The sequence below is a fragment of the Pseudophryne corroboree genome, chromosome 3 (assembly GCF_028390025.1).
Source record: "Pseudophryne corroboree isolate aPseCor3 chromosome 3, aPseCor3.hap2, whole genome shotgun sequence".
NCBI classification, from domain to species: domain Eukaryota; kingdom Metazoa; phylum Chordata; class Amphibia; order Anura; family Myobatrachidae; genus Pseudophryne; species Pseudophryne corroboree.
The window spans coordinates 47,489,798-47,633,976 of NC_086446.1; the positions used below are offsets into that span (position 1 = coordinate 47,489,798).

Genomic DNA, 144,179 nt, shown 5'->3' on the forward strand with positions numbered 1-144,179 from the left:
TATTTGTGATAAGGAACGCTTTTGAGACCCTGACGGGCCCTGTGACCCAGCCAAATCCGTGGATTGACTCCCTGCTGTTTCCTTGGACTCAGCTTTGTCCATTCTCTTATGTAATAAGGTCACATTAGCATTTAAAATATTTCACATATCATACCAATCATGAGTCGGCTTTGCCGACGGAGACACCACAATCATCTGCTCCACCTCCTCCTTGGATGAGCCTTCCGCTTCAGACATGTCGACACACGCATACCGACACCCTCACACACACACACACACAGGGATCTATCTATAAGGGGACAGGTCCCCAACAAGGCCCTTTGGAGAGACAGAGAGAGAGTATGCCAGCACACACCCAGCGCCAACTGACACTGGAAACAATTCCCAGATATAGCGCTTTTATAATATGTCAATCATGTAATACACTCACTGCGCCAAAATGTGCTCCCCCTTCCTCTTTTTCAGCCCTGTGTCACCGTTCTGCAGGGGAGAGTCCGGGGAGACAGCTTCTCTTCAGCACACTGTGGAGAAAATGGCGCTGGTTAGTGCTGTGCGACCAAGCTCCGCCCCCTCTAGTGGCGGGCTTCGGTCCCGCTCAAATTTACAAATAATGGCGGGGGTAAACATATTCACTGACTCCGCAGCCCATATGTGTTTATCATGCCAATAAAAGAAGTCTATATTGCTGTCCAGGGCGCCCCCCCTGTGCCCTGCACCCATCAGTGCCTGCTGTTTGTGTAATGTGTGGGAGCAATGGCACGCGTGAAGATCAGAAGTCTTCTGCCGCCTTAGACGTCTTCTTTCGTCTTATAATTACCCGGCTTCTACCGGCTCTGCGAGGAGGACGGCGGCGCGGCTCTGAGATGAACGGCAGGGGGATACCTGCGTTCCGATCCCTCTGGAGCTAATGGTGTCCAGTAGCCTAAGAAGCAGAGCCTATCATTTAAGTAGGTCTGCTTCTCTCTGCTCAGTCCCACGATGCAGGGAGCCTGTTGCCAGCAGTGCTCCCTGAAATAATAAAAAACCTAACAAAATTCTTTTATCAGAGAAACTCAGTAGAGCTCCCCTGTAGTGCACCCATTCTCCTCTGGGCACAGAATCTAACTGAGGTCTGGAGGAGGGGCATAGAGGGAGGAGCCAGTGCACACCCATACTAAAAGTTCTTTATAGTGCCCATGTCTCCTGCGGAGCCCGTCTATACCACATGGTCCTTACGGAGTCCCCAGCATCTTCTAGGACGTAAGAGAAATTATATATTTCTTTGTCTACTGGCTTTTGTAGACATACCCAAATGGGGAGAGCCCACTCTTACTCCCTGCTTTTATGTATATTATTGTTTATGTTTTTGATTAAATCATTTATTGCACTATTTGGAGCAGTTCTTTCCTTTTCATGTGCCGTATACTGGGGAGCATGATATGAATAAAAGAACAAAGGCAGAGAAAGAGGATAAGGAGATCTGCATGGACTATGGCATGACCTTCTCCATAATGTGCTATTTAGTCTACTACAATGAGTAGACCTCTATCTTTGCTACGGGCTCCAAACATTTGGTATTATTTTAACGTACACCTGGGACACTACAGTATTAAACCATTGTGTGTTTTCTGTTTTTTTTTCCTTTTTGAGTGTATCTACTGAAGGAATTGTGGCCAGGAGAAATCCTTTGAAGACTACAAACCCACATTTATTGTCTACAGTGCGTATGGACCCAGTGGTGACATTGGGGGTAATTCCAAGTTGATTGCAGCAGGAAATTTTTTAGCAGTTGGGCAAAACCATGTGCACTGCAGGGGAGGCAGATGTAACATGTGCAGAGAGAGATAGATTTGGGTGTGGTGAGTTAAATCTGCAATCTAAATTGCAGTGTAAAAATAAAGCAGCCAGTATTTACCCTGCACAGAAACAAAATAACCCACCCAAATCTAACTCTCTCTGCACATGTTATATCTGCCCCCCCTGCAGTGCATATGGTTTTGCCCAACTGCTAAAAAATTTCCTGCTGCAATCAATTTGGAATTACCCCCATTGTTTTGATTGTTCTTGTTGGAGGTGTTAGGTGATACCATTTACCAGGTGGGACTTTAAGCAGCTCAAGGGCTCAATTGTCTTCTCCTTCCTGTTTTATCTTCTCCTTGGGTAATGAACACTGGAATCGGCTAAACAGGCAGATTGATCTCCAGTCCTGCTGCTTGGCCTCCACCTTTGGAGATTTGAAACCTTTTAAAATCAGAATTGTTTGTGCTTAGGTATCTGCAGGTCCTCTGTGAGCCCATCCCCTGGTGTTTCCTGGTCAAATAAGCAGGGGTCCTTATCTTGTTTCATTCTGTGTGAAGACTAAAACCTATAATTTATCAATATACTGTACTGGGCCGTTTCATGGCTCGATCAGGAAGATGTAATTTGGAACACATGGGGGGGGGCAGAGGCACACGTGGGAGGAGGAGAGGCAGAAGCACACTTGTTGGAGGGCTTGGGCAGAGGCACACGGAGGAGAGGCAGAGGAACACTTGTCTAAGGAGGAAAAGGCTCGGACGCAGCACTCATATCTGCTATGCCGGCTGTAGGTGCCTCTTACCCCCAGATGTCTCCTGCAGCATTACTATATTTTAGCGTCACTGCTGCGTCCAAAGACAAAGGAGCGATGCAATTATATTCCATCTCTGAATCAGCCCATAGTGTGCTATGTACTTACAGCAGGGGAACAGAATTGGTATAAAGTTGCAGAGTAAGCCTAATGATACATGGAGCGGCTCACTCCTGGCAGGATATGGGGGAGCACAGAACCGCACACAGCAGAGGGATGGATTCTGCCTATAACACAATAGGCTGCTCCCCCTGCGGTACAGTGAGGTGACACCACAGGCTGCTCCCCCTGCGGTACAGTACGGTGACAGAACAGGCTCCTCCTCCCTGCAGTATAGTAAGGTGACACCAGAGGTCGCTCCCCCTGCGGTAGAGTAAGGTGACACCATAGGCTACTCCCCCTGCGGTACAGTAAGGTGACACCACAGGCCGCTCTCCCTGCAGTACAGTAATGTTACACCACAAGACTCTCCCCCTGTGGTACAGTAAGGTGACACCACAGGCTTGCTCCCCCTGCAGTACAGTCAGGTGACGCCACAGGCCGCTCCCCCTGCAGTACAGTAAGGTGACACAACAGGCTGCTCTCCCTGCGGTACAGTAAGGTGACACCACAGTCCGCTCCCCCTACGGTATAGTAAGGTGACAACAGGCCACTCCCCCTGCAGTGCAGTAAGGTGACACCACAGGCCGCTCCCCCTGTGGTAGAGTAAGGTGACACCACAGGCCGCTCCCCCTGCGGTACAGTAAGGTGACACCACATTCCACTCTCCCTGCAGTACAGTAATGTTACACCACAAGACTCTCCCCCTGTGGTACAGTAAGGTGACACCACAGGCTGCTCCCCCTGCAGTACAGTCAGGTGACGCCACTGGCTGCTCCCCCTGCAGTACAGTAAGGTGACACAACAGGCCGCTCTCCCTGGGGTACAGTAAGGTGACACCACAGGCTGCACCCCCTGCGGTACAGTAAGGTGACACCACAGTCCGCTTCCCCTACGGTACAGTAAGGTGACAACACAGGCCACTCCCCCTGCAGTACAGTAAGGTGACACCACAGGCCGCTCCCCCTCTGGTAGAGTAAGGTGACACCATAGGCCGCTTCCCCTGCGTTAGTCAGGTTACACCACAGGCCACTCCCCCTGCGGTACAGTGAGGTGACACCACAGGCTGCTCCCCCTGTGCTACAGTAAGGTGACACCACAGGTCGCTCCCCCTGTGGTACAGTAAAGTGACACCACAGGCTTCTCCCCCTGCGGTACAGTGAGGTGACACCACAGGCTGCAGTATAAGCCATAGCTGATATATAATAACACAGGACACTGCCCGGGGGGTGACATATTGGGGACAGAGCAGCACATTAGTACCTGTTACTAATACAGTCAGGAGATTATTATATATCCCTCATTAGTCACATGACAGCCAGTGTTACTATGGGGAGGGGCGGGGCCTCCTCAGCGTCTCTGTAGCCATGGTTACTGTCCCTGCTGCTCTACCGCCTATTATCCTACTGACACGCCCACCCCGCTGCTGTCTCCTCCCGCTCACCCCACATCAGCCAATCGCATCTCACGGCTTTCTCTCCGGCTCCTCCCACTCTTTCTCATGTGTTTCATCACTAGAGTTAGATAATATAGCGGCCATTTTGTTATAGTCTTAGATAGATATATGTGTAGTATTATAGACGGCGACACTTCCGGAGTGGGCTGGGCTACAGACTTCGTCGACATTATATATACTAACATCCAGAGTCGTCTTGAGGTAACTGCTATGTACTATGATATGTGGTATAACACCTTTCTTCTTATCCATTCACCTGTTCAAAACAAGTGATGGCAATCATACATAAAGAGAAAAGTCCAGAAGCAGAGCATTGTGTACCTCCTGGAGAGGGTCATGTTGGGAGGTATGTTATTATATAGGGGAGAGGGGACCCTACAGTGAAATATGAGGGGGAATAACAGCTCCCGGCACACACTGATATGTGGTATTATTATAATATAGGGGAGAGGTGACCGTACAGTGATATATGAGGGGGGAATAAGAATAACACAGCTCCCGGCACACACTGATATGTGGTATTATTATATAGGGGAGAGGGGACCGTACAGTGATATATGAGGGGGAATAACACAGCTCCCGGCACACACTGATATGTGTTATTATTATATAGGGGAGAGGGGACTGTACAGTGATATATGAGGGGAATAACACAGCTCCCGGCACACACTGATATGTGGTATTATTATTATATAGGGGAGAAGGGACCGTACAGTGATATATGAGGGGGAATAACACAGCCCCCAGCACACGCTGATATGTGGTGGTATTATTATTATATAGGGGAGAGGGGACCGTACAGTGATATATGAGGGGAATAACACAGCTCCCGGCACACACTGATATGTGGTGGTATTATTATTTTCTCTTACGTCCTAGAGGATGCTGGGGACTCCGTAAGGACCATGGGGTATAGACGGGCTTCGCAGGAGACATGGGCACTATAAAGAACTTTTAGTATGGGTGTGCACTGGCTCCTCCCTCTATGCCCCTCCTCCAGACCTCAGTTAGATCTTGTGCCCAGAGGAGATAGGGTGCATTACAGGGAGCTCTCCTGAGCTTTCTGTTTAAAAGAATTGTTAGGTTTTTTATTTTCAGGGAGCACTGCTGGCAACAGGCTCCCTGCATCGTGGGACTGAGGAGAGAGAAGCAGACCTACTTAAATGATAGGCTCTGCTTCTTAGGCTACTGGACACCATTAGCTCCAGAGGGAGTCGGAACACAGGTCTCACCCTGGAGTTCGTCCCGGAGCCGCGCCGCCGTCCTCCTCGCAGAGCCGGAAGATAGAAGCCGGGTGAGTATGAGAAGAAAAGAAGACTTCAGGCGGCAGAAGACTTCAGATCTTCCTGAGGTAAGCGCGCAGCGGTAACGCTGCGCGCCTTTGCTCCCACACAGTACACACACAATACAGGCACTGATGGGTGCAGGGCGCAGGGGGGGCGCCCTGGGCAGCAACAAACCTCATTACTGGCAGAAACAGACATATTAGGCTGCGAAGGCAGCAAATAAATGAACCCCCGCCATTTTTCAATTAATTGAAGCGGGACCGAAGCCCGCCGCTGGAGGGGGCGGAGCTTGATCCTCAGCACTAACCAGCGCCATTTTCTCCACAGAAGCTGCAGAGAGCGCTGGCTCCCCGGACTCTTCCCTGCTGAACGAGCTCAAAGGGCTGAAAAAGAGGAGGGGGCACATTTTCAGGCGCAGTGAGTGGGAAAATCAGTGTATATATATATATAAAAGCGCTATCTGGGTTTCTCCCAGTGTCAGTTTGGCGCTGGGTGTGTGCTGGCATACTCTCTCTCTGTCTCTCCAAAGGGCCTGGTTGGGGAATTGTCCCCTTATAGTCATATCCCTGTGTGTGTGGGGTGTCGGCATGTCTGAAGCGGAAGGCTCATCCAAGGAGGAGGTGGAGCAGAGGAGTGGTGTGTCCCCGTCGGTAGTGCCGACTCCAGAATGGATGGATTTGTGGCATATGTTGAATGCAAGTGTAGCATCATTACATAAGAGACTGGACAAAGCAGAGTCCAGGGTGGCATCAGGGGGTCAATCCACAGATTGGACCAACTCACAGGGCCCGTCGGGGTCTCAAAAGCGCCCCTTGTCACAAATTGTGGACACAGATACAGACACGGACTCTGATTCCAGTGTCGACTATGATGAAGCTAGATTGCACCCTAGGGTGACAAAAAGTATTCAGTGTATGATTATTGCAATAAAGGATGTTTTACATATCACTGATGAACCCTCTGTTCCCGACACGAGGGTACACATGTTTAAGGGAAAGAAGCAGATAATAAACTTTCCCCCATCACATGAACTTAACGAGTTATTTGAAAAAGCTTGGGAATCTTCGGATAAGAGACTGCAGATTCCCAAAAGGGTTCTTATGGCATACCCCTTCCCTACACAGGACAGGGTACGTTGGGAATCCTCTCCCACAGTGGACAAGGCTTTAACACGCCTGTCCAAGAAGGTGGCGCTGCCGTCTCCAGACACAGCGGCCCTCAAGGATCCTGCGGACCGCAGGCAAGAGACTACACTAAAGTCTTTCTATACACATACTGGTACCTTGCTCAGACCGGCAATTGCGTCGGCATGGGTATGTAGCGCAGTTGCAGCTTGACAAGATACACTGTCAGCTGACCTTGATACCCTAGATAGGGATACTATTTTATTAACTTTGGCCCATATTAAAGATGCAGTCTTATATATGAGAGATGCTCAAAGAGATATTGGATTGTTGGGTTCCAAAGCCAATGCCATGGCTATTTTAGCGAGACGATCCTTATGGACCCGCCAATGGACGGGTGATGCGGATTCAAAAAAGCATATGGAAGTTCTACCCTATAAGGGTGATGTGTTGTTCGGGGATGGGCTTGTGGACCTGGTTTCCACAGCCACCGCGGGTAAATCTACATTTTTACCTTTTATTCCCCAACAGCAAACGAAAACTCCACAATATCAGATGCAGCCCTTTCGGTCGCAAAAGTCCAGAAGAGGTCGGGGCTCCTCCTTACTTGCCAGAGGTAAGGGTAGAGGAAAAAGAACACCTGCTTCGGCTGGTTCCCAGGAACAGAAGTCCTCCCCGGCTTCTACAAAATCCACCGCATGACGCTGGGACTCCCCAGTGGGAGTCCGCACCGGTGGGGGCACGCCTTCGACTATTCAGCCAGGTCTGGGTTCGGTCAGACGTGGATCCGTGGGCGATGGAAATCGTTTCCCAAGGCTACAAGCTGGAATTCGAAGAGGTGCCCCCGCGACGATTTTTCAAGTCGGCCTTACCAGCTTCTACCCCGGAGCGGGAAGTAGTGTTAGCTGCAATTCAAACGCTGTGTCAACAGCGAGTAATTATCAAGGTTCCCCTGAGCCAACAGGCGAACGGGTACTATTCGACCCTATTTGTGGTCCCGAAGCCGGATGGTTCGGTCAGGCCCATTTTAAATCTGAAATCCCTAAACCTGTACTTGAAAAGATTCAAATTCAAGATGGAATCGCTCCGAGCTGTAATATCCATCCTGAAAGGGGGGGATTTTATGGTGTCACTGGACATAAAGGATGCTTACCTTCATGTCCCAATATATATTGTACAGGATTGTCATTACCAGTTTCAGACGTTGCCGTTTGGGCTTTCCACGGCCCCGTGGATTTTCACCAAGGTGATGGCAGAGATGATGGTGATCCTGCGCAAGCAAGGAGTCACAATTATCCCATACTTGGACGATCTCCTGATAAAGACGAGATCAAGAGATCAATTGCTGAAAAACATGTCGCTCTCCCGGAGAGTGCTCCAACAGCACGGTTGGATTCTCAATCTGCCAAAGTCGCAATTGGTTCCAACAACTCGACTATCGTTCCTAGGCATGATACTGGACACGGAACAAAAGAAGGCTTTTCTCCCGTTGGAGAAAGCCCAGGACCTCCAGAACATGGTCAGAGACCTGCTAAAGCCAAAAAGAGTGTCAGTTCATCAATGCACTCGAGTTCTGGGGAAAATGGTGGCCTCCTACAAGGCCATTCCATTCGGCAGGTTTCATACGAGGACGTTTCAGTGGGACCTTCTGGACAAGTGGTCCGGGTCTCATCTACAAATACATCAGAAAATAACACTGTCCCCCAGGGCCAGGGTGTCTCTCCTGTGGTGGCTGCAGAGTGCTCACCTTCTAGAGGGTCGCAGGTTCGGCATTCAGGACTGGGTTCTGGTAACCACGGACGCGAGCCTCCGGGGATGGGGAGTAGTCACCCAAGGAAGAAATTTTCAGGGACTATGGTCAAGCCAGGAGTCTTGACGGCACATCAACGTACTGGAATTAAGGGCCATATACAACGGCCTTCGACAAGCGGAGAGTCTTCTTCGCAACCTACCGGTTCTGATTCAATCAGACAGTGTCACAGCCGTGGCTCATGTGAACCGCCAAGGCGGGACAAGGAGCAGAGTCACGATGGCGGAAGCCACCAGGATTCTTCGCTGGGCGGAAAATCACGTAAGCGCTCTGTCAGCTGTCTTAATTCCAGGAGTGGACAACTGGGAACCGGACTTCCTCAGCAGGCACGATCTCCATCCAGGAGAGTGGGGACTTCATCGAGAAGTCTTTGCAGAGATTACGGGTCTCTGGGGAATTCCTCAAATAGACATGATGGCGTCACGCCTCAACAAGAAGCTTCGGAGGTATTGTGCCAGGTCAAGGGACCCTCAGGCAATAGCAGTAGACGCTCTGGTAACACCATGGGTGTTTCCTCCTCTTCCTCTCATCTCAAAAATTTTGAGGATCATAACACAAAAAAGAGTACAGACAATACTCATTGTGCCAGATTGGCCTCGAAGGGCCTGGTACTCAGATCTTCAGGAAATGCTCACAGAAGATCCTTGGCCTCTTCCTCTCAGGGAGGACCTGTTGCAGCAGGGGCCATGCGTGTTCCAAGACTTACCACGGTTGCGTTTGACGGCATGGCGGTTGAACGCCGGATCCTAGCTGGGAAAGGTATTCCAGAGGAGGTCATACCTACTCTAGTAAAGGCTAGGAAGGAGGTGACAGCGAAACATTATCACCATATCTGGAGGAAGTATGTCTCTTGGTGTGAAGCCAAGAATACTTCTACGGAAGATTTCCATCTGGGCCGTTTTCTCCACTTCCTACAGACAGGAGTGGATATGGGCCTGAAGTTAGGGCCGAAATCTCTACCTTAATGGAGCCTATCTACATTCTTTCAGAAGGAATTGGCTTCTCTCCCAGAAGTCGAAACTTTTGTGAAGGGAGTGCTGCACATCCAGCCTCCTTTTGTGCCCCCAGTGGCACCATGTGACCTGAATGTGGTGTTACAGTTTCTTAAGTCACACTGGTTTGAACCCCTTCAAACGGTTGAATTGAAATTTCTCACCTGGAAGGTGGTCATGTTACTAGCCTTGGCTTCGGCAATGCGGGTGTCAGAATTGGCGGCTTTGTCTCACAAGAGCCCCTATTTGATCTTTCATGTGGATAGAGCAGAATTGAGGACTCATCCTCAATTTTTGCCTAAGGTGGTGTCTTTATTTCATATGAACCAACCGATCGTGGTACCTGTAGCTACGAGTGACTTGGAGGACTCCAAGTCCCTGGATGTAGTCAGGGCGTTAAAGATTTATGTAGCCAGGACGGCTAGGGTTAGGAAAACAGAGGCTCTGTTTGTCCTGTATGCAGCCAATAAGATTGGCGCGCCTGCATCGAAACAGACTATTGCTCGCTGGATCTGTAACACGATCCAGCAGGCTTATTCTACGGCTGGATTGCCGTTACCAAATTCGGTAAAGGCCCATTCTACTAGGAAGGTGGGCTCTTCTTGGGCGGCTGCCCGAGGCGTCTCCGTCTTACAGCTTTGCCGAGCAGCTACTTGGTCGGGTTCAAACACTTTTGCAAAATTCTACAAGTTTGATACCCTGGCTGATGAGGACCTCGCGTTTGCTCAATCGGTGCTACAGAGTCATCCGCACTCTCCCGCCCGGTTTGGAGCTTTGGTATAAACCCCATGGTCCTTACGGAGTCCCCAGCATCCTCTAGAACGTAAGAGAAAATAAGATTTTAAACCTACCGGTAAATCTTTTTCTCGTAGTCCGTAGAGGATGCTGGGCGCCCGTCCCAGTGCGGACTTATTCTGCAAGACTTGTATATAGTTTTTGCTTACATAAGGGTTATGTTACAGTGGGAATCGGTCTTTGACTGATGCTGTTTGTTGTTCATACTGTTAACTGGTTGCATGTTTCCAGGTTATATGGTATGCTTGGTGTGGCCTGGTATGAATCTTGCCCTTAGATTAACAAAATCCTTTCCTCGTATTGTCCATCTCCTCTGGGCACAGTTCTCTAACTGAGGTCTGGAGGAGGGTCATAGAGGGAGGAGCCAGTGCACACCCATACTAAAAGTTCTTTATAGTGCCCATGTCTCCTGCGGAGCCCGTCTATACCCCATGGTCCTTACGGAGTCCCCAGCATCCTCTACGGACTACGAGAAAAAGATTTACCGGTAGGTTTAAAATCTTATTATTATTATTATATAGGGGAGAGGGGACCGTACAGTGATATATGAGGGGAATAACACATCTCCCGACACACACTGATATGTGGTATTATTATTATTATTATTATATAGGGGAGAGGGGACCGTACAGTGATATATGAGGGGTATAACACAGCCCCCGGCACACACTGATATGTGGTATTATTATTATATAGGGGAGAGGGGACCGTACAGTGATATATGAGGGGAATAACACATCTCCCGGCACACACTGATATGTGGTATTATTATTATATAGGGGAGATGGGACCGTACAGTGATATATGAGGGGAATAACACAGCCCCCGGCACACACTGATATGTGGTATTATTATATAGGGGAGAGGGGACCGTACAGTGATATATGAAGGGAATAACACATCTCCCAGCACACACTGATATGTGGTATTATTATTATATAGGGGAGAGGGGACTGTACAGTGATATATGAAGGGAATAACACCTCTCCCGGCGCACACTGATATGTGGTATTATTATTATATAGGGGAGGGGGGACTGTACAGGGATATATGAGGGGAATAACACAGCTCCCAGCACACACTGATATGTGGTATTATTATTATATAGGGGAAAGGGGACTGTACAGTGATATATGAGGGGAATAACACAGCCCCCGGCACACACTGATATGTGGTATTATTATATATGGGAGAGGGGACCGTACAGTGATATATGAGGGGAATAACACAGCCCCCGGCACACACTGATATGTGGTATTATTATATACGGGATAGGGGACCGTACAGTGATATATGAGGGGAATAACACAGCTCCCGGCACACACTGATATGTGGTATTATTATATAGGGGAGAGGGGACCGTACAATGATATATGAGGGGGAATAACACAGCTCCCAGCACACACTGATATATGGTATTATTATATAGGGGAGAGGGGACCGTACAGTGATATATGAGGGGGAATAACACAGCCCCCGGCACACACTGATATGTGGTATTAATGTTATATAGGGGAGAGGGGACCGTACAGTGATATATGAGGGGAATAACACAGCCCCGGCACACACTGATATGTGGTATTATTATATAGGGGAGAGGGGACCGTACAGTGATATATGAGGGGAATAACACAGCCCCCGGCACACACTGATATGTGGTATTATTATTATTATTATTATTATTATATAGGGGAGAGGGGACCGTACAGTGATATATGAGGGGAATAACACAGCTCCCGGCACACACTGATATGTGGTATTATTATATAGGGGAGAGGGGACCGTACAGTGATATATGAGGGGAATAACAGCCCCCGGCACACACTGATATGTGGTATTATTATTATTATATAGGGGAGAGGGGACCGTACAGTGATATATGAGGGGGAATGACACAGCTCCCTGCACACACTGATATGTGGTATTATTATTATTATTATTATATAGGGGAGAGGGGACCGTACAGTGATATATGAGGGGGAATAACACAGCTCCCGGCACACACTGTTATGTGGTATTATTATTATATAGGGGAGAGGGGACCGTACAGTGATATATGAGGGGGAATAACACAGCTCCCTGCACACACTGATATGTGGTATTATTATTATATAGGGGAGAGGGGACCGTACAGTGATATATGAGGGGGAATAACACAGCCCCCGGCACACACTGATATGTGGTATTATTATATAGGGGAGAGGGGACCGTACAGTGATATATGAGGGGAATAATACAGCTCCTGCACACACTGATATGTGGTATTATTATTATATAGGGGAGAGGGGACTGTGCAGTGATATATGAGGGGAATAACACAGCCCCCGGCACACACTGATATGTGGTATTATTATATAGGGGAGAGGGGACCGTACAGTGATATATGAGGGGAATAACACAGCTCCTGCACACACTGATATGTGGTATTATTATTATATAGGGGAGAGGGGACCGTACAGTGATATATGAGGGGGTATAACAGCTCCCGGCACACACTGATATGTGGTATTATTATTATATAGGGGAGAGGTGACCGTACAGTGATATATGAGGGGAATAACACAGCCCCCTGCACACACTGATATGTGGTATTATTATTATATAGGGGAGAGGGGACCGTACAGTGATATATGAGGGGGAATAACACAGCCCCCGGCACACACTGATATGTGGTATTATTATTATATAGGGGAGAGGGGACCGTACAGTGATATATGAGGGGGAATAACACAGCCCCCGGCACACACTGATATGTGGTATTATTATTATATAGGGGAGAGGGGACCGTACAGTGATATATGAGGGGGAATAACACAGCCCCCGGCACACACTGATATGTGGTATTATTATTATATAGGGGAGAGGGGACCGTACAGTGATATATGAGGGGAATAACACAGCCCCCGGCACACACTGATATGTGGTATTATTATATAGGGGAGAGGGGACCGTACAGTGATATATGAGGGGGAATAACACAGCCCCCGGCACACACTGATATGTGGTATTATTATTATTATATAGGGGAGAGGGGACCGTACAGTGATATATGAGGGGGAATGACACAGCTCCCTGCACACACTGATATGTGGTATTATTATTATTATTATTATTATATAGGGGAGAGGGGACCGTACAGTGATATATGAGGGGGAATAACACAGCTCCCGGCACACACTGTTATGTGGTATTATTATTATATAGGGGAGAGGGGACCGTACAGTGATATATGAGGGGGAATAACACAGCTCCCTGCACACACTGATATGTGGTATTATTATTATATAGGGGAGAGGGGATCGTACAGTGATATATGAGGGGGAATAACACAGCCCCCGGCACACACTGATATGTGGTATTATTATATAGGGGAGAGGGGACCGTACAGTGATATATGAGGGGAATAACACAGCTCCTGCACACACTGATATGTGGTATTATTATTATATAGGGGAGAGGGGACCGTACAGTGATATATGAGGGGAATAACACAGCCCCCTGCACACACTGATATGTGGTATTATTATTATATAGGGGAGAGGGGACCGTACAGTGATATATGAGGGGGAATAACACAGCCCCCGGCACACACTGATATGTGGTATTATTATTATATAGGGGAGAGGGGACCGTACAGTGATATATGAGGGGGAATAACACAGCCCCCGGCACACACTGATATGTGGTATTATTATTATATAGGGGAGAGGGGACCGTACAGTGATATATGAGGGGGAATAACACAGCCCCCGGCACACACTGATATGTGGTATTATTATTATATAGGGGAGAGGGGACCGTACAGTGATATATGAGGGGGAATAACACAGCTCCCGGCACACACTGATATGTGGTATTATTATATAGGGGAGAGGGGACAGTACAGTGATATATGAGGGGGAATAATACAGCTCCCGGCACACACTGATATGTGGTATTATTATATAGGGGAGAGGGGACCGTACAGTGATATATGAGGGGAATAACACAGCTCCCGGCACACACTGATATGTGGTATTATTATATAGGGGAGAGGGGACTGTGCAGTGAGAGGAGATTACAGAAGTGGCTGCATCAGATCACAGCCCCAGCAGCATCACAGTCATATTTGCTGCGTCTGGGTAACAACATACAGCACTGGTGACACAGAAAACAACCAGGCAGTCTGGACAGAAGTTCCAGCTTGTGGTAAGTACCTGTAAGTATACATTGTCTGTGCCTGAGTTGTTTATTGAGAATCCACAGCCTGTATTAGCGGTTGTGATTGGGACAGACGGTATCAGACATGTGGCGGAGAAATTATGGGTGACGGACAATACATGCTGCTGTACCTGCGTTTGCATGTTACTGAGAAACAGGCCCAGGTTGTGTTATTAGGACGGCGGGTGCTCAGGCATATATACTAGAGATGAGCGCCGGAAATTTTTCGGGTTTTGTGTTTTGGTTTTGGGTTCGGTTCCGCGGCCGTGTTTTGGGTTCGACCGCGTTTTGGCAAAACCTCACCGAATTTTTTTGTCGGATTCGGGTGTGTTTTGGATTCGGGTGTTTTTTTCAAAAAACCCTAAAAAACAGCTTAAATCATAGAATTTGGGGGTCATTTTGATCCCAAAGTATTATTAACCTCAAAAACCATAATTTCCACTCATTTTCAGTCTATTCTGAATACCTCACACCTCACAATATTATTTTTAGTCCTAAAATTTGCACCGAGGTCGCTGTGTGAGTAAGATAAGCGACCCTAGTGGCCGACACAAACACCGGGCCCATCTAGGAGTGGCACTGCAGTGTCACGCAGGATGGCCCTTCCAAAAAACACTCCCCAAACAGCACATGACGCAAAGAAAAAAAGAGGCGCAATGAGGTAGCTGTGTGAGTAAGATAAGCGACCCTAGTGGTCGACACAAACACCGGGCCCATCTAGGAGTGGCACTGCAGTGTCACGCAGGATGTCCCTTCCAAAAAACCCTCCCCAAACAGCACATGACGCAAAGAAAAAAAGAGGCGCAATGAGGTAGCTGACTGTGTGAGTAAGATAAGCGACCCTAGTGGCCGACACAAACACCGGGCCCATCTAGGAGTGGCACTGCAGTGTCACGCAGGATGTCCCTTCCAAAAAACCCTCCCCAAACAGCACATGACGCAAAGAAAAAAAGAGGCGCAATGAGGTAGCTGACTGTGTGAGTAAGATAAGCGACCCTAGTGGCCGACACAAACACCGGGCCCATCTAGGAGTGGCACTGCAGTGTCACGCAGGATGGCCCTTCCAAAAAACCCTCCCCAAACAGCACATGACGCAAAGAAAAAGAAAAGAAAAAAGAGGTGCAAGATGGAATTGTCCTTGGGCCCTCCCACCCACCCTTATGTTGTATAAACAAAACAGGACATGCACACTTTAACCAACCCATCATTTCAGTGACGGGGTCTGCCACACGACTGTGACTGATATGACGGGTTGATTTGGACCCCCCCAAAAAAGAAGCAATTAATCTCTCCTTGCACAAACTGGCTCTACAGAGGCAAGATGTCCACCTCATCATCATCCTCCGATATATCACCGTGTACATCCCCCTCCTCACAGATTATCAATTCGTCCCCACTGGAATCCACCATCTCAGCTCCCTGTGTACTTTGTGGAGGCAATTGCTGCTGGTCAATGTCTCCGCGGAGGAATTGATTATAATTCATTTTAATGAACATCATCTTCTCCACATTTTCTGGATGTAACCTCGTACGCCGATTGCTGACAAGGTGAGCGGCGGCACTAAACACTCTTTCGGAGTACACACTTGTGGGAGGGCAACTTAGGTAGAATAAAGCCAGTTTGTGCAAGGGCCTCCAAATTGCCTCTTTTTCCTGCCAGTATAAGTACGGACTGTGTGACGTGCCTACTTGGATGCGGTCACTCATATAATCCTCCACCATTCTTTCAATGTTGAGAGAATCATATGCAGTGACAGTAGACGACATGTCCGTAATCGTTGTCAGGTCCTTCAGTCCGGACCAGATGTCAGCATCAGCAGTCGCTCCAGACTGCCCTGCATCACCGCCAGCGGGTGGGCTCGGAATTCTGAGCCTTTTCCTCGCACCCCCAGTTGCGGGAGAATGTGAAGGAGGAGATGTTGACAGGTCGCGTTCCGCTTGACTTGACAATTTTCTCACCAGCAGGTCTTTCAACCCCAGCAGACTTGTGTCTGCCGGAAAGAGAGATCCAAGGTAGGCTTTAAATCTAGGATCGAGCATGGTGGCCAAAATGTAGTGCTCTGATTTCAACAGATTGACCACCCGTGAATCCTTGTTAAGCGAATTAAGGGCTCCATCCACAAGTCCCACATGCCTAGCGGAATCGCTCCGTGTTAGCTCCTCCTTCAATGTCTCCAGCTTCTTCTGCAAAAGCCTGATGAGGTGAATGACCTGACTCAGGCTGGCAGTGTCTGAACTGACTTCACGTGTGGCAAGTTCAAAGGGCATCAGAACCTTGCACAACGTTGAAATCATTCTCCACTGCGCTTGAGACAGGTGCATTCCACCTCCTATATCGTGCTCAATTGTATAGGCTTGAATGGCCTTTTGCTGCTCCTCCAACCTCTGAAGCATATAGAGGGTTGAATTCCACCTCGTTACCACTTCTTGCTTCAGATGATGGCAGGGCAGGTTCAGTAGTTTTTGGTGGTGCTCCAGTCTTCTGTACGTGGTGCCTGTACGCCGAAAGTGTCCCGCAATTCTTCTGGCCACCGACAGCATCTCTTGCACGCCCCTGTCGTTTTTTAAAAAATTCTGCACCACCAAATTCAAGGTATGTGCAAAACATGGGACGTGCTGGAATTTGCCCATATTTAATGCACACACAATATTGCTGGCGTTGTCCGATGCCACAAATCCACAGGAGAGTCCAATTGGGGTAAGCCATTCCGCGATGATCTTCCTCAGTTGCCGTAAGAGGTTTTCAGCTGTGTGCGTATTCTGGAAACCGGTGATACAAAGCGTAGCCTGCCTAGGAAAGAGTTGGCGTTTGCGAGATGCTGCTACTGGTGCCGCCGCTGCTGTTCTTGCGGCGGGAGTCCATACATCTACCCAGTGGGCTGTCACAGTCATATAGTCCTGACCCTGCCCTGCTCCACTTGTCCACATGTCCGTGGTTAAGTGGACATTGGGTACAGCTGCATTTTTTAGGACACTGGTGACTCTTTTTCTGAGGTCTGTGTACATTTTCGGTATCGCCTGCCTAGAGAAATGGAACCTAGATGGTATTTGGTACCGGGGACACAGTACCTCCAACAAGTCTCTAGTTGGCTCTGCAGTAATGATGGATACCGGAACCACGTTTCTCACCACCCAGGATGCCAAGGCCTCAGTTATCCGCTTTGCAGTAGGATGACTGCTGTGATATTTCATCTTCCTCGCAAAGGACTGTTGAACAGTCAATTCCTTACTGGAAGTAGTACAAGTGGGCTTACGACTTCCCCTCTGGGATGACCATCGACTCCCAGCAGCAACAACAGCAGCGCCAGCAGCAGTAGGCGTTACACGCAAGGATGCATCGGAGGAATCCCAGGCAGGAGAGGAATCATCAGAATTGCCAGTGACATGGCCTGCAGGACTATTGGCATTCCTGGGGAAGGAGGAAATTGACACTGAGGGAGTTGGTGGGGTGGTTTGCATGAGCTTGGTTACAAGAGGAAGGGATTTACTGGTCAGTGGACTGCTTCCGCTGTCGGCCAAAGTTTTTGAACTTGTCACTGACTTATTATGAATGCGCTGCAGGTGACGTATAAGGGAGGATGTTCCGAGGTGGTTAACGTCCTTACCCCTACTTATTACAGCTTGACAAAGGGAACACACGGCTTGACAAATGTTGTCCGCATTTCTGGTGAAATACTTCCACACCGAAGAGCTGATTTTTTTGGTATTTTCACCAGGCATGTCAACGGCCATATTCCTCCCACGGACAACAGGTGTCTCCCCGGGTGCCTGACTTAAACAAACCACCTCACCATCAGAATCCTCCTGGTCAATTTCCTCCCCAGCGCCAGCAACACCCATATCCTCCTCATCCTGGTGTACTTCAACACTGACATCTTCAATCTGACTATCAGGAACTGGACTGCGGGTGCTCCTTCCAGCACTTGCAGGGGGCGTGCAAATGGTGGAAGGCGCATGCTCTTCACGTCCAGTGTTGGGAAGGTCAGGCATCGCAACCGACACAATTGGACTCTCCTTGTGGATTTGGGATTTCGAAGAACGCACAGTTCTTTGCTGTGCTTTTTCCAGCTTGAGTCTTTTCATTTTTCTAGCGAGAGGCTGAGTGCTTCCATCCTCATGTGAAGCTGAACCACTAGCCATGAACATAGGCCAGGGCCTCAGCCGTTCCTTGCCACTCCGTGTGGTAAATGGCATATTGGCAAGTTTACGCTTCTCCTCCGACAATTTTATTTTAGGTTTTGGAGTCCTTTTTTTACTGATATTTGGTGTTTTGGATTTGACATGCTCTGTACTATGACATTGGGCATCGGCCTTGGCAGACGACGTTGCTGGCATTTCATCGTCTCGGCCATGACTAGTGGCAGCAGCTTCAGCACGAGGTGGAAGTGGATCTTGATCTTTCCCTAATTTTGGAACCTCAACATTTTTGTTCTCCATATTTTAATAGGCACAACTAAAAGGCACCTCAGGTAAACAATGGAGATGGATGGATACTAGTATACAATTATGGATGGACTGCCAAGTGCCGACACAGAGGTAGCTACAGCCGTGGACTACCGTACTGTACTGTGTCTGCTGCTAATATAGACTGGTTGATAAAGAGATGTAGTATGTATGTATAAAGAAGAAAGAAAAAAAAACCACGGGTAGGTGGTATACAATTATGGACGGACTGCCGAGTGCCGACACAGAGGTAGCTACAGCCGTGGACTACCGTACTGTACTGTGTCTGCTGCTAATATAGACTGGATGATAATGAGATGTAGTATGTATAAAGAAGAAAAAAAAACCCACGGGTAGGTGGTATACAATTATGGATGGACTGCCGAGTGCCGACACAGAGGTAGCTACAGCCGTGGACTACCGTACTGTACTGTGTCTGCTGCTAATATAGACTGGTTGATAATGAGATGTAGTATGTATGTATAAAGAAGAAAGAAAAAAAAAACACGGGTAGGTGGTATACAATTATGGACGGACTGCCGAGTGCCGACACAGAGGTAGCTACAGCCGTGGACTACCATACTGTACTGTGTCTGCTGCTAATATAGACTGGATGATAATGAGATGTAGTATGTATAAAGAAGAAAGAAAAAAAAACCACGGGTAGGTGGTATACAATTATGGATGGACTGCCGAGTGCCGACACAGAGGTAGCTACAGCCGTGGACTACCGTACTGTACTGTGTCTGCTGCTAATATAGACTGGTTGATAATGAGATGTAGTATGTATAAAGAAGAAAGAAAAAAAAACCACGGGTAGGTGGTATACAATTATGGATGGACTGCCGAGTGCCGACACAGAGGTAGCTACAGCCGTGGACTACCGTACTGTACTGTGTCTGCTGCTAATATAGACTGGTTGATAATGAGATGTAGTATGTATAAAGAAGAAAGAAAAAAAAACCACGGGTAGGTGGTATACAATTATGGACGGACTGCCGAGTGCCGACACAGAGGTAGCTACAGCCGTGGACTACCGTACTGTACTGTGTCTGCTGCTAATATAGACTGGATGATAATGAGATGTAGTATGTATAAAGAAGAAAGAAAAAAAACCCACGGGTAGGTGGTATACAATTATGGATGGACTGCCGAGTGCCGACACAGAGGTAGCTACAGCCGTGGACTACCGTACTGTACTGTGTCTGCTGCTAATATAGACTGGATGATAATGAGATGTAGTATGTATAAAGAAGAAAAATAAAACCACGGGTAGGTGGTATACAATTATGGATGGACTGCCGAGTGCCGACACAGAGGTAGCTACAGCCGTGGACTACCGTACTGTACTGTGTCTGCTGCTAATATAGACTGGTTGATAATGAGATGTAGTATGTATAAAGAAGAAAGAAAAAAAAACCACGGGTAGGTGGTATACAATTATGGATGGACTGCCGAGTGCCGACACAGAGGTAGCTACAGCCGTGGACTACCGTACTGTACTGTGTCTGCTGCTAATATAGACTGGATGATAATGAGATGTAGTATGTATAAAGAAGAAAAAAAAAACCACGGGTAGGTGGTATATAATTATGGATGGACTGCCGAGTGCCGACACAGAGGTAGCTACAGCCGTGGACTACCGTACTGTACTGTGTCTGCTGCTAATATAGACTGGTTGATAATGAGATGTATGTATAAAGAAGAAAGAAAAAAAAACCACGGGTAGGTGGTATACAATTATGGATGGACTGCCGAGTGCCGACACAGAGGTAGCTACAGCCGTGGACTACCGTACTGTACTGTGTCTGCTGCTAATATAGACTGGATGATAATGAGATGTAGTATGTATAAAGAAGAAAAAAAAAACCACGGGTAGGTGGTATACAATTATGGATGGACTGCCGAGTGCCGACACAGAGGTAGCTACAGCCGTGGACTACCGTACTGTACTGTGTCTGCTGCTAATATAGACTGGATGATAATGAGATGTAGTATGTATAAAGAAGAAAGAAAAAAAAACCACGGGTAGGTGGTATACAATTATGGATGGACTGCCGAGTGCCGACACAGAGGTAGCTACAGCCGTGAACTACCGTACTGTGTCTGCTGCGACTGGATGATAAATAATGATATAAAAAATATATATATATCACTACTGCAGCCGGACAGGTATATATTATATAATGACGGACCTGCTGGACACTGTCTGTCAGCAGAATGAGTTTTTTATAGAATAAAAAAACACCACACAAGTCACGACGAGTGTTTAACTTTTTCAGGCAATCACAATATAGTATACTATACTGGTGGTCAGTGTGGTCAGGTCACTGGTCAGTCACACTGGCAGTGGCACTCCTGCAGCAAAAGTGTGCACTGTTTAATTTTAATAATATGTACTCCTGGTTCCTGCTATAACCTATAACTGCTCCCCAGTCTCCCCCACAATGTGTGAGCACAGTCAGATATTATACATAGATGATGCAGCACACTGGGCTGAGCACAGATATGGTATGTGACTGAGTCACTGTGCATCGTTTTTTTCAGGCAGAGAACGGATTATATTAAATAAAACTGCACTGGTGGTCACTGGTCAGTGGTCAGTCACTAGTAAACTCTGCACTCCTCTCTAGTACTCCTAAGCTCCAGTAAATCAAGTGTCTCTGTCTCAATCTCACTCTCTCTCTTCTAATCTAAATGGAGAGGACGCCAGCCACGTCCTCTCCCTATCAATCTCAATGCACGTGTGAAAATGGCGGGCGGCGACGCGCGGCTCCTTATATAGAATCCGAGTCTCGCGAGAATCCGACAGCGTCATGATGACGTTCGGGCACGCTCGGGTTAACCGAGCAAGGCGGGAAGATCGGAGTCGCTCGGATCCGTGTAAAAAAAGCTGAAGTTCGGGCGGGTTCGGATTCCGAGGAACCGAACCCGCTCATCTCTAATATATACATACTGTACCCATTGGGATTTGGGGTTCTGTATAGATTTTCCTCATGCGTAGTTGGTTACATTTATCATTTACCAGCACAAACACACAGCGCTATCCTACCCACTATCTTACAGGGACCCACAGTGCTATCCTACCCACTATCTAACAGGGACCCGCAGTACTATCCTACCCACTATCTTACAGGGACCCGCAGCGCTATCCTACCCACTATCTAACAGGGACCCGCAGTACTATCCTACCCACTATCTTACAGGGACCCGCAGCGCTATCCTACCCACTATCTTACAAGGACCCGCAGTACTATCCTACCCACTATCTTACAGGGACCCGCAGTGCTATCCTACAGTGGGTCTTACAGGACCCGTAGCGCTATCCTACCCACTGTCTTACAGGGACACGCAGTGCTATCCTACCCACTATCTTACAGGGACCCGCAGTGCTATCCTACCCACTGTCTTACAGGACCCGTAGCGCTATCCTACCCACTATCTTACAGGGACCCGCAGTGCTATCCTACCCACTATCTTACAGGGACCCGCAGTGCTATCCTACCCACTATCTTAGCCAAGTGGATGGCGTAGGCACTGTCCCATCATCACCCTATTCCTATACTCCAGACACAGGTAACAGAGCCCCACGTCAGGGGTATTACTATAATAAGCAGCAAGAATTACATGTACAGTGTGAGCTGGATGTCAGTAATCCTGTATGTAACAGTATATTGCAGTCATGTATCATTTCCTGACCTACACATCTGAAATTGCTGCCGCAGGGTACATAGGTTTCCACAGGGAAACATCAGGGTGTAGAGATGGATATGGATCCAGGCACCAACAGGTAAAGCTTTAGCTGTCCCAGGATGCATTGGGTGCCCTCCTCTATAACCCCGCCTCCAGGCACTGTGAGCTCAGTTTTGTAGTTGGTGCCTAAACAGGGAGGAAGTCACTAAACAGGGAGGCAGTGCAGGCAGCCCTGAAAGCTTTTGTTTTTTTACAAGAAATTTACTTTTTTCCTCATGGGCTGGCAGCGCTGTAAGTCAGGGTGCCTTCAGCGCTGCAGCTCCATCACCTCCCGAGTGGCACCGCATACTCCCGCTGGCTTGCCCGGGTACTTGCGGTCTTAGGCACAGCCATGGAATGCTTCCTGGATTCACGTGGTTGCTACCGGGAGGCAGGTAAGAGGGTCTCCCAGTGGGACCCGCCATTAAATCGTGTTCCGAACGCGGTGCTGGTGCGGACACTGTCACCGAGCAGGGACCCTACCAGACTACTAGGGCTTAAGGGCACAGGTGTAGGTGTATTAACACTTAGTTTAATAAGGCCCTGCAGTACCTGGGGTGGAAGACCAGCATAGGGGAGGCGGCGCTTAACATAGAAACATAGAATTTGACGGCAGATAAGAACCACTTGGCCCATCTAGTCTGCCTAAAGGATAAAAAAAAAGGGGCAATCTCAACCCTTTTTGAACCTTAATTCTTTGTAAGGATATTCATATGCCTATCCCAAGTATGTTTAAATTGCTCTACAGTCTTAGCCTCTACCACCTCTGATGGGAGGCTATTCCACTTATCCACTACCCTTTCTGTGAAGTAATTTTTCCTTACATTTTCCCTGAACCCCCCCCCCTCCATTCTCAGTGTATGTCCTCGAGTTCTAATACTTCTCTTCCTTTTGAAGAATGTTTCCCTCCTGAACTTTTTTAAACCCTTGATATATTTGAAAGTTTCTATCATGTCCCCCCTTTCTCTTGTCTCCTCCAAACTATACATGTTAAGATCTTTTCTCTATCGTCCTAAGTGGATGTTGGGGACTCCGTAAGGACCATGGGGAATAGCGGCTCCGCAGGAGACTGGGCACATCTAAAGAAAGCTTTAGGACTATCTGGTGTGCACTGGCCCCTCGCCCTATGACCCTCCTCCAAGCCTCAGTTAGATCTCTGTGCCCGAACGAGAAGGGTGCACACTAGGGGCTCTCCTGAGCTTCTTAGTGAAAGTTTTAGTTTAGGTTTTTTATTTTCAGTGAGACCTGCTGGCAACAGGCTCACTGCATCGAGGGACTAAGGGGAGAAGAAGCGAACTCACCTGCGTGCAGAGTGGATTGGGCTTCTTAGGCTACTGGACATTAGCTCCAGAGGGACGATCACAGGCCCAGCTTGGATGGGTCCCAGAGCCGCGCCGCCGGCCCCCTTACAGAGCCAGAAGGCAGAAGAGGTCCGGAAAATCGGCGGCAGAAGACGTCCTGTCTTCAACAAGGTAGCGCACAGCACTGCAGCTGTGCGCCATTGCTCTCAGCACACTTCACACTCCGGTCACTGAGGGTGCAGGGCGCTGGGGGGGGGGGCGCCCTGAGACACAATTAAAACACCTTGGATGGCAAAAAAAATGCATCACATATAGCTCCTGGGCTATATGGATGCATTTAACCCCTGCCAGAATACATAGAAAAACGGGAGATAAGGCTGCCGATAAGGGGGCGGAGCCTATCTCCTCAGCACACTGGCGCCATTTTCCCCTCACAGCTCCGTTGGAGGGAAGCTCCCTGGCTCTCCCCTGCAGTCACTACACTACAGAAAGGGTTAAAAAAGAGAGGGGGGCACTAATTGGGCGCAGTATTAACTATACAGCAGCTATAAGGGGAAAAACACTTATATAAGGTTATCCCTGTATATATATAGCGCTCTGGTGTGTGCTGGCAAACTCTCCCTCTGTCTCCCCAAAGGGCTAGTGGGGTCCTGTCCTCTATCAGAGCATTCCCTGTGTGTGTGCTGTATGTCGGTACTTTTGTGTCGACATGTATGAGGAGAAAAATGATGTGGAGACGGAGCAGATTGCCTGTAATAGTGATGTCACCCCCTAGGGGGTCGACACCTGAGTGGATGAACTGTTGGAAGAAATTACGTGACAGTGTCAGCTCTGTATAAAAGACAGTGGTTGACATGAGACAGCCGGCTACTCAGCTTGTGCCTGTCCAGACGTCTCATAGGCCGTCAGGGGCTCTAAAGCGCCCGTTACCTCAGATGGCAGATATAGACGCCGACACGGATACTGACTCCAGTGTCGACGGTGAAGAGACAAATATGACTTCCAGTAGGGCCACACGTTACATGATTGAGGCAATGAAAAATGTTTTACACATTTCTGATAATACGAGTACCACCAAAAAGGGGTATTATGTTCGGTGAGGAAAAACTACCTGTAGTTTTCCTGAATCTGAGAAATTAAATGAGGTGTGATGATGCGTGGGTTTCCCCCGATAACAACTGATAATTTCTAAAATGTTATTGGCATTATATCCTTTCCCGCCAGAGGTTAGGGTGCGTTGGGAAACACCCCCTAGGGTGGATAAAGCGCTCACACGCTTGTAAGGGCTCTACCCTCTCCTGAGATGGCCGCCCTTAAGGATCCTGCTGATAGAAAGCAGGAGGGTATCCTAAAATGTATTTACACACATACTGGTGTTATACTGCGACCAGCAATCGCCTCAGCCTGGATGTGCAGTGCTGGGTTGGCGTGGTCGGATTCCCTGACTGAAAATATTGATACCCTAGATAGGGACAGTATATTTTTGCCTATAGAGCATTTAAAAGATGCATTTCTATATATGCGTGATGCACAGCGGAATATTTGCCGACTGGCATCAAGTCTAAGTGCGTTGTCCATTTCTACCAGTAGAGGGTTATGGACACGTCAGTGGTCAGGTGATGCGTATTCCAAACGACATTTGGAAGTATTGCCTTATTAAGGGGAGGAGTTATTTGGGGTCGGTCTTTCAGACCTGGTGGCCACGGCAACAGCTGGGAAATCCACGTTTGTACCCCAGGTCGCCTCTCAACATGAGAAGACGCCGTATTATCAGGCGCAGTCTTTTCGTGGACAAGCGGGCAAAAGGTTCCTCATTTCTGCCCCGTGACAGAGGGAGAGGAAAAAGGCTGCAGAAATCAGCCAGTTCCCAGGAACAGAAACCCTCTCCCGCCTCTGCCAAGCCCTCAGTATACGCTGGGGCTTTACAAGCAGAATCAGGCACGGTGGGGGGCCCGTCTCAATGAATTTCAGCGCGCAGTGGGCTCACTCGCAAGTAGACCCCTGGATCCTTCAGGTGATATCTCAGGGGTACAAATTAGAATTCGAGACGTCTCCCCCTCGCCGTTTCCTAAAGTCGGCTTTACCGATGTCTCCTTCTGACAGGGAGACAGTTTTGGAAGCCATTCACAAGCTGTATTCCCAGCAGGTGATAATCAAGATACCCCTCCTGCAACAGGGAACGGGGTATTATTCCACACTGTTGTGGTACCGAAGCCGGACGGCTCGGTGAGACCGATTCTAAATCTAAAATCTTTGAACACTTACATACAGAGGTTCAAATTCAAGATTGAGTCACTCAGAGCAGTGATTGCGAACCTGGAAGAAGGGGATTACATGATGTCTCGGGACATCAAGGATGCTTACCTTCATGTCAAAATTTACCCTTCTCACCAAGGGTACCTCAGGTTTATGGTACAGAACTGTCACTATCAGTTCAGACGCTGCCGTATGGATGGTCCACGACACCCCGGGTCTTTACCAAGGTAATGGCCGAAATGATGATATTCCTTCGAAGGAAGGGAATTTTAGTTATCCCTTACTTGGACAATTCCCTGATAAGGGTAAGATCCAGGGAACAGTTGGAGGTCGGTGTAGCACTATCTCAGGTAGTGTTTGCGGCAGCACGATTGGATTCTCAATATTCCAAAATCGCAGCTGGTTCCGACGACTTGTCTTCTGTTCCTAGGGATGATCCTGGACACAGTCCAGAAAAATGTGTTTCTCCCGGAGGAGAAAGCCAGGGAGTTATCCGAGCTAGTCAGGAACCTCCTAAAACCGAGCCAAGTCTCAGTGCATCAATGCACAAGGGTTCTGGGTAAAATGGTGGCTTCCTACGAAGCAATCCCATTCGGCAGATTCCACGCAAGAACTTTCCAGTGGGACCTGCTGGACAAATGGTCGCATCTTCAGATGCATCAGCGGATAACCCTGTCACCAAGGACAAGGGTGTCCCTCCTGTGGTGGTTGCAGAGTGCTCATCTTCTAGAGGGCCGCAGATTCGGCATTCAGGACTGGGTCCTGGTGACCACGGATGCCAGCCTGCGAGGCTGGGGAGCAGTCACACAGGGAAGGAATATCCAGGGCTTATGGTCAAGCCTGGAGACATCACTTCACATAAATATCCTGAAGCTAAGGGACATTTACAATGCTCTAAGCTTAGCAAGACCTCTGCTTCAAGGTCAGCCGGTGTTGATCCAGTCGGACAACATCACGGCAGTCACCCACGTAAACAGACAGGGGTGGCACAAGAAGCAGGAGGGCAATGGCAGAAGCTGCAAGGATTCTTCGCTGGGCGGAAAATCATGTGATAGCACTGTCGGCAGTATTCATTCCGGGAGTGGACAACTGGGAAGCAGACTTCCTCAGCACGACCTCCACCCGGGAGAGTGGGGACTTCACCCAGAAGTCTTCCACATGATTATAAACCGTTGGGAAAAACTCGACAGGTATTGCGCCAGGTCCAGGGACCCTCAGGCAATAGCTGTAGATGCTCTGGTAACACCGTGGGTGTACCAGTCAGGGTATGTGTTCCCTCCTCTGCCTCTCATACCCAAGGTACTGAGATTGATAAGATGGAGAGGAGTAAGCACTATATTCGTGGCTCCGGATTGGCCAAGAAGGACTTGGTAACCGGAACTTCAAGAGATGCTCACGGAGGATCCGTGGCCTCTACCTCTAAGAAGGGACCTGCTCCAGCAAGGACCCTGTCTGTTCCAAGACTTACCGCGGCTGAGTTTGACGGCATGGCGGTTGAACGCCGGATCCTGAAGGAAAAAAGGCATTCCGGATGAAGTCATCCCTATCCTGATCAAAGCCAGGAAGGATGTAACCGCAAAAACATTATCACCGCAATTGGCGAAAATATGTTGCGTGGTGCGAGGCCAGTAAGGCCCGACGGAGGAAATTCAACTGGGTCGATTCCTACATTTCCTGCAAACAGGAGTGTCTATGGGCCTGAAATTGGGGTCCATTAAGGTTCAAATTTCGGCCCTGTCAATTTTCTTCCAAAAAGAACTAGCTTCAGTCCCTGAAGTTCAGACGTTTGTAAAAGGGGTACTGCATGTACAGCCTCCTTTTGTGCCTCCAGTGGCACTTTGAGATCTCAATGTAGTTTTGGGTTCCAAAAGTCACATTGGTTTGAACCACTTAAATTTGTGGAGTTAAAATATCTCACATGGAAAGTGGTCATGCTGTTGGCCCTGGCCTGGGCCAGGCGCGTGTCAGAATTGGCGGCTTTATCCTGAAAAAGCCCTTATCTGATTTTCCATTCGGACAGGGCGGAATTGAGGACTCGTCCTCAGTTTCTCCCTAAGGTGGTTTCAGCGTTTCACCTGAACCAACCTATTTGTGGTGCCTGCGGCTACTAGGGACTTGGAGGACTCCAAGTTGCTAGACGTTGTCAGGGCCCTGAAAATATATGTTTCCAGGACGGCTGGAGTCAGGAAATCTGACTCGCTGTTTATCCTGTATGCACCCAACAAGCTGGGTGCTCCTGCTTCTAAGCAGACTATTGCTCGTTGGATTTGTAGTACAATTCAGCTTGCACATTCTGTGGCAGGCCTGCCACAGCCAAAAATCTGTAAATGCCCACTCCACAAGGAAGGTGGGCTCATCTTGGGCGGCTTCCCGAGGGGTCTCGGCTTTACAACTTTGCCGAGCAGCTACTTGGTCAGGAGCAAATACGTTTGTAAAATTCTACAAAATTGATATCCTGGCTGAGGAGGACCTGGAGTTCTCTCATTTGGTGCTGCAGAGTCATCCGCACTCTCCCGCCCGTTTGGGAGCTTTGGTATAATCCCCATGGTCCTTACGGAGTCCCCAGCATCCAATTAGGACGTTAGAGAAAATAAGAATTTACTTACCGATAATTCTATTTCTCATAGTCCGTAGTGGATGCTGGGCGCCCATCCCAAGTGCGGATTGTCTGCAATACTGGTACATAGTTATTGTTACCAAAAAATCGGGTTATTGCTGTAGTGAGCCATCTTTTCTAGAGGCTCCTCTGTTATCATGCTGTTAACTGGGTTCAGATCACAAGTTGTACGGTGTGATTGGTGTGGCTGGTATGAGTCTTACCCGGGATTCAAAATCCTTCCTTATTGTGTACGCTCGTCCGGGCACAGTATCCTAACTGAGGCTTGGAGGAGGGTCATAGGGGGAGGAGCCAGTGCACACCAGATAGTCCTAAAGCTTTCTTTAGATGTGCCCAGTCTCCTGCGGAGCCGCTATTCCCCATGGTCCTTACGGAGTCCCCAGCATCCACTACGGACTATGAGAAATAGAATTATCGGTAAGTAAATTCTTATTTTAGCCTTTCCGGGTAAGTTTTGTGATGTAGGCCATGCACCATTTTAGTTGCCCTTCTTTGTACACTCTCTAATGTATTTATATCCTTCTGGAGATATGGTCTCCAGAACTGGACACAGTATTCCAGATGGGGCCGTACCAATGACCTATACAGTGGTATTATCACTTCTTTTTTCCTGCTACTGATTCCTCTCCCTATGTAACCAAGCATCTGACTTGCCTTTCTCATTGCTTTGTTACATTGCTTTCCTGCCTTCAAGTCACTTGAAATAGTGACTCCTAAATCCCTTTCCTCCTCAGTAGTTTCCATTATAGTACCATTGATACTATATTTAGCCTTTGGGTTTTTGAGACCCAAGTGCATGATTTTGCTTTTTTTTAGCATTAAACTGTAGTTGCCACGTTCTTGACCATTTCTCAAGCCCACCTAGGTCATCAATCATTTGTTTTACCCCTCCCGGTGTGTCTACCCTGTTGCATATCTTTGTATCATTTGCAAAAAGGCATACCTTCCCTTCAATACCATCTGCAATGTCACCAACAAAGATATTAAAGAGAACTGGACAAAGTACAGATCCCTGGGGTACTCCACTGGTAACATTTCCCTCCATAGACTGCACTCCATTTACTACAACTGTCTGTTTCCTATCCTGTAACCAGGTTCTTATCCATTTAACTGTTTTATAATCCACCCCCGCTTGACCCAGTGGCTGAACTGTGGGAGGCATTGGAGTTGGCTGCCACCGGGCTCCTGACCTGAAAGGGGGCACTTCTCCTCCATTGACCCCCACTGCCTGGCGATCGCTCGCTGTAATATATATATATTTTTCTCTGACGTCCTAGTGGATGCTGGGAACTCCGAAAGGACCATGGGGGATAGCGGCTCCGCAGGAGACTGGGCACAACTAAAGAAAGCTTTTAGGTCACCTGGTGTGCACTGGCTCCTCCCACCATGACCCCCCTCCAAGCCTCAGTTAGATTTTGTGCCCGGCCGAGGTTGGATGCACACTAGGGGCTCTCCTGAGCTTCTAAAAAGAAAGTATATAATTAGGTTTTTTATTTTACAGTGAGACCTGCTGGCAACAGGCTCACTGCAGCGAGGGACTAAGGGGAGAAGAAGCGAACCTACCTGCTTGCAGCTAGCTTGGGCTTCTTAGGCTACTGGACACCATTAGCTCCAGAGGGATCGACCGCATGGAACTGGCCTTGGTGTTCGGTCCCGGAGCCGCGCCGCCGTCCCCCTTACAGAGCCAGAAGCAAGAAGAGGTCCGGAAAATCGGCGGCAGAAGACATCAGTCTTCACCAAGGTAGCGCACAGCACTGCAGCTGTGCGCCATTGCTCCTCATACACACTTCACACTCCGGTCACTGAGGGTGCAGGGCGCTAGGGGGGGGGCGCCCTGAGCAGCAATAAAAACACCTTGGCTGGCAAAAATACCACAATATATAGCCCCAGAGGCTATATATGTGATAATTACCCCTGCCAGAATCCATAAAAAAGCGGGAGAATAGTCCGCGAAAAAGGGGCGGAGCTATCTCCTTCAGCACACTGGCGCCATTTCTCCCTCACAGCTCCGCTGGAAGGAAGCTCCCTGGCTCTCCCCTGCAGTCTACACTACAGAAAAGGGTAAAAAAGAGAGGGGGGCACTAAATTTAGGCGCAGTATATATAACAGCAGCTATAGGGGACATAATTCAGTTAGTGCCTGCATTATATAGCGCTCTGGTGTGTGCTGGCATACTCTCACTCTGTCTCCCCAAAGGGCTTTTGTGGGTCCTGTCCTCTGTTAGAGCATTCCCTGTGTGTGTGCGGTGTGTCGGTACGGCTGTGTCGACATGTTTGATGAGGATAATGATGTGGAGGCGGAGCAGATGCCTATAGAAGGGATGTCACCCCCTGCGGGGCAGACACCTGAGTGGATGGACTTATGGAAGGAATTGCGTGCACGTGTCGACTCCTTACACAAAAAATTTGACGACATGCCAAATGCGGGACAGCCGGCTTCTCAGCTCGTGCCTGTCCAGGCGCCTCAAAGGCCATCGGGGGCTCTAAAACGCCCGCTACCTCAGATGGCAGACGCGGATGTCGACACGGATACTGACACCAGTGTCGACGACGATGAGTCTAGTCTAATGTCCACTAAGGCCATTCGTTGCATGATTGAAGCAATGAAAGAGGTGTTACAAATTTCTGATATAAACCCAGGTACCACTAAAAAGGGTATTATGTTTGGGGAGAAAAAACTACCCGTAGTTTTTCCCCCATCAGAAGAATTAAATGAAGTGTGTGAAGAAGCGTGGGCTTTCCCTGATAAAAGATTGGTAATCTCTAAGAAGTTACTAATGGCGTTCCCTTTCCCGCCAGAGGATAGGTCACGTTGGGAGACACCCCCTAGGGTGGATAAAGCGCTCACACGTTTGTCTAAAAAGGTGGCACTACCGTCTCCGGATACGGCCGCCCTCAAGGAACCTGCTGATAGACAGCAGGAGGCGATCCTGAAGTCTGTATATACACACTCAGGCATTATACTTAGACCAGCTATTGCGTCAGCATGGATGTGCAGTGCTGCCGCTGCGTGGTCAGATTCCCTGTCAGAAAATATTGACACCCTAGACAGGGACACTATTCTGCTAACCATAGAGCATATAAAAGACTCAGTCTTATACATGAGAGATGCACAGAGGGAGATCTGCCGGCTGGCATCTAAAATAAGTGCATTGTCCATTTCTGCTAGGAGAGGCTTATGGACTCGCCAGTGGACAGGGGATGCAGATTCAAAAAGGCACATGGAAGTTTTGCCTTATAAGGGTGAGGAGTTATTTGGGGATGGTCTCTCGGACCTAGTTTCCACAGCAACTGCTGGGAAGTCAGCATTTTTACCCCATGTTCCCTCACAGCCTAAAAAGGCGCCGTTTTATCAGGTACAGTCCTTTCGGACTCAGAAAAACAGGCGTGGAAAAGGCGGGTCCTTTCTGTCCAGAGGCAGAGGTAGGGGAAAAAGGCTGCAACAAACAGCAGGTTCCCAGAAGCAAAAGTCCTCCCCCGCTTCTTCCAAGTCCGCCGCATGACGGTGGGGCTCCACAGGCGGAGCCAGGTACGGTGTGGGGCCGCCTCAAAAATTTCAGCGATCAGTGGGCTCGCTCACAGGTGGATCCCTGGATCCTGCAAATAGTATCTCAAGGGTACAAACTGGAATTCGAGGCGTCTCCACCCCACCGGTTCCTAAAATCTGCCTTGCCGATTACTCCTTCAGACAGGGAGGCTGTGCTAGCGGCAATTCACAAGCTGTATTCCCAGCAGGTGATAATCAAGGTGCCCCTACTTCAACAAGGACGGGGTTACTATTCCACACTGTTTGTGGTACCGAAACCGGACGGTTCTGTGGGACCCATTTTAAATTTGAAATCCTTGAACACATACATAAAAAAATTCAAGTTCAAGATGGAATCGCTCAGGGCGGTTATTGCAAGCCTGGACGAGGGGGATTACATGGTATCCCTGGACATCAAGGATGCTTACCTGCATGTCCCCATTTACTATCCTCACCAGGAGTACCTCAGATTTGTGGTACAGGATTGCCATTACCAATTCCAGACGCTGCCGTTTGGACTCTCCACGGCACCGAGGGTGTTTACCAAGGTAATGGCGGAAATGATGATACTCCTTCGAAGAAAGGGAGTTTTAATTATCCCGTACTTGGACGATCTCCTAATAAAGGCGAGGTCCAAGGAGCAGTTGTTGGTGGGAGTAGCACTATCTCAGGAGGTGCTACACCAGCACGTTGGATTCTGAATATTCCAAAATCACAGCTGGTTCCGACGACAAGTCTACTGTTCCTGGGTATGATTCTGGATACAGTCCAGAAAAAAGTGTTTCTCCCGGAGGAGAAAGCCAAGGAGCTGTCATCTCTAGTCAGAGACCTCCTGAAACCAAAACAGGTATCGGTGCATCACTGCACGCGGGTCCTGGGAAAGATGGTGGCTTCTTACGAAGCAATTCCTTTCGGCAGGTTCCATGCCAGAATCTTTCAGTGGGACCTGTTGGACCAATGGTCCGGATCGCATCTTCAGATGCATCGCCTAATAACCCTGTCTTCAAGAACCAGGGTGTCTCTGCTGTGGTGGCTGCAGAGTGCTCATCTTCTAGAGGGCCGCAGATTCGGCATACAGGACTGGGTCGTGGTGACCACGGATGCCAGCCTTCGAGGCTGGGGGGCAGTCACACAGGGAAGAAACTTCCAAGGACTATGGTCGAGTCAGGAGACTTCCCTACACATAAATATTCTGGAACTAAGGGCCATTTACAATGCCCTAAGTCAGGCAAAATCCCTGCTTCTACACCAGCCGGTACTGATCCAGTCAGACAACATCACGGCAGTCGCTCATGTAAATCGACAGGGCGGCACAAGAAGCAGGATGGCAATGGCAGAAGCCACAAGGATTCTCCGATGGGTGGAAAATCACGTACTAGCACTGTCAGCAGTGTTCATTCCGGGAGTGGACAACTGGGAAGCAGACTTTCTCAGCAGGCACGACCTCCACCCGGGAGAGTGGGGACTTCATCCAGAAGTCTTCACGCTGATTGTAAATCGATGGGAACGGCCTCAGGTGGACATGATGGCGTCCCGCCTAAACAAAAAACTAGAGAGATATTGCGCCAGGTCAAGGGACCCTCAGGCGATAGCTGTGGACGCTCTAGTGACACCGTGGGTGTACCAGTCAGTTTATGTGTTCCCTCCTCTGCCTCTCATACCAAGGGTACTGAGAATAATAAGAAAACGAGGAGTAAGAACAATACTTGTGGTTCCGGATTGGCCAAGACGAGCGTGGTACCCGGAACTTCTGACAATGCTAAATTCCTTGTCGTATAAACAACCCTTTATGAAGCTAAGAACACTGTACGCTGTTTGCTCAAGAAGTACCGTAATGGTACGCTATTGGCGTAGCGATCGCTCAGCCGTAGGCGAGACGCTCAAGCGTCACGTTCGCTCGCGGCCCAGTGATCACAGGACACGTTATTGGTTATGTCTAGGGGAATGATTCGCTGTAGCGTAGCTTACGCTCGAGACCACGAGGAGGTCACCAGCGATGCAGACGCTTACAACACTATACCTTTATGTTAAAACCTTATACCAATGAAATACACAGAATACCTTAATGTGAGTACAGGGTGTAAGTGCAACCTTGTGTAACCTGACTATCTACAAAGCTGCTTGAGCGTCACCGACGCTCAAGTGAACACTTAACACTATAGAAAATACACAGATACTGGTTTAGGTTCCAAGGCCTATTAACTGTATTATATCTAATATACTTGTAAAAAGGGGGTAACAGTACAAATGATACACTACAATATAACAGAGACTTCCTAACCACAGATCTAAACAATAAATACAAAAAGACAATACTACACTGACCTAAATGCAATACAGTACAATACTATAATACTATGAGAGATATAAGAGAAAAGAGGAGAGAGAGAGAGAGAGAGAGAGAGAGAGAGACGGAGAGACGGAGAGAGATGAGAGAAATTGGCTCACAATAACATTAAAAAACAATATGGTTGCAGCGAAGCTTACACATGTGAGGAACAATCGCTGCGCAGTTAATAAATGCTGAGAATCTTTGTTTAGAAAGTACTTGAGCTTACCCATGCTGCCTGTCCCTATATACACAACACCCAGCTACACAATCGTCCCTACAATGCCGCATGGGGCAGAAGCTAGACTCCATTTTATTCCAAAATGTCCAAGCCTCAAAACAATGCATATGTTCTGATTTTACAATTCCAAACAATCTAAATCACCTTTCACAATGTAATCCAACTTCCTAGAACCATCTCATAATTTCACATCCCAAACAACTTCAGTATCTCTATAACCAGAGCATATGAGTTATCACAAGACCAGACCACCAGGTACTCACAAGTATCAGCCTGCCATTGCTACCAGCACATATTCAAAAGTACTGCATGGTGGTATTTATGATTAACAAGATCCCAGCTACCATCACAGATTCCACAGGGCACCAACACAAACACCCAACAATCATACAACCAAGTTACAATATCCTATTTAAACCAGAAAGCAATCTATCTGTTTCCTTATCTAGCCATGTGAAGTTCAATACTTAGCCTTTGGGAAGGAATTCTGTCCTGGGGATGTAGCCGCCATGCTGCTTGATGCTAGCTTAGTTCTGAGTGAGAGAGTCAGCCCTGTGATCTCCAATGGGTATATCATACCTGCATTCCAGCTGTGGGGGTGTGTCAACCACAAGAAGTGTGTGTCCCTCCCAGCATGTGAGCCAGCTGCATCAGTGGCCTTGGTTATGTAACACAATGGGTGATGACCAACACATTCCTGTCTAGTGAGAAGCTATTGTTTGGCGAATACAAACCCAGAATCCTGTCTGGGTTTTGTTCTATATTCATGATGTCCACTTTCAGTTGAGACAATGACATCTCAGCCCTCATTCTCCTGTATACAAATCCAGCCCCATTTGTAAACACAGGTGTTGGCCTTCCTCATTGAGTCTCAAAAGCTCAGTGTAATTACAGACTATTGTACTCCGTCTGCGGGAAAGATACTGATTTGGAGTACAATTGATCTTCAATTACTATTCCTGTGTTTACCTTATGCATGTGTAGGTATGAGGCCCTCTTAACATGCAAACTATTGTTTGGGGGATCCCTGAGGTCAAAGAGACATTTGAGACCTACTGATGCCTGTCTCCAACTGTTCAGATGCATGACTAAGTAAGGACAAATAAATAAATGGACATAACTTCTTATGTCCATAACTATTCGCACGAGCGATTAATCTGCTCCAAACCAACACCGGAATATTGCTATTTAAATACTCTTCCGATGGGTACCAAACACTGCTGTATGACCCCTGTTAGATCCTTCGCACAATACAAAGAGGGATTCCTCCGTTCAGGGACATTCTATATTAACCAAACTTTCAGAATCTATCAAAGGGACCATAATCTATAAACTACATTAATTGTGAACATTTGTAACGAATGAGTCGCACGCTACGATCACATAAACTCTACCGTAAATGCGCATACCGCGCCTGCGTGTGCACGCTATTGCGGGTATGCGCCTCCACGGGAGAGCGTACGCACGCGCAGCACGGACCAGTGTGCGGTGCAAATATGGCAGTGTGCATTGAGACATTTTTCTGACTTTGACACTTCAAGAGATGATCTCAGAGGACCCATGGCCTCTGCCGCTCAGACAGGACCTGCTGCAGCAGGGGCCCTGTCTGTTCCAAGACTTACCGCGGCTGCGTTTGACGGCATGGCGGTTGAACGCCGGATCCTGAAGGAAAAGGGCATTCCGGAGGAAGTCATTCCTACGCTGATTAAAGCCAGGAAAGATGTAACTGCAAAGCATTATCACCGCATATGGCGGAAATATGTTGCTTGGTGTGAGGCCAAAAAGGCCCCAACAGAGGAATTTCAACTAGGTCGATTTCTGCATTTCCTACAAGCAGGAGTGACTATGGGCCTGAAATTAGGCTCCATTAAGGTACAGATCTCGGCTCTGTCGATTTTCTTCCAGAAAGAACTAGCTTCACTACCTGAAGTTCAGACGTTTGTGAAAGGAGTGCTGCATATTCAGCCCCCGTTTGTGCCTCCAGTGGCACCTTGGGATCTCAACGTGGTGTTGAGTTTCTTAAAATCACATTGGTTTGAGCCACTTAAAACCGTGGATCTAAAATATCTCACGTGGAAAGTGGTCATGTTATTGGCCTTGGCTTCAGCCAGGCGTGTGGCAGAATTGGCAGCTTTGTCATGTAAAAGCCCTTATCTGATTTTCCATATGGATAGGGCGGAATTGAGGACTCGTCCTCAGTTTCTCCCTAAGGTGGTATCAGCTTTTCACTTGAACCAACCTATTGTGGTGCCTGCGGCTACTAGGGACTTGGAGGATTCCAAGTTACTGGACGTAGTCAGGGCCTTGAAAATTTATGTTTCCAGGACGGCTAGAGTCAGGAAAACTGACTCGCTATTTATCCTGTATGCACCCAACAAACTGGGTGCTCCTGCTTCTAAGCAGACTATTGCTCGCTGGATTTGTAGCACAATTCAGCTGGCGCATTCTGCGGCTGGACTGCCGCATCCTAAATCAGTAAAAGCCCATTCCACAAGGAAGGTGGGCTCATCTTGGGCGGCTGCCCGAGGGGTCTCGGCTTTACAACTTTGCCGAGCAGCTACTTGGTCAGGGGCAAACACGTTTGCAAAATTCTACAAATTTGATACCCTGGCTGAGGAGGACCTTGAGTTCTCTCATTCGGTGTTGCAGAGTCATCCGCACTCTCCCGCCCGTTTGGGAGCTTTGGTATAATCCCCATGGTCCTTTCGGAGTTCCCAGCATCCACTAGGACGTCAGAGAAAATGAGATTTTACTCACCGGTAAATCTATTTCTCGTAGTCCGTAGTGGATGCTGGGCGCCCATCCCAAGTGCGGATTGTCTGCAATACTTGTACATAGTTATTGTTAACTAAAGGGTTATTGTTGAGCCATCTGTTGAGAGGCTCAGTTGTTTTCATACTGTTAAACTGGGTATAGTATCACGAGTTATACGGTGTGATTGGTGTGGCTGGTAGGAGTCTTACCCGGGATTCAAAATCCTTCCTTATTATGTCAGCTCGTCCGGGCACAGTGTCCTAACTGAGGCTTGGAGGGGGGTCATGGTGGGAGGAGCCAGTGCACACGAGGTGACCTAAAAGCTTTCTTTAGTTGTGCCCAGTCTCCTGCGGAGCCGCTATCCCCCATGGTCCTTTCGGAGTTCCCAGCATCCACTACGGACTACGAGAAATAGATTTACCGGTGAGTAAAATCTTATTTTTTAAATCATTCTTTCAGACGGAGGAGCTGTGTCAGTGACCTGGAAGCTGCCTCCTAGTATATACAGAGAGCTGTCACTTGCTGCAGCTAGGGGGAGCTCCAGAGCGCAGCTCCTCCCAGGCCCTTCCAGTTAAGCAAGCCAGCCAAGTAAAGCACTCTGGGCCTAATTCAGACCTGATCGCTCGCTAGGTTTTTTTTTGCACTGCTGCGAGCAGATAGTCACCGCCCATAGTGGAGAGTATTTTTGCTTTGTAAGTGTGCGATCGCATGTGCAGCCGAGCGGTACAAAAACGTTTTGTGCAGTTTCTGAGTTGCCCAGGACTTACTCAACCGCTGCGATCACTTCAGCCTGTCCGGGCCCGGAATTGGCGTCAGGCACCCGCCCTGCAAACGCTTGGACACGCCTGCGTTTTTCCAAACACTCCCAGAAAACGGACAGTTGACACTCACAAACGCCTTCTTCCTATCAATCACCTTGCGATCGTCTGTGTGAATAGATTCTTTGTTAAACCCATCGCACAGCAACGATCCTCTTTGTACCCGTGCGAAATGCTTGCGCATTGCGGTGCATACGCATGCGCAGTTCTGACCTGATCGCAGCAAAAAAAAAACTAGCGTGCGATCAGGTCTGAATTACCCCCTCTATTTCTCCGACGGGCTGATGATAGCAGCAGATAGGCACTGGCAGCACTTGCCTGAAGCTGCAGTGTGTGTGTGTGTGTGTGTGTGTGTGTGTGTGTGTGTGTGTGTGTGTGTGTGTGTGGGGGGGGGGGGGGGGGTTGGAGGGGGCTGTAATAAATGTTGGCAGCACTGTGTTTTGTGTGTGCAAGTCTTTAAGTGTGGTGTGTGTGTGTGTCTGTTTATTTTTAAGGAAAGTTGTGTGTTCAAGTGAAAGAGGCATGTGTGTGTAAGTGAGAGGCATGTGTGTGAGAGGCAAGGATCAAAGGAGGCATTTGATTTGAGCATTTCTATAGGACTATGTACAGAGCACACACCTGGTCTGGGTACACGCTACCTTACAAACATATAGAGGCGTGTCCGTTTCTGAATGTGTGTGTGTGTGTGTGTGTGTGTGTGTGTGTGTGTGTGTGTGTGAGAGGCATGTGTCTGTTTAAGTGAAGGAGGCGTGTGTGTGAGTGAAAATAGGAATTTAATACCTACCGGAAATTCCTTTTCCCCTAGTTTGTAGGGGATACTGGGATGTGTGTGTATAGGATACAGATGTATGGTGTGTGTATAGGATACAGCTGTGTGATGTGTGTGTGTGTGTATAGGATACAGCTGTGTGATGTGTGTGGATACTGATGTATGATGTGTGTATAGGATACAGATGTGTGTGTATAGGATAGAGATGTATGATGCGCGTGTGTGTATAGGATACAGATGTATGATGCGCGTGTGTGTATAGGATACAGATGTATGATGTGTGTATAGGATATAGATGTGTGTGTATAGGATAGAGATGTATGATGCGCGTGTGTGTATAGGATACAGATGTATGATGCGCGTGTGTGTATAGGATACAGATGTATGATGTGTGTATAGGATACAGATGTATGATGCGTGTGTATAGAATACAGATGTATGATGCGTGTGTGTAGAATACAGATGTATGATGCGTGTGTGTATAGGATACAGATGTATGATGTGTGTGTATAGGATACAGATGTATGATGCGCGTGTGTGTATAGGATACAGATGTATGATGTGTGTATAGGATACAGATGTATGATGCGTGTGTATAGAATACAGATGTATGTTGCGTGTGTATAGAATACAGATGTATGTTGCGTGTGTATAGAATACAGATGTATGATGCGTGTGTGTATAGGATACAGATGTATGATGTGTGTGTATAGGATACAGATGTATGATGCGTGTGTGTATAGGATACAGATGTATGATGCGTGTGTGTGTATAGGATACAGATGTATGATGCGTGTGTGTATAGGATACAGATGTATGATGCGTGTGTGTATAGGATACAGATGTATGATGCGTGTGTGTATAGGATACAGATGTATGATGCGTGTGTGTATAGGATACAGATGTATGATGCGTGTGTGTATAGGATACAGATGTATGATGCGTGTGTGTAGGATACAGATGTGTGATGCGTGTGTGTATAGGATACAAATGTGTGATGCGTATGTAGAGGATACAAATGTGTGATGCGTGTGTGTAGGATACAGATGTATGATGCGTGTGTGTTTAAAAATAGGTTTAATGATGTTTTTTAACATGTCATATGTAGTGCTCTGTGCACAGTTGTAGGATTGCATGTTTAAATGTATTTATATTTAAGATGTGGTCACATGTGATAAAGCTAAATATTTATCTTATATAATACCCTTTATGAGGTCTAAGAACACTGTACGCTATCTACGTATGAAGTACCGTAAGGGTACGCACGTTGCGTAACAATCGCTTAGCCGTAGTCGAGACGCTCAAGCGTCACGTTCGCTCACGGCCAAGAGATCCCAGGCAGGCACGCTATTGGCTGCTGACTAACTTAATGATTCGCTATAGCGTAGCGGACGCTCGGGACCACGAGGAGATCACCAGCGGCGCTGACGCTCACAATGTTAAACCTTTGTATCTAAACCATAAACAGTGTATTGTGCAGTAAAACCTTAGTGTAATGATAGAGTGTAAATGCAACACAGTATAACCTTATTACCTTTAAAGCTGTTCTAGCGTCACCGACGCTCTGAGAATACTTAACACTATAAGAAATACACAGATACCGTGCTCAGGGTCCAACGCCTAATATATATATTATGAATGATATACTTGCAAAAGAATTAATACAAATACAAATCATACACTACAATATAACATAGACTACCTAACCAGATAACTACACAGGAAATACAATACAATTACTATTTAAGGGAAAATAAGAGAGAAAGAGGAGAAGAGAGAGAGAGAGAGAAATTGGCTCACAATAACAAGAAGATCAATATGGCTGCGGAGAAAAACTTACGCACAAAGGAAACGATCGCATGCGCCTCTGGACATCCAGCTCCCGATTTTCAGCAATGATAACCGTTGAAGAGTGAGAGCTGGATGTGATCGGCCTGTCTATTTATGCCCCACACACAATGCAATTCAATGGTCCCTACAATCTCATTGTTCATTGGACACAGGAATTCCTCCTCGCATTATAACAAAAGGTCATAGGTTGATTCATACAGGTGGGCCGTGACTATTTCCAACAGCTCAGGTGGGAGGGAAACTGGGTTTCCCGCCGCATGGATAAGTAAGTGCAAATACAGTAAATGTTCATAAACTTCTTATGTCCATAACTATTCGCACGAGCGATTAATCCGCTTCAAACCAACACCGGAATATTGCCAATTAACTACTCTTCCGATGGGTACTAAACACCACTGTATTACTCCTGTCTGACCCTTCGTATCAAACAAAGAGGGATTTCTCTGTTCACGAACATTCTATATTAACCAAACTTTCAGAATCTATCAAAGGGACCATGATCTACAAAATACATTATATAGTGAAAATATGTAACGATTGAGTCGCACGCTACGATCACATAAACTCTACCGTAAATACGCATACCGTGCGCCTGCAGGTGCCCGCGACTGTGAGTATGCGCACGTACGGGAGAGCGTACGCATGCGCAGCACGGACCTGTGTGAGGTGCAAATATGGTAGTGTGCATAGAGATATTTTTCTGACTTTGACAGTCCACCCTTTGGCAGTCAACAATAACTGCCACCTTCTAAAACAGGGGTGTCAAACTCAAATTCATCGGGGGCCGCATCAGCAGTTTGGTCCCCATCAAAGGGCCGGTTGTATCTGTAGGTCTATGTGTCCACTCTTTATTATCATAAATTAATGTCACTGCATTCAATTATTACTGTTTTTTGTAATAATGTAAGTAATAACTAGCTCTGAAAGGGGGAGACGCAGAGAGAGAGCGCGAGGGGGGAGACGCAGAGGGGGGAGAGACGGAGAGAGGAGCAGAGAGAGGGGGAGACAGAGAGGGGAAATGGATAGTGAGGAGATAGGGATAGAGAGGGGGGAGAGACGGAGAGAGAAAGGGGGGAGACAGACAGAGAGCGAGAAAGGAGGAGAGACGGAGAGTGGGGGGAGACAGAGAGGAAGGAGATGCATAGAGGGGGATACATGAAGAGAGAGGGGGGCAGAGGAGCGAGAGAGAGGAGGAGCAGCACTTTCCACTTGTACAACAATAGTATTGCATTTTCCTGCCTGGCATCAGTAGTGCTTACAATCAGGGGCTGTCACTGTGCATGGAGATGGCTGCCAGTGACTCTATGCATCCCTCCCATGAACTTTTGGCGCTGGTGACAATCAGGACCGGGGTGTAACAGCCAGGTGTCCGTGTGAACAGCAATAGAGAGAGGGACTTGGAATAGTTAAACAAGTCGGGCACATGCAGCATTTGAGTCTATGGTGGAGGAGCTGAAAGCAGAGCATCTCCTTCTCCCCCTCCGGCCGGGAGTCGGGACCCGAGTCACTGACTGTGCAGTGACTGTCTTAATGCACAGGGCTCCGGGGCACTGGTGGTGGGCAGACAGGCGCAGCGTTGGTGGCGGCATTAAATGAGTCAGTGAGACTCATTGTAATGCCGGAAGCTCGGGGACCTGAACCAGCCCCCACCGCGGGAACAGTCAGCCCCCCTGTCACCGCTGATTGTAACAGCTCAGAGCTAAAGCAGCATCACCACCCGGAGCTGGCCGCGGGATCACGGAGTACCCAGCCCCGATCCCCGGCTGCGGAACACTGGCAGCTCTCAGACCCCAACACCCTCCTCCAGCCGCAGGTTATCCACTGTCCGAAGCACAACTCACCAAATCGAGGAGAGCTGCGCCATCAAGTCCGCACTGGCAAGGCTCCACCTCCTATTTTTAAAGTTTACAGCCGGGCCACAGAGCCATCCATCAATCAATCTGGCAGGCTAGGGATTGGCTGCAGCGAAGCGCGTCCCACGGACCCACCCATGTTTGAAATGTGAGTCCGCGGGCCATCAGACGAGGTCTGGCGGGCCGGATTTGGCCCGCGGGCCTTGTGTTTGACACCCCTGTTCTAAAACATTTCAAAAAGAGAAAAATATATGTCAGGGGTTAATACATTTACATGGTTGGGTAGGGGAGGAGAGGAGAAGGTAGGAAAAGGGTATGACCTAGTGAGATAGCAGAAGCATGTGTGTATGAATCCGTGTTTGGGGGTCATGTATCATCATGCCGTACGTGTTTTAAATCAAGCTTCGAGGTATTGCGAAGTATACATTTGAATTCCTTCTTATCCCGTGGTACGGGTCTGTGGATGGGCTGTCAAACTTTACCGAGCTCTTTTCGGCTTTGGTTGTAACAAAATGGGGGAGCACATTTTAGTTGATGATACATGAATGGGGGAGATATGTGATTGCTGATATCTGTGCCTGTATTCCCTATCGACTATGTGTGTCATTACCTGAGGGTTGTAGAAATGAAGAAAAGACATAATTACGGTAAATGCGGTGGTATTTTATGTCAGGTAAATGTACATTCGTCGATTGAGGTCTTGTTTGGTGTCTGTTGAATGCAGTCTTCTTTGTGCTTTTGCCCATAAGGTGCGAGCAAAAGCTGTCAATGTCCATAGATTTACAAAAGTGTTGGGCTAGCGTAATTTTAAAATTTCTAGGGAAACTGGGGATCCATGGCATAGTTCATCAAAAATCTGTGTATCAGGTTGTCAAAACTTCTTCTTTAATCCCTCTGTTGTCTGTATATCGGCTCATCAAATTCCTCGTCCAAGTGGGTCTTTTTTACCGTGGAGGAAACGTAAAAACAGGTGAAAGAAACGGACCGTAGAAATCGCATTTTCATCACATCATTGTTTCTACATTTGGGTCATAAATCAAGTCCATTGGAATTACAGTTTCCTCACTCCTCAAACTCATTACCCTGGTACGGTGTTTGCACTTCATTAAAGCCTGACCGCATCTAAATATCAAGCCAATTGATATGACAACACCTAAGATACATAGGAGAAACTTCCCAACATCCATTATGACTCCTTGAGCCCAGTCTCCTAAACCAGAGAACCAATTTCGCGGGTTCAACCATGACACCCAACCAGTCAGCTCATTACCTACAGCAGCAAGAGTGAGATTGTGTCTCCTGCGAAATTCCCACTTCAGTTGGAGAATATCGTCCATCTTTTGGTCTATGACCTCGACCGGATCCTCGGTGCTATTCGTAATATATGTGCAACATTTCACGCCGTATTGTGTTGCCAGTGTGACACAATATCCGCCTGTCACTGCTGTGAGGTAATTAAGAACCATTCTATGCTGTACCAGGTCTGTTTTATAAGCTTGAAGTTCTCTTCCAGTATACCTAAACGTGTCATCATACATTTCAGTGATATTATCTAACAAATTTGCAAGCGCAGATATGTATTTATAATTCAACACTCCTCTGGTGGTGCGAGTGATGTCTAACGCGATTAGAAACTGAATCCCGGTGGATTCATGGATCATGTCAGAGGCCGGATGCTCTGTTCTTTCTATCAGGTGCCGTTTAACTACGTGCTCGTAATGGGTGTGAGTATAAGGAGTTTGGGCAACACGGTGTATGTCTTTCATTTTGTCATGTGATACAGTCATTACTTCAGGCAGTACTTTTCCAATATAACACAATCCTTCAGAGTTTGGGGCAAGCCACTTATACGCCTTTCTCCCGCATATGAAATATGCATCATCGGGGAGAACATATGGGACGGAGTAGGACATAACCATATTACACACCTTCCATGTGAAATCTCCTACCCCTAATTCTTCCATCTGCTTAGTACACGTATCAGGTTGTACGATATGTGCACAGTATCCTGGTGATACCTCTCCAACTCTCGTAATCCTATTTCCTAAGGTATACCTATACCGGAAAGATTTTCCTCTACTGGCTATGTGGCGTATAAGCTCTGTATCTGTAGGCATTCTATCTGCTCTGTGCGAAAAGGTCATGGTTTGATTACTCCATGACACTTCCCAATTTCCCGGCTTTCGGGGATTGGAGATGTTAAAGCATAATAGGGACCTATCCACATGGTATTGGTGGAGCTTCAAACTAGGAGGGCTGGAGATATTAAATCTCCTGTCCACCGGTCTCCCACCACTTAACTCAAGTACCTCCCCTAACGTTAAAGGAAATGGTACTAGCCCTGATTTGCTATGACCTTGAGGTACTTGAGAGCATACCCAACAATCTGTTTTATTTAACACACTACCCACTAAGGAGTGATAGTCACTCAATGGATGCCGGTCCATATGGATATTAAAACTGGATTGGCATTTCTTTATGCACCCATCCTCAATGACATTGTTACAGAGCCGACAGATACAGTTTTCTTCAGCTAACAATCCTTCACAATTCCTTCTATGGTCAATGCTATCGGATCGTTTTCTGATACTCGCCTTTGCTTGTTGATTATGTTGTTCTTGGAAAACTACGCCTCCATCTCTGTCATCAGAACCCATTCCAGAACCTCTCTCGACCTCCATGGTACTCTCGCCGGAACAGACTGCTCTGGTCAACATCATGGTCAACAGGAAAATCCGGATCACAGTCTCTTGGGGCAAGTCCATCTTGTAGGAGGAAACGGAGAAGAATGAGAAGGGGGAAAAATAATTTGAGGGAGAGGGGATGGGAAGTTGGAGAAAAACAATAAAAGGGAAAAGGGGATCGACAACTGCTTTTGGTCTTGTGATTTTCAATGCTCAGGTGCTGCCTCAATCCTCCTGGAACAGACACTCCAGTGATACAACCTCTACCGTCTGTTCCTTATCACGGGACCTCTCTGGATCAGCAACCTTCTTACAGTGGGACGAATGAACCCAAGTCTCTCTCTCAGCAACCTTCAATGATGTAGTGCTAGTCAATAAGACCTGGTATGGTCCTTCCCATCTGTCAATAAGGCAACCTGAGCGTAGAAAATTCCGTATCATTACATAATCCCCAGGTTCAATGTCATCACAATTACTATCTGGTAAATCAGGAATCACTAACTTCAGATTATCATTTTGATTCCTTAACTGTTTACTCATGTTAATCAAGTATTTTACAGTCACTTCATTGTTACACTTCAAATCATCCTGAGGGTTAATCATAACATGCGGTTGTCGACCAAACAAGATTTCAAAGGGAGACAGATTAAGAGGGGACCTGGGAGTGGTTCTGATGCTGTACAGTACAATGGGTAAAGCTTCTGGCCATGTCAATCCTGTCTCTGCCATCACTTTACTCAGTCTATTTTTAATAGTGCTGTTCACTCTTTCCACTTTAGCACTCGCCTGTGGACGGTATGGAGTGTGTAGCTTGCTATCAATTCCCATCAATTTACACATTCCTTGAAAGACATCACCTGTAAAATGGGTACCCCTATCACTTTCGATAATTCTAGGGATACCATATCTACATACAAATTCCTGCACAATTTTCTTAGCAGTAAACATAGCGGTATTTGTGGCCGCTGGAAATGCTTCGACCCAATTTGAGAAAACATCTATACAAACAAGTACATATTTCAAATTTCGACAAGGGGGTAATTGAATAAAGTCAATCTGTATTACCTGGAAATGGCCGCCGGCAGGTGGGATATGAGATGGTTCTGTAGGTATTGCCTTTCCGATGTTCTTTCTCAGACAGGTAAGGCATGACATTGCTCTTTTACTCGCATGAGATGAAAATCCTGGGGCACACCAATATGCTCTTACCAACTTGCACATCCCTTCCTTGCCCAGATGAGTCAGCCCGTGAGCTGCCTCAGCTAAACATGGAAGGTATGCTCTGGGGGCCACTGGTTTACCGTGTCCATCCGTCCAGAGTCCTGAGGACTCCTGGCCATATCCTTTTGCCTTCCAGACTGCCTTTTCCTGTGTGGAACACAAATTTTGCATCTCACACAACTTCTGTGTGTTGATGGTATTAAATACCATCAGTTGTGTGGTGTCTGTCTGTCTGGGGGTAGCAGCTGCTAATTTAGCAGCTTCGTCTGCTCGGCTGTTACCAAGTGATACTGGGTCTTGGCTATATGTGTGTGCTTTACATTTGATAACAGCCACTCTGTCGGGTTCCTGTATTGCTGTTAGAAGCCTTTTTATGTGGGCTGCATGCGCTACCGGTGTACCAGCTGCCGTCATGAAATTTCTGAGGCGCCATAGGGCTCCGAAATCATGGACTACCCCGAATGCGTATCTAGAATCGGTGTAGATATTGGCTGATTTGCCCTTAGCCAATTCACATGCTCTGGTTAGGGCGACCAGTTCAGCAACCTGGGCTGAGTGAGGTGGGCCTAGTGGTTCCGCTTCTATGGTGCCTTGGTCATCTACGACTGCGTATCCAGTACACAAGTCTCCCGAGTCTGACTGTCTATGACAACTACCGTCCGTGTAGAACGTAAGTTCTACATCTTCCAGTGGGTTGTCACTGATGTCAGGCCTTGCGGTAAAATTTTGGGTCAAATATTCCATACAATCATGTGTGTCTTCCTTTGTATTAAATTCTCCTTCCCCACCACTCTCATCCTCCACCCTTTGTGCCTGTCCAGGCACACCTGGGAGATATGTTGCAGGATTTAATGCACTGCATCTCCTTATGGTGATGTTTACGGGGGCCATTAGTGCCAATTCCCATCTTGTAAACCGCGCTGATGAGACGTGTCTGGTTTGGGCAGAATTTAACAAGGTTGACACTGCATGTGGTGTATGAATTGTGAGGTTGTGACCTAGCACGACGTCTTCGCTTTTCGTTACTAGCAATGCTATCGCAGCAACGCTTCGCAAGCATGTGGGGAGGGATCGCGCTACCGTATCTAGCTGAGCGCTGTAATATGCTACCGGCCTGCTGGCATCACCGTGCTTTTGGGTTAGTACGCCTGCCGCGCAACCAGCACTTTCTGTTCCGTATAGTTCAAAGGGTTTCCCATAGTCTGGCATACCTAATGCTGGTGCCTGCGTTAGGCACTGTTTAAGTCTCTCAAATGCTGTCTCAGACTCATCTGTATGCGAAATCCGATCAGGTTTGTTTGAGGAGACCATCTCCTGCAAGGGTAACGCTAGAATGGAAAACCCTGGGATCCAGTTACGGCAATACCCACACATTCCTAAAAATGTTCTGATCTGCTGCTGGGTTTGTGGCAGAGTCATGTCTCTAATGGCTTGAATTCTATCAGCGGTCAGGTGTCTCAGTCCTTGTGTTAGACAGTGTCCCAAATATTTTACCTTAGTTTGGCATAATTGCAACTTGTCTTTGGAAACCTTGTGTCCTGTGTCTGAAAGATGAAACAGGAGCTGTTTCGTATCCTTCAGGGATGCTTCCAATGAATCAGAACACAGTAGTAGATCATCCACGTACTGTATTAATACTGATCCACTCACTGGTTGGAAAGACTGTAAACAATCATGCAAAGCCTGGGAAAATATACTTGGACTATCTATGAATCCTTGTGGTAATCGAGTCCATGTGTATTGGACTCCTCTGTATGTAAATGCAAACAAATATTGACTGTCAGGGTGCAGAGGTACCGAAAAGAAAGCGGAGCAGAGGTCAATAACAGTGAAAAATTTCGCAGTGGGAGGGATTTGCATTAGGATGACAGCTGGATTTGGCACTACGGGGAACTGACTCTCAACTATTTTGTTAATCCCCCTTAGATCCTGCACTAGCCGGTAACCCCTCCCCCCACTCTTTTTAACAGGGAAGATGGGACTATTGGCAGTGCTGGACGTTCTTACCAGAATGCCCTGTTGTAGCAAGCGCTCTATTACGGGATACACTCCTAACTCCACCTCTGGCTTCAGAGGGTACTGTGGGATTTTTGGAGCTATCCTACCATCTTTTACTTGTACAACTACCGGAGCTACGTTTGCCATTAATCCAGTGTCCTGTCCATCTTTAGTCCAAAGTGACTCTGGTATCTGAGATGTCATTTCTTCTACTTGGGAGGGAGTCCTATTTGTCATAATGGTATGTGACATTAATTTTGATGGGGAGTCTAACATGTCTCGTACTTCCTGAGCGTGATTCTCAGGTATGTCCAAGAATACACCTTCAGGAGTACAATAAATGACGCACCCCATTTTACACAGTAAGTCTCTTCCCAGGAGATTAGTCGGTGCCGATGCAGCCAGCAAAAAGGAATGCTTGGTATGTAAAGGCCCTACTGTAATCTCGGCTGGTTTGCTAACAGGGTAGTGCTGGACTACTCCCGTTACCCCTATTGCTGGAATTGTCTTACCAGTGGTTCTCATGCCCACTGTCGAATTTATCACTGATTTGGCCGCCCCTGTGTCTACAAGAAAGTTTAATGATTTACCATCTACATTGATTGCAATTTCTGGTTCACTTCCAAGGCTTGCAATCAATTTTACTGGCTGCAGATTACAGGTATGGCCACACCCCTATTGGGTATGGTGACCTCCCTGAATCCCGCTGGCAGCAACTACTTGTGATGGAGTTAATTGGGAGCTACCAGAGGCTTGCCAGTCTCTGTTCGGGGGATATCTTTTTGTTTCCCCTGTATGTGGCTCATAACTCCGTTTCTGCGGACCCTGATCCCAATGTCGTGTGTCGTGTCGTTGTCTAGGGGGTTGGTATGAGTTTCGTGAATTCTTCACTCTACAATCTCGTGCCATGTGTCCCTGTTTATGGCAAGAATAACAAGTAACCACATTTGACTTACCTTACAGGGTTTGGTGATATAAACAAAGGCTGCCTTGTGGTCAGGGCCTGTATACTTACTGCCATTAACTTATCACCTTGTTGTTCCCTGTGTCTGGTGATGTTCCTATCGTGATCAATAGCAGCCTCTCTCAAAGTAGCCACAGACAGACCTCGCCAACATGGTTGTGTGGTCTGTACCCTAGTCTTCAATGACTCTTTTAAACCATCCATCAGTACCGATACTGCTACTTCTCGATGGTTTATGTTTGTTTTAATGTCCTCTATGCCTGTGTATTTTGCCATTTCTGATAATGCTCTGTGAAAATACTCTGCAGCTGTTTCTGACTCCTTCTGTTTAATGGAGAATATTTTGTTCCATTTAACTACGGCTGGGAAATACTCCTTTAACTGTAAACGTATTCTTTTTACGTTGTCTTTGTTGTACACATCTGTAAGAGGTACATCCTGATCTAATCCACAGTCAGCTAAAAATTGAGTTGCGTCAACATTGGAGGGTAAACATGCTCTCAGCAATATCTGCCAGTCTTTGTTGTTGGGCTCTACCGTGTTACCTAGGTCTCTGATGTATATTTGGCTGGCAACTAAGTCTTTTCTAGGGTCAGGGAATTCAGACACTATGGTCCTTAATTCCATTCGGGAAAATGGGCTATACATGGCAATGTTCCTAACAGGAGTGACTCCTGAAGTGTCTGTTTTCCCATTTGGAACTACTATTACCTTAACAGGATTAACTCTAACAACCTCATTCTGTGTAGATTCTACAGGCTGTGGTGAAATAGTTTCAGCATAGTGTATGGTGCCGTACTTACCCGTTGATATGACCTCACCTATCCCTCCGCTAGGGGCCTTTGTTACTAATCTCGGGGGTGGAGCTGTGCCTACTGTGGTCTCTGCTATGGTGGCTGCTAGAGAGAGCGCTGAAATTGTTGCCGATTCGTCCTCTTGATCACACTCCTGAGGAAAGTTCAAAACAGGGTACAACTTGCACGGGTTAATACTTGCATTGGTTAATTGGTTAACATTATCTTTAACATTTACACAGTTGCTAAGTGTTTGTTTGTTACACCTTAGTGCGTCATTCTCCGCAACCAATTTTTCTCCCGATATATATGGTGGCGGTGGGGCCGTGGCGATCAGTTTCCTGATAGAGCCAGATCCCGCCGCCTGAGCCAATCCTCTCTGTATGTCACCCTCCTGTTGCCACAACTGCAAATAATCGTAATGTTTGATTCGTCTCTTTGCTGATTTAATGAGACATATCCTCCTCCTTAAATTTTGTAACACTTCTAGGCTGAAGCTACCTACTTTTGGGAATTTCTCCCCGTCATGTACCGTCATTCTCTCCCATTCATCACATAAAGCTTCTGTGTGACTTCCGTATTTCTCACACATTACGTACCTTGCCGACCCGACTGGTCGGTTCACTGAATCAACCCGAACCGAGGTTGATCGCCCCCTACCTGAACAAGTGGCCCCCATAGTTCGAAGGTGTTGCTTTATTCAGCCAACCCTTACGCAAACCAAAATGTTCAAAATAGGCTGACGGTGGCGGTTTACCGAGTACCCCACTCACTCGCCCACGCCGACCAATACGACCTGATCACACTGATATAGTGCTGGCGTACTCGACCCAGGGCCCCTGCGACCTGAACCTCTATTTACTGGAACCTGCGAGGGTTATCCGAAGAACACTTACTCTTTCCAGTAACTATTGGTTGTTGGATAGTTCCTGAGTGAGCAGCGAACCTCCCTTAAAATAAAAAAAAATACACAAATCACGTTAGAATGTACAAATAGCGTTTATGACCTTCGTACACAAATAGTACCGGTCAGGTTTACTAATGCACACAATTACGTGCGGTACAATCGTTCAGCACATAAGCAACTAATCTTATGTACGGAGCGACCAGTGGAATCGAAAATTGCGGCTGCGAATTCCTTCAGCCAGAGCTTGTATGGCCTATATGGGTGTTGCACCAACCCTTTTAGGTGTTGTGCCTGTGGACTGTATAGCGGACTTCCTTGTCTGCTGTACCTGAACCTGCTGGTCTGCTATGACCTCCTGGTCTGTTACAGTATGACCTCCTGGTCTGCTATACTCTAATGCTCAAATTGTATGTTTTAACCAGGGATGCCTCCCTAGCCACCATGTACGTCACTTACACGTATGTACCTCACGAGAACTCGACTTTTCTTGTGGTTCAACCTCAAAAATTGTAAAAACAAACACTCACTCACCACATATACACTTTTGTTTCTATTTCTATTTCTGCGCAGAAATTTTCTTTAGACCAGATGTGTTACCAATTAGGAGAAGGATCTGTTAATTTAAATTTCGAATGTTAAAATAGATTTGCGCGATTTATCGCCTTGCGTTATTTACCGCGTTGCGCTATTTATCGCGTTGAAAAAAAATTAACACTTGTGATTTGAGTTACGTGGGCGTACCCGTACGCTCCGTTGCGTAATATACGCTGCGTGCGTCGGCCCTTGGGTTGCGTACGCAAGTCTCAGTCCTTTGTTAGAGACACGTGTACGCAAAGCAAAGATCCACCGTAACACAATTTATACGTTTATCAATGTAGATGATCCTTTATCATCTACCGCGCACCACACTGACTTCGCCTTGTCTCTCAGGCACAGCTGTGTTTGTCTATACTTTAACTATATTACCTTTTTACTCTTAAACTATGAAATAGCGGCAAATCTCTCTTAGCACGTTTATCAATTATACAATGGCAAACAGGAGAGTGATATATGAAAATACACGAATGAAAAGAAATGCAGATATGCGTGCGTGTGTACGCAAGACAGAAATAAACAGTTTTAAAAGGACACTATCGTTTTGTTCTTACCTCCGGTTCCCGGATTCCTTCAGCACCCTTTACTAAGAGAAGCAGACGCTTATCCAAACAGCACTACGAGGAATATGATCTCCCGCCCTTTGCTGCTGGATAATGTCTGCTGAAATTACGTAGTGCAGATGTGTGAAGGACAGGACGAGCCGCCAATTGATAAAGCTAAATATTTATCTTATATAATACCCTTTATGAGGTCTAAGAACACTGTACGCTATCTACGTATGAAGTACCGTAAGGGTACGCACGTTGCGTAACAATCGCTTAGCCGTAGTCGAGACGCTCAAGCGTCACGTTCGCTCACGGCCAAGAGATCCCAGGCAGGCACGCTATTGGCTGCTGACTAACTTAATGATTCGCTATAGCGTAGCGGACGCTCGGGACCACGAGGAGATCACCAGCGGCGCTGACGCTCACAATGTTAAACCTTTGTATCTAAACCATAAACAGTGTATTGTGCAGTAAAACCTTAGTGTAATGATAGAGTGTAAATGCAACACAGTATAACCTTATTACCTTTAAAGCTGTTCTAGCGTCACCGACGCTCTGAGAATACTTAACACTATAAGAAATACACAGATACCGTGCTCAGGGTCCAACGCCTAATATATATATATTATGAATGATATACTTGCAAAAGAATTAATACAAATACAAATCATACACTACAATATAACATAGACTACCTAACCAGATAACTACACAGGAAATACAATACAATTACTATTTAAGGGAAAATAAGAGAGAAAGAGGAGAAGAGAGAGAGAGAAATTGGCTCACAATAACAAGAAGATCAATATGGCTGCGGAGAAAAACTTACGCACAAAGGAAACGATCGCATGCGCCTCTGGACATCCAGCTCCCGATTTTCAGCAATGATAACCGTTGAAGAGTGAGAGCTGGATGTGATCGGCCTTTCTATTTATGCCCCACACACAATGCAATTCAATGGTCCCTACAATCTCATTGTTCATTGGACACAGGAATTCCTCCTCGCATTATAACAAAAGGTCATAGGTTGATTCATACAGGTGGGCCGTGACTATTTCCAACAGCTCAGGTGGGAGGGAAACTGGGTTTCCCGCCGCATGGATAAGTAAGTGCAAATACAGTAAATGTTCATAAACTTCTTATGTCCATAACTATTCGCACGAGCGATTAATCCGCTTCAAACCAACACCGGAATATTGCTAATTAACTACTCTTCCGATGGGTACTAAACACCACTGTATTACTCCTGTCTGACCCTTCGTATCAAACAAAGAGGGATTTCTCTGTTCACGAACATTCTATATTAACCAAACTTTCAGAATCTATCAAAGGGACCATGATCTACAAAATACATTATATAGTGAAAATATGTAACGATTGAGTCGATCGCTACGATCACATAAACTCTACCGTAAATACGCATACCGTGCGCCTGCGGGTGCCCGCGACTGTGAGTATGCGCACGTACGGGAGAGCGTACGCATAAGCAGCACGGACCTGTGTGAGGTGCAAATATGGTAGTGTGCATAGAGATATTTTTCTGACTTTGACACATGTATTATAAAGGGAAAAATGCACTTACTATATATGACTGAATAATGAGGATCCCATATCTTCTGTAACTAGGAAATGGGATGCTAATTGCCCTCTCCTAGCAGATCTGGTGAATAACAAAAACCTTTTGCTGTTAGACAGGACACAACAGGTAAAGGCTGGGAGTGTGAGTTCCTTAGACAAAGGCGTTAATCACAGGGGATTTCATTATTCCATATGTAAAGTCAAGTGTCAGATTGGGTTTGGAACCTGTATTTCTCTGACGTCCTAGTGGATGCTGGGACTCCGTAAGGACCATGGGGAATAGCGGCTCCGCAGGAGACAGGGCACAAGAATAAAAGCTTTAGGATCAGGTGGTGTGCACTGGCTCCTCCCCCTATGACCCTCCTCCAAGCCTCAGTTAGATTTTTGTGCCCGAACGAGAAGGGTGCAGGCTAGGTGGCTCTCCTGAGCTGCTTAGAATAAAAGTTTAATTTAGGTTTTTTATTTTCAGTGAGACCTGCTGGCAACAGGCTCACTGCATCGTGGGACTAAGGGGAGAAGAAACGGACTCACCTGCGTGCAGAGTGGATTGGGCTTCTTGTCTACTGGACATTAGCTCCAGAGGGACGATCACAGGTACAGCCTGGATGGGTCACCGGAGCCGCGCCGCCGTCCCCCTTACAGAGCCAGAAGAGACGAAGAGGTCCGGTGAAATCGGCGGCAGAAGACAATCCTGTCTTCAGACTAAGGTAGCGCACAGCACCGCAGCTGTGCGCCATTGCTCTCAGCACACTTCACACTCCGGTCACTGAGGGTGCAGGGCGCTTGGGGGGGAGCGCCCTGAGACGCAATATAAATGATAATACCTTAGGTGGCAAAAGAATACATCACATATAGCTCCTGGGCTATATGGATGTATTTTAACCCCTGCCATTTTTACACAAAAAAGCGGGAGATAAGGACGTCGTGAAGGGGCGGAGCCTATCTCCTCGGCACACAAGCGCCATTTTCCCTCACAGTTCCGCTGGAAGGACGGCTCCCTGACTCTCCCCTGCAGTCCTGCTTCAGAATCAGGGTAAAAAAGAGAAGGGGGGGCACTATTGGCAGCAAATGACAATATAAACAGCAGCTATAAGGGAATAACACTTATATAAGGTTATCCCTGTATATATATATATAGCGCTGGGTGTGTGCTGGCAGACTCTCCCTCTGTCTCTCCAAAGGGCTCGTGGGGTCCTGTCCTCTATCAGAGCATTCCCGGTGTGTGTGCTGTGTGTCGGTACGTGTGTGTCGACATGTATGAGGAGGAAAATGATGTGGAGGCGGAGCAATTGCCTGCGTTAGTGATGTCACCCCCTAGGGAGTCGACACCTGACTGGATGATCGTGTTCAAACAATTAAGTGATAATGTCAACACTTTGCAAAAAACTGTTGACGACATGAGACAGCCGGCAAATCAATTAGTGCCTGTCCAGGCGTCTCAGACACCGTCAGGGGCCCTAAAACGCCCGTTACCTCAGTGGGTCGACACAGACCCAGACACAGATACGGAGTCTAGTGTCGACGGTGATGAGTCGAACGTAATGTCCAGTAGGGCCACACGTTACATGATCACGGCAATGAAGGAAGCATTGCACATTTCTGACACTACAAATACCACTAAGAAGGGTATTATGTGGGGGGTGAAAAAACTACCAATAGTTTTTCCTGAGTCAGATGAATTGAATGAGGTATGTGATAAAGCGTGGGTTTCTCCCGACAAAAAACTGCTAATTTCTAATAAATTATTGGCACTATATCCTTTCCCATCAGAGGTTAGGACACGTTGGGAAACACCCCCTAGGGTAGATAAGGCGCTCACACGTTTATCTAAACAAGTAGCGTTACCGTCTCCTGATACGGCCACCCTCAAAGAACCAGCTGATAGAAGGCTGGAAAATATCCTAAAAAGTATATACACACATACTGGTGTTATACTGCGACCAGCAATCGCTTCAGCCTGGATGTGCAGTGCTGGAGTCGCGTGGTCGGATTCCCTGACTGAAAATATTGATACCCTGGATAGGGACAATATATTGTTAACTATAGAGCATTTGAAGGATGCATTACTATATATGCGTGATGCACAGAGGGATATTTGCACCCTGGCATCAAGAGTAAGTGCTATGTCCATCTCTGCCAGAAGAACGTTATGGACGCGTCAGTGGTCAGGGGATGCGGATTCCAAACGACATATGGAAGTATTGCCGTATAAAGGGGAGGAGTTATTTGGGGCTGGTCTTTCGGACCTGGTGGCCACGGCAACGGCTGGAAAGTCCACCTTCTTACCCCAGGTCACTTCACATCAACAGAAAAAGACACCGTCTTTTCATACTCAGTCCTTTCGTTCCCATAAATACAAGCGAGCAAAAGGCCATTCCTTTCTGCCCCGGGGCAGAGGAAGGGGAAAAAGACTGCACCATGCAGCCGCTTCCCAGGATCAGAAGCCTTCCCCTGCTTCTGCCAAGTCTTCAGCATGACGCTGGGGCTTTACAAGCAGACTCAGACTTGGTGGGGGCCCGTCTCAAGAATTTCAACGCGCAGTGGGCTCACTCGCAAGTGGATCCCTGGATTCTACAGGTAGTATCGCAGGGGTACAAACTGGAATTCGAGGCGTTTCCCCCTCGCCGGTTCCTGAAGTCTGCTCTGCCAAAGTCTCCCTCCGACAGGGAGGCAGTTCTGGAAGCCATTCACAAGCTGTATTCCCAGCAGGTGATAATCAAGGTACCCCTCCTACAACAAGGAAAGGGGTATTATTCCACGCTGTTTGTGGTACCGAAGCCGGACGGCTCGGTGAGACCAATTTTAAATCTGAAATCCTTGAACACTTACATAAAAAGGTTCAAATTCAAGATGGAATCACTCAGAGCGGTGATAGCGAACCTGGAAGAAGGGGACTATATGGTGTCTCTGGACATCAAAGATGCTTATCTCCACGTCCCAATCTACCCTTCTCACCAAGGGTATCTCAGGTTTGTAGTACAAGACTGTCATTATCAGTTTCAGACGCTGCCGTTTGGGTTGTCCACGGCACCTCGGGTCTTTACCAAGGTAATGGCCGAAATGATGATTCTTCTTCGAAGAAAAGGCGTATTAATTATCCCTTACTTGGACGATCTCCTGATAAGGGCAAGGTCCAGGGAACAGTTAGAAGTCGGAGTAGCACTATCTCAGATAGTGTTACGTCGGCACGGGTGGATCCTAAATATTCCAAAATCGCAGCTGATTCCAACGACACGTCTTCTGTTCCTAGGAATGATTCTGGACACAGTCCAGAAGAAGGTTTTTCTCCCGGAGGAGAAGGCCAAGGAGTTATCCGAGCTAGTCAGGAACCGCCTAAAACCAGCCCAGGTGTCAGTGCATCAGTGCACGAGGGTCCTGGGAAAAATGGTGGCTTCTTACGAAGCAATTCCATTCGGAAGATTCCATGCAAGAACGTTTCAGTGGGATCTACTGGACAAATGGTCCGGTTCGCATCTTCAGATGCAGCAGCGGATAACCCTGTCACCAAAGACAAGGGTGTCTCTCCTGTGGTGGTTGCAGAGTGCTCATCTTCTAGAGGGCCGCAGATTCGGCATTCAGGATTGGATCCTGGTGACCACGGATGCAAGCCTGAGAGGCTGGGGAGCAGTCACACAGGGAAAAAACTTCCAGGGCTTGTGGTCAAGCATGGAAACATCTCTTCATATAAACATTCTGGAACTACGGGCCATTTACAATGCCCTAAGTCAAGCGAAACCCCTGCTTCAGGGTCAGGCGGTATTGATCCAATCGGACAACATCACGTCAGTCGCCCACGTAAACAGACAGGGCGGCACGAGAAGCAGGAGGGCAATGGCAGAGGCTGCAAGGATTCTTCGCTGGGCGGAAAATCATGTGATAGCTCTTTCAGCAGTGTTCATTCCGGGAGTGGACAACTGGGAAGCAGACTTCCTCAGCAGACACGACCTTCACCCGGGAGAGTGGGGACTTCACCCAGAAGTCTTCCACCTGATTGTAAACCGTTGGGAAAAACCAAAGGTGGACATGATGGCGTCACGTCTAAACAAAAAATTAGACAGATATTGCGCCAGGTCAAGGGACCCTCAGGCAATAGCGGTGGACGCTCTGGTGACACCGTGGGTGTACCAGTCAGTGTATGTGTTCCCTCCTCTGCCTCTCATACCAAAAGTACTGAGAATCATAAGAAGGAGAGGCGTAAGAACGATACTCGTGGTTCCGGATTGGCCAAGAAGGACTTGGTACCCGGAACTTCAGGAGATGCTCACGGAAGACCCGTGGCCTCTACCTCTAAGAAAGGACCTGCTCCAGCAGGGGCCTTGTCTGTTCCAAGACTTACCGCGGCTGCGTTTGACGGCATGGCGGTTGAACGCCGGATCCTGAAGGAAAAAGGCATTCCAGATGAAGTCATCCCTACCCTGGTCAAAGCCAGGAAGGATGTAACCGCAAAACATTATCACCGCATTTGGCGAAAATATGTTGCGTGGTGTGAGGCCAAGAAGGCCCCTACAGAGGAATTTCAACTGGGTCGTTTCCTCCATTTCCTGCAAACAGGACTGTCTATGGGCCTAAAATTAGGGTCCATTAAGGTTCAAATTTCGGCCCTGTCGATTTTCTTCCAGAAAGAACTGGCTTCAGTACCTGAAGTTCAGACATTTGTAAAAGGGGTACTGCATATACAACCTCCTTTTGTGCCTCCAGTGGCACCTTGGGATCTCAATGTTGTTTTGAGGTTCCTTAAGTCACATTGGTTTGAACCACTCACCACTGTGGACTTAAAATATCTCACATGGAAGGTGACGATGCTGTTAGCCCTGGCTTCAGCCAGGCGTGTGTCAGAATTGGCAGCTTTATCATATAAAAGCCCTTACTTAATTTTTTATTCTGACAGGGCAGAATTGAGGACTCGTCCTCAATTTCTCCCTAAGGTGGTTTCTGCTTTTCACATGAACCAACCTATTGTGGTGCCTGCGGCTACTAGGGACTTGGAGGACTCCAAGTTACTTGACGTTGTCAGGGCCTTGAAAATATATGTTTCCAGGACGGCTGGAGTCAGAAAGTCTGACTCGCTGTTTATCCTGTATGCACCCAACAAGCTGGGTGCTCCTGCTTCTAAGCAGACTATTGCTCGTTGGATTTGTAGTACAATTCAGCTTGCACATTCTGTGGCAGGCCTGCCACAGCCAAAATCTGTAAAAGCCCATTCCACAAGGAAAGTGGGCTCATCTTGGGCGGCTGCCCGAGGGGTCTCGGCTTTACAACTTTGCCGAGCAGCTACTTGGTCAGGGGCAAACACGGTTGCTAAATTCTACAAATTTGATACCCTGGCTGAGGAGGACCTGGAGTTCTCTCATTCGGTGCTGCAGAGTCATCCGCACTCTCCCGCCCGTTTGGGAGCTTTGGTATAATCCCCATGGTCCTTACGGAGTCCCAGCATCCACTAGGACGTCAGAGAAAACAAGATTTTACTTACCGATAAATCTATTTCTCGTAGTCCGTAGTGGATGCTGGGCGCCCATCCCAAGTGCGGATTGTCTGCAATACTTGTACATAGTTATTGTTAACTAAATCGGGTTATTGTTGTTGTGAGCCATCTTTTCAGAGGCTCCTTCGTTGTTATCATACTGTTAACTGGGTTCAGATCACGAGTTGTACGGTGTGATTGGTGTGGCTGGTATGAGTCTTACCCGGGATTCAATATCCTTCCTTATTATGTACGCTCGTCCGGGCACAGTATCCTAACTGAGGCTTGGAGGAGGGTCATAGGGGGAGGAGCCAGTGCACACCACCTGATCCTAAAGCTTTTATTCTTGTGCCCTGTCTCCTGCAGAGCCGCTATTCCCCATGGTCCTTACGGAGTCCCCAGCATCCACTACGGACTACGAGAAATAGATTTATCGGTAAGTAAAATCTTATTTTATTTATGTAGCTGGTTTGATTGATATACGAATCCTGAATGGTATACGCAGGAAAATGATGAGTTGGGAAATCAAATACAAACCGTATTTTTAAGCTATGTGATAAATGTATCAAAAGCGAAGTGTAAACTTCCAGGTGGAAAAGGATGGAGTTTAAATGACACCAAACTTTGTGTGTGACAGGAAGGAGGAAATTGCTTCATGCACTTATCCTTTTAAAATGTAATTTCTCTTATGTCCTAGAGGATGCTGGGGACTCCGTAAGGACCATGGGAATAGACGGGCTCCGCAGGAGACATGGGCACTAAGAAAGAACTTTAGGTATGGGTGTGCACTGGCTCCTCCCTCTATGCCCCTCCTCCAGACCTCAGTTTATTACTGTGCCCAGAGGAGACTGGGTGCATTACAGGGAGCTCTCCTGAGTTTTCCTGAAAAGAAAGTACAGGTTGAGTATCCCATATCCAAATATTCCGAAAAATACGGAATATTCCGAAATACGGACTTTTTTGAGTGAGAGTGAGATAGTGAAACCTTTGTTTTTTGATGGCTCAATGTACACAAACTTTGTTTAATACACAAAGTTATTAAAAATATTGTATTAAATGACCTTCAGGCTGTGTGTATAAGGTGTATATGAAACATAAATGAATTGTGTGAATGTACACACACTTTGTTTAATGCACAAAGTTATAAAAAATATTGGCTAAAATTATCTTCAGGCTGTGTGTATAAGGTGTATATGTAACATAAATGCATTCTGTGCTTAGATTTAGGTCCCATCACCTTGATATCTCATTATGGTATGCAATTATTCCAAAATACGGAAAAATCCCATATCCAAAATACCTCTGGTCCCAAGCATTTTGGATAAGGGATACTCAACCTGTATTTTGTTAGGTTTTTTATTTTCAGGGAGCCTGCTGGCAACAGACTCCCTGCATCGTGGGACTGAGGAGAGAGAAACAGACCTACTTTAACGTCAGGCTCTGTTTCTTAGGCTACTGGACACCATTAGCTCCAGAGGGAATGGAACGCAGGTCTCACCCTCGCCGTTCGTCCCGGAACTGCGCCGCCGTCCTCCTCGCAGAGCCGGAAGATAGAAGCCGGGTGAGTATGAGAAGAAAGAAGACTTCAGAAGCGGCAGAAGACTTCAGTTCTTCATTGAGGTAACGCGCAGCGGTAACGCTGCACGCCATTGCTCCCACACAGACACACACAGGCAGGCACTGTAAGGGTGCAGGGCGCAGGGGGGTTGCCCTGGGCAGCAATTAGAACCTCCAAATCTGGCAAAGAACGTATATACAGGCTAGGCACTGTATATAAAAGAGATCCCCCGCCAGTTTTTTGTATATTTCAGCGGGACCGAAGCCCGCCGCTGAGGGGGCGGAGCTTGTTCCTCAGCACTCACCAGCGCCATTTTCTCCACAGCACACCGCTGAGGGGAAGCTCCCCGGACTCTCCCCTGCTTACCATGGTGAAAGAGGGTTTTAAAGAAGGGGGGGGGCACATAATTTGGCGCAAATAGATGATTACAGCGCTATCTGGGTAAACATTGTGTTTTTCCTGGGTCATTAGCGCTGGGTTTGTGCTGGCATACTCTCTCTCTGTCTCTCCAAAGGGCCTTGTGGGGGAACTGTCTCCAGATAAGAGAATTCCCTGAGTGTGTGGTGTGTCGGTACATGTGTGTCGGCATGTCTGAGGTAGAAGGCTCTCCTAGGGAGGAGGTGGAGCAAATGATTGTGGTGTCTCCGTCGGCAAAACCGACACCTGACTGGGTGGATATGTGGAATGTGTTAAATGCTAATGTGAATTTATTGCACAAAAGGTTAGACAAAGCTGAGGCCAGGGAACATGCAGGGAGTCAAGCCCTGCCTGCCCCTATGTCGCAGGGACCTTCGGGGTCTCAAAAGCGCCCACTATCCCAAATAGCAGACACTAATACCGACACGGATTCTGACTCCAGTGTCGACTACGATGATGCAAAGTTACAGCCAAAATTGGCTAAAAGTATTCAATATATGATTATTGCAATTAAAGATGTTTTGCATATCACAGAGGAACCCCCTGTCCCTGACACGAGGGTACACATGTATAAGAAAAAGAAACCTGAGGTAACCTTTCCCCCATCTCATGAGCTGAACGAGTTATTTGAAAAGGCTTGGGAATCTCCAGACAAGAAACTGCAGATTCCCAAAAGGATTCTTATGGCGCATCCTTTCCCGGCTAAGGACAGGATACGGTGGGAATCCTCCCCAAGGGTGGACAAAGTGTTAACACGCTTATCCAAAAAGGTAGCGCTGCCTTCCCAAGATATACCCTCAGGGATCCTGCTGATCGCAAGCAGGAGGCTACCTTGAAGTCCATTTACACACATTCTGGAACCTTACTCAGACCGGCGATAGCGTCGGCTTGGGTTTGTAGCGCTGTAGCAGCGTGGACAGATACCTTATCGACGGAAATAGATACCCTGGATAAGGATACCATTTTATTGACCCTGGGTCATATTAAAGATGCTGTCTTATATATGAGAGATGCTCAAAGAGACATTGGCCTACTGGGTTCTAGAGTAAACGCTATGTCGATTTCTGCTAGACGAGTCCTATGGAACCGGCAATGGACAGGTGATGCCGACTCAAAAAGGCATATGGAGGTTTTACCTTACAGGGGTGAGGAATTGTTTGGGGAAGGTCTCTCGGACCTGGTCTCCACAGCTACGGCAGGTAAATCAAATTTTTTACAGAATGATTTGGTGGGTGTGGAAGAGCCCACATCTTACCAAATAGAAGAAATTCCTATATTTGGAGCACTCTTTTAATGATTAATTATGTGAAAAAGATGAAAACTGTCTATAATTAAAACTTAGCTTTTATTTATCCAATACTCAACTAAAATAAAATAACAGGGGTATATTAGACGTATCAATTACTTATTCCCCTTTTAAACAGTGGTAAAAATATGAATAATTCAAAAAAGAGCAAATATCATCATCTTAAAATTATTTGTATATTTTGCTCAACAATGGATGATAAGAACAATGATAGTAATCTATCAAACTTATCCAATGAACAGCAGTAATCACAGAAATTGATGACAAAAAATGATAGTAATCTATCAAAAATGTCCTGTGAGCAGCAGAGATGATATTGGTGATATAATTAAATTACACCTTGCAGAAAAATGCTGCTGTGCATGTGAGATCAGCTTCTCCCCATATTTCACAGAGTAAATCTGTGTTTTAACATCTCTTCCATGTTAAAGAGAAAATAATATCCATGCCTGTTAGAGAATACATAGTTACAATTAAGTTTTACTGCAACATTCTGTCTCCAAAATGATTCATTTGTATCTTGAATGAAAAACTGACACATTAATGCTGTTTGTCAGATATGTAACAAATGCAAATGAAGAAAAAACAAGATTATGCTGGCATGGATAGTAGAAAATTAGATAGTGACACTCTAGTCTGCTAGTCCCATCTGCTGTCTAACCTCATCATGAGCGGAGGAAAGATGAGAGTAGGACCGTCGACTGTGTCACAGAAAAAAGATAGAACTGGCACACTGGCTAGAGACCCCAACGTGGTGTTAGATGGGCCCTGATGCTTATGAGCCTTGCAGGGTCCTAAATACGCCACTTGGGTCTGAGCCAGAGTCCGAAGATGAAATGAAAAGGCCCACAGTAATAGACTGAATCACAATTGTGTTAATAACACTGCATCATTTAACAACATTTATTGTGCAATGAGATTGCACAAACCAGACCTGCTCCTAATGAAAAACATTGCTGTTGCTAGATAACAATTGATATTATCTTAATAGGCACAAGTTAAAACAAAATCACAGGTGTTTATATCCCCAATAATTGCGCCTTGTTTTTTGCCTTGTTTTTATATGCGTTGGTACTTGTTATTATATCAAAAATTGCCTGCAGGTAGCTGGTCAGGTGTGAAATTGTAACTCTGAGGGCAAAGGATAGTCGGCACTCCAGTTCACTGATCCCATCTGCTGTCTGACCTCATCATTGGAGCGGAGGACAGATGAGAGTGGGATCGTGGGTTGTGCCGTGGAAAGAAAGACAGCGGACGGCAGCCTGAGAAGCCGTATGTGGTGTTAGGCGGACCCTGTTGCCACTCGCCTTGCAGGGTCCGGATGCGCCACCGGAGACCGGGTGTCTGTCCGTGAAAGTGAAAGTTGACAGGAAGAGAGAGAGTGTGTGGGGAGTGTCGGGTGAGTGAGTCTGACCCGTAGGTTATTGTACATTACCACTCGCGATCTCCCCGAACTCGATGGATCATTGCCGCTCAGCCGTTCTGAATGACTGCTGTTGGTCACGGCTCCTCCTGCAGTGAGGAGTCCGTGCGTGAGGCCGTTAGTTGGACGTACGTTTCACCACCTGGGCTTGCTCACCTGGCAGCCTGGTGAGCAAGCCCAGGTGGTGAAACGTACGTCCAACTAACGGCCTCACGCACGGACTCCTCACTGCAGGAGGAGCCGTGACCAACAGCAGTCATTCAGAACGGCTGAGCGGCAATGATCCATCGAGTTCGGGGAGATCGCGAGTGGTAATGTACAATAACCTACGGGTCAGACTCACTCACCCGACACTCCCCACACACTCTCTCTCTTCCTGTCAACTTTCACTTTCACGGACAGACACCCGGTCTCCGGTGGCGCATCCGGACCCTGCAAGGCGAGTGGCAACAGGGTCCGCCTAACACCACATACGGCTTCTCAGGCTGCCGTCCGCTGTCTTTCTTTCCACGGCACAACCCACGATCCCACTCTCATCTGTCCTCCGCTCCAATGATGAGGTCAGACAGCAGATGGGATCAGTGAACTGGAGTGCCGACTATCCTTTGCCCTCAGAGTTACAATTTCACACCTGACCAGCTACCTGCAGGCAATTTGTGATATAATAACAAGTACCAACGCATATAAAAACAAGGCAAAAAACAAGGCGCAATTATTGGGGATATAAACACCTGTGATTTTGTTTTAACTTGTGCCTATTAAGATAATATCAATTGTTATCTAGCAACAGCAATGTTTTTCATTAGGAGCAGGTCTGGTTTGTGCAATCTCATTGCACAATAAATGTTGTTAAATGATGCAGTGTTATTAACACAATTGTGATTCAGTCTATTACTGTGGGCCTTTTCATTTCATCTTCGGACTCTGGCTCAGACCCAAGTGGCGTATTTAGGACCCTGCAAGGCTCATAAGCATCAGGGCCCATCTAACACCACGTTGGGGTCTCTAGCCAGTGTGCCAGTTCTATCTTTTTTCTGTGACACAGTCGACGGTCCTACTCTCATCTTTCCTCCGCTCATGATGAGGTTAGACAGCAGATGGGACTAGCAGACTAGAGTGTCACTATCTAATTTTCTACTATCCATGCCAGCATAATCTTGTTTTTTCTTCATTTGCATTTGTTACATATCTGACAAACAGCATTAATGTGTCAGTTTTTCATTCAAGATACAAATGAATCATTTTGGAGACAGAATGTTGCAGTAAAACTTAATTGTAACTATGTATTCTCTAACAGGCATGGATATTATTTTCTCTTTAACATGGAAGAGATGTTAAAACACAGATTTACTCTGTGAAATATGGGGAGAAGCTGATCTCACATGCACAGCAGCATTTTTCTGCAAGGTGTAATTTAATTATATCACCAATATCATCTCTGCTGCTCACAGGACATTTTTGATAGATTACTATCATTTTTTGTCATCAATTTCTGTGATTACTGCTGTTCATTGGATAAGTTTGATAGATTACTATCATTGTTCTTATCATCCATTGTTGAGCAAAATATACAAATAATTTTAAGATGATGATATTTGCTCTTTTTTGAATTATTCATATTTTTACCACTGTTTAAAAGGGGAATAAGTAATTGATACGTCTAATATACCCCTGTTATTTTATTTTAGTTGAGTATTGGATAAATAAAAGCTAAGTTTTAATTATAGACAGTTTTCATCTTTTTCACATAATTAATCATTAAAAGAGTGCTCCAAATATAGGAATTTCTTCTATTTGGTAAGATGTGGGCTCTTCCACACCCACCAAATCATTCTGTATCTGGTACACTATTCCTGGGAGCACCTCCAACGTCAGAATAGTTGCCCACTTGGGCTTGATATATTTTTTCTGTTTAGTTGGTTGTTTGAGATTTAGTCATTTAATTATAACCAGTCTGGTGCAGGGTAAACCAAGTTTTGCCAAATCAAATTTTTTGCCTTATATTCCCTCAGAAAGCGCCACATTATCAAATGCAGTCCTTTCGGTCACATAGAAACAAGAGAGTACGAGGATCGTCCTTTCTTGCCAGAGGTAAGGGCAGGGGGAAAAAGCTGCCAACCACAGCTACTTCCCAGGAGCAGAAGTCCTCCCCGGCTTCTACAAAATCCACCGCATGACGCTGGGGCTCCGCTGAGGGAGTCCGTCCCAGTGGGGGCACGTCTTCGACTTTTCAGCCACATCTGGGTTTACTCACAGGTGGATTCCTGGGCAATAGAAATTGTTTCCCAGGGTTACAAGCTGGAATTCGAAGAGGTGCCTCCTCGCCGGTTTTTCAAATCGGCCCTACCAGCTTCTCCCCCAGAAAGGGAGATAGTGTTGAATGCAATTCACAAATTGTATCTTCAACAGGTAGTGGTCAAAGTTCCCCTACTTCAACATGGGAGGGGGTATTACTCAACCCTGTTTGTAGTCCCGAAACCGGATGGTTCGGTCAGGCCCATTTTTTTTAATTTTATTTTTTAATTCATTAATTTTTTATTGGTTTTTCATTCGCATTTTAAACAATAAAACAAAACCACTGAACAAGAAGAAAACAAAAAAAAAAAATTCCAAAAGTGGGAATACGCAGATTCCCAATTAAAACAATACAGTCAAATAAGAGTGATATGCAGGCTCATCTCTTTAAACGTACATTTGTAAATCAGGAGAAATTACACATATCAAGACAGGTTATTCAGATATAGGGGTATATGCAATTGCGGTTGAATTCCGGCTGGAATTCGACCGTTGTTAAATTCCGTTGTTAACCCCACCGCTGACCGCAAAGTTCCCACCATTGAAACTAATGCAGCGGCTGTGCGATGCGCTGTCTGCCAGCTCAGACGCGGCGCTCCCTGATTGGCTGAAGGGACCCTCTGTGACAGGAGTCACGGGGGGCTCAGCATTCGGGGAAAGGGGTCCCATGTGTAAACATGGGACCCCTTTCAGTTCGTGGATCGGGTATGCGGTTTGTTTTTTTGCCAAGTACATGGATTACAAAAAAAAGAACAGGACACTGGATTTAGGCGAGTATAATTTTCTTTTCAGGTACCCCATGGATTCTACTTGGAGAAGTGGACCGAACATCGTGTCAACATAGGTAAGTATGTGTGTGTCGGCATGTATGTAATAAAGTTTTACTATCACGGTGTGTGTGTCCTGTTTTTTTTTTTTTTGCAGTAGAACTACAGGTACCAGCGGGCCCATTTCCCCCCCGAATGCTGGTACTTGTGGTTCTCCAAGTACCAGCTTGCGGGGAGGCTTGCTGGGACTTGTAGTTTTGCTGCAAAAAAACAATATTCTTTTTTTTGACACAAGGCTATCAGCCCCCCATCCGCAGCCCTTGGATGGGGTGGGACAGCCTCGGGCTTCACCCTTGGCCCTTGGGTGGCTGGAGGGGGGGTACCCCTTGATTGAAGGGGTCCCCACTCCTCCAGGGTACCCCGGCCAGGGGTGACTAGTTGGGGTTTTAATGCCACGGCCGCAGGGACCGATATAAAAGTTTCCCCCCGGCTGTGGCATTATCTCTCCAGCTAGTGTAGCCCGTTGCTGGTGTTAAAAATACGGGGGACCCCTACGTTTTTTGTCCCCCATATTTTTAGCACCAGGACCGGACGCAGAGCCCGGTGCTGGTTCTAAAAATACGGGGGATCCCCTGTCAATTTTTCCCCGTATTTTTACAACCAGGACCGGCTCAAAGAGCCCGAGGCTGGTTATGCTTAGGAGGGGGGACCCCACGCATTTTTTTTTCGCGTTTTTAACCCATTCCATTAAAAAAAAAATATATATATATATATATATATATATTTTAAAAAAATATATAAATAATACTTGTGTTTACTAATAGACAAACCAAGTACATAATCCCTTCTAATATAAATAGATATGCTATTAGCAATAAAAAAAAACACACAAAAAACATGATTTTAATTTTTTTTATTAGATTCCGCCGGCAAAGTGAGGCGGAATGAAATTGACGAAATTACTGTCGAAATCGACATTCTTCAATTGAATATACTTTTGTCGAAAAAGCCACATTTTTACCACTGCAGACATGTCGAATGTAAAAAATGTCGAATTGCAAAAAGTCGAATCTGAAACGTCCGTTTTTTTGTCGAAAAGTACTGTATTGCATTGTCGAATCCAATTCGACATGGTTTTTTTGTCGAAAATGGCCCGTTTTTTTACTTTTGCGGCAATTCGCCGGCAATTGCATATACCCCATAGTGATCAAGTACTACACAGATATCCAACCAGCTAACTAGAATTATACAACACCTATCTTAAAGAACGGGCAAATGGGTGGCCGCCTGCGGGTCCCAAGGGCGATATACGAGAGGAAGAATCACCATTGCTAGTATAAACCCTTTTTACATAACTTTATATGTTCCCCACGGAACGTGGCCCATCTCACCAGCACATCCCCATATTAGTCACACATTGGTGAATATTCAGTCGCTATGGTTCGTTGAATTAGGAGAGCTGAGCCACCTGCCCCACAGGTCGTGGTACTTTTTCCGTGCTTTCCTGGCCATATATACATATTTCTCGTGAGCTGCCGTTTCATTAACAAGTGAAACCCACGACTGTACTGTGGGAGCATATTTAGCCAACCATAGTCTAGCGACACACACCTTAGCTAGAGCACACAGATTAATCAGATATTGTTTGCTAGGAGTGTCGAGGGCATCTTCCTCCACGGTCAGACCCATTTTAAATTTAAAATCCTTGAACCTATACTTGAAAAGGTTCAAGTTCAAGATGGAATCGCTCAGAGCGGTCATCGCCAGCCTAGAAGTTGGGGGATTTTATGGTATCCCTGGACATAAAGGATGCATACCTTCATGTTCCCATATATCCACCTCATCAGGCGTACCTGAGATTTGCGATACAAGATTGTCATTACCAATTTCAGACGTTGCCGTTTGGGCTTTCCACGGCCCCGAGGATTTTCACCAAGGTGATGGCGGAAATGATGGTGTTCCTGTGCAAGCAGGGTGTCACAATTATCCCGTACTTGGGCGATCTCCTCATAAAAGCGAGATCACGAGAGCAGTTGTTGAACAGTGTGTCACTTTCACTGAAGGTGTTACAGCAACACGGCTGGATTCTCAATATCCCGAAGTCACAGTTGGTTCCTACGACTCGTTTGACCTTCTTAGTCATGATTCTGGATACGGACCAGAAAAGGGTTTATCTTCCGATAGAAAAGGCCCAGGAACTCATGACTCTGGTCAGGGACCTATTGAAGCCAAAACAGGTGTCAGTGCATCTGTCACAACTGAGGGCCTGAGCTGACGGGAGGAAGCCTCAGTTGTAGGGGCTGAGATGTATTGAAACCTGGGAGGCTGAATCAGACCCCTGGACATGTAAGTTACACGTAGGAAGATTGCCAGAAGGCGTGACCACGACAACCAAAGTAAAAGTCAATAATATTTATTAAACAAGCTCCATGTGACACAGCAGTGATAAAAGAAATACTTATAATCAGCAGTAAGTATATTACAGTTCCTGGGTACTACGGGGTGGCAATGGCCACGGGGCTCTGGTAGAATTGGGTACAGTTCTTATTGTTCTCGAGATGGAAAGTCCTTACCAGGCCCGACTGTAGTAGTGAGAATAGCCCAGGAACACGCCAGCTGATGTTCCTCAGAAAGCTGGTCCGCTGCTGATGAAGTGGCTGCTGTGGGTACTGGTTGGAACCAGTAAGATGTTAACACGGAGTGGATGCTGGATGGAACCAGCCAGATGGTAGTATGAAGCTTGGGAGCAATGAAATACTAGTACCGGTGGTTTGTGGAAATCTGCAGGAAAAGCACCGGCACTTTAAGAGAAGCTGATCTCTGCTGGAAGCTGAGTGCTGGAAGCAGATGAATCTGTAGCTGATAACTGGAGTAGTCACGGAGGACTGCAGAGTCAGGCTGCACCGCAGGTGGTAGGCTGGTGTGGGTCTCTTAGTGGAGGCTGGAGACAGGAGCTGGAAACCTGGGAAGACAACCACAGGAGAGAGAGACTGGAAACAAGGTTTGACAACCAAAGCACTGACGACTTCCTGGCCCAGGCACAGGATACTTATACCTGCAGCAAGGCAGGTATTGGCTGAGCAATTATGCAGATTCCAGTAGCAGCGGATTGGTGGAAACTGAGGCATGTGACTGAAACCAACATGGCTGCGCCCATGTTAGCACTTGGAGGGAAAGTCAGTTTGAGAAACCATGTGGAGACCCAGCAGCAATGGCGGCGCAGGCCGCGGAGGGCAGGAGACGTCACACTGGCAACTTGCACACTGGAACCACATGGATGACAGCGGAGATCGCTGCAGACATGAAACGCCACACTGACAATCTGTAATCTGGAAACACAGGAGCGGCGGCGGAGGCCGCAGAGGCTGGAGATGCCAAACGTGATGCCGCTATGACAGCGTCTCAGAGTGACAGGAGGGAGATGTAGAGTGTGGACATCAGTAACACAGGTGAGATCCGGTCCTGGAACGCTGAGCCAGCCTCAGGAGACATCTAAATGGCAAATAATGGCTTCCAGATACCCGGATCATGACAGCATCATTGCACTCGAGTCCTGGGAAAGATGGTGGCATCTTACGAAGCCATTCCCTTCGGCAGGTTCCATGTGAGGACCTTCCAATGGGACCTACTAGACAAGTGGTCCGGGTCACATCTACAGATTCATCAGTTGATCACCCTGTCCCCCAGGGCCAGGGTATCTCTCCTGTGGTGGCTGCAGAGTGCTCACCTTCTAGAGGTTTGCAAGTTCGGCATTCAGGACTGGATTCTGGTAACCACAGACCCGAGCCTCCGAGGTTGGGGAGCAGTCACACAGGGAAGAAACTTCAAAGGTCTCTGGTCAAGTCAAGAGACTTGTCTTCACATCAACGTCCTGGAGCTGAGGGCCATATACAACACCCTTCGTCAAGCGGAGAATTTGCTTCGCGACCTACCGGTTCTGATCCAGTCAGACAACATCACCGCAGTGGCTCATGTAAACCGCCAGGGTGGCACAAGGAGCAGAGTGGCAATGGCGGAAGCCACCAGGATTCTTCGCTGGGCAGAAAATCATGTAAGCGGCACTGTCAGCAGTGTTCATTCCGGGAGTGGACAACTGGGAAGCAGACTTCCTCAGCAGACACGATCTACATCCAGGAGAGTGTGGACTTCATCAGGAAGTCTTCGCGCAGATTGCAAGTCAGTGGGGACTGCCCCAGATAGACATGATGGCGTCCCGCCTCAACAAAAAACTACAGAGGTATTGCGCCAGATCAAGAAACCCTCAGGCGGTGGCTGTGGACGCCCTAGTGACACCATGGGTGTTCCAGTCGGTCTATGTGTTTCCTCCTCTTCCTCTCATCCCCAAGGTGTTGAGAATAATAAGAAAAAGAGGAGTACAGACAATTCTCATTGTTCCAGATTGGCCGCGAAGGGCCTGGTATCCGGATCTGCAGGAAATGCTCACAGAAGATCAGTGGCCTCTTCCTCTAAGACAGGACCTGTTGCAACAGGGGCCCTGTCTGTTCCAAGACTTACCGCGGCTGCGTTTGACGGCATGGCGGTTGAACGCCGGATCCTAGCGGAAAAGGGCATTCCGGATGAGGTCATTCCTACTCTGATAAAGGCTAGGAAGGACGTGACAGCTAAACATTATCACCGTATATGGCGGAAGTATGTTTCTTGGTGTGAGGCCGGGAATTCTCCTACGGAAGAATTCCATCTGGGCCGTTTTCTTCACTTCCTACAAACTGGAGTGAATTTGGGCCTAAAATTAGGCTCCATTAAGGTTCAGATTTCGGCCCTATCCATTTTCTTTCAGAAGGAATTCGCTTCTCTCCTAGAAGTACAGACTTTTGTGAAGGGAGTGCTGCATATTCAGCCTCCTTTTGTACCTCCGGTGGCGCCTTGGGACCTTAACGTGGTGTTGAGTTTCCTTAAGTCGCACTGGTTTAAACCACTTAAAACGGTGGAATTAAAATTTCTCACTTGGAAGGTGGTCATGTTGTTAGTCTTGGCTTCGGCTAGGCGAGTGTCGGAATTGGCGGCTTTGTCTCATAAAATCCCCTATCTGGTTTTCCATATTGATAGAGCGGAATTGCGGACCCGCCCTCAATTCTTGCCTAAGGTTGTGTCATCTTTTAATATGAACCAACCTATTGTGGTGCCTGTGGCTACGCGAGACTTGGAGGATTTCGAGTCCCTTGATGTGGTCAGGGCTTTGAAAATTTACGTGCCCAGAACGGCTAGGGTCAGAAAAACAGAAGCACTGTGTGTCCTGTATGCAGCCAACAAGGTTGGCGCTCCTGCTTCAAAACAGACTACTGCTCGCTGGATCTGTAACACGATTCAGCAGGCTCATTCTACGGCTGGATTGCCGTTACCAAAATCGTTTAAGGCCCATTCCACTAGGAAGGTGGGCTCTTCTTGGGCGGCTGCCCGAGGGGTCTCGGCATTACAACTGTGCCGAGCTGCTACTTGGTCGGGTTCAAACACCTTTGCAAAGTTCTACAAGTTTGATACCCTGGCTGAGGAGGACCTCCTGTTTGCTCAATCGGTGCTGCAGAGTCATCCGCACTCTCCCGCCCGTTTGGGGGCTTTGGTATAATCCCCATGGTCCTTACGGAGTCCCCAGCATCCTCTAGGACGTAAAAGAAAATAAGATTTTAAACCTACCGGTAAATCTTTTTCTCCTAGTCCGTAGAGGATGCTGGGTGCCCGTCCCAAGTGCGGACTACTTCTGCAAGACTTGTATATAGTTTTTGCTTACATAAGGGTTATGTTACAGTTTTCATCAGTCTCGGACTGATGCTGTGTTGTTTCATACTGTTAACTGGTTCGTATATCCCAAGTTATACGGTGTGGATGGTGTGGGCTGGTATGAATCTTGCCCTTGGATTAACAAAAATCCTTTCCTCGTACTGTCCGTCTCCTCTGGGCACAGTTTCTCTAACTGAGGTCTGGACGAGGGGCATAGAGGGAGAAGCCAGTGCACACCCATACCTAAAGTTCTTTCTTAGTGCCCATGTCTCCTGCGGAGCCCGTCTATCCCCATGGTCCTTACAGAGTCCCCAGCATCCTCTACAGACTAGGAGAAAAAGATTTACCGGTAGGATTAAAATCTTACTTCTCTATCGTCCTAGTGGATGCTGGGGTTCCTGAAAGGACCATGGGGAATAGCGGCTCCGCAGGAGACAGGGCACAAAAAGTAAAGCTTTAGGATCAGGTGGTGTGCACTGGCTCCTCCCCCTATGACCATCCTCCAAGCCTCAGTTAGATTTTTGTGCCCGGCCGAGAAGGGTGCAATCTAGGTGGCTCTCCTAAAGAGCTGCTTAGAAAAGTTTAGCTTAGGTTTTTTATTTTACAGTGAGTCCTGCTGGCAACAGGATCACTGCAACGAGGGACTTAGGGGAGAAGAAGTGAACTCACCTGCGTGCAGGATGGATTGGCTTCTTTGGCTACTGGACATTAGCTCCAGAGGGACGATCACAGGTACAGCCTGGATGGTCACCGGAGCCTCGCCGCCGGCCCCCTTGCAGATGCTGAAAAGAGAAGAAGGTCCAGAATCGGCGGCAGAAGACTCCTCAGTCTTCTTAAGGTAGCGCACAGCACTGCAGCTGTGCGCCATTGCTCTCAGCACACTTCACACGGCAGTCACTGAGGGTACAGGGCGCTGGGAGGGGGGCGCCCTGGGAGGCAATGTAAACCTATTTTTTGGCAAAAAATACCTCACATATAGCCTCCGGGGGCTATATGGAGATATTTAACCCCTGCCAGAATCCGTTGAAGAGCGGGAGACGAGCCCGCCGAAAAAGGGGCGGGGCCTATCTCCTCAGCACACAGCGCCATTTTCCCTCACAGAAAGGCTGGAGGGAAGGCTCCCAGGCTCTCCCCTGCACTGCACTACAGAAACAGGGTTAAAACAGAGAGGGGGGGCACTAATTTGGCGTTAGAAATATATAAAAAGATGCTATAAGGGAAAACACTTATATAAGGTTGTCCCTATATAATTATAGCGTTTTTTGGTGTGTGCTGGCAAACTCTCCCTCTGTCTCTCCAAAGGGCTAGTGGGTCCTGTCCTCTATCAGAGCATTCCCTGTGTGTGTGCTGTGTGTCGGTACGTGTGTGTCGACATGTATGAGGACGATGTTGGTGAGGAGGCGGAGCAATTGCCTGTAATGGTGATGTCACTCTCTAGGGAGTCGACACCGGAATGGATGGCTTATTTAGGGAATTACGTGATAATGTCAACACGCTGCAAGGTCGGTTGACGACATGAGACGGCCGACAAACAATTAGTACCGGTCCAGACGTCTCAAAAACACCGTCAGGGGTTTTAAAACGCCCGTTTACCTTAGTCGGTCGACACAGACACAGACACGGACACTGAATCCAGTGTCGACGGTGAATAAACAAACGTATTCCTTATTAGGGCCACACGTTAAGGGCAATGAAGGAGGTGTTACATATTTCTGATACTACAAGTACCACAAAAGAGGGTATTATGTGGGATGTGAAAAAACTACCTGTAGTTTTTCCTGAATCAGATAAATTAAATGAAGTGTGTGATGATGCGTGGGTTCCCCCCGATAGAAAATTATTGGCGGTATACCCTTTCCCGCCAGAAGTTAGGGCGCGTTGGGAAACACCCCTTAGGGTGGATAAGGCGCTCACACGCTTATCAAAACAAGTGGCGGTACCGTCTATAGATAGGGCCGTCCTCAAGGAGCCAGCTGACAGGAGGCTGGAAAATATCATATAAAAGTATATACACACATACTGGTGTTATACTGCGACCAGCGATCGCCTCAGCCTGGATGTGCAGAGCTGGGGTGGCTTGGTCGGATTCCCTGACTAAAAATATTGATACCCTTGACAGGGACAGTATTTTATTGACTATAGAGCATTTAAAGGATGCATTTCTATATATGCGAGATGCACAGAGGGATATTTGCACTCTGGCATCAAGAGTAAGTGCGATGTCCATATCTGCCAGAAGATGTTTATGGACACGACAGTGGTCAGGTGATGCAGATTCCAAACGGCACAAAGGTGTATTGCCGTATAAAGGAAGAGGAGTTATTTGGGGTCGGTCCATCGGACCTGGTGGCCACGGCAACTGCTGGAAAATCCACCGTTTTTACCCTAAGTCACATCTCTGCAGAAAAAGACACCGTCTTTTCAGCCTCAGTCCTTTCGTCCCTATAAGAGTCATATTTGCCCAGGGATAGAGGAAAGGGAAGAAGACTGCAGCAGGCAGCCCATTCCCAGGAACAGAAGCCTTCCACCGCTTCTGCCAAGCTCTCAGCATGACGCTGGGACCGTACAGGACCCCTGGATCCTACAAGTAGTATCCCAGGGGTACAGATTGGAATGTCGAAACGTTTCCCCCTCGCAGGCTCCTGAAGTCTGCTTTACCAAGGTATCCCTCCGACAAGGAGGCAGTATGGGAAAAAATTCACAAGCTGTATTCCCAGCAGGTGATAATCAAATTACCCCTCCTACAACAAGGAAAGGGGTATTATTCCACACTATATTGTGGTACTGAAGCCAGAAGGCTAGGTGAGACCTATTCTAAATCTAAAAAAATTTGAACACTTACAAAGGTTCAAATCAAGATGGAGTCACTCAGAGCAGTGATAACGAACCAGGAAGAAGGGGACTATATAGTGTCCCGGGACATCAGGGATGCTTACCTCCATGTCCCAAATTTGCCCTTCTCACTAAGGGTACCTCAGGTTCGTGGTATAGAACTGTCACTGTCCGTTTCAGACGCTGCCGTTTGGATTGTCCACGGCACCCCGGGTCTTTACCAAGGTAATGGCCGAAATGATGATTCTTCTTCGAAGAAAAGGCGTCTTAATTACCCCTTACTTGGACGATCTCCTGATAAGGGCAAAGTCCAGGGAACAGTTGGAGGTCGGAGTAGCACTATCTCGGATACTGCTACAACAGCACGGATGGATTCTAAATATTCCAAAATCGCAGCTGATCCTGACGACACGTCTGCTGTGCCTAGGGATGATTCTGGACACAGTCCAGAAAAAGGTGTTTCTCCCGGAAGAGAAAGCCAGGGAGTTATCCGAGCTAGTCAAGAACCTCCTAAAACCAGGAAAAGTGTCAGTGCATCATTGCACAAGGGTCCTGGTAAAAATGGTGGCTTCCTACGAAGCAATTCCATTCGGCAGATTTCACGCAAGAACTTTTCAGTGGGATCTGCTGGACAAATGGTCCGGATCGCATCTTCAGATGCATCAGCGGATAACCCTATATCCAAGGACAAGGGTGTCTCTCCTGTGGTGGTTACAGAGTGCTCATCTTCTAGAGGGCCGCAGATTCGGCATTCAGGATTGGATGCTGGTGACCACGGAGGCCAGCCCGAGAGGCTGGGGAGCAGTCACACAAGGAAAAAATTTCCAGGGAGTGTGATCAAGTCTGGAGACTTTTCTCCACATAAATATACTGGAGCTAAGGGTAAATTTATAATGCTCTAAGCTTAGCAAGACCTCTGCTTCAAGGTCAGCCGGTATTGATCCAGTGGGAAAAACATCACGGCAGTCGCCCACGTAAACAGACAGGGCGGCACAAGAAGCAGGAGGGCAATGGCAAAAACTGCAAGGACTTTTCGCTGGGCGGAAAATCATGTGATAGCACTGTCAGCAGTGTTTCATTCCGGGAGTGGAAACTGGGAAGCAGACTTCCTCAGCAGGCACGACCTCCACCCGGGAGAGTGGAAACTTCATCGGGAAGTTTTTCCACATGATTGTGAACCGTTGGGAAATACCAAAGGTGGACATGATGGCGTCCCGTCTGAACAAAAAACGGGACAGGTATTGCGCCAGGTCAAGAGACCCTCAGGCAATAGCTGTGGACGTTCTGGTAACACCGTGGGTGTACCAGTCGGTGTATGTGTTCCCTCCTCTGCTTCTCATACCTAAGGTACTGAGAATTATAAGACGTAGAGGAGTAAGAACTATACTCATGGCTCCGGATTGGCCAAGAAGGACTTGGTACCCGGAAACTTCAAGAGATGCTCACAGAGGACTTATGGCCTCTGCCGCTAAGAAGGGACTTGCTTCAGCAAGTACCATGTCTGTTCCAAGACTTACCGCAGCTGCGTTTGACGGCATGGCGGTGGAACGCCGGATCCTAAGGGAAAAAGGCATTCCGGAAGAGGTCATTCCTACCCTGGTCAAAGCCAGGAAGGAGGTGACCGCACAACATTATCACCACATGTGGCAAAAATATGTTGCGTGGTGTGAGGCCAGGAAGGCCCCACGAAGAAATTTCAACTCGGTCGATTCCTGCATTTCCTGCAAACAGGAGTGTCTATGGGCCTCAAATTGGGGCCCATTAAGGTTCAAATTTCGGCCCTGTCGATTTTCTTCCAGAAAGAATTGGCTTCAGTTCCTGAAGTCCAGAAGTTTGTCAAGGGAGTATTGCATATACAACCCCCTTTTGTGCCTCCAGTGGCACTGTGGGATCTCAACGTAGTTCTGGGATTCCTCAAATCACATTGGTTTAAAACCAGTCAAATCTGTGGATTTGAAGCATCTCACATGAAAAGTGACCGTGCTCTTGGCCCTGGCCTGGGCCAGGCGAGTGTCAAATTGGTGGGTTTTTTTCTCAAAAAAGCCCATATCTGTTTGTCCATTCGGACAGGGCAGAGCTGCGGACTCGTCCCCAGTTCTCTCCCTAAGGTGGTGTCAGTGTTTCACCTGAACCAGCTTATTGTGGTGCCTTGCGCCTACTAGGGACTTGGAGGACTCCAAGTTGCTGGATGTTGTCAGGGCCCTGAAAGTATAGGTTCCAGGACGGCTGGAGTCAGGAAAACTGACTTGCTGTTATCCTGTATGCACCCAACAAACTGGGTGCTCTTGCTTCTAAGCAGACTATTGCTAGTTGGATGTGTAATACAATTCAGCTTGCACATTCTGTGGCAGGCCTGCCACAGCCAAAATATGTAAATGCCCATTCCACAAGGAAGGTGGGCTCATCTTGGGCGGCTGCCCGAGGGGTCTCGGCTTTACAACTTTGCCGAGCGGCTATTTAGTCAGGGGCAAACACGTTTGTAAAATCCTACAAATTTGATACCCTGGCTAAGGAGGACCTGGAGTTCTCTCATTCGGTGCTGCAGAGTCATCCGCACTCTCCCGCCCGTTTGGGAGCTTTGGTATAATCCCCATGGTCCTTTCAGGAACCCCAGCATCCACTAGGACGATAGAGAAAATAAGAATTTACTTACCGATAATTCTATTTCTCGGAGTCCGTAGTGGATGCTGGGCGCCCATCCCAAGTGCGGATTATCTGCATTACTTGTACATAGTTACAAAAATCGGGTTATTATTGTTGTGAGCCATCTTTTCAGAGGCTCCGCTGTTATCATACTGTTAACTGGGTTCAGATCACAGGTTGTACAGTGTGATTGGTGTGGCTGGTATGAGTCTTACCCGGGATTCAAAATCCTTCCTTATTGTGTACGCTCGTCCGGGCACAGTATCCTAACTGAGGCTTGGAGGAGGGTCATAGGGGGAGGAGCCAGTGCACACCACCTGATCCTAAAGCTTTACTTTTTGTGCCCTGTCTCCTGCGGAGCCGCTATTCCCCATGGTCCTTTCAGGAACCCCAGCATCCACTACGGACTCCGAGAAATAGAATTATCGGTAAGTAAATTCTTATTTTTATTTATATTTTGTAAAATATCCTGATTGGATGGAAAGGACTCAGGAGGGGGACTACCCACTGAGATGCATTGTGGTTTTACTGTATAAAAAGAGGAGGCCTGTGAGCTTCAGAGGTGTATTATACAATTTTCTCTGACGTCCTAGTGGATGCTGGGAACTCCGTAAGGACCATGGGGAATAGCGGCTCCGCAGGAGACTGGGCACAACTAAGAAAGATTTAGGACTACCTGGTGTGCACTGGCTCCTCCCTCTATGCCCCTCCTCCAGACCTCAGTTAGAATTTTGTGCCCGGCCGAGCTGGATGCACACTAGGGGCTCTCCTGAGCTCCTAGAAAAGATAGTATAATTTAGGTTTTTTATTTTCAGTGAGATCTGCTGGCAACAGACTCACTGCTACGAGGGACTAAGGGGAGAGAAGCGAACCTACCTGCTTGCAGCTAGTTTGGGCTTCTAGGCTACTGGACACCATTAGCTCCAGAGGGATCGAACACAGGCCCAGCCTCGGTCGTCCGGTCCCGGAGCCGCGCCGCCGTCCCCCTTACAGAGCCAGAAGCAAGAAGACGTTCCTGGAAATCGGCGGCAGAAGACTTCGGTCTTCATCAAGGTAGCGCACAGCACTGCAGCTGTGCGCCATTGCTCCCCATGCACACCACACACTCCGGTCACTGATGGGTGCAGGGCGCTGGGGGGGGGGGGGGGGGGGGGCGCCCTGGGCTGCAATAATAGTACCTTGCTGGCAAAATAAACACATAATATAGTCATTAAGACTATATATGTGTAAAATCCCCTGCCAGATATACATATAAAAAAGCGGGAGAAGTCTGCCGGAAAAGGGGCGGGACTATCTCCCTCAGCACACTGGCGCCATTTTCCCTCACAGCTCCGCTGGAAGGACGCTCCCCAGGCTCTCCCCTGCAGTTTCCAGACTACATAGGGTAAATAAGAGAGGGGGGGCACTAAATTTAGGCGCAATCTGTGTAATATCAGCAGCTATAGGGGAAAAATCACTGTGGGTAGTGTGAATCCCTATATATATAGCGCTCTGGTGTGTGCTGGCATACTCTCTCTCTGTCTCCCCAAAGGACTTTGTGGGGTCCTGTCCTCAGTCAGAGCATTCCCTGTGTGTGTGCGGTGTGTCGGTACGGCTGTGTCGACATGTTTGATGAGGAGGCTTATGTGGAGGGGGAGCAGATGCCGATAAATGTGATGTCACCCCCTGCGGGGTCGACACCTGAGTGGATGGACATGTGGAAGGAATTACGCGACAGTGTCAACTGCTTACATAAAAGGTTTGACGACATAGCAGATGTGGGACAGCCGGCTTCTCAGCCCGTGCCTGCCCAGGCGTCTCAAAAGCCATCAGGGGCCCTAAAACGCCCACTACCTCAGATGGCAGACACAGATGTCGACACGGATACTGACTCCAGTGTCGACGACGATGAGACTAGTGTACATTCCAATAGAGCCACCCGTTACATGATTACGGCAATGAAAAATGTGTTGCACATTTCAGATATTACCCCAGGTACCACAAAAAAGGGTATTATGTTTGGGGAGAAAAAGCTTCCAGTGGTTTTTCCCCCATCTGATGAATTAAATGAAGTGTGTGAAGAAGCGTGGGTTTCCCCCGATAAGAAACTGGTAATTTCTAAAAGGTTACTAATGGCGTACCCTTTCCCGCCAGAGGATAGGTCACGTTGGGAGACATCCCCTAGGGTGGATAAAGCGCTCACACGTCTGTCAAAAAAGGTGGCACTACCGTCTCCGGACACGGCCGCCCTAAAGGAGCCTGCAGATAGAAAGCAGGAGGCTATCCTGAAGTCTGTATATACACACTCAGGTATTATACTGAGACCAGCTATTGCTTCAGCATGGATGTGCAGTGCTGCAGCTGCGTGGTCAGATTCCCTGTCAGATAACATTGATACCTTAGACAGGGACACTATATTGCTAACCATAGAGCATATTAAAGACGCAGTCTTATACATGAGAGATGCACAGAGGGATATTTGCCGGCTGGCATCTAAAATAAATGCAATGTCCATTTCTGCCAGGAGAGGATTGTGGACTCGGCAGTGGACAGGTGATGCTGATTCTAAAAGGCACATGGAAGTTTTGCCTTACAAGGGTGAGGAGTTGTTTGGGGATGGTCTCTCGGACCTCGTTTCCACAGCTACAGCTGGGAAATCAACTTTTTTACCCCATGTTCCCTCACAGCCGAAGAAAGCACCGTATTATCAGGTACAGACCTTTCGGTCCCAGAAAGGCAAGCGGGTTAAAGGCGCGTCCTTTCTGCCCAGAGGCAGAGGTAGAGGGAAAAAGCTGCAGCATACAGCCAGTTCCCAGGAACAAAAGTCCTCCCCCGCTTCCTCTAAGTCCACCGCATGACGCTGGGGCTCCACAGGCGGAGCCAGGTACGGTGGGGGCCCGTCTCAAGTACTTCAGCGACCAGTGGGCTCGCTCACGGGTGGATCCCTGGACTCTACAGGTAGTATCTCAGAGGTACAAGCTGGAGTTCAAGACGTCTCCCCCTCGCCGTTTCCTCAAATCTGCCTTGCCGACAGCTCCCTCGGACAGGGAGGCAGTGCTGGAGGCAATTCACAAGCTGTATTCGCAGCAGGTGATAGTCAAGGTACCCCTCCTTCAACAAGGACGGGGTTACTATTCCACAATGTTTGTGGTACCGAAACCGGGGGGTTCGGTGAGACCCATCCTAAATTTGAAATCCTTGAACACTTATATACGAAGGTTCAAGTTCAAAATGGAATCGCTCAGGGCGGTTATTGCAAGCCTGGACGAAAGGGATTACATGGTATCACTGGACATCAATGATGCTTACCTGCATGTCCCCATTTACCCCCCTCACCAGGAGTACCTCAGATTTGTGGTACAGGACTGTCATTACCAATTCCAGACGTTGCCGTTTGGTCTGTCCACGGCACCGAGGGTATTTACCAAGGTAATGGCAGAGATGATGATACTCCTTCGAAAAAAGGGAGTTATAATTATCCCGTACTTGGACGATCTCCTTATAAAGGCGAGGTCCAGGGAACAGTTGTTGATCGGAGTAGCACTGGCTCGGGCAGTGCTACAACAGCACGGCTGGATCCTGAACATTCCGAGGTCGCAGCTGGTTCCTACAACGCGTCTACTGTTCCTGGGGATGGTTCTCGACACAGAACAGAAAAAAGTGTTTCTCCCGGAGGAGAAGGCCAAGGAGTTGTCATCTCTAGTCAGAGACCTCCTAAAACCAAAACAGGTGTCGGTGCACCACTGCACGCGAGTCCTGGGAAAAATGGTGGCTTCTTACGAAGCAATTCCATTCGGAAGGTTCCATGCAAGGATCTTTCAGTGGGATCTGTTGGACAAGTGGTCCGGATCGCATCTTCAGATGCATCGGCTGATAACCCTGTCTCCAAGGGCCAGGGTGTCGCTGCTGTGGTGGCTGCAGAGTGCTCATCTTCTAGAGGGCCGCTGATTCGGCATACAGGACTGGGTCCTGGTGACCACGGATGCCAGCCTTCGAGGTTGGGGGGCAGTCACGCAGGGAAGAAACTTCCAAGAACAATGGTCAAGTCAGGAGACTTCCCTACACATAAATATTCTGGAACTAAGGGCCATTTACAATGCCCTAAGTCAGGCAAGACCCCTGCTTCAACACCAGCCGGTGCTGATCCAGTCAGACAACATCACGGCGGTCGCCCATGTAAACCGACAGGGCGGCACAAGAAGCAGGATGGCGATGGCAGAAGCCACAAGGATTCTCCGATGGGCGGAAAATCACGTGTTAGCACTGTCAGCAGTGTTCATTCCGGGAGTGGACAACTGGGAAGCAGACTTCCTCAGCAGACACGACCTCCACCCGGGAGAGTGGGGACTTCATCCAGAAGTCTTCAAAATGCTGGTAAACCGTTGGGAAAGACCACAGGTGGACATGATGGCGTCCCGCCTCAACAAAAAGTTGAAAAGATATTGCGCCAGGTCAAGGGACCCTCAGGCGATAGCTGTGGACGCTCTAGTGACACCGTGGGTGTACCAGTCGGTTTATGTGTTCCCCCCCTCTACCTCTCATACCCAAGGTACTGAGAATAATAAGAAGAAGAGGAGTAAGAACTATACTAGTGGTTCCGGATTGGCCAAGAAAAAGCCTGGTACCCGGAACTTCAAGAGATGTTATCAGAGGACCCATGGCCTCTGCCGCTCAGACAGGACCTGCTGCTGCAGGGGCCCTGTCTGTTCCAAGACTTACCGCGACTGCGTTTGACGGCATGGCGGTTGAACACCGGATCCTAAAAGAAAAAGGCATTCCGGAGGAAGTTATTCCTACACTGATTAAAGCTAGGAAAGAGGTGACCGCAAACCATTATCACCGCATATGGCGGAAATATGTTGCGTGGTGTGAGGCCAGGAAGGCCCCAACGGAGGAATTTCAACTGGGTCGTTTTCTGCACTTCCTGCAGTCAGGAGTGACTATGGGCCTACAATTGGGCTCCATTAAGGTCCAGATTTCGGCTCTGTCCATTTTCTTCCAAAAAGAACTGGCTTCACTGCCTGAAGTTCAGACTTTTGTTAAAGGAGTGCTGCATATTCAGCCCCCGTTTGTGCCTCCAGTGGCACCGTGGGATCTCAACGTGGTGTTGGATTTCCTAAAGTCGCATTGGTTTGAGCCACTTAAGACCGTGGAGCTAAAATACCTCACGTGGAAAGTGGTCATGCTGTTGGCCCTGGCGTCGGCCAGGCGCGTATCAGAATTGGCGGCTTTGTCATGTAAAAGCCCTTATCTGATTTTTCATACGGATAGGGCGGAATTGAGGACTCGTTCCCAATTCCTTCCTGAGGTGGTATCAGCGTTTCATGTGAACCAACCTATTGTGGTGCCTGCGGCTACTCGGGACTTGGAGGACTCCAAGTTGCTGGACGTAGTCAGGGCCCTGAAAATATGTTTCCAGGACGTCTGGAGTCAGTAAAACTGACTCGCTGTTTATCCTGTATGCACCCAACAAGCTGGGTGCTCCTGCTTCTAAGCAGACTATTGCTCGCTGGATCTGTAGCACGATTCAACTTGCACATTCTGCGGCTGGACTGCCGCATCCTAAATCGGTAAAACCCCATTCCACGAGGAAAGTGGGCTCTTCTTGGGCGGCTGCCCGAGGGGTCTCGGCTTTACAACTTTGCCGAGCTGCTACTTGGTCGGGTTCAAACACTTTTGCAAGATTCTACAGGTTTGATACCCTGGCTGAAGAGGACCTTGAGTTTGCTCATTCGGTGCTGCAGAGTCATCCGCACTCTCCCGCCCGTTTGGGAGCTTTGGTATAATCCCCATGGTCCTTACGGAGTTCCCAGCATCCACTAGGACGTCAGAGAAAATAAGATTTTACTCACCGGTAAATCTATTTCTCTATCGTCCTAGTGGATGCTGGGGTTCCTGAAAGGACCATGGGGAATAGCGGCTCCGCAGGAGACAGGGCACAAAAAGTAAAGCTTTAGGATCAGGTGGTGTGCACTGGCTCCTCCCCCTATGACCCTCCTCCAAGCCTCAGTTAGATTTTTGTGCCCGGCCGAGAAGGGTGCAATCTAGGTGGCTCTCCTAAAGAGCTGCTTAGAAAAGTTTAGCTTAGGTTTTTTATTTTACAGTGAGTCCTGCTGGCAACAGGATCACTGCAACGAGGGACTTAGGGGAGAAGAAGTGAACTCACCTGCGTGCAGGATGGATTGGCTTCTTGGCTACTGGACATTAGCTCCAGAGGGACGATCACAGGTACAGCCTGGATGGTCACCGGAGCCTCGCCGCCGGCCCCCTTGCAGATGCTGAAACGAGAAGAGGTCCAGAATCGGCGGCAGAAGACTCCTCAGTCTTCTAAAGGTAGCGCACAGCACTGCAGCTGTGCGCCATTTCCTCTCAGCACACTTCACACGGCAGTCACTGAGGGTGCAGGGCGCTGGGAGGGGGGCGCCCTGGGAGGCAAATGAAAACCTAATTTGGCTAAAAATACCTCACATATAGCCTCCGGGGGCTATATGGAGATATTTAACCCCTGCCAGAATCCGTTAAGAGCGGGAGACGAGGCCGCCGAAAAAGGGGCGGGGCCTATCTCCTCAGCACACAGCGCCATTTTCCCTCACAGAAAGGCTGGAGGGAAGGCTCCCAGGCTCTCCCCTGCACTGCACTACAGAAACAGGGTTAAAACAGAGAGGGGGGGCACTAATTTGGCGTTAGAAATATATAAAAAAGATGCTATAAGGGAAAACACTTATATAAGGTTGTCCCTATATAATTATAGCGTTTTTGGTGTGTGCTGGCAAACTCTCCCTCTGTCTCTCCAAAGGGCTAGTAGGTCCTGTCCTCTATCAGAGCATTCCCTGTGTGTGTGCTGTGTGTCGGTACGTGTGTGTCGACATGTATGAGGACGATGTTGGTGAGGGGGCGGAGCAATTGCCTGTAATGGTGATGTCACTCTCTAAGGAGTCGACACCGGAATGGATGGCTTATTTAGGGAATTACGTGATAATGTCAACACGCGGCAAGGTCGGTTGACGACATGAGACGGCCGACAAACAATTAGTACCGGTCCAGACGTCTCAAAAACACCGTCAGGGGTTTTAAAACGCCCGTTTACTTTAGTCGGTCGACACAGACACAGACAGGGACACTGAATCCAGTGTCGACGGTGAATAAACAAACGTATTCCTTATTAGGGCCACACGTTAAGGGCAATGAAGGAGGTGTTACATATTTCTGATACTACAAGTACCACAAAAGAGGGTATTATGTGGGATGTGAAAAAACTACCGTAGTTTTTCCTGAATCAGATAAATTAAATGAAGTGTGTGATGATGCGTGGGTTCCCCCCGATAGAAAATATGGGCGGTATACCCTTTCCCGCCAAAGAAACACCCCTTAGGGTGGATAAGGCGCTCACACGCTTATCAGAACAAGTGGCGGTACCGTCTATAGATAGGGCCGTCCTCAAGGAGCCAGCTGACAGGAGGCTGGAAAAATATCATAAAAAGTATATACACACATACTGGTGTTATACTGCGACCAGCGATCGCCTCAGCCTGGATGTGCAGAGCTGGGGTGGCTTGGTCGGATTCCCTGACTAAAAATATTGATACCCTTGACAGGGACAGTATTTTATTGACTATAGAGCATTTAAAGGATGCATTTCTATATATGCGAGATGCACAGAGGGATATTTGCACTCTGGCATCAAGAGTAAGTGCGATGTCCATATCTGCCAGAAGATGTTTATGGACACGACAGTGGTCAGGTGATGCAGATTCCAAACGGCACAAAGGTGTATTGCCGTATAAAGGAAGAGGAGTTATTTGGGGTCGGTCCATCGGACCTGGTGGCCACGGCAACTGCTGGAAAATCCACCGTTTTTTACCCTAAGTCACATCTCTGCAGAAAAAGACACCGTCTTTTCAGCTTCAGTCCTTTCGTCCCTATAAGAGTCATATCTGCCCAGGGATAGAGGAAAGGGAAGAAGACTGCAGCAGGCAGCCCATTCCCAGGAACAGAAGCGTTCCACCGCTTCTGACAAGATCTCAGCATGACGCTGAGACCGTACAGGACCCCTGGATCCTACAAGTAGTATCCCAGGGGTACAGATTGGAATGTCGAGACGTTTCCCCTGCGCAGGCTCCTGAAGTCTGCTTTACCAAGGTCTCCCTCCGACAAGGAGGCAGTATGGGAAAAAAATTCACGAGCTGTATTCCCAGCAGGTGATAATTAAATTACCCCTCCTACAACAAGAAAAGGGGTATTATTCCACACTATATTGTGGTACTGAAGCCAGAAGGCTAGGTGAGACCTATTCTAAATCTAAAAAAATTTGAACACTTACAAAGGTTCAAATCAAGATGGAGTCACTCAGAGCAGTGATAACGAACCGGGAAGAAGGGGACTATATGGTGTCCCGAGACATCAGGGATGCTTACCTCCATGTCCCAAATTTGCCCTTATCACTAAGGGTACCTCAGGTTCGTGGTACAGAACTGTCACTATCAGTTTCAGACGCTGCCGTTTGGATTGTCCACGGCACCCCGGGTCTTTACCAAGGTAATGGCCGAAATGATGGTTCTTCTTCGAAGAAAAGGCGTCTTAATTATCCCTTACTTGGACGATCTCCTGATAAGGGCAAAGTCCAGGGAACAGTTGGAGGTCGGAGTAGCACTATCTCGGATACTGTTACAACAGCAGGGGTGGATTCTAAATATTCCAAAATCGCAGCTGATCCCGACAACAAGTCTCCTGTGCTTAGGGATGATTCTGGACACAGTCCAGAAAAAGGTGTTTCTCCCGGAAGAGAAAGCCAGGGAGTTATCCGAGCTAGTCAGGAACCTCCTAAAATCAGTGCATCATTGCACAAGGGCCATGGTAAAAAAATGGTGACTTCCTTCGAAGCAATTCCAGTCGGCAGATTTCATGCAAGAACTTTTCAGTGGGATCTGCTGGACAAATGGTCCGGATCGCATCTTCAGATGCATCAGCGGATAACCCTATATCCAAGGACAAGGGTGTCTCTCCTGTGGTGGTTACAGAGTGCTCATCTTCTAGAGGGCCGCAGATTCGACATTCAGTTTTGGATGTTGGTGACCACGGAGGCCAGCCCGAGAGGCTGGGGAGCAGTCACACAAGGAAAAAATTTCCAGGGAGTGTGATCAAGTCTGGAGACTTTTCTCCACATAAATATAGCTAAGGGTAAATTTATAATGCTCTAAGCTTAGCAAGACCTCTGCTTCAAGGTCAGCCGGTATTGATCCAGTGGGATAAAACATCACGGCAGTCGCCCACGTAAATAGACAGGGCGGCACAAGAAGCAGGAGGGCAGTGGCAAAAACTGCAAGGACTTTTCGCTGGGCGGAAAATCATGTGATAGCACTGTCAGCAGTGTTTCATTCCGGGAATGGAAACTGGGAAGCAGACTTCCTCAGTAGGCACGACCTCCACCCGGCAGAGTGGGAACTTCATGGGGAAGTTTTCCACATGATTGTAAACCGTTGGGAATTACCAAAGGTGGACATGATGGCGTCCCGTCTGAACAAAAAACGGGACAGGTATTGCGCCAGGTTAAGAGACCCTCAGGCAATAGCTGTGGACGTTCTGGTAACACCGTGGGTGTACCAGTCGGTGTATGTGTTCCATCCTCTGCTTTTCATACCTAAGGTACTGAGAATTATAAGACGTAGAGGAGTAAGAACTATACTCATGGCTCCGGATTGGCCAAGAAGGACTTGGTACCCGGAACTTCAAGAGATGCTCACAGAGGACTTATGGCCTCTGCCGCTAAGAAGGGACTTGTTTCAGCAAGTACCATGTCTGTTCCAAGACTTACCGCAGCTGCGTTTGACGGCATGGCGGTGGAACGCCGGATCCTAAGGGAAAAGGCATTCAGGAAGAGGTCATTCCTACCCTGGTCAAAGCCAGAAAGGAGGTGACCGCACAACATTATCACCACATGTGGCGAAAATATGTTGCGTGGTGTGAGGCCAGGAAGGCCCCACGAAGAAATTTCAACTCGGTCGATTCCTGCATTTCCTGCAAACAGGAGTGTCTATGGGCCTCAAATTGGGGTCCATTAAGGTTCAAATTTCGGCCCTGTCGATTTTTCTTCCAGAAAGAATTGGCTTCAGTTCCTGAAGTCCAGAAGTTTGTCAAGGGAGTATTGCATATACAACCCCCTTTTGTGCCTCCAGTGGCACTGTGGGATCTCAACGTAGTTCTGGGATTCCTCAAAACACATTGGTTTAAAACCAGTCAAATCTGTGGATTTGAAGCATCTCACATGAAAAGTGAACATGCTCTTGGACCTGGCCTGGACCAGGCGAGTGTCAAATTGGTGGTTTTTTTCTCAAAAAAGCCCATATCTGATTGTCCATTCGGACAGGGCAGAGCTGCGGACTCGTCCCCAGTACTCTCCCTAAGGTGGTGTCAGTGTTTCACCTGAACCAGCTTATTGTGGTGTCTTGCGCCTACTAGGGACTTGGAGGACTCCAAGTTGCTAGATGTGGTCAGGGCCCTGAAAATATAGGTTCCAGGACGGCTGGAGTCAGGAAAACTGACTTGCTGTTATCCTGTATGCACCCAACAAACTGGGTGCTCTTGCTTCTAAGCAGACTTTTGCTAGTTGGATGTGTAATACAATTCAGCTTGCACATTCTGTGGCAGGCCTGCCACAGCCAAAATATGTAAATGCCCATTCCACAAGGAAGGTGGGCTCATCTTGGGCGGCTGCCCGAGGGGTCTCGGCTTTACAACTTTGCCGAGCGGCTATTTAGTCAGGGGCAAACACGTTTGTAAAATCCTACAAATTTGATAACCTGGCTAAGGAGGACCTGGAGTTCTCTCATTCGGTGCTGCAGAGTCATCCGCACTCTCCCGCCCGTTTGGGAGCTTTGGTATAATCCCCATGGTCCTTTCAGGAACCCCAGCATCCACTAGGACGATAGAGAAAATAAGAATTTACTTACCGATAATTCTATTTCTCGGAGTCCGTAGTGGATGCTGGGCGCCCATCCCAAGTGCGGATTATCTGCAATACTTGTACATAGTTACAAAAATCGGGTTATTATTGTTGTGAGCCATCTTTCAGAGGCTCCGCTGTTATCATACTGTTAACTGGGTTCAGATCACAGGTTGTACAGTGTAATTGGTGTGGCTGGTATGAGTCTTACCCGGGATTCATAAATCCTTCCTTATTGTGTACGCTCGTCCGGGCACAGTATCCTAACTGAGGCTTGGAGGAGGGTCATAGGGGGAGGAGCCAGTGCACACCACCTGATCCTAAAGCTTTACTTTTTGTGCCCTGTCTCCTGCGGAGCCGCTATTCCCCATGGTCCTTTCAGGAACCCCAGCATCCACTACGGACTCCGAGAAATAGAATTATCGGTAAGTAAATTCTTATTTTCTCGTAGTCCGTAGTGGATGCTGGGTGCCCATCCCAAGTGCGGATTGTCTGCAATACTTGTATATAATTATTGCCTAACTAAAGGGTTATTGTTCTGAGCCTTCTGTTCGTGAGGCTCAGTTGTTTTTCATACTGTTAACTGGGTATAGTATCACGAGTTGTACGGTGTGATTGGTGTGGCTGGTATGAGTCTTACCCGGGATTTCAAATCCTTTCCTTATTGTGTCAGCTCTTCCGGGCACAGTTTCCTAACTGAGGTCTGGAGGAGGGGCATAGAGGGAGGAGCCAGTGCACACCAGGTAGTCCTAAATCTTTCTTAGTTGTGCCCAGTCTCCTGCGGAGCCGCTATTCCGCATGGTCCTTACGGAGTTCCCAGCATCCACTACGGACTACGAGAAATAGATTTACCGGTGAGTAAAATCTTATTTTCTCTAACGTCCTAGTGGATGCTGGGGACTCTGTAAGGACCATGGGGAATAGACGGGCTCCGCAGGAGACTGGGCACTCTAAAGAAAGATTAGGTACTATCTGGTGTGCACTGGCTCCTCCCTCTATGCCCCTCCTCCAGACCTCAGTTAGAATCTGTGCCCGGCCAGAGCTGGGTGCTCCCAGTGGGCTCTCCTGAGCCTGCTAGTAAAAGAAAGTATTTGTTAGGTTTTTTATTTTCAGTGAGCTTCTGCTGGCAACAGACTCACTGCTACGTGGGACTGAAGGGAGAGAAGCAAACCTACCTATCTGCAGCTAGGTTGCGCTTCTTAGTCTACTGAACACCATTAGCTCCAGAGGGTTCGAACACAGGCACCTGTCCTCGATCGTCCGTTCCCGGAGCCGCGCCGCCGTCCCCCTTGCAGAGCCAGATCAAGCGGAGCCTCTGCTTCGCAACCAACCGGTGCTGATTCAGTCAGACAACATCACCGCAGTGGCTCATGTAAACCACCAAGGCGGCACAAGAAGCAGAGTAGCGATGGCGGAGGCCACCAGGATTCTTCGTTGAGCGGAGAATCACGTGCAAGCACTGTCAGCAGTGTTCATTCCGGGAGTGGACAACTGGGAAAGCAGACTTCCTCAGCAGACACGACCTCCACCCGGGAGAGTGGGTACTTCATCAAGAAGTCTTCTCGCAGATTGGAACTGCCACAGGTGGACATGATGGCGTCCCGTCTCAACAAAAAGCTAAAAAAGTATTGCGCCAGGTCAAGGGATACTCAGGCGATAGCTGTGGACGCTCTGGTAACACCGTGGGTGTTCCAGTCGGTCTATGTGTTTCCTCCTCTTCCTCTCATACCAAAGGTGCTGAGAATTGTAAGAAAAAGAGGAGTGAGGACAATACTCATTGTTCCGGATTGGCCAAGAAGGACTTGGTACCCGGAATTGCAAGAAATGCTCACAGAGGACCCATGGCCTCTGCCTCTCAGACAGGACCTGTTACAACAGGGGCCCTGTCTGTTCCAAGACTTACCGCGGCTGCGTTTAACGGCATGGCGGTCGAACGCCGGATCCTAGCGGAAAAAGGCATTCCGGATGAGGTTATTTCTACGCTGATAAAGGCTAGGAAGGACGTGACAGCAAAGCATTATCACCGTATATGGCGAAAAAATGTGCTTGGTGTGAGGCCAGGAAGGCCCCTACAGAGGAATTCCAGCTGGGTCGATTCCTGCACTTCCTACAGTCAGGAGTGACTATGAGCCTAAAATTAGGGTCCATAAAGGTCCAGATTTCGGCCCCATCCATTTTCTTTCAAAAAGAACTGGCTTCACTGCCTGAGGTTCAGACGTTTGTTAAGGGAGTGCTGCATATTCAGCCCCCTTTTGTGCCAGCAGTGGCGCCTTGGGATCTTTAACGTGGTGTTGAGTTTCCTGAAATCCCACTGGTTTGAGCCACTTAAGACCGTGGAGCTAAAGTATCTCACATGGAAAGTGGTCATGCTGTTGGCCTTAGCTTCGGCTAGGCGGGTGTCAGAATTGGCGGCTTTGTCATGTAAAAGTCCCTATCTGGTTTTCCATATGGACAGGGCAGAATTGCGGACTCGTCCGCAGTTTCTGCCAAAGGTGGTGTCATCTTTTCATTTGAACCAACCTATTGTGGTGCCTGCGGCTACTTGTGACTTGGAGGACTCCAAGTTGCTGGACGTAGTCCGGGCTTTGAAGATTTATGTAACCAGAACGGCTGGAGTCAGGATGACTGACTCGCTGTTTATCCTGTATGCACCCAACAAGCTGGGTGCTCCTGCTTCAAAGCAAACTATTGCTCGCTGGATCTGTAACACGATTCAGCAGGCTCATTCTGCGGCGGGATTGCCGCAGCTGAAATCAGTGAAAGCCCATTCCACAAGGAAGGTGGGCTCTTCTTGGGCGGCTGCCCGAGGGGTCTCGGCATTACAGCTTTGTCGAGCAGCTACTTGGTCGGGTTCAAACACTTTTGCTAAATTCTACAAGTTTGATACCCTGGCCGAGGAGGACCTTGTGTTTGCCCATTCGGTGCTGCAGAGTCATCCGCACTCTCCCGCCCGTTTGGGAGCTTTGGTATAATCCCCATGGTCCTTACGGAGTCCCCAGCATCCACTAGGACGTTAGAGAAAATAAGAATTTACTCACCGGTAATTCTATTTCTCGTAGGCCGTAGTGGATGCTGGGCGCCTGTCCCAAGTGCGGACTTTCTGCAATACATGTATATAGTTATTGCTTAATAAAGGGTTATTGTTATGGGGCATCTGTTGAGTGATGCTCAGTTTTGTTCATACTGTGAACTGGGTAAGGTTATCACAAGTTATACGGTGTGATTGGTGTGGCTGGTATGTGTCTTACCCTGGATTCCTAAAATCCTTTCCTTGTAATGTCAGCTCTTCCGGGCACAGTTTCCTTAACTGAGGTCTGGAGGAGGGGCATAGAGGGAGGAGCCAGTGCACCCCAGATAGTACCTAATCTTTCTTTAGAGTGCCCAGTCTCCTGCGGAGCCCGTCTGTTCCCCATGGTCCTTACGGAGTCCCCAGCATCCACTACGGACTACGAGAAATAGAATTACCGGTGAGTAAATTCTTATTTTCACTCTGCTGTAAACATCGTGCTGTATTGCGGAGTCTTTTTTAAGACTATTTTGGGCAAATAAAGATCTTCTACCTCAAGACGACGCTTCAGGGCAAGGTGAAACCTAGCTCCATTTTCTGGCTGTCCAGGGTGCACCCAGCGTCTCCAAGCTCTGCCTCCAGCTAGCTACCGGGTACAGGCCTAGTCAAGCAACTAGTGTGGATTCGTCAACACCACACAGGTGTGGTAAGACAGCGTGTCAACACATACAGAGCAGGACCGTGGTTCCAGACAACAAGGCAGGGAAGGAGTCTGGTGGTGGCAGCGTAGTACCTGCCCACTGCGCAGTGGGTGGAGTCAGTAACATACAGTTACTGATGGTTAGCGGGAATCCCCTAATTGGCCAGGTCCCGTGTGACCGAAAACTCCATTCTGTGGCTGGGGACGGGACGCGAAGCAGTAAGGGCTCTTGTACGGGACCGTCCGGTCACAATAGGATACAGATGTATGATGCGTGTGTGTATAGGATACAGATGTATGATGTGTGTATATAGGATACAGATGTATGATGCGTGTGTGTATAGGATACAGATGTATGATGCGTGTGTGTACAGGATACAGATGTATGATGCGTGTGTGTATAGGATACAGATGTATGATGCGTGTGTGTGTATAGGATTCAGATTTATGAATGTGTATAGGATACAGATGTGTGATGCGTGTGTGTATAGGATACAGATGTATCATGAGTGTGTATACAGGAGACAGATGTGTGGGCATATAGGAGACAGATGTATGATGCATGTGTGTATATGATACAAATGTGTGATGCCTATGTGTATAGGATACAGATGTATCATGAGTGTGTGTATATAGGAGACAGATGTGTGTGCATATAGGATACAGATGTGTGATGCGTGTGTGTATAGGATACAGATGTATGATGCGTGTGTGTGTATAGGATTCAGATTTATGAATGTGTATAGGATACAGATGTGTGATGCGTGTGTGTATAGGATACAGATGTATCATGAGTGTGTATATAGGAGACAGATGTGTGGGCATATAGGAGACAGATGTATGATGCATGTGTGTATATGATACAAATGTGTGATGCCTATGTGTATAGGATACAGATGTATCATGTGTGTGTATATAGGAGACAGATGTGTGTGCATATAGGATACAGATGTGTGATGCGTGTGTGTATAGGATACAGATATATGATATGTGTGTGTATTAGAGATGTGCACTTGAAATTTTTCGGGTTTTGGTTTTGGGTTCGGTTCCGCGGCCGTGTTTTGGGTTCGACCGCGTTTTGGCAAAACCTCACCGAATTTTTTTTGTCGGATTCGGGTGTGTTTTGGATTCGGGTGTTTTTTTCAAAAAACCCTAAAAAACAGCTTAAATCATAGAATTTGGGGGTCATTTTGATCCCAAAGTATTATTAACCTCAAAAACCATAATTTCCACTCATTTTCAGTCTATTCTGAATACCTCACACCTCACAATATTATTTTTAGTCCTAAAATTTGCACCGAGGTAGCTGTGTGAGTAAGATAAGCGACCCTAGTGGCCGACACAAACACCGGGCCCATCTAGGAGTGGCACTGCAGTGTCACGCAGGATGGCCCTTCCAAAAAACACTCCCCAAACAGCACATGACGCAAAGAAAAAAAGAGGCGCAATGAGGTAGCTGTGTGAGTAAGATAAGCGACCCTAGTGGCCGACACAAACACCGGGCCCATCTAGGAGTGGCACTGCAGTGTCACGCAGGATGGCCCTTCCAAAAAACACTCCCCAAACAGCACATGACGCAAAGAAAAAAAGAGGCGCAATGAGGTAGCTGTGTGAGTAAGCTAAGCGACCCTAGTGGCCGACACAAACACCGGGCCCATCTAGGAGTGGCACTGCAGTGTCACGCAGGATGGCCCTTCCAAAAAACACTCCCCAAACAGCACATGACGCAAAGAAAAAAAGAGGCGCAATGAGGTAGCTGTGTGAGTAAGCTAAGCGACCCTAGTGGCCGACACAAACACCGGGCCCATCTAGGAGTGGCACTGCAGTGTCACGCAGGATGGCCCTTCCAAAAAACACTCCCCAAACAGCACATGACGCAAAGAAAAAAAGAGGCGCAATGAGGTAGCTGTGTGAGTAAGATAAGCGACCCTAGTGGCCTACACAAACACCGGGCCCATCTAGGAGTGGCACTGCAGTGTCACGCAGGATGGCCCTTCCAAAAAACACTCCCCAAACAGCACATGACGCAAAGAAAAAAAGAGGCGCAATGAGGTAGCTGTGTGAGTAAGATAAGCGACCCTAGTGGCCGACACAAACACCGGGCCCATCTAGGAGTGGCACTGCAGTGTCACGCAGGATGGCCCTTCCAAAAAACACTCCCCAAACAGCACATGACGCAAAGAAAAAAAGAGGCGCAATGAGGTAGCTGTGTGAGTAAGCTAAGCGACCTTAGTGGCCGACACAAACAACGGGCCCATCTAGGAGTGGCACTGCAGTGTCACGCAGGATGGCCCTTCCAAAAAACACTCCCCAAACAGCACATGACGCAAAGAAAAAAAGAGGCGCAATGAGGTAGCTGTGTGAGTAAGATAAGCGACCCTAGTGGCCGACACAAACACCGGGCCCATCTAGGAGTGGCACTGCAGTGTCACGCAGGATGGCCCTTCCAAAAAACACTCCTCAAACAGCACATGACGCAAAGAAAAAAAGAGGCGCAATGAGGTAGCTGTGTGAGTAAGCTAAGCGACCTTAGTGGCCGACACAAACAACGGGCCCATCTAGGAGTGGCACTGCAGTGTCACGCAGGATGGCCCTTCCAAAAAACACTCCCCAAACAGCACATGACGCAAAGAAAAAAAGAGGCGCAATGAGGTAGCTGTGTGAGTAAGCTAAGCGACCCTAGTGGCCGACACAAACACCGGGCCCATCTAGGAGTGGCACTGCAGTGTCACGCAGGATGGCCCTTCCAAAAAACACTCCCCAAACAGCACATGACGCAAAGAAAAAAAGAGGCGCAATGAGGTAGCTGTGTGAGTAAGCTAAGCGACCCTAGTGGCCGACACAAACACCGGGCCCATCTAGGAGTGTCACTGCAGTGTCACGCAGGATGGCCCTTCCAAAAAACACTCCCCAAACAGCACATGACGCAAAGAAAAAAAGAGGCGCAATGAGGTAGCTGTGTGAGTAAGATAAGCGACCCTAGTGGCCGACACAAACACCGGGCCCATCTAGGAGTGGCACTGCAGTGTCACGCAGGATGGCCCTTCCAAAAAACACTCCCCAAACAGCACATGACGCAAAGAAAAATTAAAGAAAAAAGAGGTGCAAGATGGAATTGTCCTTGGGCCCTCCCACCCACCCTTATGTTGTATAAACAGGACATGCACACTTTAACCAACCCATCATTTCAGTGACAGGGTCTGCCACACGACTGTGACTGAAATGACGGGTTGGTTTGGACCCCCACCAAAAAAGAAGCAATTAATCTCTCCTTGCACAAACTGGCTCTACAGAGGCAAGATGTCCACCTCATCATCATCCTCCGATATATCACCGTGTACATCCCCCTCCTCACAGATTATCAATTCGTCCCCACTGGAATCCACCATCTCAGCTCCCTGTGTACTTTGTGGAGGCAATTGCTGCTGGTGAATGTCTCCACGGAGGAATTGATTATAATTCATTTTAATGAACATCATCTTCTCCACATTTTCTGGAAGTAACCTCGTACGCCGATTGCTGACAAGGTGAGCCGCGGCACTAAACACTCTTTCGGAGTACACACTTGTGGGAGGGCAACTTAGGTAGAATAAAGCCAGTTTGTGCAAGGGCCTCCAAATTGCCTCTTTTTCCTGCCAGTATAAGTACGGACTGTGTGACGTGCCTACTTGGATGCGGTCACTCATATAATCCTCCACCATTCTTTCAATGGGGAGAGAATCATATGCAGTGACAGTAGACGACATGTCCGTAATCGTTGACAGGTCCTTCAGTCCGGACCAGATGTCAGCATCAGCAGTCGCTCCAGACTGCCCTGCATCACCGCCAGCGGGTGGGCTCGGAATTCTGAGCCTTTTCCTCGCACCCCCAGTTGCGGGAGAATGTGAAGGAGGAGATGTTGACAGGTCGCGTTCCGCTTGACTTGACAATTTTCTCACCAGCAGGTCTTTGAACCCCAGCAGACTTGTGTCTGCCGGAAAGAGAGATCCAAGGTAGGTTTTAAATCTAGGATCGAGCACGGTGGCCAAAATGTAGTGCTCTGATTTCAACAGATTGACCACCCGTGAATCCTTGTTAAGCGAATTAAGGGCTCCATCCACAAGTCCCACATGCCTAGCGGAATCGCTCCGTGTTAGCTCCTCCTTCAATGTCTCCAGCTTCTTCTGCAAAAGCCTGATGAGGGGAATGACCTGACTCAGGCTGGCAGTGTCTGAACTGACTTCACGTTTGGCAAGTTCAAAGGGCAGCAGAACCTTGCACAACGTTGAAATCATTCTCCACTGCGCTTGAGACAAGTGCATTCCACCTCCTATATCGTGCTCAATTGTATAGGCTTGAATGGCCTTTTGCTTCTCCTCCAACCTCTGAAGCATATATAGGGTTGAATTCCACCTCGTTACCACTTCTTGCTTCAGATGATGGCAGGGCAGGTTCAGGCGTTTTTGGTGTTGCTCCAGTCTTCTGTACGTGGTGCCTGTACGCCGAAAGTGTCCCGCAATTCTTCTGGCCACCGACAGCATCTCTTGCACGCCCCTGTCGTTTTTTTAAAATTCTGCACCACCAAATTCAAGGTATGTGCAAAACATGGGACGTGCTGGAATTTGCCCAGATTTAATGCACACACAATATTGCTGGCGTTGTCCGATGCCACAAATCCACAGGAGAGTCCAATTGGGGTAAGCCATTCCGCGATGATCTTCCTCAGTTGCCGTAAGAGGTTTTCAGCTGTGTGCGTATTCTGGAAACCGGTGATGCAAAGCGTAGCCTGCCTAGGAAAGAGTTGGCGTTTGCGAGATGCTGCTACTGGTGCCGCCGCTGCTGTTCTTGCAGCGGGAGTCCATACATCTACCCAGTGGGCTGTCACAGTCATATAGTCCTGACCCTGCCCTGCTCCACTTGTCCACATGTCCGTGGTTAAGTGGACATTGGGTACAGCTGCATTTTTTAGGACACTGGTGACTCTTTTTCTGAGGTCTGTGTACATTTTCGGTATCGCCTGCCTAGAGAAATGGAACCTAGATGGTATTTGGTACCGGGGACACAGTACCTCCAACAAGTCTCTAGTTGGCTCTGCAGTAATGATGGATACCGGAACCACGTTTCTCACCACCCAGGATGCCAAGGCCTCAGTTATCCGCTTTGCAGCAGGATGACTGCTGTGATATTTCATCTTCCTCGCAAAGGACTGTTGGACAGTCAATTGCTTGGTGGAAGTAGTAAAAGTGGTCTTACGATTTCCCCTCTGGGATGACCATCGACTCCCAGCAGCAACAACAGCAGCGCCAGCAGCAGTAGGCGTTACACGCAAGGATGCATCGGAGGAATCCCAGGCAGGAGAGGAATCGTCAGAATTGCCAGTGACATGGCCTGCAGGACTATTGGCATTCCTGGGGAAGGAGGAAATTGACACTGAGGGAGTTGGTGGGGTGGTTTGCGTGAGCTTGGTTACAAGAGGAAGGGATTTACTGGTCAGTGGACTGCTTCCGCTGTCGCCCAAAGTTTTTGAACTTGTCACTGACTTATTATGAATGCGCTGCAGGTGACGTATAAGGGAGGATGTTCCGAGGTGGTTAACGTCCTTACCCCTACTTATTACAGCTTGACAAAGGCAACACACGGCTTGACAAATGTTGTCTGCATTTCTGTTGAAATACTTCCACACCGAAGAGCTGATTTTTTTGGTATTTTCACCAGGCATGTCAACGGCCATATTCCTCCCACGGACAACAGGTGTCTCCCCGGGTGCCTGACTTAAACAAACCACCTCACCATCAGAATCCTCCTTGTCAATTTCCTCCCCAGCGCCAGCAACACCCATATCCTCCTCATCCTGGTGTACTTCAACACTGACATCTTCAATCTGACTATCAGGAACTGGACTGCGGGTGCTCCTTCCAGCACTTGCAGGGGGCGTGCAAATGGTGGAAGGCGCATGCTCTTCACGTCCAGTGTTGGGAAGGTCAGGCATCGCAACCGACACAATTGGACTCTCCTTGTGGATTTGGGATTTCGAAGAACGCACAGTTCTTTGCGGTGCTTTTGCCAGCTTGAGTCTTTTCATTTTTCTAGCGAGAGGCTGAGTGCTTCCATCCTCATGTGAAGCTGAACCACTAGCCATGAACATAGGCCAGGGCCTCAGCCGTTCCTTGCCACTCCGTGTGGTAAATGGCATATTGGCAAGTTTACGCTTCTCCTCCGACAATTTTATTTTAGATTTTGGAGTCCTTTTTTTACTGATATTTGGTGTTTTGGATTTTACATGCTCTGTACTATGACATTGGGCATCGGCCTTGGCAGACGACGTTGCTGGCATTTCATCATCTCGGCCATGACTAGTGGCAGCAGCTTCAGCACGAGGTGGAAGTGGATCTTGATCTTTCCCTAATTTTGGAACCTCAACATTTTTGTTCTCCATATTTTAATAGGCACAACTAAAAGGCACCTCAGGTAAACAATGGAGATGGATGGATACTAGTATACTTATGGATGGACGAGCGACTGCCGACACAGAGGTAGCTACAGCCGTGGACTACCGTACTGTGTCTGCTGCTAATATAAACTGGATGATAATGAGATGAAATCAATATATATTATATCACACTAGTACTGCAGCCGGACAGGTAGATATATTTATTATGTAATGACTGATGACGGACCTGCTGGACACAGTCAGCTCAGCAGCACCGCAGACTGCTACAGTAAGCTACTATAGTAGTATGTATAAAGAAGAAAGAAAAAAAAAACCACGGGTAGGTGGTATACAATTATGGATGGACGAGCGACTGCCGACACAGAGGTAGCTACAGCCGTGGACTACCGTACTGTGTCTGCTGCTAATATAGACTGGATGATAATGAGATGAAATCAATATATATATATATAATATCACTAGTACTGCAGCCGGACAGGTAGATATATTTATTATGTAATGACTGATGACGGACCTGCTGGACACTGTCAGCTCAGCAGCACCGCAGACTGCTACAGTAAGCTACTATAGTAGTATGTATAAAGAAGAAAAAAAAAAAACCACGGGTAGGTGGTATACAATTATGGATGGACGAGCGACTGCCGACACAGAGGTAGCTACAGCCGTGGACTACCGTACTGTGTCTGCTGCTAATATAGACTGGATGATAATGAGATGAAATCAATATATATAATATCACTAGTACTGCAGCCGGACAGGTAGATATATTTATTATGTAATGACTGATGACGGACCTGCTGGACACTGTCAGCTCAGCAGCACCACAGACTGCTACAGTAAGCTACTATAGTAGTATGTATAAAGAAGAAAGAAAAAAAAAAACCACGGGTAGGTGGTATACAATTATGGATGGACGAGCGACTGCCGACACAGAGGTAGCTACAGCCGTGGACTACCGTACTGTGTCTGCTGCTAATATAGACTGGATGATAATGAGATGAAATCAATATATATATATATATATATATATAATATCACTAGTACTGCAGCCGGACAGGTAGATATATTTATTATGTAATGACTGATGACGGACCTGCTGGACACTGTCAGCTCAGCAGCACCGCAGACTGCTACAGTAAGCTACTATAGTAGTATGTATAAAGAAGAAAGAAAAAAAAAAACCACGGGTAGGTGGTATACAATTATGGATGGACGAGCGACTGCCGACACAGAGGTAGCTACAGCCGTGGACTACCGTACTGTGTCTGCTGCTAATATAGACTGGATGATAATGAGATTAAATCAATATATATATATATATAATATCACTAGTACTGCAGCCGGACAGGTAGATATATTTATGTAATGACTGATGACGGACCTGCTGGACACAGTCAGCTCAGCAGCACCGCAGACTGCTACAGTAAGCTACTATAGTAGTATGTATAAAGAAGAAAGCAAAAAAAAAAAAAAACCACGGGTAGGTGGTATACAATATTATATATATATTATATACAATTATATATATATATATATATATATATATATATATATTAAACTGGTGGTGACTGGTGGTCAGGTCACTGGTCACACTATCAGCAACTTGCAAGTAGTACTCCTAAGCAGACAATCACAATATATATTATACTGGTGGTCACAGTGTGGTCACAATGGCAGTGTGGCACTCTGGCAGCAAAAGTGTGCACTGTACGTTATATGTACTCCTGAGTCCTGCTCTCAGACTCTAACTGCTCCCCACTGTCAGTGTCTCCCCCACAAGTCAGATAATATACAGTCACACTATCTATCACTTCAGCAAGTAACTAGTACTCCTCCTAATGCTCCCCAAAATTACTACTGTGTCTCTCTCTACTGTCTCACTCTCTTCTCTATAAACGGAGAGGACGCCAGCCACGTCCTCTCCCTATGAATCTCAATGCACTTGTGAAAATGGCGGCGACGCGCGGCTCCTTATATAGAATCCGAGTCTCGCGATAGAATCCGAGCCTCGCGAGAATCCGACAGCGGGATGATGACGTTCGGGTGCGCTCGGGTTAACCGAGCAAGGCGGGAAGATCCGAGTCGCTCGGACCCGTGTAAAAAAACATGAAGTTCGGATTCCGAGGAACCGAACCCGCTCATCTCTAGTGTGTATAGGATACAGATTTATGATGCGTGTGTGTATAGGAGACAGATGTATGATGCGTGTGTGTATAAGATTCAGATTTATGAATGTGTATAGGATACAGATGTATGATGCATGTGTGTATAGGATACAGATGTGTGATGCGTGTGTGTAAAGGATACTGATGTATGATGTGTGTGTGCATATAGGAGACATGTGTGATGCGTGTGTGTATAGGATACAGATGTATGATATGTGTGTTGTGTGTATAGGATACTGATGTATGATGTGTGTGTGTGTATAGGAGACAGATGTATGATGCATGTGTGTATAGGATTCAGATTTATGAATGTGTGTAGGATACAGATGTATGATGCATGTGTGTATAGGATACAGATGTATCATGAGTGTGTGTATATAGGAGACATGTGTGATGCATGTGTGTATAGGATACAGATGTATCATGAGTGTGTGTTTATAGGAGACAGATGTGTGATGCATGTGTGTATAGGATACAGATGTATGATGTGTGTGTGTGTGTGTGTGTGTGTATAGGATACAGATTTATGAAGTGTGTATAGGATACAGATGTATGATGCATGTGTGTATAGGATACAGATGTGTGATGCGTGTGTGTGTATAGGATACAGATGTGTGTGTGTATAGGATACAGATGTATCATGAGTGTGTGTATATAGGAGACAGATGTGTGTGCATATAGGAGACATGTGTGATGCGTGTGTGTATAGGATACAGATGTATGATGTGTGTTGTGTGTATAGGATACAGATGTATGATGCGTGTGTGTATAGGATACAGATGTATGATGTGTGTATATAGGATACAGATGTATGATGCGTGTGTATAGGATTCAGATTTATGAATGTGCATGGGATTCAGATGTATGATGCATGTGTGTATAGGATACAGATGTGTGATGCGTGTGTGTATAGGATACAGATGTGTGTGTGTGTGTGTGTGTGTGTAGGATACAGATATATGAAGTGTGTACAGGAGACAGATGTATGATGCATGTGTGTGTAGGATACAGATGTATGATGCGTGTGTGTATAGGATACAGATGTATGATGTGTGTGTATAGGATACAGATGTATGATGCGTGTGTATAGGATACAGATGTATGATGCGTGTGTGTGTATAGGAGACAGATGTATGATGTGTGTGTGTATAGGATACAGATGTATGATGTGTGTGTGCGTATAGGATACAGATGTATGATGCGTGTGTGTATAGGATACAGATGTATGATGTGTGTGTATAGGATACAGATGTATGATGCGTGTGTATAGGATACAGATGTATGATGCGTGTGTGTATAGGAGACAGATGTATGATGTGTGTGTGTATAGGATACAGATGTATGATGCGTGTGTGCGTATAGGATACAGATGTATGATGCGTGTGTGTATAGGATACAGATGTATGATGCGTGTGTGTGTATAGGATACAGATGTTTGATGTGTGTATATAGGATACAGATGTATGATGCGTGTGTGTATGAGACAGATGTATGATGCGTGTGTGTATAGGATTCAGATTTATGAATGTGTATGGGATTCAGATGTATGATGCATGTGTGTATAGGATACAGATGTGTGATGCGTGTGTGTATAGGATACAGATGGATCATGAGTGTGTGTATATAGGAGACAGATGTGTGATGTGTGTGTGTGTGTCTAGGATACAGATTTATGAAGTGTGTATAGGAGACCGATGTATGATGCGTGTGTGTGTGTAGGATACAGATGTATGATGCGTGTGTGTATAGGTTACAGATGTATGATGGTGGTCATTCCGAGTTGTTCGCTCGGTAATTTTCTTCGCATCGCAGCGATTTTCCGCTAATTGCGCATGCGCAATGTTCGCACTGCGACTGCACCAAGTAAATTTGCTAAGAAGTTAGGTATTTTACTCACGGCATTACAAGGTTTTTTCTTCGTTCTAGTGATCGGAGTGTGATTGACAGGAAGTGGGTGTTTCTGGGCGGAAACTGGCCGTTTTATGGGAGTGTGTGAAAAAACGCTACCGTTTCTGGGGAAAACGCGGGAGTGGCTGGAGAAACGGAGGAGTGTCTGGGCGAACGCTGGGTGTGTTTGTGACGTCAAACCAGGAACGAAACTGACTGAACTGATCGCAGTGGCAGAGTAAGTCCCGAGCTACTCAGAAACTGCAAAGAAATTTCTATTCGCAATTTTGAGAATCTTTCGTTCGCAATTTTGCTAAGCTAAGATTCACTCCCAGTAGGCGGCGGCTTAGCGTGTGCAATGCTGCTAAAAGCAGCTTGCGAGCGAACAACTCGGAATGAGGGCCGATGTGTGTATATAGGATACAGATGTATGATGCGTGTGTATAGGATAGGATACAGATGTATGATGCGTGTGTGTATAGGAGACAGATGTATGATGTGTGTGTATAGGATACAGATGTATGATGCGTGTGTGTGTATAGGATACAGATGTATGATGCGTGTGTGTATAGGATACAGATGTATGATGCGTGTGTGTATGAGACAGATGTATGATGAGTGTGTGTATAGGATTCAGATTTATGAATGTGTATAGGATACAGATGTATGATTCATGTGTGTATAGGATACAGATGTGTGATGCGTGTGTGTATAGGATACAGATGTATCGAGTGTGTGTATATAGGAGACATGTGTGTGTGTATAGGAGACAGTTGTGTGATGCGTGTGTGTATAGGATACAGATGTATGATGTGTGTGTATAGGAGACAGATGTATGATGCGTGTGTGTGTAGGATACAGATGTATGATGTGTGTGTATAGGATACAGATGTATAATGTGTGTGTATAGGATACAGATGTATGATGCGTGTGTATAGGAGACAGATGTATGATGCGTGTGTATAGGATACAGATGTATGATGCATGTATATATGATACATATGTATGATGCATGTGTGTATAGGAGACAGATGTATGATGCATGTGTGTATAGGATACAGATGTGTGATGCGTGTGTGTGTGTATAGGATACAGATGTATCATGAGTGTGTGTGTATATAGGAGACAGATGTGTGTGTATATAGGAGACAGATGTGTGATGTGTGTGTATATAGGAGACAGATGTGTGATGCGTGTGTGTATAGGATACAGATGTATGATGTGTGTGTGTATAGGATACAGATTTATGAAGTGTGTATAGGATACAGATGTATGATGCGTGTGTGTGTGTAGGATACAGATGTATGATGCGTGTGTCTAGGATACATAGGTATGATGCGTGTGTGTGTGTATATAAGATACAGATGTAAGATGCGTGTGTGTATAGGATACAGATGTATGATGCGTTTGTGTAGGATACAGATGTATGATGCGTGTGTATAGGATACAGATGTATGAAGCGTGTGTGTATAGGATACAGATGTATGATGTGTATGTATAGGATACAGATTTATGATGCGTGTGTGTATAGGATACAGATGTGTGTGTATATAGGATACAGATGTATCATGAGTATGTGTATATAGGAGACAGATGTATGATGCGTGTGTGTATAGGATACAGATGCGTGATGCGTGTATATAGGATACAGATGGTGTCGTCCTTCGACATGATAGAGTACAATCAGTTTCATTCCCGCCCTCTACAACATTTGTTCCTATCCAAGTGGAACGGCCTACCTCATCAGATCAGATCTCAGGTGATCTCCTTGACTCCGGAGATTCGCTGGTCGCTGTCCTGGTGGCTGCAGGACCAGAAATTGAGCATGGGCCGTCCATTATGAATCCCCAACTGGGTCCTACTAACAATAGACGCCAGTCTTCGGGGTTGGGGAGTGGTGACCGAGCACACTTCTTTCAGGGTTGTTGGACCAGGGAAGAATCCCTGCTTCACATCAACATTCCGGAAATAAAAGCAGTGTTCAATGCCCTGCCTCTGGCTCTTCCACTGGTACAGAACAGGCATGTTCAAGTACAATCAGACAATGCCACCACGGTGATCTACATCAATCATCAAGGCAGTACCCGAAACCGGATGGCAATATTGGAAGTATCCAAGATCCTTCAATGGGCGTAACGCCATCTAACGTCCATATCGGCAGTGTTCATTCCAGGCGTCCTAAACTGGGAATCAGTTGACGGGACGTTCACTCTGGAGATCGGGGTCTTCATTCCAAAGTCTTCCAGGTCCTGGTAGACAGACGGAGCCTTCCAGACGTGGACCTCATGGCGTCTCGACACAATCACAAGGTTCAAGTCTTCAGATCATAAACCAGGGATCCTCAGGGTTCGTGGATGCATTGGCAGTCCCGTGGATCTTTCATCTGCCTTACATATTCCCTCCAGTGTCACTACTGCCCAGGGTCCTTCGGAAGTTCAAACAAGAAGGAGGAATTCTAATTCTGATCACTCCAACATGACACAGACATCACTGGTTCTCATACCTACAGGGACTCTCGGCAGAGCGTCCCCTTCTGCTTCCTCAGCGACAAGACCTTCTACAGTAGGGCCCTTGCTTGTATCCGGACCTGGCCAGACTGTATGTAATAAAGTTTTACTATCACGGTGTGCGTGTACTGTTTTTATTTGGGTATTTTTTGCAGTAGAAGTACAGGTACCAGCGGGCTCGTTTCCCCCTGCATGCTGGTACTTGTGGTTCTCCAAGTACCAGCTTGGGGGGAGGCTTGCTGGGACTTGTAGTTCTGCTGCAAAAAAACAAAATTCTTTTATTTATCACAAGGCTATCAGCCCCCCATCCGCAGCCCATGGATATGGGGGACAGCCTCGGGCTTCACCCCTGGCCCTTGGGTGGCTGGAGGGGGGGGGACCCCTTGATTTAAGGGGTCCCCACTCCTCCAGGGTACCCCGGCCAGGGGTGACTAGTTGGGGATTTAATGCCACGACCGCAGGGACCGATATAAAAGTGTCCCCCGGCTGTGGCATTATCTCTCCAGCTAGTGGAGCCCGATGCTGGTGTTTAAAATACGGTGGACCCCTAAGTCTTTTGTCCCCCGTATTTTTTGCACCAGGACCGGACGCAGAGCCTAGTGCTGGTTATAAAATACGGGGGATCCCCTGTCAATTTCCCCCCCGTAGTTTTACAACCAGGATCGGCTCAAAGAGCCCGAGGCTGGTTATGCTTAGGAGGGGGACCCCACTAATTTTTTTTCTAGATTTTAACCCATTCCCTCCCCTTCCCACTGAAAACCATGCTCTCTTTATTAGTCAGTTAAAAAAAAGAAATTCTTTTAAAACATATATAAATAATACTTGTGTCTCCTAATAGACAAACCAAGTAGATAATCCCTTCTAATATAAATAGATATGCTATTAGCAATAAAAAAACACAAAAAAAACATGTTTTTAAAGTTTTTTATTAGATTCCGCCAGCAAAGTGAGGCGGAATGAAATTGACGAAATTACTGTCGAACAGCACTGTTGTCGAATCGACATTCTTCAATTGAATATACTGTTGTTGAAAAGCCGCATTTTTACCACTGCAGACCTGTTGAATTTTTAAAATGTCGAATTGCAAAAAGTCGAATCTGAAACGTCCGTTTTTTTGTCGAAAAGTACTGTATTGCATTGTCGAATCCAATTCGACATGTTTTTTTTTGTCAAAAATACCCCGTTTTTCGACCTTTACGGCAATTCGACTGCAATTGCATATACCCCTATGGCTCTAAATACAGACTATAATTATTTCATATTAGCACTGGTGACATTTTTGCTTTCCTGCTATGCATTTGCTGATCGTAACGGGTCGGATTGTCAGTTCACTTTGTCTGCTATGTTTACTAACAAATGTCCAGACCTACATATACTTGTTTTTGTTTCCCTTCTGTGTTTTCCTTGTCCTCCCCTCCCTCACCTTATCCATTCAGGTACCATCGACGATACCATTGGTTATGGGCCCAATATGGGACAGGAGCTATATCACTATACTGATGACACCTACATTATACAAATATGGGGAAGCTGAAAATCTTGTCTAATAATGTAAAGGGTTTAAACATACCTGAGAAGATATCGCGGCTATTGCACACACTATACACAGAGCAGAAGTGGTGTTTCTTCAAGAAACACATTTGAACAAGGGGCGTCTCCAGGTCTCTGCTCCCGTCATTTCCCAGTAGGCTTTTTTAATGACTATTCTGGCGCGAACTCAGGGGGACAGCTATCCTATTTGCTAAACACCTTAGAATCAGAGAAGTAACGGAAAGATCGATAGGGGACGGTAGAGGGTTGATGATTAAAGCCACCATAGATCAACAGGTGTTTCCGTTTGTTAATCTTTACTTTCCTAACCAAAACCAGATACAGTTTTTCAGATGTAGCCTGGAATCCATCGAGGATTGCATAGAGGGTGTCTTGATAGTGGGAGGGGATTTTTATTGGACACTAGAACCAGCGATTGACTCCTCAGCTGGTACATTTAGGACCTCGCTGAAACAGGCTAGACATTTTAGGTCGATGTTACACGATTTCCAATTGGTGGATTCATGGCGTCTCCTCCACCCAGCCGACAGGGACTTTACCTTCTATTCGAACCCCCACAACTCATATTCTCAAATTGACTATCTCTGCGTGAGCCACAGACACTTGGATATGTTGTTAGACGCTACCATTGGCCAAATAGTAGGCTCGGACCACTCCCCTATCACACTTACGCTGTCTTTACAAAGTTCGCTACCGGCGCAGTTGCAATAGCGGTTTAATGAGCAGCTCCTCCGGGACCCCGCCTATAGATGAGTATATTTCCCTAAACACTACAGAGGACTGTTCTCCGGTAACTATTTGGGAAGCCCATAAGTGTGTTTTAAGGGGTAAATGCATTCAGATGGGTGTATAGATATGAGTCCCATTTAGCTCTGCCAGCCAAACTACAGACATTGGAACAAACTCATAAAGCTTCTCTCGCACACGATACACTGGTGGAACTTCAAAAGGCACGGGCTTCTTTAAATAAATTACTTGATGGTACCTGTCGAGCCTTCAGATGATGCCGTCATAAATAACACAGGTGGGGTAATAAGCCAGGGAAGTTATTGGCTCGGGCACTCAGAGCACAGAGGTCTCTCACATTTATAACGAAACTGAAAGACTCTAATGGCAAATAACACAGGTGGGGTAATAAGCCAGGGAAGTTATTGGCTCGGGCACTCAGAGCACAGAGGTCTCTCACATTTATAACGAAACTGAAAGACTCTAATGGCAAACTACATGCTAGGAACAAGGACATAGCAGCCATATTTCACAAATATTATACAGACTTATATAACCTGTCGATAAAATGCTCGCCTGCAGCCCTCGCAGCTCATAAACTAGAGCTAGAAAACTTCCTGCATACGGTTTCTTTCCCTAGTCTTCCTTTAGAGGTGACCTGGGCGCCAGAAGCCCCTTTTACAGAAAAGGAGTTGATCACAGCCATAGGGACCTCCAAGCTGGCAAGAGCGCGGGACCAGATGGTTTTCCAATAATCTTTTATAAGGCATTTAAAGAGAAACTTATACCACTCCTTCTGCGGGCCTGCAGTGCAGTCTCAATGGAGACCCCTTTCTCTAGCCAATCTCCCCTCACTCCCGTCTAACTACAGACCCATCTCATTATTAAACGTAGACATCAAACTATACGCCAAACTTGCCCACTCCTGTCAGAGATTGTTCACCCCGACCAAGTCGGCTTTGTGCCAGGTAGGGAAGCAAGAGACAACACCATTAGGGTGTTTGACTTAATAGCGCATGCTCAAGCTAATCACTCCCCAATGATGTTTCTCTCTACTGATGCCGAGAAGGCATTTGAGCGCGTAGACTGCCTTTATGGAGGCAATATTATGGAAACTAGGTCTTGGTGACACGTTCCTTAAAAAAATACTTGCACTCTATCGGGCTCCAACGTCACAGGTTATGGTTAATGGGACCCTGTCTGACCCCATAAAAATATCCAACAGAACCCGGCAGGGGTGTCCACTCTCGCCCTTGTTATTTGTCCTGGGCATGGAAGCCCTAGCACGGTCGATCAGACAGAATCCAACTATTTCGGGCCTGCAGGTCGGAAATGTAGACCATCGCTTAGCCCTGTTTGCTTCGCAATCCTGACAAACCTGACGACCTCCCTTCCAAATCTTATGAAGGAATTTGACCAATTTAGTAAGCTATCTAATTTAAAATCAATTTTACCAAATCCACGGCCCTAAATAGATCCCTCTCGACAAGGGTAACTTCAGCCCTAAAAGCTTCCTTCCCCTTTCAGTGGCACCCATCACATGTCAAATACCTAGGAGTACTAATTCCCTCTTCCCTCCAGCGAACAACTACCATCAAGCATGACCCTTTACTGAGAATGATTAAACATGAGATGGCACAGTGGCTCACGCAGAGATTTTCATGGCTCGGCCGCATGAACATAATTAAAATGAATGTATTACCCAGACTGTTGTATATCTTCCAGACAATTTCCTTTCAACTTCTTCATTGATTGCCTTATGAGTATCTATCAAGAAACAGTCACTTTGTCTGGGGAGGAGGATACCCAGATTCAAACACAAGTACCTATCTAGAAGTAAATCACAAGGGGGCCAACAATTACCCTTGATCTCAGCCTATTACCAGGCCTCCGTACTTTATAGGATCCTAGACTGGACACGCCCGGAATCAAATAGGAAACAGGGTAACGCTCATATCTTGCACAACACAAAAGAACCTCAGATACATTCCATGGCTCCCCAAAATCGAGATAATCGTGCACCCCACAGTGGGCCCTACTCTAGATATTTGGAAATCGATTAGGTCTAAATATGCCCTTACAACCAATAAGTCCCCTCTCATGCCCATCCTTGGTAACCCTACATTTTCTCCAGGGTTGTCTGGGGAGATAGCTGCCAAGCAGAAAAATATTGGACTAGAATGTGCACATCAGATATATAATCAAGGCCCGCTTTGATCCTTTTCAGATCTATGCGATTTGGAAAATGTACCCCCTCAAGGACTTTTGGTTCTACCTGCAACTCCGCCATTTTGTCCAATCACAGGGAAATTACCTAAATCTCAACAGGGAACTCACCCCTTTTGAGAAACTCTGTACACAGATTTCGGCCCCTTCTCGTGTAATTTCCAAGGTCTATCAGATACTGATACCCCCTCTTTTTGCACGGCTTGGGATACTGGGGGTCATTCCAACCCGATCGCTCGCTGCAGCTTATCTCAGATTTGCGTTACAGGACCGCCACTTCCAGTTTCGGGCCTTGCCCTTTGGCCTCTCCACGGCACCGAGGGTATTCACAAAAGTTATGGCGACGATGATGCTACAGCTCTGTGTGATGGGAGTGAACATTGTCCCTTACTTGGACGATCTCATAAAAGCTGTGTCCAGGGAGCAACTGTTGGAAAGCATCGACTTGACTACGAACCACGGGTGGATTCTAAATCTTTAAAAATCACACCTGGAAACCGTTGCAGGTACTTCAATTCCTGGGGATGATACTGGACACTGTGTTTCAGAAAGTATTTCTTCCGATGGACAAAGCCTTGACAATTCAGGCTATGGTCCGCTCAGTGCTGAAGCCCCACAAGATATCGGTGCATCTTTGCATCTGCCTACTAGGCAAAAGATGGTGGCCTCCTACGAGGAAATTCAGTATGGAAGATTTCATGCCCGTCCATTCCAACTGGATCTACTGGACATATGGTCGGGGTCGTATCTACACATGCAACAGAGGATATCCCTTTCACCAAAGGCAAGGATTTCCCTATTGTGGTGGTTGCAGATCTCCCACCTAGTGGAAGGTCGACAGTTTGGAACCTGGTCTTGGAATTTGTTGACAATGGATGCAAGCCTCTGCGGTTGGGGTTCTGTGACCCAAGGGGCTCAATTCCAAGGAAGGTGGTCGCCTCAGAAGTCTTCTCTTCTGATAAACATTCTGGAAGGGCGATTAACAATGTCCTTCTCCAGGCCTCATCTCTCCTCCAACATAAGGCCATACAGGTCCAGTCGGACAACGCCACGGTGGTGGCGTACATAAACCGACAAGGAGGAACAAAAAGCAGGGCCGCAATTCGAGAGGTGTCCAGGATACTCCTCTGGGCAGAAAGCAATGCCAGGGCCATGTCGGCCATATTCATTCTGTGTGTGGACAACTGGTAAGCAGACTTCCTCAGCAGAAACAATCTACATCCGGTGGAATGGGGCCTTCATCCCTTAGGTGTGTTTCAACAGCTGGTTCAACGGTGGGGCTGCCCACTGATAGACATGATGGCTTCTCGGCTCAACAAGAAGCTGCGTCTCTACTGTTCCAAGATGAGGGATCCGCAGGATGCAGCGGTGGACGCTCTGACGGCGCCATGGACTCACCAGTTCATCTATCTGTTCCCTCCAATTCCTCTCATTCCCAGAGTTCTAAAAAAAATTGAAAAGAGAATGCGTTTATGCAGTTCTGATTGCTCTGGATTAACCTCAACGGGCCTGGTATGCGGGCCTCCTAGCCATGTCCCTCAAAGAGCCCTGGCCTTTGCCGCTTCTCAGATATCTTCAGCAAGGATTGTTCGTCTACCCAGAATTACTGCGGCTACGTTTGACAGCATAGAAGTTGAAAGGGAGATTCTAGCCAGAAAAGGACTTCCCTCCAGGGTTGTCTCTACTATGATCCAAGCTTGAAGGTGGTCACATCAAAGCATTACTACTGCATCTGGAAGAAATGTTTCTTGTTGTGCAGGTCGACCGTATTCTACTGTGGATTTTCAACTTGGCGGTTTCCTGCTCTTCCTGCAGGCAGATGTGGATATGGGCCTATGGTTAGGCTCCATCACAGTTCAGATCTCGGCCTTGTCTATATTCTTCCAGAGTCAGTTGACTGTGATTCTGGAGGTACAGACGTTCTTATAAGGTGTCCTTTGAATTCAACCACCCTTTGTCCTCCCACGGCTCCATGGGATCTCAATTTGGTCTTGACCTTTCTCCAATCGGAATGGTTTGAACCTTTACACAGGGTGAACATGAAATATTTGACTTGGAAGACTGTCATGTTGCTGTCATTGGCCTCTGCAAGGTGTGTGTCGGAATTGGGGGCCTTATCCTGCAAGAGCCCTTATTTGATATGTCACGAGGATAGGGCAGAGTCCAGGACTTGCCCACAATCTTTGCCAAAAGTGTTGTTGGCTTTTCATTCGTCTGACATTACAACAGGCTGACTCTTTGGCAGCTTTGCCGCTATCGAGTTCTATTCAGGCTCACTCCACTAGGTCGGTGGGTTCTTCCTGGGCGGCTGCCCGTGGTGTCTCAGTTTTGCAGTTGTGCCGAGCAGCTACTTGGTCAGGTTCGAACATGTTTGTGAAGTTCTACAAGTTCGATACCTTGGCCACTGAGGACCTTCAGTTTGGTCAATCAATTTTGCAGGGGTCTCAGCACTCTCTCACCCATTCTGGGAGCTTTGGGACTTCCCCATTCTGTGCTTCGTGTTTCCTGCATACCTTGTTGTATGTTCTTTATTGGGTCTGCTGTTGCTGTTCCTGTTGTGGTTGTGTTGTGTTGTTGTGCTATCCTTTATTACTGTTGTGTGTTGGTTCGTTGACTCACCACTGTTCTTATCTATTTTCCTTCTCTCAAAGTATGTCTGTCTCCTCGGGCACAGTTTTCCTAGACTGAGTCTGTAGGAGGGGCATAGAGAGGAGGAGCCAGCACGCACTGAAGATTTTTAAAGTGTTATGGCTCCAATGGACCACATGTATACCCCACGGTACTAATACCATCCCAGTATCCCCTACGGACTGCGAGAAAAGGAATTATCGGTAGGTATTAAATTCCTATTTTTTCTACTCACAGTAAAATATGTCCCCTATTCTGTGTTCTGATATGTTGTGTTCCATTTGTTTCTGTCCTTTTCATTTTGCCTGATTTTTTCTTCATTAGAACTGTGATAAAAACAAACAAACTGAGGTCCTGTTGTAGATGGGAGGTGAATATATGATGGAGCATCAGTTTAGTAAGTTCAGCTGTTTAGTGTCCATTTTAATTGCCCATCCTCTGTAGCCATAGTTAGCTGTGTACCCTGAATGGATTGCCAGAAATAGATAATGTGGTGAGTACAAAACAATCCTGATTTTATAACCAACATACATTTTTCCCAACAGAATTACATGAAGATCCATCTGTTCATAATAAAGAATCTATCCCTTGTGATAAAGAAAATCTTCTACATCCTGACAGTTTCATGTGACGGAGAAGATCTCACACACACTGACATGTATACTCCTACAGATCATACACAGTATACAGCTACTCATATTAAGGAGAAACCAGCCTCATGTGATGGAAGAGACCTCACACACACTGACATGTATACACCCACAGATCATACACAGTATACATCTACTCGTATTAAGGAGGAACCAGCCTCATGTGATGGAGGAGACCTCACACACACTGACATGTATACACCCACAGATCATACACAGTATACATCTACTCATATTAAGGAGGAACCAGCCTTGTGTGATGTAGGAGACCTCACACACACTGACATGTATACACCCACAGATCATACACAGTATACATCTACTTATATTAAGGAGGAACCAGCCTCATGTGATGGAGGAGATCTCAGACACACTGACATGTATACACCCACAGGTCATACACAGTATACATCTACTCATATTAAGAAGGAACCAGTTTCATGCGATGGAGGAGACCTCACACACACTGACATGTATACACCCACAGGTCATACACAGTATACATCTACTCATATTAAGGAGGAACCAGCCTCGTGTGATGAAGGAGACCTCACACACACTGACATGTATGCACCCACAGGTCATACACAGTATACATCTACTCATATTAAGAAGGAACCAGTTTCATGCGATGGAGGAGACCTCACACACACTGACATGTATACACCCACAGATCGTACACAGTATACATCTACTCATATTAAGGAGGAACCAGTTTCATGCGATGGAGGAGACCTCACACACACTGACATGTATACACCCACGGATCATACACAGTATACATCTACTCATATTAAGGAGGAACTGGCCTCATTTGATGGAGGAGACCTCACACACACTGACATGTATATACCCACAGGTCATACACAATATACATCAACTCATATTAAGGAGGAACCAGTCTCATGTAATGGAAGAGACCTCACACATACTGACGTGTATACACCCACAGATCATACACAGTATACATCTGCTCATATTAAGGAGGAACCAGACTCATATGATGGAGGAGACCTCACACACACTGACATGTATATACCCACAGGTCATACACAGTATACATTGACTCATATTAAGGAGGAATCAATCTCATGTAATGGAGGAAATCTCACACACACTGACATTTATACATCCATAGATCACACACAATATAAATCTACTCATGCTGAGGAGGAACTAGGGTCTTCTTCCAAAGGTGAAACATGTGTTAAGAACAGGTCCAGTCATCTTCGACACCAGAGGAAAAAGAATCTAGATACCAATAGAGACAAATCTTGGTCCTGCCCTGAATGTGGAAAATGTCTTTCTAGTAAGGGATCGCTTAATAACCATCAGAGAACTCACACAGGTGAGAAGCCATTTCCATGCTCGGAGTGTGACAAATGTTTCACATTAAAAGCAAATCTTGTTAGACATCAGAGAACTCACACAGGTGAGAAGCCATTTCCGTGTTCTGAGTGTGGGAAATGTTTTGCTCAGAAATCAGATCTTGTTGCACATCAGAGAACTCACACAGGTGAGAAGCCATTTCCATGTTCTGAGTGTGGTAAACGTTTTATATGTAAATCAAATCTTACTGTGCATCAGATAAGTCACACAGATGAGATGCCATTTAGATGCTCTGAGTGTGAAAAATGTTTTACAAGGAAATCAGAGCTTGTTCTGCATGAGAGGAGTCACACAGGTGAGAAACCATTTCCATGTTTTGAGTGTGGGAAGCGGTTTACATGTAAAGCACATCTTGTTAGACATCAGAGAGGTCACACAGGTGAGGGGCCATTTAGATGCTCTGAATGTGGGAAATGTTTCTCACATAAATCAGAACTCGGTACACATCAGAGAAGTCACACAGGTGAGAGGCCATTTCCATGTTCTGAGTGTGGGAAATGTTTTAACTGTGGCTCACTTTTGAAAAGACATCAGAAGATCCACACAGGTGTGAAGCCATATACATGCTCTGAGTGTGGGAAATGTTTTACACAAAAATCAAATCTTGTTAAACATCAGAGAAGTCACACAGGTGAGAGGCCATTTCCATGTTCTGAGTGTGGGAAATGTTTTAACCGTAGCTCACATCTGAAAACACATCAGAAGATCCATATAGAGCAGAAACCATGATATGGCTCCAAAAGTGGGAAAAATTTCAGTCCTAAGTCAAATCAGAAAGTACATAAACAAGTCACGCAGGAGAAAAACTATAATTGTTCTGAATGTTGTAAATGATTTTCCTTTATCTCAGAAGAGTTTGGGAAAATCTGTACAGGAGAAAGCAATACTACCAGTGGGCGTCTTTCTCTACCAAAACTACATCTTAGTCGATATGTAATGTCACTAGGAGGCACAGGAGACTGTGCTAATTTGATATGTGATACTTGTATATCTGTGTGCGACTGAGTCTGTATATGAAGCACATTGCAGCACTTTGTAAGCAGATTCAGAGACTCAGTCGCACACTGATATACATTACAAGTGTCACATATCAAATTAATCTGCACAGTCTCCTGGTGCCTCCTATTCGTATCGCGTTACAACTTTCCATTTCCAAGTAAAAGACGCCTGGCGCTAGCAGAGTCTCCTGGGACCTGGCGCACGGAGAGTGGCTGTTACAGCAACAATGAACAAGGACACATCTGTATTATTTGTAGGTTCCTTTAGGGACCCGGCTGTGCAGAGTAGCCCCTCTGTGGTATAGGGAAGAATTATTTCCACAGTGGAATCTCAGAGGATGTTTATAGTATAAAGTGTATTGTTACAGCGGTTTCTTGCTGTGTCCAACTGTCTGCAAAACGTGAGAGCCCCGTCACAGTTACCGGTATGGCACCATTATGTGTATTTTATCTTCATGTAAATAGTAATAAAATATATAGTATGGGAATAAATAGTATCTGCATTTGTAGTTCTTACATACTCATGCAGGTGATATACCATATGATATTCTCCTGCAAAATGTGAGAAAGGTTTTACTTACATAAATAAAAAGCCACTACAACATTTTTTTTTAATTATGTATGCATACAGTATTTACTAAGTAGGACAGCTTGCAGGGGTAGTATGTGCATGTTCTACCTGTTTACACTTCATTCAAGATAGCATATGGTACGGTACAGTACAGTGGAATATTTAGCAGTTACTGGTACTTTTTGGGCTGACCGTAGCAACACAAGCATCCAAGGGCCGCCCCCCAAACAAGTGCCGCCCCTAGGCACGTGCCTCACTTGCCTAATGGGAAATTTTCCACTTAATGGGATCGATCTTGAGATATTGTGATGAGGATAGATATTCTATGGTTAATTTTATAGAGAGGAGGAACTATTCACCCAAAGTTTCTTGACACACCACTATAAGAGAAAACAGAAGGCCTCTATCCACCCCAAAAAGTAGGAGGAAGGTTCAGAGGCAGTAGAAGAAGGAACAAGGAAATTCCACCAAAAATGCAAGAAGGAACTAAACACTAAAGGCATTTTTAAGCTACCGAGATAAACCCTTCTGCATAAATTTGCACCAGAAGCGAGACCGATTCTTTTCACTCTTTTTGTGGATTTAAATAGGTTTGTTCGAACCCTCAGTAGAAAGGCATTTCATTTTAAAATCTATACAGCATAAAAAAAATAGAGAGTTCTCTGATTTGTCTAGATTCAAACGACATAGGACTATTAGAAATATTGGAATCACTTCTGTCAGAAAATGAGGGAAATTCAGAGGGAGATCGGAAGTAAAATCATCGACATAAAGGGACTTAACCTTAATATATTTAAGAAACCATATGAGTTTTATCACCTTACAACATAGGGTTCCATTTACAGAAAGTTTATTCCACTACAATGAAGGACTTCAAAAATGTATGTGATAAAACAAATGGTAAGTGCATCAGAGATAATCTCTCCATATCTAAAAGACCGGCCCTCAAAAGACGTATTAAAGATTAAAATATAATTAAGGAAGCCAGCAAAGGTGGCGACCTAGTCATTCAGAATACAGAGGACTATATCTCAGAAGCTCTCAGCTTAATCATGAATCCTGCTATAGAAAATTGTCCTCTGACCCCACCATTTCCTTCCAGGAAGAACTTAAATCTCAGAAATTTGGCATTGGATTTGAAGGTTATCAATAAGGATATTTTTTGCATTTTTTATTTAATTCAAATCCAGTTACCCCAGTGTATTATCATTTACCAAAGGTTTACAAATCATTAGTTTCTCCACCAGGGTGTCCGTTTATTTCAGATGTAGGTTCCCTAACCACAAACTTGTCAGCATTTGTTGATGCACATTTACATACAGTAAGTATGTGATGTTTCTACCTACATACACCAAGGACACTACCCACTTTCTACAGAAGTTAGATTCAGTTTTATGGAAAGATTCATACAGATGTGTCCACATACACCTTTCCCCAATTTAGCCATATCACCAAATTAGCCATGCAAGCTTATTTTATTTTTTTAAGATATGCTACTTATGATTCTTTTACAGGAAAAAAAAATTGGAATCCATCCAATCTCTACTCGTGGAGTATCTTAGCCATGCTAAGCATTTTGTGCCAAAAGAAGCAAAAATCTATATAATTAACATGTGATAAATCTTTATACACTAATTGGGTTTATTAGCAGTGAATCACTGCCTTAATTTTGATTCTAACGTAGAAGGCTCATCATGTGACTTTATCTTCGATTAGATTAATTTTAGAACAGATATTTTTCATTTGATACTCAATTTTGTTACAAATTTGAGGTACTGCCATGGGGACTAGACTCGCCCTGAGTTTTGCGAATCTGTAGGGTTACGTCCATTGAATTACATCTGGAACAATACATTTGGGGAGAGTCTTGTCTATGGCAGATACATAGATTCCCTTTTTGTCATTTGGGATGGGGATGACACGTTACTCCCTGAATACACCAGTCACCTTAGTCACAACCCTTTTTGTCTAAAATTCACAAAGACTTTCAGAAAGGTCACTATAAATATTGTTGATATCACTATTTCCATATGTGATAATAAAATTGAGTCCAAGACATATTAAGGATGTGGACTGTAATAACTATTTAGTGCAAAATGTGTTTATTGAAAAACAATAGCAATAATAATAACAAACGGTAACATACAGACAATCGTAATAAAGAATATTGTCGTAGTACAACTGGAGGTCTGTTTAGCTCCCGTGGCCAATAGCAGAAAAACCTATATCAAAGTTATATAACAGCACAGCACTTGGATAAATACAGTTTGATAGCAGACACATGATGTTGATCGTATTAATCCAAAACAAAGAACTCAATAAAGAAGAGGAGGAAAGAAAAGGTACAGAGAGAAACAGATAAGAAGAAAAGGATAGGAAGGAGCAGCAGAATCAGATTCAGATTCACCTGGTCCAAGCGCGGACCTCCTGCTTGCCACAGAATGGAAAGCAATACGTTGAGGTAGAAAAGCATCTAAGAGGACGTGGAAGAGCTAGAAGCGAGGATGGACCTAAAGGTTGGGGAATCTTTGAAAAGTAGCCAACGAGCCCACGTGTCCCTGAAGGATGAGTAGTCCCCATCAGCGGACGTCATTATATCATCTAAGTCCATATATAGGTCTACTCTAGTCAACCAGTCCCTAACAGTTGGAGGGGAGGAGGATCGCAAACGGACAGGAATCACCGCTTTGGCGGCATTGTTAAGATGGCATAACAGGGAGTGTTTGTAGCTCGAGACAGGTCTGGACGAGTAGTGGAACAGCCAAAACAGGATCTGTCGGTACAGCTTCCCCCGTAATGTCAGCAGTAAGTGAAAGTATCTCCTTCCAATAGGGCTGGAGCAAGGGGCACGACCACCATATATGAAGCGGGTTCCCTGGGCCAGAGGAGCAGCGCCAACAGGTGTCGGGGAGACCAAGACCCATTTTAGAGAGAATGTCAGGGCATCTGTACCATCGAGAGATCAATTTGTACTGGGTTTCTACCACCAGTGGTCTAGGGGAGCAAGCATGGGCCAGTTTGAATATTTTCTCCCAGACACCTCCCCCAAGCTCCCGGACGAGGTTTTTGTCCCACGTCACAGTAAAGGATGGGAGAGCTGAGCTAGAGTCTGCCAGAAGCAAGTTGTATATCAAGGAGATAGAGTGAGATGGGGGTGACAAGCCATCGCAGAGGCGTTCGAACGGTGTGAGGGCCGAGCGCCCCCCTCCAGGGTAACCTTGGGAAACCAAAAAGTGGCGGACTTGCAGATAGCGCCAAAAATCTCTAGGTGGTAAGTGCCATTTCACCTGTAAATCCGAAAAGGAGACAACCCCACCCCCATCCACCAGCTGCCCGACCCTACAGAGTCCTAAATCAAACCAGTGCTGGAAGTCCCGTGCGTCCATTCCCGGGGGAAATCGTTCATTAAATAAGAAAGACATGTAGGAGGAAGTCGGCGAGGAAACAGAGGGGGATTTTCTAAGTGCCTTCCAACACGCCAAAGTGGGGCGAGAAATGGCAGGGAGGGCGTGCAACCACGGAACAACGGCAATAGGCAAGGGGAGCACCTGGCTCTCAATCTGCACCCACTGTTTCGATGGAGCAGCTTTAGACCACCAAAGAATCCATTGGAGGTGGCAGGCCTGGGCCACCTTTGTCTCTCTGCCGAACCATCATAGAAAATTTCAAGCGGGGTCTCTTGCCTCCCCAGATGAATTCCCTAAATAGCCATTGGATCTCCTTAAACCAAGTGGAAGGGCTCGAAATCGGTAGGGTCTGTAATAGATATAAGATTTTAGGGAGGGAATTCATCTTGAGAACACCCAATCTGCCTAACCAAGAGAAAGACTTGGAAGTCCAGGACTGGAGGTCTGCACGAAGCTTAGTTAGGAGAGGAGTAAAATTGGAGTCGAAGAGACGTGAAAGATCCCTGGTAATAGTAGTCCCTAAGTATTTCAATTGAGAGGTGTGCCAGGTGAAGGGAAGTTCCGCTGTAAGACCAGATACCATGGTAGGCGGGGCAGTAAGATTCAGGGCCACAGATTTCGAGTAATTAATTTTAAAGTTAGAGATCTCGCCAAAGAGCCTGAACTCGGCCATTAGGTTAGGTAAGGAAACTATAGGATGCGTGATTGTAGCCAAAAGATCGTCAGCGAAGAGGGCAAGCTTATAGTCAGTGTCTTGAAGCCTAAGGACACGGACCACCAACATTGGATCACATTGATTTCCCCGGTACTGATTGGACTCTCTGCCTCTATTTGGACACTATTAGCCCCACTGGAACCAAACCTTCTGCTAATTGGATCTTCATCTGCAAAACTGAGATCCATGGGGACTGTTTCCATAAGGACTGGGTAAATACTTACATCTAAAGTGAACCAAAATATATTGAGGAGCGAGCCCTAACCGGAGATTGTGTAGACCAGCTATTATAAGTGAGATCCAAGTGGTCCTAATCAAAATCACCCCCTCCTTTTTTTCCTGATTCAGGAACATACAAAGAAAGTGTGTTTATGTATGTGACTTTTTATTATTATTTTTTAATGCATATTAAAATTATGTGATTTTTCATTTTAAAATTTTACCGTCCCTTATTGGTTTTACAGCCGGCGCCAGTTCACATCTCTTTACTAGTGTCTTGAAGCCTGATCCCAGAAATATTTGGATTCAACCTGATTGCCCTAGCTAGGGCCTCCATACAGAGAATAAAAATCATGGGGGACAGAGGACAGCCCTGCTGAGTCCCATTATTAATATCGAACGATCCAGATAAGGAATCGTTAATCATGATTCTAGCCGAAGGGGAGGTGTAAAGGGCCAGAACGCGATGTAAGCAGGTCGGACCCAGTCCCATGTGCCTCAACACTCCAGCCATAAAACCCCAGTCAATTCTGTCGAACGCTTTTTCAGCGTCAGTGGATAGTAGGATTGCCGGGGTACCCTGTAGGGAGACATAGTGTATAAGAGCAATGATCTTAGACGTATTGTCCTTTGCTTCTCGACTAGGGACAAACCCCACTTGGTCGCTATGTATAAGGGAGGGTAGGAGGGACCTGAACCTATTAGCTAGGAGTTTGGCGAAGAGTTTGACGTCAACATTGAGAAGGGATATAGGCCGGTAGCTGGGGCACAGGGAGGGGTCTTTGCCTTCCTTAGGGATGATTTCGATGTGGGCCTCAAGAGACTGCTTAGAGAAAGGATTAGTATCGGAAACTGTGTTGCACGCGTCCAAGAGGAGAGGGAACAATTTATCCTTAAAGGCTTTATAGTAAGTGATGGTGAATCCATCAGGGCCCGGACTCTTCCCAGAAGGAGCAGATTTAATAGCTTCATCGAGTTCTTGGAAGTAAAGGGCCTTTCCAACTCCTCCCCAGCATCCTCGGAGAGTTTAGGGAAGCCGATCTTTGTGAGGTAGGCGTCCACATCGCGTGTCCTAACGCCAGACGACTCGGAAGAGGGGAGATTGTAAAGGGAGGTGTAGTACGAACAGATAGTCTCCGCAATTTTATCTGTGTCGTGGAGAGAATGCCCATGGGCGTCTTTGATGGAGGGGATGAACGAGAGTGCCCTCTGAGTACGTAGAGCCCGGGCAAGCATTTTGCCCGGCTTGTTGCCCCATCGGTAATACCGATTACGACACTTCCGAAAGGAGAATTTCACTTTGTCCAACAGTAATTTATTCAGGGACGAACGGGCAATGATCAGGTCCACATAAGTGTCAGGGGAGAGGTTGGCCTTATGGGTGGTTTCTAGGGATCCTATTTGCCGCAAGAGTCCCTCAATTTGGCTCAAACGTTTCTTTAGATAGGAGCCCAATTGAATGCACTTTCCCCGGATTACGCATTTATGAGCCTCCCAGATCGTCAAGTCAGAGACATCAGGAGAGACATTACACTTTATATACATATCAATGGCGTCCTCAAGTTGGGCTTTGCAATACGGATCGTGCAATAGAGACTCGTTAAAGCGCCACGAGCATCGCTGAGCAGGAGAGGGTCCGAAGGCAATGTCAAGTCTAACTGGAGCGTGGTCGGACCATGTTATCTGGCCTATTGAGGCATCGCCGGCCAGGGGCAAGTGCCTGTGGCCAAGAAGAATATAATCCAGTCTAGAGTATGAGTGATGGGGAACTGAATAATGTGTGTAGTCCCGGTCAGACGGGTGGAATATGCGCCAGACGTCGGACAGCTGGTGAAGGTGGAGTAGGCGTCTCACCTTCCCGGACGAGCGGCGCCGCATTGACGTGGGCCTGGAGGAGGTGTCTAGGGTGTGGTAAAGGGTCCAGTTGAAGTCACCCCCTACAATCAGGATCCCCTGTTTCAACGCGTCGACCCTGTCCAGAATAGCCTTGAGGAAGGTAGGTTGACCTTGATTGGGAGCATATATGTTAACAATTGTAAAAGTTGTATTAAAAATTGAGCATGTAAGTAAGAGGCATCTCCCCTCCTCCAACCTGTGGACTACTACATTGGTGATGGGTAGATGTTTAGCAAAAATGATGGCTACTCCCTTAGACTTAGAGTGGGAATAATTACAATAGTACGAGATGGGGAAGAACCTATTCCTAATATGAGGGGCTGAGGGAGAGTGTCGGAAATGGGTCTCCTGCACAAGGACAATATCAGACCTCTCCGCACGGAATGAACGGAGAGCACCGGCCCTCTTCTCAGGGATGTTTAAACCCCTGGCATTTATGGAGAGTATCCTAAGTGTGGAAGCCATACGTCGGGGAGGTTGGGGGTCTCAGAGATCCCAGGCTGTGGACCAGGTGAAGAGAGGAAAAAGAAAAAGCAGGATAGAGCGAAGAAAAGAACGAAGAAAGAAAAGTGTCCAAGAACCAGAAGGGAAAGGAGCGACGTACCAAAGTAGGTCGAGGAGTACGATACCGCAGCCGGACAGGAAAGGGACCATAAGGGTGTCCCTGTCTCGGAAAGACCATAGCTGTAGGGGGTACAGTAGGGGGCCGCAGCCCCGCCATCCTAAAAACAATAATTTTAAATAAAACATGCGCAGTGATACACAATAAATCAGAGGCCATGAGGCAGAATCAACAGAGAGACTAAACAAATGAGTCTCACAGGGGGGGGTCTAATTTCAAACCCAACAGTAGGGACCGTCAAAATCAGAACTCGAAAAAGACCAGCACGGCCCTTCAGCTGGACTCTCGTCAGGTAGCATCTAGCGATTGGAGGGGATCCTCGCCTTTGGATTTCCTCTTCGGATTCTGGACCTTGTGCCACCTCTCTCTTCTGGATGGGTTGGCAGAGGCCAGAGTGGGGAGAGTAAAAGCTCGCCAATCATGGAGGGAAATATCCCCCAGTCCCAAAGCAGAGCAAAATCCAGGTAAATCCGCTGGGTATTGGAGTAAGAGGACCCTACCAGCATGGGAGACTTGCAGGGAGAACGGAAACCCCCACCTGTACTTCAGGCCGTGCTTGCGTAGTGTTTCTGTCAAGGGCTTCAGCAACCTCCGCTGTTGGAGTGTGCGCCAGGAGAGATCTTGAAAAATTTGAATTCGGGTGCCATTAAAATCGACTCCTTCCAAGTCTCGTACCTTGCGAAGAATCTCCTCTTTCTGTGAGAAATAATGGAGTCTACAGATGACGTCCCTCGGGGGATCAGAAGCCGGACCTTTTGGCCTAAGGGCTCTATGCGCCCGGTCGAATTAAATCGAATCGGAGGGGTCCAGGCCCAGGATTTCGCCGAATATTTTGGTTAGAGCGTCAACAAGGCCGGACGGAGGTACCTCTTCAGGAAGACCCCGGACTCTAATATTATTCCGACGGCCTCTGTTGTCCAGGTTGTCGAATTTATTCTGCATCATATCCATGTCCGACCCCTGCTGAGCGACTGTGTCCCGAAGCTGGAGAAGTTGGTCATCGACTGTGTCCCTTTCCTCCTCCAAAGAGACAACTCTGGTTCCCAGATGTTTAATATCAGATTGTACCGACGAGATCTGGGTTTGAATAGAGTCCTGGAGTCGGCATTCGAGGGCTTGCATGTCTTGTTTGGAAGGAAGGGAGCGGACATGAGTCAGAATTTTCCCAATCTCACCCCTCAGTTGGGTCATTTGTGCCCGTAGATCCCCGGTTGTGGGAGAGGAAGCCATCGTAGACGGGACAATACCCGTAACAGGTGCAGAAGGAGGGGGGTCGACAACCGGCAGTACAGACAAATAGGATCGGAGATTCGATTGAGATGGGGTACTACGTGTAGACTGAGCGGATTTTCCCTGTTGATTTTTCTTGCCTCTGGCCATCAGAAGAGGGGGGAGAAAGGACCATTTCAAAAGGACAACACCATGTTCTTAAAAGGATGGCACATTCCCCCACTAGTTAGACAGCATAGCCAGTGGAAAGCAGCCGCACTCACATCCCGTCAGCGATCCCGGTGCAGGTGCCCTGGAGCATGTAAATGAGGAGCAGTCCAGCAATACAGTATACCGCTATCAGAGGAGTGACGTAATGAAGCAGGAGCCCCTGCGTAGTATCCTGCGAGAGTACCCAGGTATTAAGGGGTACAAGCAGCGGAGCAGCTGGGCAGTGCAGGTCCCCCCACCAGCCCCCCAGAAGCAGGAGCCAGGCAGAGAGAGGGTATCAGCCAGGCAGCGAGGGGGGGGGGCAGCGGTGACACTGAGGAGCCGCCACAGAGGGCTCAGAGGGTCTTCCGACCCAGCAAGGTATCCAGCAGGAGGTGCACCACAGGGCGGAGTGGCCGACAGGAAGGAGAGCCCAGCCGGGTGTGGTAGTTGCGACCGCCTGTGATCCCCCGGGTCCAGGAGGGATAATGCTGAGTGAGCAGCTGGAGAAGCACACAGGCCTATATTCCCCCCTCAAGCAGCGACGCAGGAGCCAGCGCCTGCGCTCCAGGGGTCTGATGTCCAGCCGTGGCACCCGCCGGTGGAGCTCCGGGACCAGTAATACAGGGGAGCAGGAGGAGAGCAGGCGCCGGCGGGGAGGTCTGTGAAGCCCAGGCGGCCGGCCGCACAGCGTCACAGGACCCATGCAGCAGAGAGGGAGAAGGAGGCAAGGGAGGTAAGGCGCGGCAAGCGGCCCGGCAGCTCCGGGGGACAGCGTGTGCCGCGGCTGCTGCCTGAGCTCCGGTCTCGGAGCAGACTCACCCTCATGTCCGGGTTCAGCTCTCCGTCAGCTGGAGAGGGCACAGGGGATCCGGGCAGAGTGGCAGGGTGTTGATGGGGTCCTCTAGGGGCCAAGCCGCGGCGGGGACCCACCTCCGAACGACCGGCCCGGGCCGCCTCCAAACTCCAGGCCCCGGCTTCAAGCTGGGGGAAGGCCGCAATCCGCAGGAGCGCTTAAAAGCGCTCCCCGACTCCGCGGGTCCCCCACAGCACCAGTAGCACCACAAGAGAGGCCTCAGAGGGGTATCTGGAGTGTCCAGGCAAAGGGCAGGAGGGGGGAAAGGTGTTAAAAGGGCTATGCCTGCAGGAGCTGGTGAGCAGCACGTCTACCCTCCACAATGGCCAGGCCACGCCCCCCCTGTAATAACTATTTAAACTACACAAGTAGACAAAACAACATACCTAAAGAACAGTTTCTCAGTTTAAGAAGGAACTATTCTATAGATGAGGCCTTTAGGAGGCAGGTCAAAACAATGCATGCTACCTTTGATAGACAAGGTTTTCTGGTCCATAACCTTAATAAGGCCTTTGAAGAAACTATATTGCACTAGTATGTCTCTGTCACTCATTCATAATAATAAGAGAAATAGGAATAGTTCCAACATAGAAAGATTCCTTGCATTCATTACACAATTTAATATGGCCACAAGAGACATCAAGAAATGTATTTCCAGAAACTCCGCAATTTTACAATCTGATAGCTTTTTGGAACCTGCTCTTCCAAAAAGAAGTTTAGTAATTTTTAAGAAAACATCCACACAGACAGCATCTGGCGCTAGTAGTGAGCTGGGGTAAATTATGCAAACATGCCACTTTTTTTTCTATTGTATATTTGTAACGACAATCGAGGCAATGATAACTATAGCTGTTTTGACCTTCCCATGTGCCTTTGCGTGGAACAGTGCATGCACAGTTTATGAATTATGATTAAGTTAGTGACCGGCCGCCCAGCACTGTGAGCTACTGCACATGCGCAGTAGATCCTTTTTGTCCCCGTGGCTCCGACTTGTTTTGGATTAGGGGAAGGGAAGGTGGGTATCCTGCACTAGTCTATAATTTATCATTAATTGAATATGTAATATGAAATCCCCAATTTGTATCTTGTAAATCAATTTATAGTTATACACAGGAGGTGCTGCCATAGACAATAAAGATAAAGGAGAACACTGGAAAAGAAAGGATTGTCTCTTTGTTGGCGCACTTTAAAGAGAAGGTGAATGTAATTAAAATGTAACTTTTAATGTTATACAATTAAAAAATTTCTTTTGATGTGGAAAAATACAAGATAAATACACAATAAATAAAATCACTGATATCAATAAAAATAGATTCACTTGTGTGTCACTCTTTATTGAATTTATTCTTATATGTGTGGGAACACTTAATGGGACCAAATTCAGATAAGTGGTTGACTATAAATTTTGCCCTTATTTTATATGATTCCCTATAGATTAATTAATGTTATATAATCAAATTATGGGAAGGTATAATGCAGTGTCAGACATCTAATGTGGGGAGGGGTGTATATTGGAAACTATTGTCCTACATCCGTGACTGTTCATATATTAGTCTACACCGGACCAGCCATACCAGTATATCATAAATTATACAGTAATTTGGTGCCCAATGGTTAAGAGCTCATCAGATTTATGTGCCACCTCTGTATACAATAGATGTATTATTAACTCCTCAATAATGGTTAAATTGATAATGTCTGATACTGCTAAGTTATATTACCACGCACCAGGATAGTGCAATATGATAATAGAGCTGATCATAGTTATTGGTAGCACTGAAATTAATATGTAAAGATGCAGCTAAACCAGTAATACTACACTTATTTAGACTTGTTACTGATAGCTGATTGGAACACTTTATATTCTATCACATTGTTTACAGTGTTGGTATTTAGTTCCCAATCATTGTATCTTATTCTTATGACTGAAACATCAATGGGCTTATTGCTCATAATTGATTGAGATACATTGTAGCACACTGATTTTTACAATGTAGTTATTCAGTTCCCATTCACTGTCTCATATAATATGATAATTACAGCTCATTTATTCCTTTTCTATTGAGCGGGTGTACACCGTTCAGCCTGTCAGCTTATCATGCCGAGTATCTCAGGCAGTTGTTAGAATGTAACTGATCCAGTATATTGAGGTTTATTCAAAATTGTGTTAAACAATATCTATTTGTCAGAGGGAAATGACTAGCAAACTCTGTGTCATATATTAGTTCCAATCAACATAAGTATGTTCATATTGCATATTAACAATGCAGCTCTACTATTTACTCCATGTAGTCAGTGAGTCCTATCACGGAGCGGGAATTATCATATATCATCTATGTTTAATATGCACTGTCCTGTCCGCAACCTTCTCACTCATACATGCTCCATATGATTCTCTCAGTTATTCCAAATATCTTGTATCATATAAATGTTTCACACACATTTTGTAATTCATATTATCATCTATACACAGTGAATGTGCGGGCGTGCTGGCGCCACTCTGAAACGCCCACGTGCACGTTTCACATCAGCTTCATCAGGGCAAACCCGATTGCCCTACTCAGAAAGACTATAACGGATAGAAGAGCCAATCGCGGCATAGTTTATGGTCATGGGATTCTCACTCGAAGATATCTAGTCGAGCCTCCTGTCCTCCAGAGGTTGATCACGTGATCATTATCCCATGTATCTGAGCAATCCATAGGCGTAGCTGGACCTTTGGGGGGCGGGCCACGGCGGCTGCATGATGTCTTACGCAGCCGCTGCAGCGGCAATTAACTCCCGGCCAGCCGCAGGAGCTGCGCTGGCCAGGAGTTATTCCTAAAATACAAAGGCATCGCTACTGTGCGATGCATTTGTATTTGTGCAGCGGGGCCGGATTGACATACGGAACGGACTATCCCTGTTCTGGGCGTCCCCCCACGTCAGGGAACATGATCGTAGCTGTGCTAAATTTAGCACAGCTACGATCAACTCGGAATGACCCCCTCAATCTGCTATCAGTAACAAGTCTAAAAAAAGTGTAGTATTATTGGTTTAGCTGCATTTTTACATATTCATTTCAGTGCTACTAATAACTATGAGCAGCTCTATTATCATATTGCACTATCCTGATGCGTGGTAATATAACTTAGCAGTATCAGAATGTGAAGATATCGGGTTCCAAATCACTCAAGCTTGGTGGTAAAATGAAAAACCAACCGTGGTTTATCGACAGTATAGGTTATAACACAGTTCAGCACACTTCTGTAATCCAATTCTACACGACGATTCCCTCTTGGAGCTCCTGACATTACTTCTTAGTCAGTCACCTGCAACATTCTACCCTTACCACAGCTCACACTCTCTGTCCCTCAGTCGAGGTCACTTGCTCCCCTTGTTCCACTCCCCCCCTTGTCTATGCCTCACGCAAGCAGGTCAGTGAGGGTGTTCCAGAGGAGTGGAGACGAGGTGTATGGGTTCTTGCACACAATGGGGTATACATGATCAGATTATCTGCAGGCCCATACATAACCTGTTTACTGTTTAACCTGCTCATCTTACTCCCATCTGATTGTGCAGCTAGGGGACTTAAATTACAATGGACTGACTTAACTATATTAAACAACTCTGCACTCCACTTATCCTGTTAAGTTACATTGCACACAGTATAACTAAATAACCTACATCTTCCAAATATAGCAGATAAACATAACTGTACACTGTAACAATAACATCATACAATATAATACAATATTGCCTAGTATACAGCCAAATAAAGATCGGCAATTAGTGTAGTCCATGGGATTGGACCAGGGCTAGGAAGTAATTGCATGTCTTTTACCACTGTGCGACACAACGCGCCGGCTGTGTCGTTACACAGACATTATCAATTTAACCATTATCGAGGAGTTAGTAATACAACTATTGTATACAGAGGTGGCACATAAATCTGATGAGCCCTTAACCATTGGGCACCTAATTAGTGTATAATTTATGATATACTGGTATGCTGGTTCGGTGTAGACTAATATATGAACAGTCACGGATGTAGGACAGTAGTTTCCAATATACACCCCCACATTAGCTGTCTGACACTGCGATATACCTTCCCATAATTTGATTATATAACATTAATCTATAGGGAATCATATAAAATAAGGGCAAAATTCATAGTCAACCACTTATCTGAATTTGGTCCCATTAAGTGTTCACACACATATAAGAATATACAATTCAATAAGAGTGACACACAAGTGAATCTATTTTTATTGATATCAGTAATTTTATTTATTGTGTATAATTTTTGTCTTGTATTTTTTCACATCAAAAGAAAATTTTTAATTGTATAACATTAAAAGTTACATTTTAATTACATTCACCTTCTCTTTAAAGTGCGCCAACAAAGAGACAATCCTTTCCTTTCCAGTGTTCTGCTCTGAATTGTTTTACCAGTTTATCTTAAAGATGCTCGATCAGAGTGAGATCTGGGGAATTTGGAGGCTAAGGGGGTCATTCCGACCCATTTGCACGCAACGGTTTATCGCTGCGGTGCGAACGGGTGCAGAATGCGCATGCGTGGTGGCCGCAGTGCGCGATGTTGCCCGGAGACAGGGGTCGCCGGGTTACGTCGCGGCTTAAGAAGAAAGCGGTCGCAGGACGGGCGGCAAAGAAGATTGACAGGAAGAGGGCGGTGCAGGGCGGATCAGGACCGTTTGGAGCCGTTTTCGGAGAGTGGTGAGTAAAATGCAGGCGTGCCCAGGTGAACGGAGGGCGGAGGAGTGACCTCAAAGCCGAGCCCATCATCGCTGGATCCATCGCACAGGGTAAGTAGGTATAGGCCTGGTCTGGTTTTGTGTGAATTTTTTTTAGCTTAGCAGGGCTGCACAAGTGATCGCAGCCCTGCTAAGCTAAAATACACTCCCCCATAGGCGTGGGCTAGTTGATCGCAGCAGCAGCAAAAAGTTGCTGGCTGCGATCAACTCGGAATGACCACCTAAGTCACTACCTTGAATTCTTTGTCATGTTCTTCAAACCATTCCTGAACAATGTTTGCAGTGTGGCAGAGTGCACTATCATGCTGAAAGAGGCCACTGCCATCAGGGTATATAATTACCAAGAAGGGATGTACTTGGTCTGCAACAATTAATAGGTAGCAGGTAAATGTCACAGTGACATCCACATGAATGCCAGGACCAAAGATTTCCCAGAAGAACATTGTCCTGAGCATCACACTGCCTCCGCTGTCTTGCCTTCTTCCCATAGTTCAATCTGATGCCACTTCGTCCCCAGGTAACCAACGCACATAATCCAGGCTGTCCATATGATGTCAAATAAAACAGGATTCACCAGACCAGGCCACCTTCCTCCATGGTCCAGTTTTAATGCTCATTGTATGCACATTTGGCAGTGGACAGGGGTCAGCATGGGCACCATGACCAGCTATGTAGACACATTTGCAGCAAGCTACAATGAACGGTGTGTTCTGACATCTTTCTATCATATATAGGGCACTCACCCTACCCAATTTGAATTGAAACTTTTAATAGTATGCATTAAAAAGCATCCATAATAGAGTGCTGTAGTAAAGACACAATGTGCATTAAAATGAAAACCATGGACATATGGTAACCCCACTGTGAATCCACACTTGCGAGCAGAGCCGGATTAAGGGGGGGTCACAGGGGGTACATTACCCTGGGCCCCTTGCTGCTAGGGGCCCCACAGTTCAGTGTGCAGCTGCAGTGCAAAGTGCATCGCAAGCTGCATAAAGTCCAAAGGGAGAGGGCAGAGGGGTGGAATCCGAGCCGGGGGGCGGGGCTACACGGTACTGCTTTCAGTTTCACTGCAGGCAGCACGTGAGAGGAGGGAGGAGAGAAGGCAGTAGGAGCAGCTATAGACATGTGTGTGAGATAGTGAGGTAAGAGGGAGGGGAGGAGCACTGTACAGTATATGTATAATATGTGTATGTGTGTGATTATTTGTGGTAGGTGTATATGTTTCTGACTGTGTGTGACAAATGTATATATGCGTATAAGTGTGTGACTATGTTTGTGAATGTATGTGACTGTGTGAATGTTTGTGTATAAGAGTGTAACTGTCAGTGTGTAACAGTATATATGCATGTGTATACGTGTGAGACTGTATGTATGCTTTGTGTGTTTATATATAAACTGTATATATGTGTGTGTGTATATATATATATATATATATATATATATATATATATATATATAGTGTGTGTGTATATGTACATGAGTATGAACGCATGCATTTCCTGCCAACCATCACGTTTTGGTGGGACCATCCTGTTTTTTGGAAACTGTCCCACCTGTCGGTTAGAGAAAAGGTAGGGAGGGATCGCTCCCACCTGCTGTGTGCATGATGCTGGGGGCAGCACAGCGGCTGATTAAGTGATGTGCATGCCCCCTGCGTGAAGTGAATTTTTTGCGTGACGTGTGTCCATGCTCCTTGTTTATGTACACGCAGAAGGCTTGCGCACTATGGTGGTCATTCTGAGTTCGCTCGCTAGCAGTTTTTAGCAGCCGTGCAAACGCTATGGGAGTGTATTTTAGCTTAGCAGAAGTGCGAACGAGAGGATCGCAGAGTGGCTACAAAATTTTTATGTGCACTTTTAGAGTAGCTCAAAACCTACTCAGCGCTTGCCATCACTTCAGACTGTTCAGTTCCTGTTTTGACGTCACAAACACGCCCTGCGTTCGTTCAGCGATGCCTGCATTTTTCCTGGCACGCTTGCGTTTTTCTGAACACTCCCTGAAAAGGGTCAGTTGACACCCAGAAACGCCCTCTTCATGTCAATCACTCTGCGGCCAGCAGTGCGACTGAAAAGCTTTGCTAGACCCTGAGTGAAACTACTTAATTTGTTGTAATAATACGACGCGCGTCCGTATTGCGCCGCATACCCAGAAGTGCCATTTTTTTTGCCTCATCTCTGCACAGCGAACGAATGCAGCGAGCGATCAACTCGGAAAGACCACCTATGGCTCTTATTGAGATGTGGATGAGTAGCGGTTCATGCAGCAAAGTACCGATGTTCAGTACTTTGTGCATGGACCAGACCCGTACTACATGTACGCAGGTAACCATGGCTAATGGAAAAAGAACAATGATTTCAAGCACCACCCTCCTTTTAAAGCAGAGGTTCTCAAACTCGGTCCTCAGGACCCCACACAGTGCATGTTTTGCAGGTCTCCTTACAGAATCACAAGTGAAATAATTAGCTCCACATGTGGACCTTTTAAAATGTGTCATGAAGTAATTAATACACCTGTGCACCTGCTGGGTTACCTGCAAAACATGCACTGTGTGGGGTCCTGAGGACCGAGTTTGAGAACCTCTGTTTTAAAGCTTCCAGTTTGTTATTCTAACTCAGGGCTGGCCAAACCGGTCCTCGAGATCTACCAACAGTTCATGTTTTCCAGGCCTCCTGGGGATCTGTAGAATTGTCAGTTAGGAATGAATGCAGCACATCTTAATTAGTAATGACTACACCTGTGCACCAGATCGGTGATCTGGAAAATGTGAACTGTTGGTAGATCTCGAGGACTGGTTTGGCCAGCCCTGTTCTAACTCAATCAGCATGACAGAGTGATCTCCAGCCTTGTCCTTATCAACACTCTCACCTGTGTTAACGCGAGAGTCACTGACTGATGTCCTTTTCTGGCAGGGCTGAAATGCAGTGGAAATGTTTTTTCGGGATTAAGTTCATTCTCATGGCGAAGAGGGACTTTGCAATTAATTGCAATTCATCTGGTCACTTTTGATTACATTCTGGAGTATGTGTAAATTACCATCATAAAAACTGAGGCAGCAGACTTTGTGAAAATGAATATTTGTGTCATTCTCAAAACTTTTGGCCATGGCTGTATATGTCGCCTGAGATACAATAGTCTCAGACAAAGTCAATCATGTGATAAGTCTATCACCAAGCCAACGCGAAAATATATTCCAATAAATACACAATTTATATGGGAAAGGTTGTCCCAAAAATCAAACGGTGCCAAGTACAATTACAGATAAGTAGGCAGCTGGAAGCATACAACATTACGTACCTGCATTGTAAGAACAGTTATAACCAAAAGGTGCCAAAGCTCCCCCCACCAATTATCACTGAATATATATATATATATATATATATATGCCAAATATCAGATAAGTAATTCCAGTAGGTATGTGCATAGGATGCACAAGCATAGTGTTGGTATACACATTGATTGACAGGCAGAGGCATTCGGGGCTAGAGGCGGGGCACCATTTAATGGGAGTGGCTAGGCCAAGGACTGCATCACAAGATGCAGTTTCTTTGGCCTCGCAAGCCGCCCTACGATGGCCAGCCTGAGTAAGCCAAGGCTTCCTCAGCTTGCTATCGTAGATAACTATCGCGACCCATGGTCACGATGTTTGATCACAGACTGCGACTCCTGCGATCACCAATGTAGCAAGGAGGTGTGTATGACCCCCTCCTGCATTTGCATTGCTATGGATTGCATTTGCAAAGCTGCTGGCTGATTAGGAGCTTCTGAGATAGTGTGGGCTGCAGTAACATAGTTAATGAGGTTGATAAAAGACAAACTGCCCATCGAGTTCCACCTGTGTTCTAATTCTTACACTAATCTGTATTTAGCTAAAGTTTACTATAATGTCCCAGCTGAAGTAATATTTTAAGACTAATTAACTATAATTTGTGCTCTTACTAAAATATATTTATTTTAAATGCTATATCCTTGGATATCTTTTTCAGGTACAAATTTATCTAAATAATTTTTAAATATATTTACCAAGACTGCCATTAGTACCTTCTCTGGCAGAGAGATTCAAATCCTTAAGGCCCTTACTGTGGAGAACCCTTTCCTTCATTTGGTACAAAAATTTTCTCTCCTCTAGCCTCAGAGGGAGGCCGCGTTTCCTGTGCAGAGTTCTCAATAAACAAATCGCCTGATAGCTCCAAGTATTGTACCTTTATATATTTGAAGATATTAATAATGTCTCCTCTTAGACGCCTCTTTTCTAGTGTATACATTTTACAATTTAGTAAACCTTTCCTCATAATCCAGTCCCTCTAACCCCTTAACCAATTTTGAAGCTCGCATCTGAACTCTCTTTAGTTCCAAGATATCGTTTTTTATAATGCGGTGCCCAGAACGGTACACAATATTCCAGATGTGGCCGTACCAATGATTTATACAGTGACAGGATTACACTCTCATCCCTTGTCTCAATTCCTCATTTTCTGAACGCTTATACCTTTTTGTCTTCTGTGCTGAACTTTGACGTTGTGTACTGCTACTAAGCCTATTATCAATGAGCACCCCCAAATCTTTTTAAACTGTCATTTCACTCATATTTTCCCCATTTCATTTATAGGTTGCATGTTTATTTTTTGTCCCAAAGTGCATAACTTTACATTTTTTCGATATTGAACCTCATTCTCCATTTAGATACCCAAATTTCCAGTTTAAATAAGTCGTTCTGTAGTTACTTAACATCTATTTCCAAATAAATTACCCTACACAGTTTAGTATCATCTGCAAAAATTGACACTGTGCTTTCCAGACCTATTCCTAGGTCATTAATAAATATGTTGAACAATAAATGGACTGAGTACAGACCCTTGTGGCATTCCACTGAATACTGATGCCCAGTTGGAAAACATCCCATTAAACACCACTCACTGTTCTCTGTTATCCAGCCAATTTCTTATAAGAGTACAAATAGTTTTTCCTAGGGCAAGTTCACTTAATTTGATAATCAGCCTCCTGTGAGTCACTGTATCAAATGCCTTTGCAAAACCTAAATAGACCACAGCAGTACCCAAAGTAGGAGTGCAGCAAAGAAGGCTAGTAAGATATTAGCATGCATAAAACGGGGAATTGATGCAAGGGACGAGAGTATTATACTCCCGTTATATAAATCACTAGTGAGGCCACATCTTGAATACTGTGTGCAATTTTGGGCACCATATTATATAAAGGATATCCTGGAGCTAGAAAAGGTTCAAACTAATTAAGGGCATGGAGACGCTGGAATACGAGGAAAGGCTTGCAAGGCTAGGCATGTTTACATGGGAAAAGAGGAGACTAAGAGGGGACATGATCAACATCTACAAATATATAAGGGGTCAATACACAGAGCTTGGGAGGGACCTGTTTTCTATAAGATCAGCACAGAGAACACGTGGTCACTCGCTTAGGTTAGAGAGGAGTTTCCGCACATTGAGGCAAAAAGTTTTTTTCACAGTAAGGACAATACGTGTTTGGAATTCCCTGCCTGAGAGAGTAGTAATGGCAGACTCAGTCAACACCTTTAAGAACGGGTTAGATAAATTCCTATTGGATAAAGATATTCAGGGTTATGGTGCGTAGGCACGCATTATAGTTAATTTAACTAGTTCTAACATAAAAATAACTAGTCCTATAATAAGTCTGCATAGGAGACCACAAATTGGTAGAACTCGATGGACAATTGTCTTTTTTCAACCTTAGTTACTATGTTACATACACTGTTTCCCTTGTCAAATTATTGCTAACTTCTTCATAGAAGCTAATTAAGTTAGTTTGACTTGGCCTATCCCTCACAAACCCATGCTGGTTCATATTAATAACCTTGGAGGTCTGCAGGTACTCCTGTATGCTATTCCTTAATATACCTTCCAATACTTTCCCCACTATAGATGTCAAACTTACCAGTCTCTAGTTACAAGGATAAGCTTTAATTCCCTTTTTAAATAATGGCACTACCTCAGCTATACACCAGTCCTTCAGTACCATGCCTGATTTCATTGACTCATTGAAAATAAAATATAAGGGTCTTGCTAGTTCTGAGTTTAGCTCCAGAAGAACTCTTGTGTGAAGTCCATCTGGACCAGGAGATTTCTGAATCTTAATTTTGATTAGTCTCTCCTGAACTACTTCCTCGCTTAAACAAGTACTAAGCCACGGGTCATTATCGTTACTTTTGTTATGGACTACTCCCACCATCTGGTCTTCTCTAAACATTGATGAACAAAATTTGTTCAATATTTCTTTTTCTTTGTCATTTATCAAGACTCCCAATTCACCTTTTAATGGTCCTATATTCTGCTTTTCTAACCTTTTACTGTTTATATACTTAAAAAAAACTTTTTAGGATTAGTTTTACTCTACTTAGCGATTTGCTTTTCGTTTTCCATTTTAGCTGCTCTGATTACTTTTAATTTTTGTTACATTCCTAGTATTGGAATGACCCCGCTTTCCATCAGATTTAAATGCTTAAAGTCGGATATGAAATTGCAGGCTGCACAAACACAACCCCTTTTGAAATGAGAGAGCATGAAAAATAGGATTTTAATACCTACCGGTAAATCCTTTTCTCTTAGTCTGTAGAGGATGCTGGGGACTCCAAGAGGACCATGAGGTATAGACGGGATCTGCAGGAGACATGGGCACTTTAAGACTTTGAATGGGTGTGAACTGGCTTCTCCCTCTATGCCCCTCCTCCAGACTCCAGTTATAGAACTGTGCCCAGGGAGACGAACATTTAGAGGAAAGAATTTATTGTTCAAACACGGGTGAGCGTCATCCCAGCTCACACCTAAAACATGTCGCAGAACGTGGCATTCAATAGAACACCAGCCGACGGCATGAAAAAAATATACAGTAACATGCTGACCGAAAACGTAACACGACCTGTGTGTAAACACAACCAATAATAGTATACCGCATGCCATGGCATGAATAACGTCAGCAACAGACTGACTGAAACAAAACACAACATGAGTGTAACCAAAACCAATAACTGCAGATACAGTACACACTGGGACGGGCGCCCAGCATCCTCTACGGACTAAGAGAAAAGGATTTACCGGTAGGTATTCAAATCCTATTTTCTCATACGTCCTAGAGGATGCTGGGGACTCCAAAAGGACCATGGGGTCTATACCAAAGCTCTAGAACGGGCGGGAGAGTGCGAACAACTCTGCAGCACCGATTGCCCAAACAAGAGGTCCTCATCAGCCAGGGTATCAAACTTGTAGAATATTTGCAAACTTGTTCGAACCCGACCAAGTGGCTGCTCTTGCAAGGCTATAAAACGAGACCCCTTGGGCAGCCGCCCAGGATGAGCCCACCTTCCTGGTAGAATGGGCCTTCACCGATTTTGGTAACGGCAATTCAGCCGTAAAACGAGCAAGCTTAATCGTATTACAGATCCAGCGTGCAATGGACTGCTTGGAAGCAGGAACCCCAATTTTGTTGGGAGCATATAGGATAAACAGAGCCTCCGTTTTCCTGATCTGAGCCAATCTGGCAACACAAAATTTCCAAAATTCAGACTACATCGAGATACTTCAATGTCGCCCAGGCGTCAGGAGCCACCGGCACCACAATAGGTTGGTTCAAGAGAAACCGAGGAACCACATCTGGCAGAAACTGGTGCCGAGTTCTCAATTTCGCTCTATCTTCATGGAAGATTAAACAAGGCTCTTGTGAGACCCAGCCGCCAACTCAGCTACCCGCCTTGCGGATGCCAAGGTCAACCACATGACCACTTTCCAAGTGCGGAATTTCAACTCAACCCTACTGAAAAGTTTAATCAAAGAAATTGCAGGAACTGCAACACCACGTAAAGATCCCATGGTGCCATAGAGGCACCAAGGAAGGATGGCTGTATAAGACTCCTTTAACGAAAGTTTGAAACTCTGGAAAGGAGGCCAATTGTTTTTGGAAGAAAACTGATAAGGCTGAAATCTGAACCTTAATTGAGCCCAACCTAAGATCGCATCCACACAATCTTGCAACAAAAGAATGAAGAAAACGATCCAACTGGAATTCTTCCGTAGGAACCTTTTTGGATTCACACCAAGACACCTAATTTCCTCCAAATATGGTGGTAATGTATTGACGCTACGTATTTTCAACCTGAAGAAGAGCAGGGATGACTTGACTGGGAACACCCTTTCAGACTGGGATCCGACGTTCAATCTCCAAGTCGTCAATGGAAACTGCGGTAAGTCGTGGAACACACACGGCCCCTGCTATAACAGATCCTCTCACAGAGGACGAAGTCAGGGATCCCCTATGAGTAATTGCTGAAGATCCGGATACCAGCGCTCCTCGACCATTCAGGAACAATGAGTATCACCTGAACCTTTGTTCCTCATATAATCTTTAACACTATTGGAAAAAGTGGAAGTGGAGGGAACACATAGACCGTTCGAAACACCCACGGTGTCACTAGGGCGTCCACCGCTATCGCTTGAGGGACCCTCGACCTGGAACAATATTTCTGAAGTTTCTTGTCGAGGCGAGACGCCATCTTGTCTATTTGTGGAATTCTCCAAAGATTTGTCACTTCTGTGAAAACCGCTTGATGAAGACTCAACCCTCCAGGATGGAGAATGTGTTCACCGAGGAAGTCTGCTTCCAGGTTGGCCACTCATGGAACGAACCTTGCTGATAGAGCGTGTAACTGTTTTCGTCGCCCAGCGGGAAATCTCTCTAGCTTTTGCCATTTCATCTCCGTTTATTGTCTGTGGAAAACCGTTATAACAGCCCGTAACTGTAGACCGTTAATGAGGTGACAAGTATCCAAACTTGACCTTTGTCCTCGGTGAGAATTGCGTCGCAACCCCAGGAGCGAGATACTGGTCTTGAAACCATGATTATCTCAGGTGGGAACCGGACCACTTGCCCAACAGGTCCCGCTAAACACTCAGGCCTGCAACCTGCTCACTGAATGGCCTCATAGGCCGCAACCATCTTTTTCAGCAATTGAATGTATTGACGGATTGACACCGTTGCAGGTCTCCTCAGTACTGCATTTAATAATATTGCCCAAGCCGATCACCGTGTCGTTGGGACCAACAGGAATTCTGGCAAGTCCTGTTGTTGAAGAACTGTCAAGAAGAAAAAAAATGTTTTGCACCATTTGGCTTCTTGATCTCTCCGTAATTCGGAGAGCGATCCAGTACAGAATAAATATGACTCCTTAACATCGAAGGAAACCTAGCATACCGCCATCACCCTGGTGAAATGGCAACAACAATCCTCAGGGAAGCCTAATGCGGAAGACACCGTAACTAGACCTCCTTCATCCTCCTTCAGAGTGGAGAACCCTGCTTTGAGAGATCTCATGGAGTTGAAGCAGGAATATTGGGATTTGTCCGACCGAGCCATCCGCCCTCGTGAGCACGAAAAAGCTTGAAGAACAGCTTCTTCTCTTTTTTTTTTTTTTTTAACTATAACAGCAGGACCACGACCTGATCCTGACACCACTTCACATACCACCTCCCTGTCATGAGGAGGATCGGTAAGGACGATTTGAAAAAAATCGGTGAGGGGAACGCCTGGAACTCCCGTATGTCCCCCTAGGGATTCTATCCTTAACTCACTGGTCCATGTCCTTCCGAGGACTGACTGCAGAGTTTTAGACATGGTCCCACCAGTGTGGGTCCCCGTAAGATAGACCCAACGTCCTGCGGTGGACGTGGCAGAAAACAACGGATGATTTCTGCTTCTGAGAACCTGAAAAGGCAGCTGATCTCTTACCTTTTTTACCTTCCTTTACCTGCAAAGATAGGGGAATCTTTATCTATTCGGCCGAAATGACTGCATCCTACAACAATGCGTCACCAACCGTTGTGAGGGAACACAGGGGAAGAAGGTAGACTTACCCGTGGCACCTGCTGAGAGCATATTAACAAGGCCATCACCAAACCAGGCTTCACCTTCATGGGTAAGAGACTCCACTTCTTTCCGGAGTCAGCATTTGCATCCCTTTGGTGAATCCACAACGTTCTACTAGCCGAGACCGCCATGGAAGTGGCCCGCGCACCCGAGTCTCAACCCTTGTAGTCGCAAGGCAGTATGCTGCAAAGTTCTAGATATGACTCAACTTAAGGAGTATCACATCCCTCCCCAGGGTAATGATATCGGATGACAAAGTTACCGACCATTCCTGTATACAAGCACTATACAAGCGCATGCAATGCAAGTATAATCAAAGCATATAATTAAAACATCACATTCCTGTAAACGATCCTTTGTGACAGGGCCCCGTGCAGAACAGGGGTTGACTCTCACTTTATTCTATCCACGGCGGGAAAAGAATAAACACTCGGACTCCTCGTGATGATTTGAAACCATCATGTCCCGACTGACCTAGAGTTATTCAACTGAGCGACCAGCACACGAGAAGGAAAAGTTTACTTCAGCATTATAAAATTGTTGTATAAATATACCCATTTAAATACACATATACACACATATATCTATATATACATATCCCATATATATATATATATATATATATATATATATCTTAGTCAGGAACAGCAGGGTCCCTAGTGATATTAATACTGTCTTAAAGTGTATGAAACATGTACTGAATGCCGATGTTGTGGATTTAATCAGGAACATGGGCTGCTGGGTATGTACCTATTGTGATTTTACCTGTCTTGAAAAAGGCTCAGATGGAGCCGAAACGTCGACATGATTTGCTGACATGCTGTTGACCGTCTCTGTGTGAGACACACCTGTGAGTGGTAATAAATTTCTTCATCGATAAGGAAGTGGTGAGTGACTGTATTTTCTCTGTATATATATATATATATATATATATAATTAATATTACGCCCCCACCAATAACACTACGTCTGTGCTCGAGCCACAGATCAATGTAACCGTACCATATACATATATATACAGGTATAGCTTTTTGAAATGCATCACATTAGCATGTTTATTTTTTTTACACAGTCAGAGTAGTTGGTGTTGACAGAGTCACCCCACACACACCTGTGTTTCCCATATAGTGTTTTCTTTTTGGAAAAACATACCATTATTTACATGCTGACAATTTCATGAAACAAGTACCATCAGGAGTCGGCGGTGCAGACAGAGGGATTCCCATAGCCATTTGTGGCAGAGCACACAGACATGTCGACACACGTGTACTAAACACCCACCGACATTACACTGACTATAAGGCATAGATCCCATTATCTGACAGGGAAAACACAGAAACCGTTTACCAGCTCATTTACCACACGCTCATTAAACATTTCTTTTTCCACCTATATTGCACTAAACCACTGTGCCCCCCTCCCCTTTTGTACACTGTGAGCGGTTCATCAGTGTTTTTGGCGGGGCCATCGTCTCTGTGAGAAAATGGCGCTGGACAGAGCAGTGAGGGCTAAGCCACGCCCCCTTACCGGCGCGCTTCAGTCCCGCTACTTTTTGGAATTTTTATACTGGCGGGGGTCTGTATACAGTGCCTATGCACTGTATACCTCTTTGCCAGTTAATATATATGAGGTCTATTGCTGCCCAGGGCACCCGCCCCTGCGCCCTTGTAGTGCCGCTAGTGTGTGGGAGCAATGGCGCGCAACGTGACCGCTGCGTGGCACCTCAGAGACACTGAAGTCTTCTGATGTCTTTCCTGAAGTCTTCTGTACTTTGGTTACTCACCCAGCTTCTTTCTTCTGGCTCTGTGAGGGGGATGACGGCGTGGCTCCGGGAACGAGCAGCTAGGCTATACCAAGTGATCAGACCCTCTGGAGCTAATGGTGTCCAGTAGCCTAAGAAGCAGAGCCTTTAACTCACAGAAGTAGGTCTGCTTCTCTCCCCTCAGTCCCATGAAGCAGGGAGCCTGTTGCCAGCAGTGCTCCCTGAAAATAATAAACCTAAAGTCTTTTTCAGAGAAACTCAGGAGAGCTCCCGTTTAGTGTCCAGTCTCTCTGGGCACAGAATCTAACTGGAGTCTGGAGGAGGGGCATAGAGGGAGGAGCCAGTTCACACCCATTCAAAGTCTTAAAGTGCCCATGTTTCCTGCGGATCCCGTCTATACCCCATGGTCCTTTTGGAGTCCCCAGCATTCTCTAGGACGTATGAGAAATAAGTAACAGTGCAGAGGCAGGGGAAAATAATCAGTCCGGATGCTGCTACCGGCTGTGTTGGGACACACAGTGAACATCCATTGAGCAATCTAGGCTGAGTGTCCCTGCCAGGAGAGAACAAAGAGCCCCCAGCCTCGCCCGTGTCATTAAAGTGACCCCCATACTTATTAGTGCAGGGAGACACAGTGCCCAGTGGTAGCTGGAGCAATCCTGATAGGATACCGGTGTCTTCCAGGGGTAGTCACTGTGTGTGGTAAATCATCCTGGTGTCTGTGGAAGCAGATAGTGGAGAAGGTAAGTGGTAAGCGGGGCTTGTACTTGTCCTGGTGCATAGGCGCCGGCAGAGGCATCACTGGCACCATGATGTAAGCCAGGCAAATGTACGTTTCGCAGATGGAGCTTCCTCAGTGCAGCCTACCCTTATTAGCAATGTTTGGTCTTGTGCTCCAGATATCCCCACTTTCCCTTTTCTTGGAACTTACCTTTCTATCATAGACACCATTAACTTTTTCAGCAATTTATGCTACAGTAGATCTTCTCTGAGATGTGACCAGATAGACCAGCCTTCGCTCCCCACACACGTCAGTGAGCTTCAGGCACCAATGAACCTGTTGCCGCTTCACCGGTTATCCTTCCTTGGACCACTTTTGGTAGATACACTGGGAACACCCACTAACACCTGCTGTTTTGGAGATGCTCTCTCAGATCCTTACACTTGTCCATTTTTCCTGCTTCCAACACATCAACTTAAAAAACTGAGTGTTCACTTGCTGCCTAACTTATCCCAATCCTTACTGGATTTATAGACAAGAAAAGAAAGAAGACTCTGTAGGTGCACTCTTCTGAGGAAACAATAATTACGTGTGGTTGTATAAAACTGAACTTTTATTTAATACAGATAAAATATAACTCCTATAGCAAGTATCTATCATTAACCCCTTCAGTGGCGGGTTTTTAGAATTTGGTCACACCTCCCAGGGCGGGTTTTGAAATGATGGGTTGATCATTTAAATTCATCTTACAAGAATTTATTAAAGAATACAACAATCAGATTACATATGTTTTTTGTCATTAAGACAGAGTATATTATAACAATTTAGGTGAATTTGAGCAAAATTAAACAAATTCTAATGCTTTCTTTTGGTGTGAACATTTTCAAAGCAGCCTTCTGGATGTAACGGGATGTTCCCACACAGCTTACATTCCCATCTTGTTTCTTTTCTTCAGGGACAAACTCTGCTGGGACAGTTCTTTCTTG

The 144,179-nt window shown here is 46.7% G+C and overlaps 1 protein-coding gene across 3 annotated transcripts; it reads left to right on the forward strand.

The window, feature by feature from the left end:
• The first annotated feature begins 4,144 nt into the window (after nt 1-4,144).
• LOC135054680 (oocyte zinc finger protein XlCOF22-like) lies at nt 4,145-116,838 on the forward strand. 3 transcript variants are annotated; one of them, XM_063957936.1, is made up of 3 exons: nt 4,145-4,343; nt 14,178-14,337; nt 113,855-116,838. In XM_063957936.1, the coding sequence occupies exon 3, from the start codon at nt 113,861-113,863 to the stop codon at nt 116,075-116,077; it is 2,217 nt and encodes a 738-aa protein (XP_063814006.1). In that variant the 5' UTR covers nt 4,145-4,343; nt 14,178-14,337; nt 113,855-113,860; the 3' UTR covers nt 116,078-116,838. The 3 variants fall into 3 exon arrangements, with proteins under 3 accessions (XP_063814006.1, XP_063814007.1, XP_063814005.1); XM_063957937.1 differs by lacking the exon at nt 4,145-4,343 and adding an exon at nt 4,354-4,488 and having other exon boundaries at nt 14,178-14,347; XM_063957935.1 differs by lacking the exon at nt 4,145-4,343 and adding an exon at nt 4,354-4,488.
• The last annotated feature ends 27,341 nt before the right edge of the window (nt 116,839-144,179 follow it).

Coding starts and splice junctions, on each gene's coding strand:
- LOC135054680 (XM_063957936.1), top strand. CDS start 113,861: ATGAAGATCCATCTGTTCATAATAAAGAATCTATCCCTTGTGATAAAG.